General features: G+C 36.1%; 1 protein-coding gene across 2 annotated transcripts; it reads right to left on the bottom strand.

Moving 5' to 3' along the window:
- Positions 1-21,224: 21,224 nt before the first annotated feature.
- LOC149779685 (piwi-like protein 1) lies at positions 21,225-126,667 on the bottom strand. Of its 2 annotated transcripts, none has more exons than XM_089940529.1 (19): positions 126,646-126,667; positions 113,292-113,435; positions 105,639-105,882; positions 101,319-101,533; positions 95,873-95,997; positions 90,767-90,847; positions 76,303-76,497; positions 70,072-70,183; positions 68,136-68,259; positions 66,490-66,607; positions 62,737-62,851; positions 62,144-62,331; positions 61,409-61,560; positions 59,916-60,040; positions 48,431-48,605; positions 40,161-40,317; positions 37,385-37,510; positions 31,873-32,020; positions 21,225-23,813 (listed from the first exon to the last, which is right to left on the bottom strand). In XM_089940529.1, the coding sequence occupies exons 2-19, from the start codon at positions 113,397-113,399 to the stop codon at positions 23,697-23,699; spliced, it is 2,625 nt and encodes an 874-aa protein (XP_089796655.1). In that variant the 5' UTR covers positions 113,400-113,435; positions 126,646-126,667; the 3' UTR covers positions 21,225-23,696. The 2 variants fall into 2 exon arrangements, with proteins under 2 accessions (XP_089796655.1, XP_089796653.1); XM_089940527.1 differs by lacking the exon at positions 126,646-126,667 and adding an exon at positions 125,944-126,041.
- Between the last annotated feature and the right edge of the window lie 850 nt (positions 126,668-127,517).

Raw genomic sequence — 127,517 nt, 5'->3', positions numbered from 1 at the left:
AAATAGCCTTGTATAACCAGTGAGGAAAGCCGGGGACATTCTTTTTCTTTAAATTCCTAACCCTATGCAAAATGCGAAACTGTATAGCGCCACCTTAAAGAAAATAAAAAAATGTTTGCAATTATTTTTTTTTATTTTCATATAATTATGTATGATGTTCTGAATAAAATGGTACATTCATATTGCATTTAAGCATGAAAATAAGCTAATTATGATCGTTTTTCTCTTGCTTACATAATTTGCCATGAGGTATGTTTGTGTGAGTAGTGACCTTAATTATGGGGAAATTAGAAGACTTAGAATATAGGAATAGAGTCAACTTAAATTTAAAACTGTTGCAATAAGTGACAGAAATATATGGTGAAAATGTTTCTTTTCATTTATTTGCAATGAAATAAAAAAATAAATGATGAGAAAGTGAATTCGCTTCTTCCATATTAAACAATAGGCAAATATTTTACACTTTGACCTTTGACCTTTATGAAGCTGATGAGTTACCTCCCTTTTCTAATTGTAAAATTCATTGTTGATATCTCAGAAATAATTCTGGCTAGTTTCATGTTCCTATCATTCAGCATAACATTGGTTGCTATGTTTACAAAATGTAATGTGCATTCTTAAAATAGCTCACTTTTATCATGGGGGGGGGGGTAGGCTGGACTTGTTAGAGACTCTGACACTCATAAATACTGTTCTGTGGGGAAAAAGGCAGGAGAATTATTCATAAGGATTGTTTTGATGCTTGCGACTTAAATGTTTCAGCCATATAAACATAATTAAATCATAAAAAAATAATACCTACATCTTCTTTATGGTGGCGCTCACCAGATAATATGTGCTTTTGAGAGAGTGACGTATGTAAGGTGAAGTAGTTCGCATTTAAAACATGCACAGTGGAGAGAATGTTTGCATACCTCTATGCTACATTAATGTAATGTGGATGATATTTCTTTTGGATATTGTACTTTTGGAAATTTTACATGATTTAAGCACACTGCTAACTAAAATGACTGCTCCCTTGTGTTAAAAAATCAGTCTGAATTAGTCTAAAGTACACTATACATAGCAGCTATTAAAATAGGGAAAATGAATTTTGCCAGACTAGACAATACCAGCTTCTGAAAGTGCAATGAATGAATTACCAAATATATAAAATGTAAAAAAAGTTATCGGCTCTTTTTTATACAATTGACCCCTGAAGTTCAGGAAGTGAAAATGACCAAGTAGAGCTAGCACTTTTTTGAAAGGTGCACATTTGAAGTAAGGCCAAGCTGTATACTCTATAACCCATAGTACACCCATCAATCATACACCAAAATAAAGGGAATTAAAGGTTCTTTGCATTATACCTAAGATATACAAGGTCTTTTTTAAATAGCCAGTATAACCAGTGAGGAAAGCCGGGGACATTCTTTTTCTTTAAATTCCTAACCCTATGCAAAATGCGAAACTGTATAGCGCCACCTTAAAGAAAATAAAAAAATGTTTGCAATTATTTTTTTTTATTTTCATATAATTATGTATGATGTTCTGAATAAAATGGTACATTCATATTGCATTTAAGCATGAAAATAAGCTAATTATGATCGTTTTTCTCTTGCTTACATAATTTGCCATGAGGTATGTTTGTGTGAGTAGTGACCTTAATTATGGGGAAATTAGAAGACTTAGAATATAGGAATAGAGTCAACTTAAATTTAAAACTGTTGCAATAAGTGACAGAAATATATGGTGAAAATGTTTCTTTTCATTTATTTGCAATGAAATAAAAAAATAAATGATGAGAAAGTGAATTCGCTTCTTCCATATTAAACAATAGGCAAATATTTTACACTTTGACCTTTGACCTTTATGAAGCTGATGAGTTACCTCCCTTTTCTAATTGTAAAATTCATTGTTGATATCTCAGAAATAATTCTGGCTAGTTTCATGTTCCTATCATTCAGCATAACATTGGTTGCTATGTTTACAAAATGTAATGTGCATTCTTAAAATAGCTCACTTTTATCATGGGGGGGGGGGTAGGCTGGACTTGTTAGAGACTCTGACACTCATAAATACTGTTCTGTGGGGAAAAAGGCAGGAGAATTATTCATAAGGATTGTTTTGATGCTTGCGACTTAAATGTTTCAGCCATATAAACATAATTAAATCATAAAAAAATAATACCTACATCTTCTTTATGGTGGCGCTCACCAGATAATATGTGCTTTTGAGAGAGTGACGTATGTAAGGTGAAGTAGTTCGCATTTAAAACATGCACAGTGGAGAGAATGTTTGCATACCTCTATGCTACATTAATGTAATGTGGATGATATTTCTTTTGGATATTGTACTTTTGGAAATTTTACATGATTTAAGCACACTGCTAACTAAAATGACTGCTCCCTTGTGTTAAAAAATCAGTCTGAATTAGTCTAAAGTACACTATACATAGCAGCTATTAAAATAGGGAAAATGAATTTTGCCAGACTAGACAATACCAGCTTCTGAAAGTGCAATGAATGAATTACCAAATATATAAAATGTAAAAAAAGTTATCGGCTCTTTTTTATACAATTGACCCCTGAAGTTCAGGAAGTGAAAATGACCAAGTAGAGCTAGCACTTTTTTGAAAGGTGCACATTTGAAGTAAGGCCAAGCTGTATACTCTATAACCCATAGTACACCCATCAATCATACACCAAAATAAAGGGAATTAAAGGTTCTTTGCATTATACCTAAGATATACAAGGTCTTTTTTAAATAGCCAGTATAACCAGTGAGGAAAGCCGGGGACATTCTTTTTCTTTAAATTCCTAACCCTATGCAAAATGCGAAACTGTATAGCGCCACCTTAAAGAAAATAAAAAAATGTTTGCAATTATTTTTTTTTATTTTCATATAATTATGTATGATGTTCTGAATAAAATGGTACATTCATATTGCATTTAAGCATGAAAATAAGCTAATTATGATCGTTTTTCTCTTGCTTACATAATTTGCCATGAGGTATGTTTGTGTGAGTAGTGACCTTAATTATGGGGAAATTAGAAGACTTAGAATATAGGAATAGAGTCAACTTAAATTTAAAACTGTTGCAATAAGTGACAGAAATATATGGTGAAAATGTTTCTTTTCATTTATTTGCAATGAAATAAAAAAATAAATGATGAGAAAGTGAATTCGCTTCTTCCATATTAAACAATAGGCAAATATTTTACACTTTGACCTTTGACCTTTATGAAGCTGATGAGTTACCTCCCTTTTCTAATTGTAAAATTCATTGTTGATATCTCAGAAATAATTCTGGCTAGTTTCATGTTCCTATCATTCAGCATAACATTGGTTGCTATGTTTACAAAATGTAATGTGCATTCTTAAAATAGCTCACTTTTATCATGGGGGGGGGGGTAGGCTGGACTTGTTAGAGACTCTGACACTCATAAATACTGTTCTGTGGGGAAAAAGGCAGGAGAATTATTCATAAGGATTGTTTTGATGCTTGCGACTTAAATGTTTCAGCCATATAAACATAATTAAATCATAAAAAAATAATACCTACATCTTCTTTATGGTGGCGCTCACCAGATAATATGTGCTTTTGAGAGAGTGACGTATGTAAGGTGAAGTAGTTCGCATTTAAAACATGCACAGTGGAGAGAATGTTTGCATACCTCTATGCTACATTAATGTAATGTGGATGATATTTCTTTTGGATATTGTACTTTTGGAAATTTTACATGATTTAAGCACACTGCTAACTAAAATGACTGCTCCCTTGTGTTAAAAAATCAGTCTGAATTAGTCTAAAGTACACTATACATAGCAGCTATTAAAATAGGGAAAATGAATTTTGCCAGACTAGACAATACCAGCTTCTGAAAGTGCAATGAATGAATTACCAAATATATAAAATGTAAAAAAAGTTATCGGCTCTTTTTTATACAATTGACCCCTGAAGTTCAGGAAGTGAAAATGACCAAGTAGAGCTAGCACTTTTTTGAAAGGTGCACATTTGAAGTAAGGCCAAGCTGTATACTCTATAACCCATAGTACACCCATCAATCATACACCAAAATAAAGGGAATTAAAGGTTCTTTGCATTATACCTAAGATATACAAGGTCTTTTTTAAATAGCCAGTATAACCAGTGAGGAAAGCCGGGGACATTCTTTTTCTTTAAATTCCTAACCCTATGCAAAATGCGAAACTGTATAGCGCCACCTTAAAGAAAATAAAAAAATGTTTGCAATTATTTTTTTTTATTTTCATATAATTATGTATGATGTTCTGAATAAAATGGTACATTCATATTGCATTTAAGCATGAAAATAAGCTAATTATGATCGTTTTTCTCTTGCTTACATAATTTGCCATGAGGTATGTTTGTGTGAGTAGTGACCTTAATTATGGGGAAATTAGAAGACTTAGAATATAGGAATAGAGTCAACTTAAATTTAAAACTGTTGCAATAAGTGACAGAAATATATGGTGAAAATGTTTCTTTTCATTTATTTGCAATGAAATAAAAAAATAAATGATGAGAAAGTGAATTCGCTTCTTCCATATTAAACAATAGGCAAATATTTTACACTTTGACCTTTGACCTTTATGAAGCTGATGAGTTACCTCCCTTTTCTAATTGTAAAATTCATTGTTGATATCTCAGAAATAATTCTGGCTAGTTTCATGTTCCTATCATTCAGCATAACATTGGTTGCTATGTTTACAAAATGTAATGTGCATTCTTAAAATAGCTCACTTTTATCATGGGGGGGGGGGTAGGCTGGACTTGTTAGAGACTCTGACACTCATAAATACTGTTCTGTGGGGAAAAAGGCAGGAGAATTATTCATAAGGATTGTTTTGATGCTTGCGACTTAAATGTTTCAGCCATATAAACATAATTAAATCATAAAAAAATAATACCTACATCTTCTTTATGGTGGCGCTCACCAGATAATATGTGCTTTTGAGAGAGTGACGTATGTAAGGTGAAGTAGTTCGCATTTAAAACATGCACAGTGGAGAGAATGTTTGCATACCTCTATGCTACATTAATGTAATGTGGATGATATTTCTTTTGGATATTGTACTTTTGGAAATTTTACATGATTTAAGCACACTGCTAACTAAAATGACTGCTCCCTTGTGTTAAAAAATCAGTCTGAATTAGTCTAAAGTACACTATACATAGCAGCTATTAAAATAGGGAAAATGAATTTTGCCAGACTAGACAATACCAGCTTCTGAAAGTGCAATGAATGAATTACCAAATATATAAAATGTAAAAAAAGTTATCGGCTCTTTTTTATACAATTGACCCCTGAAGTTCAGGAAGTGAAAATGACCAAGTAGAGCTAGCACTTTTTTGAAAGGTGCACATTTGAAGTAAGGCCAAGCTGTATACTCTATAACCCATAGTACACCCATCAATCATACACCAAAATAAAGGGAATTAAAGGTTCTTTGCATTATACCTAAGATATACAAGGTCTTTTTTAAATAGCCAGTATAACCAGTGAGGAAAGCCGGGGACATTCTTTTTCTTTAAATTCCTAACCCTATGCAAAATGCGAAACTGTATAGCGCCACCTTAAAGAAAATAAAAAAATGTTTGCAATTATTTTTTTTTATTTTCATATAATTATGTATGATGTTCTGAATAAAATGGTACATTCATATTGCATTTAAGCATGAAAATAAGCTAATTATGATCGTTTTTCTCTTGCTTACATAATTTGCCATGAGGTATGTTTGTGTGAGTAGTGACCTTAATTATGGGGAAATTAGAAGACTTAGAATATAGGAATAGAGTCAACTTAAATTTAAAACTGTTGCAATAAGTGACAGAAATATATGGTGAAAATGTTTCTTTTCATTTATTTGCAATGAAATAAAAAAATAAATGATGAGAAAGTGAATTCGCTTCTTCCATATTAAACAATAGGCAAATATTTTACACTTTGACCTTTGACCTTTATGAAGCTGATGAGTTACCTCCCTTTTCTAATTGTAAAATTCATTGTTGATATCTCAGAAATAATTCTGGCTAGTTTCATGTTCCTATCATTCAGCATAACATTGGTTGCTATGTTTACAAAATGTAATGTGCATTCTTAAAATAGCTCACTTTTATCATGGGGGGGGGGGTAGGCTGGACTTGTTAGAGACTCTGACACTCATAAATACTGTTCTGTGGGGAAAAAGGCAGGAGAATTATTCATAAGGATTGTTTTGATGCTTGCGACTTAAATGTTTCAGCCATATAAACATAATTAAATCATAAAAAAATAATACCTACATCTTCTTTATGGTGGCGCTCACCAGATAATATGTGCTTTTGAGAGAGTGACGTATGTAAGGTGAAGTAGTTCGCATTTAAAACATGCACAGTGGAGAGAATGTTTGCATACCTCTATGCTACATTAATGTAATGTGGATGATATTTCTTTTGGATATTGTACTTTTGGAAATTTTACATGATTTAAGCACACTGCTAACTAAAATGACTGCTCCCTTGTGTTAAAAAATCAGTCTGAATTAGTCTAAAGTACACTATACATAGCAGCTATTAAAATAGGGAAAATGAATTTTGCCAGACTAGACAATACCAGCTTCTGAAAGTGCAATGAATGAATTACCAAATATATAAAATGTAAAAAAAGTTATCGGCTCTTTTTTATACAATTGACCCCTGAAGTTCAGGAAGTGAAAATGACCAAGTAGAGCTAGCACTTTTTTGAAAGGTGCACATTTGAAGTAAGGCCAAGCTGTATACTCTATAACCCATAGTACACCCATCAATCATACACCAAAATAAAGGGAATTAAAGGTTCTTTGCATTATACCTAAGATATACAAGGTCTTTTTTAAATAGCCAGTATAACCAGTGAGGAAAGCCGGGGACATTCTTTTTCTTTAAATTCCTAACCCTATGCAAAATGCGAAACTGTATAGCGCCACCTTAAAGAAAATAAAAAAATGTTTGCAATTATTTTTTTTTATTTTCATATAATTATGTATGATGTTCTGAATAAAATGGTACATTCATATTGCATTTAAGCATGAAAATAAGCTAATTATGATCGTTTTTCTCTTGCTTACATAATTTGCCATGAGGTATGTTTGTGTGAGTAGTGACCTTAATTATGGGGAAATTAGAAGACTTAGAATATAGGAATAGAGTCAACTTAAATTTAAAACTGTTGCAATAAGTGACAGAAATATATGGTGAAAATGTTTCTTTTCATTTATTTGCAATGAAATAAAAAAATAAATGATGAGAAAGTGAATTCGCTTCTTCCATATTAAACAATAGGCAAATATTTTACACTTTGACCTTTGACCTTTATGAAGCTGATGAGTTACCTCCCTTTTCTAATTGTAAAATTCATTGTTGATATCTCAGAAATAATTCTGGCTAGTTTCATGTTCCTATCATTCAGCATAACATTGGTTGCTATGTTTACAAAATGTAATGTGCATTCTTAAAATAGCTCACTTTTATCATGGGGGGGGGGGTAGGCTGGACTTGTTAGAGACTCTGACACTCATAAATACTGTTCTGTGGGGAAAAAGGCAGGAGAATTATTCATAAGGATTGTTTTGATGCTTGCGACTTAAATGTTTCAGCCATATAAACATAATTAAATCATAAAAAAATAATACCTACATCTTCTTTATGGTGGCGCTCACCAGATAATATGTGCTTTTGAGAGAGTGACGTATGTAAGGTGAAGTAGTTCGCATTTAAAACATGCACAGTGGAGAGAATGTTTGCATACCTCTATGCTACATTAATGTAATGTGGATGATATTTCTTTTGGATATTGTACTTTTGGAAATTTTACATGATTTAAGCACACTGCTAACTAAAATGACTGCTCCCTTGTGTTAAAAAATCAGTCTGAATTAGTCTAAAGTACACTATACATAGCAGCTATTAAAATAGGGAAAATGAATTTTGCCAGACTAGACAATACCAGCTTCTGAAAGTGCAATGAATGAATTACCAAATATATAAAATGTAAAAAAAGTTATCGGCTCTTTTTTATACAATTGACCCCTGAAGTTCAGGAAGTGAAAATGACCAAGTAGAGCTAGCACTTTTTTGAAAGGTGCACATTTGAAGTAAGGCCAAGCTGTATACTCTATAACCCATAGTACACCCATCAATCATACACCAAAATAAAGGGAATTAAAGGTTCTTTGCATTATACCTAAGATATACAAGGTCTTTTTTAAATAGCCAGTATAACCAGTGAGGAAAGCCGGGGACATTCTTTTTCTTTAAATTCCTAACCCTATGCAAAATGCGAAACTGTATAGCGCCACCTTAAAGAAAATAAAAAAATGTTTGCAATTATTTTTTTTTATTTTCATATAATTATGTATGATGTTCTGAATAAAATGGTACATTCATATTGCATTTAAGCATGAAAATAAGCTAATTATGATCGTTTTTCTCTTGCTTACATAATTTGCCATGAGGTATGTTTGTGTGAGTAGTGACCTTAATTATGGGGAAATTAGAAGACTTAGAATATAGGAATAGAGTCAACTTAAATTTAAAACTGTTGCAATAAGTGACAGAAATATATGGTGAAAATGTTTCTTTTCATTTATTTGCAATGAAATAAAAAAATAAATGATGAGAAAGTGAATTCGCTTCTTCCATATTAAACAATAGGCAAATATTTTACACTTTGACCTTTGACCTTTATGAAGCTGATGAGTTACCTCCCTTTTCTAATTGTAAAATTCATTGTTGATATCTCAGAAATAATTCTGGCTAGTTTCATGTTCCTATCATTCAGCATAACATTGGTTGCTATGTTTACAAAATGTAATGTGCATTCTTAAAATAGCTCACTTTTATCATGGGGGGGGGGGTAGGCTGGACTTGTTAGAGACTCTGACACTCATAAATACTGTTCTGTGGGGAAAAAGGCAGGAGAATTATTCATAAGGATTGTTTTGATGCTTGCGACTTAAATGTTTCAGCCATATAAACATAATTAAATCATAAAAAAATAATACCTACATCTTCTTTATGGTGGCGCTCACCAGATAATATGTGCTTTTGAGAGAGTGACGTATGTAAGGTGAAGTAGTTCGCATTTAAAACATGCACAGTGGAGAGAATGTTTGCATACCTCTATGCTACATTAATGTAATGTGGATGATATTTCTTTTGGATATTGTACTTTTGGAAATTTTACATGATTTAAGCACACTGCTAACTAAAATGACTGCTCCCTTGTGTTAAAAAATCAGTCTGAATTAGTCTAAAGTACACTATACATAGCAGCTATTAAAATAGGGAAAATGAATTTTGCCAGACTAGACAATACCAGCTTCTGAAAGTGCAATGAATGAATTACCAAATATATAAAATGTAAAAAAAGTTATCGGCTCTTTTTTATACAATTGACCCCTGAAGTTCAGGAAGTGAAAATGACCAAGTAGAGCTAGCACTTTTTTGAAAGGTGCACATTTGAAGTAAGGCCAAGCTGTATACTCTATAACCCATAGTACACCCATCAATCATACACCAAAATAAAGGGAATTAAAGGTTCTTTGCATTATACCTAAGATATACAAGGTCTTTTTTAAATAGCCAGTATAACCAGTGAGGAAAGCCGGGGACATTCTTTTTCTTTAAATTCCTAACCCTATGCAAAATGCGAAACTGTATAGCGCCACCTTAAAGAAAATAAAAAAATGTTTGCAATTATTTTTTTTTATTTTCATATAATTATGTATGATGTTCTGAATAAAATGGTACATTCATATTGCATTTAAGCATGAAAATAAGCTAATTATGATCGTTTTTCTCTTGCTTACATAATTTGCCATGAGGTATGTTTGTGTGAGTAGTGACCTTAATTATGGGGAAATTAGAAGACTTAGAATATAGGAATAGAGTCAACTTAAATTTAAAACTGTTGCAATAAGTGACAGAAATATATGGTGAAAATGTTTCTTTTCATTTATTTGCAATGAAATAAAAAAATAAATGATGAGAAAGTGAATTCGCTTCTTCCATATTAAACAATAGGCAAATATTTTACACTTTGACCTTTGACCTTTATGAAGCTGATGAGTTACCTCCCTTTTCTAATTGTAAAATTCATTGTTGATATCTCAGAAATAATTCTGGCTAGTTTCATGTTCCTATCATTCAGCATAACATTGGTTGCTATGTTTACAAAATGTAATGTGCATTCTTAAAATAGCTCACTTTTATCATGGGGGGGGGGGTAGGCTGGACTTGTTAGAGACTCTGACACTCATAAATACTGTTCTGTGGGGAAAAAGGCAGGAGAATTATTCATAAGGATTGTTTTGATGCTTGCGACTTAAATGTTTCAGCCATATAAACATAATTAAATCATAAAAAAATAATACCTACATCTTCTTTATGGTGGCGCTCACCAGATAATATGTGCTTTTGAGAGAGTGACGTATGTAAGGTGAAGTAGTTCGCATTTAAAACATGCACAGTGGAGAGAATGTTTGCATACCTCTATGCTACATTAATGTAATGTGGATGATATTTCTTTTGGATATTGTACTTTTGGAAATTTTACATGATTTAAGCACACTGCTAACTAAAATGACTGCTCCCTTGTGTTAAAAAATCAGTCTGAATTAGTCTAAAGTACACTATACATAGCAGCTATTAAAATAGGGAAAATGAATTTTGCCAGACTAGACAATACCAGCTTCTGAAAGTGCAATGAATGAATTACCAAATATATAAAATGTAAAAAAAGTTATCGGCTCTTTTTTATACAATTGACCCCTGAAGTTCAGGAAGTGAAAATGACCAAGTAGAGCTAGCACTTTTTTGAAAGGTGCACATTTGAAGTAAGGCCAAGCTGTATACTCTATAACCCATAGTACACCCATCAATCATACACCAAAATAAAGGGAATTAAAGGTTCTTTGCATTATACCTAAGATATACAAGGTCTTTTTTAAATAGCCAGTATAACCAGTGAGGAAAGCCGGGGACATTCTTTTTCTTTAAATTCCTAACCCTATGCAAAATGCGAAACTGTATAGCGCCACCTATGTACATGTATTAGTCTAGTTCACAGTAAGGTTGTACGAGTTATTTCCCTTCTTACTGTTGTAAGCGCTTGTCAAAAGAAGATAAGAAGTGTGGACCAATGGCGACAGAAGAGTGAATAAAACGTGTTGAGCACAGCCCAGTCTTCTGTCTTGAATTTGTCATAGAAAGACGTTACAGTTCACATAAAGGGGAAATATTAGACACAAGTACGTAAACACATTAAAGTTTCTCAGATATACCTCGACGTCGGGTAATCCTGCGGACCCAAGTTAGACCAAAATTTCATATTTTGTACATTTTGCCTTGAATTCATTATTAGGATACGAAGAGAGTGGTTAGAGATTTAAACTCGGTATTCATTGTATAATACAGTATAGAAAACTGAATTACTAATTGTCGTAGAATGGATAGTTCACCACGTAAGTAAAGACGTGTGAGTAGGAAATATGAATGTTCCAGACTGTTTATTTTGGAGATCACTATAATATTTCGACTAAAGCTGTGTCAGTATTATTATTATTATTATTATACATGTAGAATTGTGTTATTGTCTTCATCGTAAAATGCTCCTTATCGCAAATACAGGCCTTTGTACCCTGTTTTAGGAATTACAAACAAGGTTGTTCAGGACTGGCTAGAATCCATTTTATTTGCAAACATTATATGCAGAAGAAAATAAACTATTTCCAAATTTTATGCAAAATAAACCTCTGCTTGCTACTCAATGGATTATTCAAAAGTGGTCAGTGGCATTTCATTTTCATAACATAAAGACTCCATACTGCTGTACATTGCATCCTAGTATGTGGACAAAAAGGTATGGAATTTCTTTTATTTTAAATTATTCTCTTACACACTCACTGCTAAATGTTGCGTGATACTGAGCAGAAAGAAATGGGATATCACAATATCATAATTTGTAGCCATTTCTTCACAATCCAAGTACGCTCCTCCACCCACCGTTAATACATTGAACATTACCAATAACCCTTAAAGTCTAAACTGTTTTAGTTGACTTTACTTACCTTGATGTAATCGAATTTTGACACAAGTACGTAAACACGTATTCAAGTTTCTCAGACATACCTCGACGTCGGGTAATTTGTCTTCAGAGTAAATTGTAAATGTTTCTAATTCTGAGCAGGTACTTTTGTTTTACTTTCGTTTTCGTACTTGATTGGTGATTCTTGACCTCACATTTTCTGAAAATGGAATAGTCTATTTTGTATTAGAGGGATTACAAAAAAAAAATTGCATATGGTTTTTGTTCTGCTGCTATGCTGAACTTATTTTTCACCTGTAATTAACCAGAAGCGTATGAACAAGTTCAGGGTATAATGTGAAATTTCCAAATCAACCTCAATAAAGTATACCTTGTTTATGTGGAATTTAAAGTTATCTGAAAGCAATAGGTTAAAGCCGTAAATACGTTAACAACACAGGCACTTCATTCAGGGGGAAACTAATGTGTACGCTCAACAATTAACAAAAGGTAATTAACTCTCACAGGTCACAATCAGACATATGGATGACCCTGTTCTAATTTTTCGATAATATCTGCATATGTAATCGCTCATGACTTGCACCACACATTTCATTCATGCACCATTTAAGTACATTATTGATTTTGAAGGGCAAAAGTTTATCCGTTGCTAGGTGTGTTGTATACTTTGGCACACAGGCACACTTTACTTCCGGTCTACTACGGAGTGAATGCGACTAATGGGCATCAGGTATATAAACAATGAATACCCAAAAATAAGAGCAATTATTTCAAATTAAGTTTGTTTTCTTTATGACCATTTGGAGAAAAAATTCTTACATTTTTTTAATATGTTCATTTACTATATAGTACGTGTATCGCAGCGGTCTTAACCCTAAGACGTATGCATAAAAGAAGAGACATGCCAAATGTAATATTTCATGAGAAGAGGAAAATTTGAAATATTTTTCTTGCGACGGATATCGTCAAAACCCATTTAACACTAAATAAAGCATAAGAAAAACTGTGACGTTGGCCCCTATAAATTGGCTAATTACTTTTCCCTAACACCGACTGACCATAAATTGGCTAATTACTTTTCCCCAACACCGACTGCCCACAATTAAACAAGTCGTCACTAAAATATAACAAATCTCAAAATGAGGATGTAAATACAAATGGCTCATATCCTAGATTTATTATTAGATGTATTGCCCAGATTTATGGACCATTAAAAAAAACAACCGGTTAAACTACATTGTATTATTTTGAAGAAAAATAACTATTGAGAGAAAAGAGATTTTAAAAAAAAAATGTAAAAAAAATATTATTCTGGCTCAAAAAATCACAGGTAACGACCCCCAAGAATTATATAATATGGTATAATATGGAGTGAAGTAATTATTTAATCTTCCATGCGTCTGTGTTTCGTTCCACCGGCGTGAATTTGAGAACATTTTTTTACGAGGTTCTGGCATTATTGTCCGCTGCGGTTTTTCATTAATCCCACCACAATAAAAGTGGTCGGTGAGCAGCTGTTGGGTATTAAATAATTTCATGGAACGTCTGCGTGGGTAGTTCTTACCGTGATGACTACTGTGTCGGTTAAGAAACCGAGCAAGATTCTTCATCCATATGTAGTGCGATGCCAACTCTGATTATTTCTTTTCACTCAGCAGTAGCAAGTCAGCCCGAGTTCGTCTGTGTTGTCCATTTGGGGATAGTGAAAATGGATAAAAGCCTTTTCATCATTATACACATTAACAGCAATACCAGAGTTCAGTGTTTCAAATTTGTTCAGTGTATCCTTTGTCACCTGCACATGAAATTCGATATTACCAATGTTGAGTTTACCCAGATGCTGCTGGTATTTTCAAGGCAGGTCTTTATTGCCACTAGCCGGATATAACGCTGACAAAATTGACCCATGCAAAACATCTGTTTTCAAAATTCGTTATGTTTATCACTGTCCTTGGCAGGACCCATTCTGGTGTTGGTATGTAACTGGATCGACGAAACGGTTGATACAGTAAAATATATACCTCGACTTGGGCACAACTTTCGATAGTCCATCCTGATCTTGCATTGGTGTATTTTTCCATCCTCTCAAGAATCTTTCCAATGCCATTTTCAGTTACACCATTGCCGGCGCTAGTGTCTCGACGGTTCAGGATTGTACAAGCACCTCTGTAAATACACGGTATGGTAGTTTTAGATCCGTCCTTGTCGCGACTTAGCGGCAAAACCAGATGCGCATTAGAGACAATACCTTCTTTTACTCCAGACAGGTCGAAGGCAAAGTTTTTAAGACCGAGGTGACTCCAGGAATCATATTTATTAACAGTTGTTGAGTGTCTTTGCCCGGTTTGCATGTGGGAGGGGTAGTTGCCACCTGATTTTCTAGCTCACCATTACGCGCATGAAATTTGAATTTAGGTACTTGTCATTGCTGTTCTCGGTCAAGAACATATTCAGTAGCTTCAGGAGGAATAGCAGATACAAGACGTTTGTGTTCATCCTCAATACGACGACGGTGATTTTCATCCTCATTACTACAACGGTTTTCTTCAAACGCGTCTATTGTCTCAAGTAAGCCACCTTTTCTTGATCCTCTTGGTATTTCTATATTACACATATGTGCAAATTGTTTCAGTTGTACCTTTACCGGTGGTGAATTCAGTGTAAATATAGGGCTTAATAATTCAAGTATGCTGGCTTTTTGCATGCGACTTTGTATTTCTATTCTATCAAATGTTGTGCGATTTCTTTAAGCTGAAGTACGGTAGCCATGCTTATATAATGGGAAACCATCTTTAATTAAGAAATCTGTTAATAAATTGTTTCAATTTTTGTATTTTACCAGAATCAGAAACTGCAATTGCTTTGATCCTAGCTATTATTAGTGGCTGCCATGTTTAAAAGTGTTCTATTGTCTTTTGTAATGTGGAATACAAGTTCATTACAAATGGAAGACTTACTTAATTTTCCCATTAAAGAAATACAAGACTATGTATTAATTACTTTTATCTTTCCTGAAGGTTTAAAAAGGTTCCAAGGATATATTGGTGCATTTCAACAAGTCTGGAGGTGTTTAGTCAAACTGGTCAGAGCTATCATCCAAAGTGGCCAGTTATCACCAAACTCTATAATCATTTTGATTAATGATATAAACATGACCAATTTTCATATTTTGAAGCATTATTTTACACCCCAAACAACTAAAAATACTTTTATTAGACATCATTGATGCAATTTGACATGTTCTGTGGTGAAAAGACGTGCCGACTTTTAACAGCATGACATCACCAAAGCAATTGCTATAATATATCGTTGACAATTTAAAATAAAAAATGAATATATATATTGCACAACTTAATGAAAATAAACTCTTAAAAATAAATGTGAACATGAAGCACTGGAATATAACACAGAACAGGGCATGTAAAATCCACTTGCCAGACACATCAAACCAGTTCTAGTTGCTTTTTGTAGCACAATATAGGCTATACATGGCGGCCAGTATAGATGGCGGAGGAAGAACCCGGGAAAAAAACCCAACACACGAGAAGCTACTGGCAAGCTTTCTCACATACCCACACTGGCCAAACCTGAGGCTCGAATGCAGAGGTGAGATGGCAATGATCCGTAATGGTGAGCGCTTTAGACCACTCGGGGCCCCACCTCGAACCAGTGCCTATTTGGCTCAGGCAACCTTAAGTTTGTATGGTACTTACCTGCGGCAAGTCCAACAAATGGCAATGTTGTTTTTGTAGAGTTTAACGCCTTTTTTCAGCGCACGATAGGCTTGCGGCCAGTATTAATGGTGGAGGAAGAACCCGGGAAAACCCCCGGAAAGAACCACCAACCTTCAAGAAGCTACTGGCAAGCTTTCTCACATACCCACATTGGCCGAATCCGAGACTCAAACCTACGCAGACAGAGGTGAGATGGCAGTGATCCGTAACGGAGTGCGCTTTAGACCACTCAGCCACTTGGGGCCCACAAATGGCAATAAAAAGAGGTCATGTTCAATTTGTAATGCATGAGGTTTTGCAAGATTTACAACCTGCATCCGGACCACTGAGGATATATTAGCACCTTTATTTAGCATTTAAATGTATTGCATGTTTATATTACATAAATGCTCGTATATTCTTTGGTGTATTGTTATGTAGATCTATATTTTTTGTAACTCCTGGTAGATGATTTTATCAAATTTTTGTATTTCTTATTCATGGTTATAAACGGTACAAGTTTTTTTAGTTAGATTTTGCCTGCATGACTAATGTCGGTTATAGGAATGTTAAGAGCATATAATTAAACAGATCTATAAATAGATGACTTCCAGTCTATTGTCGTTTGGGGGGAAAAGCTGAACTTTGTAACTATCAATTTGTGCGCATGGTAGCATGACAAGTGTATTCATGTAAATTTCAACTGGTTCTTTATTTTGGTTTTATTAAACTGTGGCAGAATATGTTTGTTTTGTTTTCAGACCTTTGTAGAAAAGTATGTATTTTCCTGTTTATGTTTATTTCAGTGGTTTAGAAGACAGCTTATTCAATACTGTGGTCTAACTTCCAGGGATATAGTCATAATTGGATGTAATAAAAATGGATGCTCCATTTTAGTGTTGTTCACTTTCTTCATGTACAACCATATTCTAAAATATGTGTATCTAAACATTTCATGGACACAATGACAAGTTACGCTTTTATAGGCCTAAAGTACGACTTGCAAAAGTCTTGAATTTCAAGGTTCCATTTCAGGTAGCTTTTTGTTGTAGAGTTTAATTATAGTGGCATGTGCCACTTTTTCAGGTAGCTAGTAACTAAATATTGTATTGATTGACGTTTCCTAAAGTGGTACCTTTCAGTGAGTAGGTCGTACTTGTTTTATGGCATTTCTTTCTTGTCATGTGCATTATATTGATAATTTTAGGCTGGAATCACATGCCAAATTTTCACCCTCCCCCATCCCAGTTTAATATACATTTTGTCATATATTGATGTCTTGTTTGATCAGTAACATTTGTAGCACATAGTCATCAGCAAAGAGGCGAATTTCTGAGTAAATTTAAAAAATAATATCATTGATGTTAAGAAGAGCACTGGTCGAAGAATAGTGCCTTGAGATACTCCTGAACCTACTTTAGACTAACCACCAGACTTTGTTTCAGAAATACAGATGTATCCAACATAAGAGTTTCGCCTGCAATTCAATAATGAAATAGTTTACTCTTTAACTTTCTTGGGTGATAGTGTCGAAAGATTTTTCAAAGTCTAATTGGCCACCCGTATCAACCTGTTTAGTAATGTCATCAATAACACAAGTTGTGTTTTGGAGGTGTGTAATTTATTGCATGTTTTTGTCTATCAGATATAATATGACAGAAAAGTTGTCTCCATGTTTCATGATGCTGTCTATTCATTAAATGATCTCACGCTTCGCTCTTTCAATAATAAATGCATTCTATCCCTTCTAACTCATCTACGTATCTACAATTACCTTACATGTAGTTTTGGATAGATTCAAATGTGGGCATCAGTAACAGCCCTAGTAAACGTGGAGCCCTATCTTAATCATTTTGGCAGGGCCCCTTGATTTTACGTGCGGAGGACCCACTGTGAGCACAACTTTTGGAAATAAAATGATACTGAACTCAAAAGTTTCTTCTATCGCATTGAAATTATTCTCTCTCCAAAGATATATTTTTAAAAATTGCTATGTGTGAAGCTCAAATCTCTCCAGGGCAATTTCAATTTTCCAGTCAGTTTTGACCTGGGCCCTCTAAAAGGCATATAAATCCCTAAACTATACAGTTGAAATTTATCATATAAAACACAATTCTGAATAAGAAAAAAGTCAACAACTTGTTTCTCTGGTACTTCCTTAATTAGTTCAGATAAAATATGTCACATGGAAATTGACAACTCATCAAAAATGCGTTCCACTGTTGTGGCATGTCTGCTTGTCACTCATCCTAATGATGGGTTTGATGTTACAAATCTTGTTTAAAGGATTTTCATTACACGTATCTTTCCAATTGCATAGATTTATGTATTTGAAGACAGTATTTGGAATATGCCATTTCAAACATTATCAGGTTTATGTTAGCCTTGGAATATCAACAGGTTGTCTTATTCAAGGTTTTTCAGTGTTTGACAAGTTGTTAATATTCAAAATCTTAACTCGTCTGAAATTAAATCACATTAGTGTATTCTTGGTAGTTGTAAGCATCATCGCCTGAAAAATTACAAAGGATGATGGAAGCAGCTAACAGTTTGTTGTTGTTGGGTTGAATGCCATTTTTCATCATATGATAGGCTATGCATGGGGGTCAGTATTAATGGTGGAGGAAGAACCCTGGGAAGAACCCACAAGAAGCTACCGGCAAGCTTTCTCACATACCCGTATTGGCCGAATCCTAGACTTGAACCCATGCAGACAGAGGTGAGAGCAACAATTTGTCTGAAATTACATTTAAAAGTACATTTTTTTTATACAGCAGCAACAACTTGTCTGAAATTACATTCAAGTAGTTTATGTGTAAGCAACAACTTGTCAGAAATTACAAATTAGTGTAATTTTGGTAGTTGCAGCAACTTGTCTGAAATAACATGCAAGTAGTTTAGTTTTGGTAGAAGCAACAGTTTGTCTGAAATTAAAGTACTTTATTTTTGGCAGTAGTGACAACTTGTCTGAAATTACAAGTAAGTAGGGGGGCCCCGAGTGGTCTAAAGCGCTCGCCGTTACGGATAACTACCATCTCACCTCTGTCTGCGTGAGTTCGAGTCTCAGCCTCGGCTAACGTTGGTACGCGAGAAAGCCTGCCAGTAGCTTCTCGTGGGTCGCTGTTTCTTCCCAGGGTTTTCCTCCACCAATTATACTGGCCGCCATGTATAGCCTAACTTGTGCTGAAAAATGGCTTAAACCCTACAAGAAGTGAGTAGTTTATTTTAGGTAGCAGCAAGCAACAGCTTGTTTGAAATAACATGCAAGTAGTTTAGTTTTGGTAGTACAACAGTTTGTCTGAAATTACACTCAAGTACTTTATTTTTGGCAGTAGTGACAACTTGTCTGAAATTGTATCCAAGTACTGTAAATTAACATGTATAACACAATGGTTATCCAAGTTTTTCCCTACCACTCACCCTCTAGTAGGGCATATATGTCTGCATGTTCGAAATAGCGAATGGGTCTAATGTTGACCTTACATTTCAGCTAAAATTTTGAAGTATAAAGATGATGTAATAAAATCGTAAAAGCTATAGATATAATTTTAGAATATGAATTTATATACCACAGTATATCAAAGTCATTATTTTAAAAAATTAGTGATACAAATTTTGGTTAATTAGATTCTAAACATACTCACCGTCTTGAAAAACACCAATAACCTCGGCTATTCAGGCTTTATAGACGGTTGAAGAATTTCAATAGTATTCTTCTTGCTGCCACAACCATATTGACCAAATTGTAAAATCATAAGTTGTGTAGTTTATGCCATCTGGCGATTATTTACGGGTAGGTGATTATTATTATTAGCTCTGCCATGGTATATAAACAGGATTCACCAAACTAGACCATGTCCATAATAAAAAGAAGCCAATGGATTTGGGTTGTTCATTATTCTTTAGGAAACCCTGCAGGTTATATACGTACATGGCAAGTGCAAGATCTTTTTTTACACAAAACAAAAAAACAACTTGCAGGTATTACACGAGTGTGTGTTATGCTTGAAATAGAACTATTTTCACTCTTTTACAGTAGTTTATATTTGATCGTTGTAACAGCTCACCTGAAATTACATGCATGTACTTCATTTTCTGGCAGCGGCAACAACAGATTAATACTATCAATAAACTAATTCTCTTTAAGATCACATCGACACTTGTGATGTCCTTTCAGGGGCCGTCCATTCAGTATGTATGCACGGAAGGGGGAGGGGGGTAACCTAAATGAACATGCTTGCGTGGGGGGGAGGGGGAGAGGGTCTACTGATAATGTACATACACGTAAGAAACGGGCACACGTGTGAAACCTTGATAATAATTTGTCTAATACGTGGCATTTGAATTTTAGCGGACACTAGACAAACTTTTTTCAGTTATGCAGCTCATTTCTTTGATGCAGCCAGACAGTCAACGTTGGTGGATAGTTTTATTAAACACGTTAATATTAATCCTTGATCGTTTCTGCGTGGATTAAGTATAGGACATTCTATAGTATGGGGGGGGGGGTGTGTGCATCGAGTGTATGTATGTGTGTCGGGGGGGGGGGGAAGAAGAATAAAAAAAGTATGCACTTGTACAGGGAGGGGACAAACTTTGCCAGATTTTTGCAAACATACTATATGATTCGCTGTACCAATTCAGTTTCAATAGTAAACCTGTGCAAACACCATGATATAAAAAATTCAATAACTTCACATTTCAGAGTGCTCATGATCAAACCTATATTTATCCGTATAGATGAAACCTGGATGTCAGCTTCTGTGTAGAGGAAAGGACATAAGCCGTGGCATTTTCCGGACTTGCATGTATTTGAAACATGTGCTTTCAGTTCCACACCAAAGAGTCAGGTGCTAATTTTAGTAATGAGTGCTCCAAACTCCAAGACTGTTAAAGAACTGAATTTCCATCAATAAAACAATGTTGCTATTTTTTGTCACTTACAGCTAGGATAAGCTCTCAAAAGATTCTTTTTCCTAAAACATAACTACACTATTAACCAATCCTGGTCAGCCAAACCCAGATATACTCTATTTTACGTTCACCCATTTCTAGGCTGGTTCCCATTTTTCCATATCATTAGTACCATGTGTCCTAAATGGAATGCCCTCACTATATGATTAAAGGGGAAATAAGCACATTTTGGGAAAGCCTGTACAGATACAAAAGGCCATGTTAGGAAAGTGGGGGGGAGGTATGTCAGTGAATTTACTCTGAAAATGAGAGAATGCTCAGGCATTGTGTGCAAAGCACATACTTTAAGCTCACTTGAAATGAAGGCAGATGATTGCACATAACATGACGAGATTTGTTGCCTTTTTTAATAAGTATAGATCAATTATTATTAGGGGTAAGGGGTGGGGATGGTTTTAATAACCTTCTGTGACCTATAACCCTGTAAAAAATGCCATGGGTTTAATGTCGACAGATGAAAAAAAGAAGCTACATTTCAAAATATTTATTGTGAAAAACTTTATCTGAAAATAAATGCTACAGATTGTGTAGTAAATACAAAAATAGTTTGTATGAAACAACTATAACTCTGACATATCACTCACAGGTGTGTATGAAACTAACTACTCTGATGACACATCTCACTCTTACAGGTGTTTATGAAACTAACTACTCTGATGACACATCTCACTCTTACAGTGTGTACAAAACTACTCTGATGACATCTTACTCTCACAGGTGTGAATGAAACTAACTACTCTGATGACACATCTCACTCTTACAGGTGTGCATGAAACTATTCTGATGACACATCTCACTCTTAGGTGTGTATAAAACCTAACTACTCTGATAACACATCTCACTCTTACAGGTGTGCATGAAACTATTCTGATGACACATCTCACTCTTAGGTGTGTATAAAACCTAACTACTCTGATAACACATCTCAGTTTTACAGGTACAGGTGTGTATGAAAGTACTCTGATGACACAGTTCACTATAACATGTGTGTACAAAACTAACTACTCTGATGACACATCTCACTCTCACAGGTGTGTACAAAATAACTACTCTAATGACACATCTCACTCTCACAGGTGTGTACAAAAATAACTAATGACACATCTCACTCTCACAGGTGTGTACAAAAATAACTACTCTAATGACACATCTTACTCTCACAGGTGTACAAAAATAACTACTCTAATGACATCTCTCTTACAGGTGTACAAAAATAACTACTCTAATGACACATCTCACTCTTACATGTGTATAAAAATAACTACTTTAATGACACATCTCTCTTGCATGTGTACAAAACTAACTACTTTAATGACACATCTCTCTCTTACATGTGTGTATGAAACTAACTACTCTGATGACACATCTCACTCTCACAGATCTGTATGAAACTAACTACTCTGATGACACATCTCACTCTTACAGGTGTGTACAAAACTACTCTGATGAAATCTTACTCTCACAGGTGTGTCTGAAACTAACTACTCTGATGACACATCTCAATTTTACAGGTGCAGGTGTGTATGAAAGTAACTACTCTGATGACACAGTTCACTATAACATGTGTGTACAAAACTACTCTGATGACACATCTCACTCTCACAGGTGTGTACAAAACTAACTACTCTAATGACACATCTCTGTTACATGTGTACAAAAATAACTACTCTAATGACACATCTCTCTCTTACATGTGTACAAAAATAACTACTCTAATGACACATCTCTCTTACATGTGTACAAAAATAACTACTCTAATGACATCTCTCTCTTACATGTGTACAAAACTATCTACTCTAATGACACATCTCTCTCTTATAGGTGTGTATGAAACTAACTACTCTGATGAAACATCTCACTCTCACAGGTGTGTACAAAAATAACTACTCTAATGACACATCTCTCTCTCACATGTGTACAAAAATAACTACTCCAATGACACATCTCTCTCTTACATGTGTACAAAACTAACTACTCTAATGACACATCTCACTCTTACAGGTGTGTATGAAACTAACTACTCTGATGACACATCTCACTCTCACAGATCTGTATGAAACTAACTACTGTGATGACACATATCATGTGGGTAAGAAATAATTACTCTGATGACATCTCACTCTCGCAGGTGTGTATGAAGCTTTCTACATGTACAAAACTGACCCCTTCCCAAGGCTGCAAGGTCTTTGCAATTCACATTAAACTGTTACCCAGTTATAGTTATTCAATGTAATTATGAATACTCTCAAGAATTCCTACTAAAATATCAAGAAGCAATCTGCTGTTCATGCTTCTGATCATACTGTACTATAAACCTTATAATGAAACGTGTACAATGAACCTTATAATGAAATGTGTACAATGAACCTTATAACGAAAAGTGTACAATGATCACATATAAAAAGACACTAATGCACCATTTTATAAGTCTCAAATTTGGACAGTTGATGAATTTTTCTTTCAACAGCAAACTGCAGCAATACATTCGATCAAACCAAGTAAATATTGGATAATTATATCCACTACAATATAAATGCCAATGTAATGCCCATATGAAAAATATAAAATCCAATGGTGAAAGTAAATGTAAACAAAATCTGCCATTCTCAGCTTCTAAAAACAAAACCAAATAAATGAATGGACATCACAGAAGAAATAAAACAAAGAAAGAAGGTACAAGATGAGACACATATTTAAACTGGCAGAGATTCAAGTCACCATTTACACGGCAAACTGACTGATCTGTCTCACAATTCTTTCTGAATATCATTTGTCAAATAAACAAATGAAGGTGCTGCTCATTTTGTCAAAACAAAGACTGCCGTCGTCAGCTTCTAAACACAAATCTGTAAGAAGCCATGAGAACCAAATAATTAAATGACATCATACAACTGTACTGACACACCAATGACAACCTCATTGCCAAGGTAATCATTTCGGTCTACAGGAAATATAGTCTATCTGCCAGATCAAGTGAGGGATCTCTGTGGATGCTCTGTCCCACAAGGAAGGCCAGTTTGTGTGCATACTGGCAAGGAGCTGGAACTCTGATTGTTCCCTGAAACAGGAAAATTCATTATACATACAGAGTTACCTAAAGTAACATACAATATAAGAAAGTTGATTATACATGCAGAATTGTCCTAAAGAAGAGGATATTGTGAACTATTACTGTTATTAAAATTATTGGACTGAATCTTCATCTTGTGGGTAGGTCAACAAAGATATCAGTTCCTATGAAAATTCTAATAAATCAAAACCTTTTCTTTAAAATGATAAATACTCATTTCATCTCTTTATTACATGCATGGTGACAACAATAATGTGAGTTACATGTATAGTAGCAACAATGTGTATTACGTGCATAGTGGCAAGAATGTCTATTACATGGATAGGGCAACAATGTGTATTGCATGCAAAGTGGCAACAATGATGTGTATTACATGCATAGTGGCAACAATGATGTGTATTGCATGCTTAGTGGCAACAATGTATTACATGCATAGTGGCAATAATTATATTACTAGGCACATTAGTTACAAGAATGACGGTAAAATAGACCTCGGAAAACACTGCCATGAAGTCCAATTGGTCATAATAACTTGTTAACATTTTTTGTTCCATTCTAGCATCCTCAAGCTAAACAATATGTGAAGTTTTACACTAGACCATTACACCTGTATAATGGTGCATCATGGAGAAAGTCAATTTCAGTAACAATGCATGATCCACATGTGCCATATTCAGGGCTATTCTCTTACTTGTGCATTTTCTTCTTGGGAGCCTCAACTACACCTTGCCTCTCTGCCCCCTTGGGAGCATAGGACCTTGACTATGCCTTGCACAAAGCTGGTGCTCTTTGGCCCATGTTGTTCTGGTAGCCCGATCTATTCCTGCCAATTGATGTTGTTTGGCACCTTTGGCAATTGGGTATTGTGAAGGCAGCTGTTCCTGGCCTTGTTCATAGCGTTTAATGTTGGTCTAGCTTTTCCCAGTGACTGTTCTGTTCAGTCCTTCTATCTGTCGAGACCTTACTTCCAAGGTGGGTGAACTGTTAAACTTCATCTAGGTCTACTCCATCGTGTTGTATTTTGCCATGTTGTTTATTTTTTATTTTCATCATTTTTGTTTTCCTGGCATGTATATGAAGTCGTGTCTTTTCTGTTTCTTGTGCCAGACAGATGGTTCTGGCCTGCATGTGCTGGTGTTTATGAGACAGGAGGCCCAGGTCATCTGGCTGTTTTGTTTCCTTATACTGTAATCCAGCTTGCTTGTCCGTAGTGGTTGCCTTCATTATTCAGTCTATTACCATCAAGACGATCATTGACTAAGAGGTATTCCTGTCTGACTTCAGTTTGTATCTGGAACGGATCTGGAATGGTTCTGAGAGCATCCTGTTGTGAATCATGAAGGAAGTGGAACTGTCATACAACTGCTGCATTAAAGATATTGACTTCTCTGGTGCATCAACTTCCAGTTTACTTCTCCGTCCATACTATCAAAGATACTCTCCAAGTCCACATAGTTTGTCCAGTGGCATCGATAGGTTCACCTTTCAGGTTCCCAAGTATTGTGTCTCTGTTGCTAATTTTGGCATCTGAATTTCTTGCTGATGTCTTTGTACCTCATATTCTTCATGTTGTACTTTGCATTGGCCTATCACAGTCTCTCTGGCTTGTGAATTAACCTACTAATTATGTAGTGATAGGACTTTGCATCTGCTCCTCTTTCAACATGTACATCTGGAAGGGGGGGTGTGATTTTGGATTTTAATGTAGCTTTAACAATTTTTCAGTCATTCATATCGCTATGATGTCTGCAATGTAGCAGTTTATAGTTATGTCTAGCACTGGGACATCACGGCGCAGACATGTAGCATGATGTTCCACCCAGTCACATTACCCTGACACCAGGCCGACCAGTCCTAACACTAACCTTTTAATGCTGAGCGGCAAGCGAGGCAGCTGTTAGTACCATTTTTGTAAGTCTTTGATACGACTCGGCTGGGGATCGAACCCATGACCTCCTGCAACTGAGGCGGAAGCTCTAACCTACATCTGGAAGGCTTCTCCACTTGCAACCTATGGTCAGGTGGTCAATCTGCTTTTTTACTTTCCCATCTGGAGAAATCCATGTTGCTTTGTGGACTGGTTTATGGAGAAAAACAGCGCCTCCAATGATCATGTCCCTGAAGGCACATAAGCTGGTGGAAAGTTCTCCATTTTCATGCATGGCTCCCATTCCATGCTTTCCTATGGTCAGTTCTTACCCTGTTTTGATGGAACAAACTTTGGCATTGAAATTACCCATTATGGTCTTGAGGTCTCCTTTAGCTGCCTGGTTAATAACACTTTGCAACCTTCCTAAGAATTATTTCTTCAATTCTTCTTCTTCAACTTTTGAAGGTAAGAAGCATTGGATGATAGTGGTTTTCCTTCCTTTTGTGTTGAACCTTGCAGTGATGAATCTTGGGAACATAGGTTTCCAATAAATCAAGGCCTCGGATATGCCAGTCAACAATATTAAGTCAGCCCCATCCATGTGGACATGGTCTCTTTCTTTATGTTTGGAGAAGACAACACTCTCCTGAAATAATCTTTGTTTGACCTACTATATTCCATCGAGTTTCACAGAGCCAGACACTCTAATGTTGGACTTTCTCATTTCACTAGTCACGTCTTCCCACGTTCATATAGGGTTCTGATTTTCCAGGCCCTATATCCTGAAGTTTCCCTTCATCTTTAGAAGATTGGTGTGCATCCTGTACTCCAAACGGCATTTTCCATTTTGCATCATGAATCCTTCTGCAAAGAAATCTTCCTGAATCAGCTCCAAAGATTCTGGCATAGTCATGGTTTCTGCAATTGCTATAGTCCAATGACGGGTGAGTGATCCAGGTAGCTTCACCCCAACCCATTTTGTCTGCATATTTAGGGTGGATCCAAGCTGGCCTTCATTACTACTATAACTGTCTGAAGGGATTACCTGCCACCATACTTTAACCAGACTCAGCAGTCCCTTACTTTCTGTATCCGTTTCTCATGATGATAAGGGGTTGGACTTTGGGAGGCAAGACTTGCGTGTACCATAAGAAAACAGACTTAACATTAGAGACTCTCAAATCTAAGGATTCAAGTTCAATAAAAGTAATGAAAATCACCAAAAAGAAACCAACAACACTGCCAAAGAAAGGCATGTCATCAACTTTCCATCTGGTACAATGCAGCATTTCATGAATGTAACATGCCAGCCTGTTGTAGTAGAAGCCTGAATGTTGATTTCCAGGCTATTGCATGTGGTACAAGCCTGAATGCTGATTACTGGCCTAATGCATGTAGTACAAGCCTGAATGTTGATTACTGGCCTATTGCATGTAGTACAAGCCTGAATGTTGATTACTGGCCTATTGCATGTAGTACAAGCCTGAATGTTGATTTCTGGCCTATTGCATGTAGTACAAGCCTGGTTGTTGATTACTTGCCTATTGCATGTAGTACAAGCCTGAATGTTGATTACTGGCCTATTGCATGTAGTACAAGCTTGAATGTTGATTTCCGACCTGTTGCATGTAGTACAAGCCTGAATGTTGATTTCCAGGCTATTGCATGTAGTACAAGCCTGAATGTTGATTACTTGCCTATTGCATGTAGTACAAGCCTGAATGTTGATTTCCAGGCTATTGCATGTAGTACAAGCCTGAATGCTGATTACTGGCCTACTGCATGTAGTACAAGCCTGAATGTTGATTACTGGCCTATTGCATGTAGTACAAGCCTGAATGTTGATTACTGGCCTATTGCATGTGGTACAAGCCTGAATGTTGATTACTGGCCTATTGCATGTAGTACAAGCCTGAATGTTGATTACTGGCCTATTGCATGTAGTACAAGCCTGAATGTTGATTACTGGCCTATTGCATGTAGTACAAGCCTGGTTGTTGATTACTTGCCTATTGCATGTAGTACAAGCCTGAATGTTGATTACTGGCCTATTGCATGTAGTACAAGCCTGAATGTTGATTTCTGGCCTATTGCATGTAGTACAAGCCTGGTTGTTGATTACTTGCCTATTGCATGTAGTACAACCTGAATGTTGATTACTGGCCTATTGCATGTAGTACAAGCCTGAATGTTGATTTCCAACCTGTTGCATGTAGTACAAGCCTGAATGTTGATTTCCAGGCTATTGCATGTAGTACAAGCCTGAATGTTGATTACTGGCCTATTGCATGTAGTACAAGCCTGAATGTTGATTTCCAGGCTACTGCATGTAGTACAAGCCTGAATGCTGATTACTGGCCTATTGCATGTAGTACAAGCCTGAATGTTGATTACTGGCCTATTGCATGTAGTACAAGCCTGAATGTTGATTACTGGCCTATTGCATGTAGTACAAGCCTGAATGTTGATTTCCAGGCTATTGCATGTAGTACAAGCCTGAATGTTGATTACTGGCCTATTGCATGTAGTACAAGCCTGAATGTTGATTTCCGACCTGTTGCATGTAGTACAAGCCTGGTTGTTGATTACTTGCCTATTGCATGTAGTACAAGCCTGAATGTCGATTACTGGCCTATTGCATGTAGTACAAGCCTGAATGTTGATTTCCGACCTGTTGCATGTAGTACAAGCCTGAATGTTGATTTCCAGGCTATTGCATGTAGTACAAGCCTGAATGTTGATTACTGGCCTATTGCATGTGGTACAAGCCTGAATGTTGATTACTGGCCTATTGCATGTAGTACAAGCCTGAATGTTGATTACTGGCCTATTGCATGTAGTACAAGCCTGAATGTTGATTACTGGCCTATTGCATGTAGTACAAGCCTGAATGTTGATTTTCAGGCTATTGCATGTAGTACAAGCCTGAATGTTGATTACTGACCTACTGCATGTAGTACAAGCCTGCATGTTGATTTTCAGGCTATTGCATGTAGTACAAGCCTGAATGTTGATTACTGGCCTATTGCATGTAGTACAAGCCTGAATGTTGATTTCCGGGCTATTGCATGTAGTACAAGCCTGAATGTTGATTACTGGCCTATTGCATGTAGTACAAGCCTGAATGTTGATTTTCAGGCTATTGCATGTAGTACAAGCCTGAATGTTGATTACTGGCCTATTGCATGTAGTACAAGCCTGAATGTTGATTTCCGGGCTATTGCATGTAGTACAAGCCTGAATGTTGATTACTGGCCTATTGCATGCAGTACAAGCCTGAATGTTGATTTCCGGGCTATTGCATGTAGTACAAGCCTGAATGTTGATTACTGGCCTATTGCATGTAGTACAAGCCTGAATGTTGATTTCCAGGCTATTGCATGTAGCACAAGCCTGAATGTTGATTACTGGCCTATTGCATGTAGTACAAGCCTGAATATTGATTACTGGCCTATTGCATGTAGTACAAACCTGAATGTTGATTACTGATCTATTGCATGTAGTACAAGCCTGAATGTTGATTACTGGCCTATTGCATGTAGTACAAGCCTGACTGTTGATTTCTGGGCTATTGCTTGTAGTACAAGCCTGAATGTTGATTACTGGCCTATTGCATGTAGTACAAGCCTGCATGTTGATTTCCAGGCTATTGCTTGTAGTACAAGCCTGAATATAATGCACTAACCAATTATTGTACCATATTTGCCGGCCTAAAAGATGATACTTTTGAACCAGAAAATCTTAACTTTGTCTTGTACACCAAATCGACTTATATATGGATTATGTCATCCAAATTGTTTTATCATATTTTTCGTATGGAAAATAATTCTCCAAGAGTACTAAAAATAATGTAAAAATAAATACTTCATTTCGGGGAAGAGATCATGTAACAACAAATACACGATCCCACAGAGTATTTCAAACAATTACATGACCGTCAGTATAAAAAATTAACATAGTTGTAACTGCATCAAAGCAGCATGCACCAGTAATGTATATTGTTTGTAATATATGTTGTTTAAATTTAATTACATATATATGGATTAGAATTTACAAGTTAGAAGATGAAGAACCATGACAAAGACAAATTCCATCACAATTTTCTTCTTGCACCTAATCAAATAGTCCATATACCTCATTGAGAAAGAGACAGACAGACAGATATCTTCATGACTGATTTTACTTGCGTACAAGTGCAGTACTATATTCCATTAACAATTAATACCACTAGTTAAGCGATTCCTTCTAATTTTTGTTGCCACTTCCATTATTAAAAGAATCACATGGCTCTGTAGTGGTGTTTACATGCTAATTAAATATGCTATGACCGTACCTAGTCATTCCAAGATACCACCTGAGGTCAAGATTCTGCAGACCAGATTAGATTAGCGAGGCTATCAATAGGGAAATGAGGCTACACATGGGTATTATTAATACCGTACCATATAGCTACAGGAAATGCCAAATGGTTACTATTGTAAATTTCTTAGCCAGTGACATTTTTTAACTTGCTGACAGTAATTTAAAGTACATATAGCGTGAGCAAAGATAAAAACAGCTGCCGCCAATTAGACGAAGAGTAAATGCACTTTAAGCAAAATCTTAATTGTTGGGAATGGAGAGGTCATGATACTTGCAAAGAAAATTAGAATGCAAAATTGTCATTCCTGGGATTAAACCTAATGGAGACTATATGGACAGATTGTGAATATTTAAACCCTGAAAGAGTATGGTATGTATTTTCATAGTTTACATTTACTGTTTCATTTATTAATAGTTTACATTTAATGTTTCATTTATTAATGTTTTCTCTCTTTGACAAAAGCTTCAGCAACACAGGGGCAATACGTTTAAAAATGTCCACGAAGAGCTGAACTTTCTCTCTCATATATCAGACCATATTCGATTTTGATCACGAGGTGCGAAAAGAAAAATGTGATGGAATACATATGCATCTTTCTCTCTGTAACCCTCTTCCCTTCCCCCACCCCACAAAAATGCATTTTAGTATTAATGATGCAATTTCCCTATTGCTGGTAATATGAAATAGCACAGAGTGATACTTTTAATATTATGAAACCGAAAGTTATTATAATTTAATTTCACACAGCATTGTAAATTTTATCCCCTCTGTGACTCAATACATTTTAGGGTCAGTGTCGTTATATGTAGCCAATTTCATGATCATGACTGGAAAGGTTACTGAGTTATAGGTAGGATAAAATTCGCGATGCTGTGAAGAACGAAGTGAAAAACACAATCCGAGGTGTTGATCTGACCTTGTCTTATACTCAGCATGGGCTTATATAAGGATGAAGGATGGAAAATTGCCATATTTGCTGATTAGACTTATAGGCTGGCAAATACAGTAGAAGACTGAATGAAACTTACTCGTCTGTTGTACAAGAGAATGAATTTAACTTTGTGGCTTGTTGTATTTAAAGTATAAGATTGAATTTAACTTGGTGACCTGTAGTTGTACAAATACAGGACTGACTGTAACTTGGTGGCCTGTAGTTGTACAAATACAGGACTGACTGTAACTTGGTGGCCTGTAGTTGTACAAATACAGGACTGACTGTAACTTGGTGGCCTGTTGTAGTACAAATACAGGACTGACTGTAAGTTGGTGGCCTGTTGTATTACAAATACAGGACTGACTGTAAGTTGGTGGCCTGTTGTAGTACAAATACAGGACTGACTGTAACTTGGTGGCCTGTTGTAGTACAAATACAGGACTGACTGTAAGTTGGTGGCCTGTTGTATTACAAATACAGGACTGACTAAGTTGGTGGCCTGTTGTATTACAAATACAGGACTGACTGTAACTTGGTGGCCTGTAGTTGTACAAATACAGGACTGACTGTAAGTTGGTGGCCTGTTGTAGTACAAATACAGGACTGACTGTAACTTGGTGGCCTGTTGTAGTACAAATACAGGACTGACTGTAAGTTGGTGGCCTGTTGTAGTACAAATACAGGACTGACCAAGTTGGTGGCCTGTTGTATTACAAATACAGGACTGACTGTAAGTTGGTGGCCTGTTGTAGTACAAATACAGGACTGACTAACTTACCAGCCAGTTGTGTTACAAGACTGAATGCATCTTACTGGCATGTTGTAGTACAAGACCAAATATTACTTTATGGCCTGTCATATAAGACTGAACATAACTTACCGGCCAGTTGTAGTAGAGGTGGCAAAGTTTGTAAGTGAGCCTCTGCATGTGGTCAGGTCTGAGTCCTGTGGTATCCCAGATGACATTGTAGTGGGTTGGAGAGACAGTTCCCTGTCTAACAGACTGTGAGACTAGGAAGAAGTCATACCTGAAACAATGAGATTAGACTAGACTAAAGACAGCGTGCATGAACTGACATGCTACTGCATTATACTGTTGGTGTAAAAAAATGTGAATGGCCTCAACTGACTCAAGGTAATACATCCCACCGATTTATACAGCCAGTTCAAGAAATGAAATCTTTAAAATAAAGCTTTACAACAACAGGAGTCCCTCAAAGGGGCTGATCCCCACTGTCGGAAAAAGTATATCCAGAACTCTATGTCAAGTTCAATCTTTATTGCTTTTACCTGCCAAGTATTAAAATCATCTCTGATCTTCTCAAGAAACTACAACAAAATATTTTCTTTCACATTGGAACAATGTTCACAAGATACCTGTAAATGCAGTATAAAATTCTGTCATGACATTGGACTTACTGAACCTGGTATTGTCAATAACAAATTTTTTTATGATGATTATGGTGCCATGTTGAAGATCCGATATGCACCATTTTCAGAACCAGTTATGTAGTACTACATCATTTTACTGAAACCCCATTTCAAAATGAAGATTCTCATGCCAGCCATCAGGAAATCTGATAAGCACCATTTTAATACAGGAACAATTATATATTGCAAGAAATAACCAAATTTTTATTTCTTTCTCTTAACTGTTGGTCTGCCCGTCAGTGAAGGAGAAATAGCTTTTACAAGATTTGTGCAATTTTGGGATGTCACATTGGGATTGTTTTCATTTAGAACCAAATACATATATTGAGGCAATGTTTTAGTGAATACCCCATGTGGATGTGGCCATCCCTACAAGACAAGCAAAATGATCAAATTTTTTTTTACAATGGTACATAATACAAATGAAGTGAAAAGTTCATAGTCAAACTGATCAAATCAAGATGTCCGCACTTGAAAGTGTCAATACGTCACACACCCTAGTCAATATACTGCAAATAATGTGCAAAGTTCTGAATCAAACACGACTTGGGTATTATAATAGTCTCCAAATGCGAAATTTTACTGAAGAAAAATATTACAATGAAACTAAACTTTGACCTTCATACAAAGCCTTGTACTCAACATGGTTCCAGCAAAATGAGTCCTTAAAAACATGTAGAGTAGAAATTAAAGAGCAAAGTTCCATGTCGAATAGGGGCCATAACTCTACGAATATGCTTCAAAACTAACGTCCAATCCAATTAAGGTCTTCTTAATGCTATGATTAAGGCCAAGTGTGAAAAGATAAGGGGCCACTTGGCCCCTTTCATTTTGTAAAGTGGGCCAACAGCGAGGTCACAACATGCCAAATTCATTAAAAATGTGATTATTTTACAGTCTTTTTTTAACAAAATGTTATTTGCATGAAAACAAAATAATTAACCAGCTTTACTCTAGGATTTAGCTTTACTTAATAATTAACCAGCTTTACTCTAGGATTCTCCTAGCTGATGCCTCCAACCATATCATAACAATGAAGGAAAAGTCCAAGTCACCAATTTAATGCTCCTCCAACATTATAGTGAATCTTTCTTGAGGATGCATCGTGTCTTTTGTGGATTTATCAGCCATTTCACTAGTCATCAAACCTGTCATTTTCACTTCTTTCATCAAATGCAAGTAATTATGCATTAAATATAAGTAGTTATTAAGTAATTATGCATTAAATGTAAGTAATTATGCATCAAATGAAAGTAATTACGCATTAAATGTAAGTAATTATGCATTAAATGTAAGTAACTATGCATCAAATAAAAGTGAAAGTAATTATGCATCAAATGTAAGTAATTATGCATTAAATTAAGTAAGTATACATCAAATGCAAGTAATTAATGTCAAAACAGGCATAATCATGAAGAAGCATTTATATGTAGTCGTGTTTATTGATGTTTGCCATTTTGGAGACTATATTTTAGTTTTGCATTTATTCTGTCCATCAATACTTAGGGTTGTTCCAGTAAAATATACTTTGTACCCAGGGAGAGCACTTTTAATGTGGTGTAGTCACTAATAGATGCAATGTAGAACTTTGCTACTTTTCATTTGAGCTCTTAGCCCTCACAAGTAATTTGCATGTTTTAGAAATAATGTTTCCAGAACAATTTTGACTGTGACAATAGCAATCATCTGTATCTATACTGTAATGACAAAACCACCACACTCGGTCTGCATCTACACTGTAATGACAAAACCACCACACTCAGTCTGCATCTGCACTGTAATGACGAAACCACCACACTCGGTCTGCATCTGCACTGTAATGACAAAACCATCACACTCAGTCTGCATCTACACTGTAATGACAAAACCACCACACTCACTCTGCATCTACAAAGTAATGACAAAACCACCACACTCAGTCTGCATCTACACTGTAATGAAAAAACCACCAGTCTGCATCTACACTAATGACAAAACCACCATCCAGTCTGCATCTGCACTGTAATGACAAAACCACCAGTCTGCATCTACACTGTAATGACAAAACCACCACACTCAGTCTGCATCTACACTGTAATGACAAAACCACCACTCAGTCTGCATCTTCACTGTAATGACAAAACCACCACACTCAGTCTGCATCTACAATGTAATGACAAAACCACCACACTCAGTCTGCATCTACACTGTAATGACAAAACCACCACTCAGTCTGCATCTTCACTGTAATGACAAAACCACCACACTCAGTCTGCAAACAAGTTCAAACTTAATTTTTCCTGTGGCTTCTTTAAAAAGCTACCAACTAATTTTGAAGCTATGTTCACCATAAGGAGGATGTTCCCAAGTTGAACTCAAATGGCTGATGGTTTCCTAGTATTGGGAGAAATTTGACATGAATTAGCTGCATGTAAATATTCCTCTAAAAACATCTTGAATAGCACAGTAACTGTTAAACAATACAAAAGCTCAAGACACTAACTCAAATGTTACTGCCAAAATCATTTTTGGGTTTGTTCTCTCATTTTTATCTCACCTCTGCCAAAGGCAAAGGTCTGCCGACAAACTGTAAACATCTAAGTGAGTGTCATGCTAAGGACCATCTATTCTATTTTTGAATACAAATTTGTATACAGTAGTCCCCCTCTTATAAGGCCACCCCTAATGCAGCAGGGAAGTGGCCTTATAATGTGGGTGGCCTTTCTAGAGGGGGATGATAAATGCGAATAGTAAATACATATGAAAAAAGTCACAAGTACATTTAATTTTAAATATTTAATATTTTAATTAAAAAATCACATGCATGATGTGAAATAAATGTTAAACAAACTTTGTCATCATTTTCAAAAGAATGCTATGAATAACCATTGATATAGTTTTAAAACTGTCTTTATAATTAAGTTCACAGTTCACATCATCTTCACTTTGTTGGTTAGAGTCTAAAAAACAAACCAGTCTCGTCACATTAAAAATATCCTTGCTGTCATATCCCCTGCATATATCATTTAGTCTTTTGTTCCAATCTTCGACAACTTCATTATTAACATCAGCTGATTCGCCGCTAATAACAGAACACTTGATATTGTGTCGCACTTGAAATCTGTGCAACCATCCGTTACTTGCAGTAAAGTCGTCATATCCCAATTCAACTGACAAACGTTTTGCTTTTTCTTGTCTTTCAAATCAGGATACAAACGTCTCCTGGCTCAAACAATCTTCCTTTCTCCATCCATTTCAAATTTCCACTTCTGCAGAATTGTTTCATTATCTTTCGCGATATTGTTTTATCTTAGTCTTCCCGATGTTAGTTTTGTGCAAGGATCCTCGACAACAACCCCACCTCCCGGTCAGTTGAAATACTTTCACGTTCTCTAAACTGAATATTTTTATTTTCCTCGATGACATGTTGATCTTTTTGCAGCAAGTTATTCATGTTGCCAACTACAATACTGATGAAACAATTTTGTATGCATCTAAACAAATTGCCATGAGTTTTTAAAGGAAGTGATCTTGTCATGTGATTCGTTAACATCACGCAGATTTGACCTCGTGGCTGCTAGGATTCGTAATTTTGACAATTATTGTCAGTAGTAATAGCCACTGATTACCAAAGTGAACAAGCTCAACATCTTACTAAGGGAAGCCATAAAGGCTATTAAACCATTTTCCTGCTGACTTGGGTATTGTACATCGATACTGCCACTTCCCAGCAGTTACTACTGTTCGATAATTGTAATCTTAACAATTATCAAAGTGACTAAACCGGACATCTTATGATAACACAGCAGTAAGGCTAATTGGATTACATGTACGTACCCTTTTGTATGGATTAAAATTTGAGTCTTTCTCGGTTTTTATGGAATAAATTTGGCTTCTCGTGAGGCGTAAATGATATAATATTAACCTTGGTGGTAAATGTACTTTATTCAACACTTCTTTCAGTAACGAAAACCTGACATCGGGAAACAGAAATCGGATTACTTAACACACGTTATGAATAAAATACTGGTTCTGGATACATATTCATATAAAATGCGGCCGCTTGTGAGGGGCAAATTTTATAATTTTGCACTAATATGCTGGCCATGTTAGCCGGGTGGCCTTTGCGAGGGGTACTTTTGAACACAAACTCGTCGGTGCCAACGGATTCTGGCCGTAAGGAGCGGGTGGCCGCTGGTCAGGGGGGCCGTTCAAGAGGGGGACTACTGTATATGAAGTTATTCAAGTTTTTCTTATCTTAGCAATGGCAGCCATATTTGATGCCACGCTGTCAATATTTTTTATGAATTTGAAAGGCTTTCTGTCAGACGATCAAATTCTGTTGAGCAGTTTTTGTTAAACATTCTACTACTTTCAGCAACAGCAGGTACATCTAATGTTGAATCAGCACAATTTATGCAATCTGAAAGCTTTTATGCCAGGACCCTTTGTTTCAAGTTTGGTAAAATTTTGTTCTGAATTGTTTTTTTAATTTAAAAAAAGCAGTTTCTGAAAGTGCATTCAGATTTTGTAACAGCAGCCAAATTTGATTACAGATTGAGATCTGGTTTAACTTGAAAGGACTTGATGCCATGATGTTATTTGGTTTAGCTGCTTTTGACAAAAAACTTAAATATCCATTGCGGGCAGATGCATTTGTTGCTTTTGTATTTCTGAAACTGAGACACATCATTTGGAACAAGTTGTAAATGACAACCCCCTAACATAATATACCTGAACTTGTCTGAAAGGATGCTAACAAGTGGAGCAGGATTTCCTGAGATCACCAGAATATGAGCTTTTATTGGTGCCTGTCAAAATGTGTTTTTCTCAAAGATCTCAATTTCAGTCAGACTGCACATCAAGCAGTAACACATTTTATTGTCAACATCAATAAATTTTGTCATTTATACATTACCAGTCCCATTTTCAACCTGCACTGCAAGGGAAAACTGTTTTCCATTCCTGCATCCTTTACTTACCATTCCGGTTTTGTAACTTCTGTATCTATGACTGTGCCTGGAGGGGGATTGGTCAGCTGTGGTCCAGCCCTGGCAAAGAATCTACTGTTAATCCTCTTCTTCACAACCACAACTCCAACCTTGGGACTGAAGAGTAAATAAAGTTGAAGATCTACTAAATGCTTTCACATTGATAACTCAAACATTGAAACGAAATGATAAATAAAGATGAAGATTTACTAAATGCTTTCACAATAACAACCCCAATCTTGGGACTGAATAACAAAGACAAAGATCTACTAATGCTTTCACGACGACTACTCCAACACTGTAAATAAAGATGAAAATTTACAAAGTGGTCTCACAAGGACAACTGCAACACTGAGACTGAATAATAAATACAGATGAAGAAATACAGATGAAAATAAACTAAATGGTTTCACAATGAGAACTCTAACATTGGGACTGAAAAATAAATAAAGATGAAGATCTACCAAACGTGTTCACATCGGCAACTACAATCTTGGGACTGATGAATAATGAAGATCTGCTAGCTGGTTTCAAGAAACAATACTGTGCAAGAAAGCTTTAATCTCATCTCTTGTAACCACAATACTTGTCCAACCTCTCCTTTGCCTCTGCATGTGCCAAGTAATTAGTTGCCATGACTTTTCATTTTGCAACTATCAATGGGACACACAAATTTTATCAAATGAGAATACAAAGATGTGTTTGCTGACATGTTTTTGAGTAGCATACCAGACCCTGTTCCTAATATTAGCCCTCTGAATTTTTCGTCTTAGAGCTACTCTAACGACAAGTTTTACAAACAAATATGAAAAGTAGCCATTTCTAATGTAACTGTTCCCTTTTCAGCTGATAACTCCAACCCCCATTTATACAACCCTTTGCTGCATGAATTGACAGATAAAATATCAGGAATTGTGGTGCACATATTCATTTCTATTAGGAGAATTGAATCTCGTACTCTTTACAAATCCTATCATTTTATTTCATGCAGCAATAGCCCATCAGACGCAAGAGATTTACATGCGATTTCCTTAACTATAATCATGCCGATGTTGAATTAGTGCAAAAGATCCTCTAGTGTAATAATGCTGAAGTCCAATAAACAGAACTCTGGCAAACTGATTAGGGGGCACTTAACAGATATTATGAACTTGTGACAGAACGATAGTGTACAGTGAAAATATTTGCATTTGCAGAATGTAAAGTGGAGAGAGTGTTAACATATATATATATATATATATGTTTCTTTCATGTACAGTGGCTGAAATATCTTTGGATACTGTACCTGTGGAAATTGTACATTACCTAAGCACATAGCTAACCAAACAGACTGCTCCCATGTGCTTAAAAAGACAGTCTGAATTAGTCTAAAGTACACTGTCTTTAGCTCTTATTAAAATTTGGAAAAATGAATTTTGTGAGATCAAACACCAACTTCTAAATATGCAATGAATGAATTACGAAATATATAAAATGCAAAGAAGTTGTCAGCTCTTTCATTTACAATTATCTCTTAAGTCCAGGAAGTGAAAATGACCAGAGAGAGAGAGCTAGTACTTTTTATATAGGTGCATACCTGAAGCAAGGTGAAGCTGTATACTCCATAACCCATAAATTATAAACCAAAACAAAAAGAATCAAAAATTCTTTTAACAATACCTAGGATAAACAAGGTCTTTTATAAAATAGCCAGTATAACCAGTGAGGAAAACTAGGGAAACTATTTTTCTTTAAAAGTCTAACCTTATGCAAAATACAAACTGTTAAGCACCACCATATTTGTGGAAAAAATACACTGCCTGTAAAAATGATACTTTGAACAGTAGCCCATACTTTTGTGGTATTTCCATAAAAACCATGCTGTAAACATAGCAGTGATCAGATGTGGAAAATAAAGCTTTCAAGCTTACCCAATCAAAAGGTATACACTGAATCAACAACACATAGATGCTGACATTCAGTATTTCTTACTACAGGCAAAATCCTTTTCCATGCAAAACCTTCCATTTCTTCTACAAAAAGCAACTGAATATTACACGACAAGTGATCTAGACAAAATAAAACTGAACATCATGAAACTTTCCAAGTACTAAAATTTAAGATTGAACATAAGCCAGAGTGAAAATCTAATAGAATGGCCTTTTGGGGGCAAAGGTTTCACCAACAGTACTTTACACTTTTCCAATCCATACCAAAGATTTCTCCATCTATACTTTACATTTCTCCAGTCCATACCAAAGTGTACCAACAGTACTTTACATTTCTCCAGTCCATACCAAAGTGTACCAACAGTACTTTACATTTCTCCAGTCCATACCAAAGTGTACCAACAGTACTTTACATTTCTCCAATCCATACCAAAGCTTTACCAACAGTACTTTACATTTCTCCAGTCCATAACAAAGCTTACTAACAGGCTTTACATTTCTCCAATCCATACAATATCTTTACCTATAGTAATTTACACTTCTCCAATCCATACCAAAGCTTACCAACAGGCTTTACATTTATCCAATCCATACAATATCTTTACCTATAGTAATTTACACTTCTCCAATCCATACCAAAGTTTGCCAACAGTACTTTATGTTTCTCAAATCTATACCAACATTTTCCCAATAGTACTTTACATTTCTCCAATATATACCAAAGTTTTACCAACAGTACTTTACATTTCTCTAATTCATACCCCAGTTGTACAAACAGTATTTTACATTTCTCCAATTCATACCAAAGTTTTCCCCAAATGCAGACAATGTAAACCTACTTATAATCCTGTCCTCCGGCCTTCTTGAAGCTTTCCAGCAACTGGGGCACTTCATGTTCTGAAACTGCTGGCAGCTGACCATCACCAACGCCGTCACGGAAGACTATGATGCGTTCTGGCAGGCTGCCATTTATCTCATGGTACTTCTGCAAGGCACCTACAACACACACACAAAACCACTGGTTAAGAATGGTATTGTTGTACTTTGTCTTTGATCATGTATACTCCATACAATATTTACTATACAAGGCAGTGGAATTATGTACATTTAACATGCAAGGCACCTAAATCATGTACATTACTATGGCATCCACCTCATGCATATTCAATATACATGACACCTACATCATGCATATTCAACATACAAGACACCTACATCATGCATATTCAACATACAAGACACCTACATGTACAATAAATATTCAAAGCATCTACATCATGTATACTGTATTTCATGTATTTATTCCTAACGAAAAAAAATTCTTTTCAAAGTACAAAAATTAGATGTAAAAAACTTTTTATTTTGGAGTACTCACTGCCTATGAAAAATAAAAAGGGTTCTGACCAAACAAGGTTTATGCGACACACGATGCTTTGCAACCTAACAGCACTGACATAAACAAATAAACATAACATTGCTTCGTCTAATTTTGCTTTCAGCCAATTTTTTTAAATTAATATAGAAAACCTTAAATACATAATAAATTATTCTGTGCATGTGTGTGTGTGTTTGTGTGGTGGAGGATAATGTGTCAATGTGTAAAATTGTGTCCGTGTGAAGTGCATTTAAAAAAAAAAATTAGTGGGCAAATTTATGAAGATGATCCAGGTCAAATCGGCTCATAACATTACTTACAATTTTAGACATGTTTCAGTGAATGTCTAGTTACAAGAGAAGAGAGTGGGGCAGGCAAAAAAGAGTTACAAGGTGATTGTAATCTTTATTGTTCAGTTTCCTTTGATTGTTATTTGTTATGTAAATACTACAAGGACATGATTTTATCCCAATGGCAATTAAAACCAAATAAAATTGATTTTGTTGTAATTACAAGATCCATTTTCAGAGGGCCATGTACATGCTAATTAAATCAACTTCCACCATAAGCTTGTTCTTTTCCAGTAAATGCTGGACTGAAGACCAGATTCACCTCAACAGATCAAATGATTGAGGCTCTATGTGGGGAAATGCGGCTCCCCATGGGGTACTGAAACATGTCTGACATTAGCTCATAAACAGTATTAACATAGTGATATGTGTGCTGAAGCAAGTGGAAAAAAATGAATGGCAAATGAACTTAATAAGACATGTATTCTTTGACACAAAATTAAAATGGTAATTTATCACTATGGCAAATGTAAATTATTAAGGTAGAACATTTTATGTATGAAAAATAATCAGATTTGACAGAAATATCAAGTTTTGTGTAAGAAAAAATGATACATTATTAATTTTATAGCTTGTGTACAAAAAAACTACATGAAATATGGACCTACATGTATAATCAAGGCAGCTACATTAAAATGAATAAGAATTCTTTAGAACCAGTCACTTTTCATTTTAGTTTTAAAAAAAAATTAAAATAACTGTGTACTTTTTATGCAGTTAAAGCACAAGTCTTATGTCCTGTAATCCATCACATATTTCAATACATCTGGCCATACCAGATGTTCAAACAGTAGTGCTTTCTTTCAGGACAAACTAGACATTCTGTGTGTATATAGTTTCATGGCAATCCTCTGAGTAGTTTCAAAGGAGTAATGACAACAATCTTGTGTTAAAGAACAGATGTACATCAGACAACATGCCATCACACAAGCTTTCCTTTAAAGGACAGATGTACATCAGACAACATGCCGTCAACAATCTATGTGTTAAAGGACACATGTACATCAGACAACATGCCAACGCACAAGCTTTCCTTTAAAGGACAGATGTACATCAGACAACATGCCATCACACAAGCTTTCCTTTAAAGGACAGATGTACATCAGACGACATGCCATCAACAATCTTGTGTTAATGGACACATGTACATCAAACAACATGCCATCACACAAGCCATCAACAATCTTGTGTTAAAGGACAGATGTACATCAGACAACATGCCATCACACAAGCCATCAACAATCTTGTGTTAAAGGACAGATGTACATCAGACAACATGCCATCACACAAGCCATCAACAATCTTGTGTTAAAGGACAGATGTACATCAGACAACATGCCGTCACTCAAGCTTTCCTTTAAAGGACAGATGTACATCAGACAACATGCTGTCACACAAGCTTTTCTTTAAAGGACAGATGTACATCAGACAACATGCCGTCACACAAGCTTTCCTTTAAAGGACAGATGTACATCAGACAACATGCCACCACACAAGCTTTCCTTTAAAGGACACATGTACATCAGACAACATGCCGTCACACAAGCTTTCCTTTAAAGGACAGATGTACATCAGACAACATGCCATCACACAAGCTTTCCTTTAAAGGACAGATGTACATCAGACAACATGCCATCACACAAGCTTTCCTTTAAAGGACAGACATACATCAGACAACATGCTGTCACACAAGCTTTCCTTTAAAGGACAGATGTACATCAGCCAACATGCCATCACACAAGCTTTCCTTTAAAGGACAGATGTACATCAGGCAACATGCCATCACACAAGCTTTTCTTTAAAGGACAGATGTACATCAGACAACATGCCGTCACACAAGCTTTCCTTTAAAGGACAGATGTACATCAGACAACATGCCGTCACACAAGCTTTCCTTTAAAGGACAGATGTACATCAGACAACATGCCGTCACACAAGCTTTCCTTTAAAGGACAGATGTACATCAGACAACATGCCGTCACACAAGCTTTCCTTTAAAGGACAGATGTACATCAGACAACATGCCGTCACACAAGCTTTCCTTTAAAGGACAGATGTACATCAGACAACATGCCGTCACACAAGCTTTCCTTTAAAGGACAGATGTACATCAGACAACATGCCGTCACACAAGCTTTCCTTTAAAGGACAGATGTACATCAGACAACATGCCATCACACAAGCTTTCCTGGTCCATAAATATTAGAGCTGACAAGCAACTGTGCCCACTTCTCAGGCATTATGATTCAGGAATTATACTTCAAGCATTATGTTTTAGGAATTATCCTTCAAGCATTATATTTTAGGAATTACACTTCATGCATTATATTTTAAGAAATATACCACAAGCATTATATTTCAAGCATTATATTTATACTCCAGGCACTACATTTCAGGAATTATACTTCAAGCATTATATTTCAGGAATTATACCACAAGTACTATATTTCATCAGTTATACTTCAATCATTATATTCATACTTTAAGAATTATATTTTAGGCATTACATTTCAAGCATTATATTCATACTTTAAGCATTATATTTCAGGCATTACATTTCAAGCATTATATTCATACTTCAAGCATTATATTTATACTTCAGGCATTACATTTCAAGCATTATATTTATACTTCAGGCATTACATTTCAGGCTATATATTTATACTTCAGGCATTACATTTCAGGCATTATATTTATACTTCAGGCATTACATTTCAGGCATTATATTTATACTTCAGGCATTACATTTCAAGCATTATATTTATACTTCAGGCATTATATTTCAAGCATTATATTTATACTTCAGGCATTACATTTCAGGCATTATATTTATACTTCATGCATTACATTTCAGGCATTATATTTATACTTCAGGCATTACATTTCAGGCATTGTATTTATACTTCAGGCATTACATTTCAAGCATTATATTTATACTTCATGCATTACATTTCAGGCATTATAGTTTTAGCATTATACTTCTGCAAGCATTTCAATGAATAGTCCATAAGGTAACAAAGACCCATTTATCCTTTCCCTAGTGTAAAAGCAGTCTGTCCTTAGTTTTCAACTGCAGAATAGCTAAAAATTCAGTAATATAAAAAAATCTTCATTTAGAAATACATTTAATGACAAAATATGTTTTTTCTACCAAAAGAAATATCTTCACTAAAATCGATATCACTATACCTTTTCTTATTATATTCTTAAATAGTTTACCTTCCATGCTGCTATTTTGCTGTCAAATTTATCATCCCCTCTGAAAGTTTCCCATAGGAAAGAATAGTCTGATTTTTTTTCCCCCTTGGGGAAAGAATCAGTTAATTCTTTTCCCCTCCAACTAAAAGTTTACCCCTTTGAAAAAAGAATTAGCTAGGTGATTCCGCCACTCCCCGCTCCAAAACAACTGATAAGCCAATTTCCTCCATTCCCCCCCTACACCTTTTATATATTAAAACAATTGGCACAACTAAATGTACAAAAGCAGAAACCAACTTATTTTAAGAATTTAAAAAGAACAAATTCCCCCCATAAGATGAATATATTTGTCTTTAAAACCAAATATATTAAAATATTTCATGACCTACCCTATTAACAAAAAAAATAATGAATGTCCTTATTTTCATTCAAGTTTTTTTTATTACTTTCTTGGATTTTATATTTAATTAGATAAAAAAAATGAGAAAGTATGACTTTCCCAACTTGTCAGTTTTTTATCATGTGTAAAGTTAAATAATTTTCTTTTATTTAAATTGCAAATTAAACAGAAAACAAAGTTCTTAAAAGAAAAAAGATTAAACAATTGAAAATACTACCAACAAGACTTCCAAAAAGGTAGAAACACAAGGAAAACAAAAACATTCAAAATATTAACAACAAAAAGTCCATCTTCAATCTACCTACAGAAAGACAGCTGCAGGAAAAGGCAAACCAATTTTATGAGACAAGATATAATTTACACAAGACATTCTCAGCAGCAGCAAAACTGCAATTTGTATGGGGTGATGGCAATTGTACATTTTAGAGCTATAAACTTTTGGTTACCAAAAAGCTTAGCAACTTCCTCAACAACAACGTAATTAATTATTTAAAGGACAGTAATATGGAGTCAAATGCTGTGTGGGCAATGGATGCCGAGACGCAGCATCACTGTTATCCACCTACATATATTTATGTATAGTGCTAGTAGATCAAATTCCAAAGGAGTTGTACAATATGATTGGTAGAGATAACCTTGGACACTTTCACCCAGTCTAGAATTTATTTACAAACCTTACAGGTTAACTTCAAATTAATTGCAAAAATGAAACCAAGTCGGAGACAAAAAACAGGCAGTACTTAATTAGATTCTCATCGAAACTCACGGTGATGGTGAATTTATACAAAAGAGCAGATCACATAAAAACTAAAACAGGAATTACCCCTGACAAAACTTGCTTTCTCAAACTGTTGCCCCCTGGGTGGCATTAATAACATTTATTGTACATTTCCAGTGTACTGAATTTTCTTTTAAAATAAAGACAATGTAACAAAATGTATGGTTTATTAAAAGTTGCAAATTTCATGATGCCGATTCTAGTTTCCAGCCACTAACCATGATGCTGATTCAAGTTTCCAGCCACCAACCATGATGCTGATTCAAGTTTCCAGCCACCAACCATCATGCTGATTCAAGTTTCCAGTCACTAACCATGATGCTGATTCAAGTTTCCAGCCACTAACCATGATGCTGATTCAAGTTTCCTGTCACCAACCATGATGCTGATTCAAGTTTCCACCACTTAACCATGATGCTGATTCAAGTTTCCAACCACTAACCATCATTTCAGGCGATAAAACAAGTACATATTGTGTTGTTCACCAATTTTGATTGCAACTATATTCACATTAAATAAACAGTACTTATTTTTCTTTTACATTTTCTGTAAGAAGAAACGGGATTCATTTTTAGCAGGTGTGCAAGTTATCCAGCACAGGAACAGTGCACAAGGTGGTTTTGACCTTAACATTCAAGTGGGAGATGGAATCCAACGAACTGATCTATAATCTTGCATACGGATGTTACCTTAATATCCACATGGTAAAAGTTGACATCTAGAATTTAGAACCATGAATATTTTCCACGGATATCCGAAATATTCTCTTGGTGACTGACTGATGAAAATATACAATGCAAGAGATTGTCTTGAGTATATAATGGGTATGAGAGAGACCCAAGATAAAACTGGAATAAATTAATATCTTCAGAAGTGAACAGGCATATTTGCCTTCTCATTCTAACAATCAATAACAGCCTTACCTATAACAGGTCTAGCTAAATCATCTACCAGTTCCTGGTGCTGGTGTTGGAATGTCAGAGTAATACCTAGTCAGCTTAGTGTTCATGCTTGTCACTATTCCTGCTACAGACCTGGTGGTGTTGGAATGTCAGAGTAATACCGAGTCAGCTTAGTGTTCATGCATGTCACAATTCCTGCTACAGACCTGGTGGTGTTGGAATGTCAGAGTAATACCTAGTCAGCTTAGTGTTCATGCTTGTCACTGTTCCTGCTACAGACCTGGTGGTGTTGGAATGTCAGAGTAATACCTAATCAGCTTAGTGTTCATGCTTGTCACAATTCCTGCTACAGACCTGGTGGTGTTGGAATGTCAGAGTAATACCTAGTCAGCTTAGTGTTCATGCTTGTCACTGTTCCTGCTACAGACCTGGTGGTGTTGGAATGTCAGAGTAATACCTAGTCAGCTTAGTGTTCATGCTTGTCACTGTTCCTGCTACAGACCTGGTGGTGTTGGAATGTCAGAGTAATACCTGGTCAGCTTAGTGTTCATGCATGTCACTATTCCTGCTACAGACCTGGTGGTGTTGGAATGTCAGAGTAATACCTAGTCAGCTTAATGTTCATGCTTGTCACAATTCCTGCTACAGACCTGGTGGTGTTGGAATGTCAGAGTAATACCTGGTCAGCTTAGTGTTCATGCTTGTCACTATTCCTGCTACAGACCTGGTGGTGTTGGAATGTCAGAGTAATACCTGGTCAGCTTAGTGTTCATGCATGTCACTATTCCTGCTACAGACCTGGTGGTGTTGGAATGTCAGAGTAATACCTAGTCAGCTTAGTGTTTATGCTTGTCACAATTCCTGCTACAGACCTGGTGGTGTTGGAATGTCAGAGTAATACCTAGTCAGTTTAATGTTCATGCTTGTCACGATTCCTGCTTCAGACCTGGTGGTGTTGGAATGTCAGAGTAATACCTAGTCAGCTTAGTGTTCATGCTTGTCACAATTCCTGCTACAGACCTGGTGGTGTTGGAATGTCAGAGTAATACCGAGTCAGCTTAGTGTTCATGCTTGTCACTATTCCTGCTACAGACCTGGTGGTGTTGGAATGTCAGAGTAATACCTAGTCAGCTTAGTGTTCATGTTTGTCACAATTCCTGCTACAGACCTGCCTTTTTTTTAAAGCAGTCATGATACATGTCCATACCAATTACCATCAAACTTCGCAGCTGTTAAAAGTAGGAGGGTAAGTCGTTAAATACAAAATTAGGATGACAGATATTAATTAAAAGTAAAATTAGGACGGCAGTTATTAATTCAAAGTAAGTAATGCCCAACTAACCTGAGAAAATAAAAAATAAATTATGCTGCGCAAGAACATGCAATACAATCAGATTTACGGGGAGGGGAGCATTCATTGCTCCAGTCCTCCACAATCAGATTTATGGGGAGGGAAGCATTCATTGCTCTAGTCCCCCACAATCAGATTTATGGGGGGTGGGGTGCATTCATCGCTCTAGTCCCCCACAATCAGATTTATGGGGGGAGGGGTGCATTCATTGCTCTAGTCCTATACAGGTATTTGCTTGAAAATCAAGTACTGAAGTGCTAGCATCCCCTTTTATTTAGTCAAAAGTTAACACCACCTTTTCCCCAAAGTTGGGATAATGTTGGTATAACAAGGAGGATGTTTGGGGCAGAATGACCTATTAAAAACATGCAAAGCTGATTAATGGGTTTTTGAGTGATTTGAGAAAAAAAAACCAGCTAATAATCGTAATTAATATAAGTATTTCCTGTTCTGTAACCTAAAGCCCGTTGGGCATGGAAGTAGCTGAAGCTGACAAAAGAGATGTTAGTAACGGTGAAATGCATAAATAAAATGTATAAAGTGAACAACAATACAAAACACAAAGCAGCTGGCAGCAATGCATTACAAGAATGAAACTGGCAACAAATGTAGTGCAGTCGAGTAAGCATGTCATGAAAATTGACCATGCATATGAACAAAAACAGGATAAGAACAATGAACTTAAATGAACAAGATTTCCATGCATAGTTATGGAAAAAATGCCCATAAATGGTCAAAAGGCCCATGGGGCTAACCTTGCATGCTGACTCTGAGGCCATCCATCAGCTCCTGCATGGTGTGCTGGAAAGTACAGCGGGAATAGTAGCGAGTCAGTGTCCCGTTCGTGCTGGCAATCACTCCACCAACAGAGCGCCCCTTCTTCGCGGAGTCATGATAAGAGTCTATGCCAACCACCATGAGGTTCTTCAGCTAAAGGATGAGTGGATTTTTATTTTAAGCATCCAGAATATCAACATCAGGACAACAAGACTACGAACGAGTTCTAGAATTTTGCTTTTCTGTTTGTTGTATCAGTCATATTTATATTAACTTGACTTACTGCAACCACAATTTTTTTAAAGAAATCATTTGTGCCTTGTTTTCTTTTAAACAACTAGTTCTGCAATGACAGGAAATGGCTTGCTTTATTTATAAAACCAAGAGTCCCTCGAAGAGGCTAATGTTCAACTAGCCAAAAAAAAGAATTTTCAAAAATAAGGGCATAAGTTTTTTTAAATCTTTGTAACTGCTGCATGCTGAAACCATTTAGACCTTCTTGAGCAACAACAGAATTGTCCAGATGGTAACTGTGATGTCCAAATTGTAGGGATGCTCACCACCTTTTCATTTAGGACCAACTGGACATTTAAAAAAAATATTGATAAAAACGTCATGCCTACATGATCAGTCCCATTGGGGAAGAATAGCAATAACATTTTCAAGATGGCCATTCTGGCAGCCATACTGGATTTTAAAAAGGCAGTTTTTATTTACAACAAACTAGATATGAAAAAGGTCTATAGATGAAATCCCCATGTCCATTTTACCATTCACTCGGGATGAATCTTGATTTTCAAAATGGCAACCATGGGTGACCATATTCACCACACATCATTTAGGACTGACTAGACTCCATAAGAAGTCTTCTGGTGAAAATCCCATGTTGATACAACTTTCTGTTTTGGGGTAGCTGTGACACCATTTTCAGGATGGCAGTCATATAGATAAACAGGCGGGCACCATTTTCATTATAGACCAATTACAAGCAAGAATACACCTTTCTTTTCAGAAGTAGTGACAAAAAGTTTAAAATGACTGCTGTGGTTGTCATATTGACCCCCATTTGGTAACATTTTAATTAAGTGGCCAATTAGACAATCCGATGAATATGCAAATTTTGTGACAGTCCTTGACCTAGTTTAGTGGGAGTAGGAACGACAAAATCTGTGCTGACAGACATGGATGGACAACAGGCCATCCCACAAGCTCTTCAATTCTATGACCAGTAGAGCTAAAGATCAGAAGAATTTAATTTCACTATTCATTCAACTGATGCCACTGATAACAGCAAATACACCAAGTATATAAATAAAGTCAAAAGTCCAATACTAGGAGGGAAGTAAGCTGATGCAATCCCACAAGGCACTTCAATCTCCAAGCATCGAGCATAGCCAATATGTAAGGTAGTCCCTTTTGGGTGGCCCATTACAAGGGCAAGTGTGCCTTTACAGTTACCTGAGGCAATGTACTTTCAGACTGACAACCTCATCCACTAGACAAGGTCTACCTAGTTGTACCTCATCCACTAGACAAGGTCTACCTAGTTGTACCTCATCCACTAGACAAGGTCTACCTAGTTGTACCTCATCCACTAGATAAGGTCTACCTAGTTGTATCTCATCCACTAGACAAGGTCTACCTAGTTGTACCTCATCCACTAGATAAGGTCTACCTAGTTGTACCTCATCCACTAGACAAGGTCTACCTAGTTGTACCTCATCCACTAGATAAGGTCTACCTAGTTGTACCTCATCCACTAGACAAGGTCTACCTAGTTGTACCTCATCCACTAGACAAGGTCTACCTAGCTGTACCTCATCCACTAGACAAGGTCTACCTAGCTGTACCTCATCCACTAGACAAGGTCTACCTAGTTGTACCTCATCCACTAGACAAGGTCTACCTAGTTGTACCTCATCCACTAGACAAGGTCTACCTAGTTGTAACAAGAAATAAATATACAGGCTACCACTTGCTCTCCTGAGCTGTCAATTGCATCATGGGATATCAGATCATTAGTGTCAATAATCCAAGGAATAAAAGTTTTCAAAGTTATCTACATTGCTCATGTTGCACTTGTTTTCAAAACGAGTGTCTTCTCCCCACATCACAAAAAGGATCTAGTATTTTCCATCATATACTCGTGGCTGTGGGAAGTAATTATGGATATGTTGCTTTGCTTGTATATTAAAACTGTTTAATTTCATTAAGTTATAGATATCTTCTGTGTCTGTAACATTTCACAGTATATCTGAAGGAATTTTGTTTTTATATGTACGTTTGTAAACAAATTACAATTGGTCATAAGAACACATTAATTGGTTGTAGGTATAATAATAATAATGAGAACTTTGTATGGCGTCTAATCTTTAGAAGCTCTAAGCGCTTTACAACATTAAACACCTATAAGATAAAAAACATATAACATGATTACAAACACAAACAGAACGAATTAGAAAACAAAAAACAACATGCTGAGAATATTTAAGGCAGGAAACATTAGGTCTTTCAGTTTGTTCTCAATCAAAATAAGTCAGTTTTGAGCGCACTCTTGAATGTGATCACTGTGTCTTCATGTCCAAGTTCAGTGGGCAATTCATTCCACATTGCTGGGCCCTGGTATGCAAAAGAACACTGTCCATATGACTTTGTTTTCATAGTGGGAATAATGAGCATACGATTGTTAGAAGAGGAGCCTAAGTATCTTGCTGGTGTGTACACATGGGTGAGGTCGGATAGGTATGTTGGACTAGAGTCCGACAGTGAAATGTAGCACAGAGAACAAATTTTGTGTTTGATTCTGGATCGAATGGATAGCCAGTGTTTGGTACAGAGCAGCAGGAAGGTGTGCTCTGATCGTGGTACTCTTAAGTATTATCCGAGGAGCTGTGTTTTGAACATTTTGGAGTAGATATTGAGATTAACCAGACATAATTGAGTTACAATAGTTCAGTCTTGAAAGTACTAATGAATACACAAGTGTTTTAGTGGCATCAACTGAAAGATATTTGTGAATGGAGCTGATGCATCTCAGCTCAAGATATGCAGCCTTGCATATGTTCATGACATGTTGATCAATGTGACAGTACTGTCCAGAGTAACACCTAGATTTTATACTGATTGTGTGAATTTAATGTTGGTGTTGCTGATATTTATTGTTTGAGGTAAAGGATGTGAATGAGAAAGGGTGGCTAAATTTGTATATTTGGGTGTCATCAGCATACAATTGGTGAGACACTGGATGATGATCTATGACACTTGAGAGTGGCTGAGTGTATAGAATGAAGAGAACATGTCCAAGAATAGTCCCCTGTGGAACACAACATAAATTAACTGGGCTGGAGTGTATTCCATTTGCACACACAATTTGTGTCATGTTGACCAAGTAGGACTTGAACCACAGTAAGGCTGTATCATGAATGACAAATACATGCTGGAGACAGTGAAGTAATATATCATGGTCTATTGTGTCAAATGCTGCAGACAAATCAAGGAGGGCGAGGATTGTAATCTTTCCGCTATCCAAAGCAGAGAGAATGTCATTAACTACTTTTAGGAGAGTAGTTTCAGTACTGTGGCAAGGGCGATATGCAGATTGTACATTGCTAAAAAGACTGTTTGAATTCAGATGAGATACAAGCTGGGATAGAACAACCTTTTCTAAGATTTTTGGTATGAATGGGAGATTAGAAACTGGGCAGTAGTTCTGTAAATCATTAGGGTCTAGCGATATACATGCCATCTTCAAAATCTACCAAACTTTACGAAGATCATTTTAAAATTTACCTTACTTTACACACATTGGGAAAAAAAATTGACCTTCATTTACACTGCTTTATTTTAAAATTTACCTTCCTTTACACTGATTTTAAAATTGACCTTCCTTTACAATGACTGATTTTAAAATTGACCTACCTTTACACTACTTTATTTTAAAATTGACCTTCCTTTACACTGCTTTATTTTAAAATTGACCTTCCTTTACACTGCTTGATTTTAAAATTGACCTTCCTTTACACTGCTTGATTTTAAAATTGACCTACCTTTACACTGCTTGATTTTAAAATTGACCTTCCTTTACACTGCTTGATTTTAAAATTGACCTTCCTTTATACTGCTTGATTTTAAAATTGACCTTCCTTTACACTGCTTGATTTTAAAATTGACCTTCCTTTACACTGCTTGATTTTAAAATTGACCTTCCTTTACACTGCTTGATAGATAAATGAGCAGTAAGATGCTAAGGAGTAAAATAACGAGTAACAACCTTCCTCTACTTAAGGACTTCTGATAAAGTATACAGAATTTAAATTTTTCAAGCTACAGCACAACTTCTCAACTGACAAAAAACGTCAGGACATTTGTTTTCCTGTACTTGACACAATCAAAAATATCTTTATCCACTGGTTATAGCTACAAACCTAACAGTAATTTTTTTTTCTTCAGACAGGAGGCATTAGTGCCTGTCAGATTGCTCACCTGGCCAAGATAAGATTGTAGCCAATTTCAGACAGGAGCATTAGTGCCTCTCAGATTGCTCACCTGGCCAAGATAAGTCACATAGACAACTGCAACAAACAGGTGGACAATTTATCGGCATCAAGAAAGTGCTTTCTATCTGATTTCTCCCAATGCTGTTATGAAGATGTAGTTTTCATTTGGTGGTAGTAGTGGGGTAAAACTAATTTTAATTATATAATATTAAAATGCTACAGTTCTCGTACTGCTTTCCATTTGACGGACTCCAGTCCCTAGTCAGTGAATTATTCCCTCCACTTACATATATTGGAAAGACAGAATTGAAAAGGATATGATTCCATTCAAACTCATTAATCACAGTCAACATACAGAATACATATCTATAGACTTTGGAGCTGGACCTAGAGTACGGACAGCAGAATGTAAGGATGGTCTCTTTACAACAGTGTCAGGTTTTACATCATTACAATTAGTTTTACCCAGCTAAAGATTAGATTTCAACAGCATTACCACATCACCTGCTAATATTGCTTTGCTGAATTTACTCGTTAGGACAGAGGCTGATGGCCCCAACAAATCCAATATAGGCAACTTCAGAACTTACCTTCTGGTAGCATGACCACAATGACAGTGGTCTAAAGCTGCCATCATTACAGATCAGACTTCCCTTGACAAATATGGGTATGTGCGAAAGCTTGCTAATAACTTCTTGTGGATCAGTGGTTCTTTCCGGTTTCTTCCTCCACTAAATAAATTGGCTGCTAACTATAGCCTATCATCTACTAAAAATAGTGTTAACACAAAAAAGTCACAAATCTTTAAAAGCAGAAGTGTTCAATGCTGTAAATTGGTAGATAGTTGAGTAGCAGATTCTCAACTGGAAACCCAGGTTGGCAAATAAAAGAAACCGAATCGCTAGTTATTCTACCATAAACAACCCTTTACCCAAACTCAAACAAAGCTCACTCCTCTTGAGAAGGTTCTAAAAAAGGTTTTCACAATGCCCAAAGAACAAGCACGATAGAGTTTCTCCAATACCTTAGGAGAGCAGAAAGATGTGGGTTGGACCAAATGGCAGAACTCTCAAGAACTTGTGTTTATAAGGGCTGTCCTAGACCCTTAATATTGGACAAAGGAAGATAAGAAAATCTGCAGTTTGCTTCAAAGGGAACAGGTAAGAACAACACATTACCTACAGCACAAATCAAAAAAGGGAACGCGCAAGAACAACACATTTCCTAGAGCACCAATCACAAAAGGGAACATGCAAGAACAACACATTTCCTACAGCACCAATCACAAAAGGGAACAGGTAAGAACAACACATTTCCTACAGCACCAATCATAAAAGGGAACATGTAAGAACAACACATTTCCAACAGCACCAATCACAAAAGAGAACGTGTAAGAACAACACATTTCCTACAGCACAAATAAAAAAAGGGAACATGTAAGAACAACACATTTCCTACAGCACCAATCACAAAAGGGAACATGTAAGAACAACACATTTCCTACAGCACCAATCACAAAAGGGAACATGTAAGAACAACACATTTCCTACAGCACAAATCAAAAAAGGGAACATGTAAGAACAACACATTTCCTACAGCACCAATCACAAAAGGGAACGTGTAAGAACAACACATTTCCTACAGCACCAATCACAAAAGGGAACATGTAAGAACAACACACTTCCTACAGCACAAATCAAAAAAGGGAACATGTAAGAACAACACATTTCCTACAGCACCAATCACAAAAGGGAACATGTAAGAACAACACATTTCCTACAGCACCAATCACAAAAGGGAACGTGTAAGAACAACACATTTCCTAAAGTACCAATCACAAAAGGGAACATGTAAGAACAACACATTTCCTACAGCACAAATCAAAAAAGGGAACATGTAAGAACAACACATTTCTAACAGCACCAATCACAAAAGGGAACATGTAAGAACAACACATTTCCTACAGCACCAATCACAAAAGGGAACATGTAAGAACAACACATTTCCTACAGCACCAATCACAAAAGGGAACATGTAAGAACAACACATTTCCTACAGCACCAATCACAAAAGGGAACATGTAAGAACAACACATTTCCAACAGCACCAATCATAAAAGATTCTCCACTTAGCATCATAAACCCTAGAAGTAGATTGGAGAATGCTGGTGGCAACTTCACTCAAGAAATGGTCCTGGAAGATTGATCACCAGAGATGAGCCAAGCATAAAAGTCAGTTGTGCAGTAGAGATTCCCTGTTCGTCCAAAGCAGGTCTCTCCTCTGTGGTAACAACCCGGGCTTATCTACCACAAGGCAAGTTGGTCACTGAACCATGACTGCTGGGGCCACCGGATGAATCAAGTAGTGGAGATTCTGACTTGGTGGAGCACATGCAGAATTATTTTGATAGATGGGATTGTGTACACATACAGATGATCCGACTTTATGCTGAAGGTGTCCACCAACCAGGCCTACTGATGGGGTAGTGTTAGGAAAAACATGGGGAGCACATTGTAGTCTCATAGCAAATGTGCACTATGGTTGAAATTTTTTTTGTTCCTAACCAGTGAAGAGACCATCCTGTGAAGACCACAGCAACCCTACATACACATACTCTTCATGTTTTAGCATTTTTCACCCGTTTTTTAAGTAGCTTCGATGGGTAAAGTATATTCATTCCTATTTCTTGTGTTCTTGTTTTAATATCAAGTCTGCAGACATATTTTACGTTGCATTCAGATATTATTCAAGTGGAAAAACATTTGCTTAGATTATTCAGTGGAAATAAAAAGTGTTCATTGGACTATAACATCATTTTGGAACTACTGTGAAATAGTTAAGGGAGTTCTGGACAATGCCATTTTGACATGTCAGGATTATTGGTGGACCAGTATTATTCATGGATCAGATATTTATAAAATTTTTCATTCTTTTGGACTTTAACAGAACTTTTACAGGAGTATTTTGGATTCACTTCATAATAACTTTTTAACTTTGATAATTAAATTACTTGTAAAGTTTAGCAAATCTTAACGGTTTTACTGCGTTCTATTACTTAGTTTATGACCATAGAGTTGTAACACTTGATGTATGCTACTAGAGATATTCTCTGATATGACCACAGTTCTCTGATGCCTTGAGATTGGCATAGCCCTGTGAAAGCCATAAATACTCCCCCCATTTTCCACATTGTTTATATAAAGTCACTTCATCCTGTCACCAAATCCCTCAAAAACCACGCACCCTGGCTTCAAGTGAGCATCTCATTGCGGAATCTAATGTGCCAGTATGCAAAAGAGGCTGGCTTTACAGATGTTAATTGCAACTTTGGTCAGAACAGGTAGAGATTTAATGACCAATGCAGGTAGCGGTGAAAATAGGATTAGATTCAAGTGCAGTCTCCATTCTGCTAAAAGCAGACACTTGAGCATGCAAGTCAAGTCGTTAGGGAAACCGAGCCTGCAGCCATGTTCACGATCCCCAGAAGAGCGAGATAAAGGAAAACCAAACAGCCATTTATAGGGAAGAGAAACAAAAACAGGAAGGTACGTCCTAAATCCACTATGACTGCAGATTTAACATTGCAGCATTCTGAAGCATTCTTCCCAAAGAAATGTGTTTAAGGTAGAAAGGTCAATTATGAGTCAAAAGTTATTGCCCATTTTTTACACTAATAGATTAAGGAATGAAAGTCTGGAAATTCTCTATCCTCTTGACTACACACTTTATCAGAAAGGGGTGTACCTCTTCCCCTAATTCAGACAATCTGGACTGGTGAAAAATTGGGTTCGTGACAGGGAAGGATGATCCCCAAAATTAAGAATAATGGGGGAAGGAGTCTGAAAACTTATTAGAATTTGGAGGATGTTCGATTGGCAGGTCAAGAGCCCAAAACTGCTGCTAGGGACCTGTGTTGTTGGTCCTTCAAATCCTGTGATGCCACTCAAGGGAACAGGTCACTGAAGATTGTCTCCCCCTCTAGATGTGCCAACCTTAAAAGGCTCCTGCTGTGGTTCAGCATGACCTTTGACACCTCCAAGGTGGCATCCTTTTGAAGAAGCAGCTCAGCTCAAAGTACTATTGAGAAGGAAATGTGACATCTTTGCTACAGCCTTCAATAAATGCTGAAGCGCCACTGGAATCAATTATTCTTCAATCCAGGCTTCAAGAGTTTTAATGAGACAAGTCTATGCCATAGCCGATATTCACACCTGTGACACCCCAGAATCAAATGGAAGGAGAGGGCTTATGGGGCAAAGCTGGTGAAAGGACCAACCAGGTACCAAAGTACAAGCCTGTTGATAATAACCCGGGCAATAAAGTGAGGCTTCAAGTACACTTTTAGTTCATTTAAGAAACAGGTTTCCTAATTCAGGTCGACGATCATATAGGGGAACATCAGCAGCAAGTGAGAGACAGAATAAAGTTAGTGTTTGAGGCTTGTGTCATGGGACAATTGGCTACTGTGCAGGCAAACATGGCACAATATTGAGCTTGCAGGAAGTTTTTGCTCAGTCTGATTTGCAGGGCAGGAGAGGGTAGTGCTGCAATTTAAAATTAATTACTTTTTAAAATAAATGGGTAAAACAAACAAAAAATATGTGCATATGCTAAGTGACTGGACAAAAATACTTTTCAATGCAATCTGTGTCAAATAATGTCTGTTAAAGGTGGCATCAAAAGTAGTGTGTAATACCATCTTGTCGAACTAAGATGATTGGCTTTTATTTACACTTCAACCACAAAAAAACAAAAACAATACACAATTGCATGCTGTCTGTGCCATGGTCAAACTATAACAAAGCAGTTCAGGTCTGCACACATTTATTACAATTTCCCTCCAACCAGGCAACATATCATAGGATTGACAGGTACCTGGTAAATGCTTGCTAAAATTCTGACAGCCATAGAAGATGGTCAACACTGTTCACCAACCTACAGAATGCCTAAACTTTTCCTCCAGCACCTGCACCAACAGGTGCAAAGCCAGAGACCCCACTGGAAAGCTCCTCATTGCAGGGATTGGATAAGAATAACCCTTCTAGTGCATCTCTTATAGACCTGCCAACCCTGATGAGTCTGACTCAGTAAGGCAGTTGATTGTTTTCCGTAAGATTGACCAGTTTTCAGTACGGTGTAACAAAATATCAATAACTGCTATTGTCCAATAAACATAATTGTGTCCTTTCCACCTTCACAAGAATCTGAATACTCCTTTTTATTCTTCTGTTTTGATTATTAACACTTTTCTAGAAGCTTATCTTCCCTTACTCTTAACATGCATCTCCTTCTGGAGCCGTTTTTAAAAATCTATAATCAAATTTGATCGTGCCGACAATTTGCATGAAATAAAATAGATGCAGCATGGTTCCCTAATTTTACCAATTCTAAGATGAAACCCGGATCCAATATTTTGTAAAACAATCTCACTAATGTCCTGCACAACACATCATAGCTGTCATGCATGTAACTGTAAAATTTTCACTTAGTTTCAAATCCTGAAATTTAATGTATCTGTCATGGGATGATGTCCTAAAATTAGTATTTCCAAGTGTAAATGAATTTTCTTTGTCATCACATTTTCTTCATTCTATTCCAGCCATGGACAAATTTTTTCCCCAGTCTAAAATGAACAAAAGTTGTTTGTTTTGGAGGTTGCATGGACCCTCATCAACATCATTTTGAGGTTCAAAATCATCTACTGGTATATCCCAGCCCACATAATCTGATATACTTCAAAAATCATTGTCACCCTTTCTGTCACTGTGTAGTACCGTAAGCTGAACCATATTCCGAGTCAGTCATTTTCAGTTTTCAAGGTAGCCCAATTGTATAGATCACATTTTTATGTTTTCCACGAGTCTGTACAAATAACATGCACTTGCACACTCTGGCAGCATCTCTGAGATTGGCACCATTTTTATTTACAAACAATCAGACATTACTAGTACTCTTTAATGTGAAAAACTTGTGTTGTTATGACCATTCTTTCAGTAGTAGTGACACAATTTTAAATATGGTGATTGTGGTGGCCATATTGGATATCAGATTTGCATCAATTCATTTATGACCAGGTGGGCAAGCAAAAATTCTTCTGGCAAAAAACATTGTGATAGCAAGTTTCTGGAGAGCTGCCATAGTGGTTATGTGGAATGTCCAACTGGCACCATTTCATTTAGGACCAATCTGACATCATAGAAAATCTTTTACTGAAAACCAACATGCTGATACGACCATCTGCTAGGGAGTAGAGTTTCTCAAATCTGGATGCAGGATGTATGAATGGCAATGTTTTTATTAAGGCCCGAATTGCCCTTGGTATCACTGTGCAAGTTTTCACAGCAATCCTCCATGTAGTTGAGGAGAGGCGATAGTCACTGAACTTGTGCTAATGTATAGACATCCTTCATTATACTCATGGCGTACTAAAATGCATCAATAAAAAGAAGACATCAAAGTGGTAACAAATAACTGTTGATAGATGGACACGTGACAGATTAATAAAAACCAGTTACCAAATTTGTATACCCAAGTAGTAAAAAGTAACTGATGATAGATGGATTCTTGAAAGACTGACAAGAACCAGATATCAATGGTGAATACCTACATGGTAACAAGTAAATATTGAATGATGGACACTTGACTGATTGATAAAAAACCAGATATCAAATCTGTACAACAGAGTGGTAAAAATTAACTGTTAATAGATGGACTCGTGAAAGACTAATGTTCGAGGGAAGTACATTAGTTCTTTACTTTGTTGAGGCATGGCCCATGACAGGGGGTAGTACGATAGTTCTTTACTTTGTAGAGGCATGGCCAATGTTAGAGGCTAGCACAGTAGCTCTCCATTATTCTGCTGATTCACAACCATTATAGTCTATAGAATGCAACAAGAATTTGCAAGTATTACATTGTTTTAAAGTATGGTTTATTCTCTCAACTTGTGTTTCAAAACTGCACTTACTGGAATTTCGAGAGCCCAGACTTCTCCCCCTAACTTGCAGTTTAATTGTATAGCTACTTTTGTGGCTACTGACATCATCATCTGTTTCTTGGCTAGTGTGCGGCCCACAATCACCTGACTTGGCACTAGAATAAAGAATGCGAACATGAAATACAAAATTAGTTGCTGACAAGTAAACACCATGTGATCCAGGAAGGACACATGTTATGGTTGACCTATTACGTGACTAGCTCGAATAATCCCTGTGACCCTTGTTGAATCCAACAAGTATTCTGAATAACCATTCTAGCTACTGCATACTCATCTGCTACATAAAAGGATAATTACGCTGAATAATTTAATGTTGATAGTACTATTGGTCTTGGAAGAGATACATTGAAAGGACTGATTCACTTATTTAATACATCATTCTTTGGAATTGCAGAGCTGCAACATTCATGTAAAGACCATTTAGATATATAATGACTACGGATTTAAAATACAGGTATTCTTCTGTTTTGTGTATCCATCAGTATAATAGTCTTCTCTCAGCATACCTTTTGGAATGTATTCGGAATACTTGGATGTATTGGAATTGAAAGCAGTCAGGATTTTAGGAACTTGTTGACCCTTCTGTAGGTTATTTTTAATTCTTTCACAACATATTGTAGGAAAATAAATTAATATTTTAAATTATACAAATATTGTTGGTTATCGCTCTTTCTTTTAATGTATTTTATGACCCTAGAGTCGTAACATAAGCTACAAGAAAATTACGAGAACAGGAATTCATGAACCAAAGTTTATTACATAGAAGGCTGAACGTTACTTGAGGTCAATATAAAATTGCGGAAGGATTAGAGTTAAAAGTCCAACAAGTTCAAATAAAACTTACAAGCCAAATGCAATCTTTGAAGGCTGAATCAACAGACGAATATTCTTATTGCTATATTGCAGACAGGCTTTGTTGAACATTACCATGTTTATAAAAAGAGTATACCAAGAGTAACCTTTCATACACCAACACCATACCACTGTACAGGCACTAGAAGGGGATGGCGCACATTGGAGATTACCAACCAAGGGGTCTCAATGACCATGATCTTTGGTCATGAACTTGACTCAATGCAAAGAAACCATTCCTTATTAGACTTATCAAGGTCAAGACCTATCACCTTTAGACCCCAGAATCTTGTGTTTCTTTACCACTCCAAATGAAAGGCATTCTCAAAGAACAATCAAATGCGGACTTCCAAATGCCAATTTTTAGTCACAGTTTTGAGCACTGATTTCTCTAATAAATTAAATTTCTTGTCAAGTTCTTCATTTTAAGCTGATAATAAATCCAACAGCATTTCTATTTGGAATGCAAAGGATGACAACTGAAGACTGGACTAAAACAAAGAATGGAAACAATGGCTGTAATGTGCAAAATCTCTCTAATGTCTTCCCCACCCACCCACCCGGCTCATGCAACATGCGTTATGTTTAAACACCTGTCCATTCAAACCTACCTGGTCTATCAACACAGGTGAACTTTTTTATTGCATCATATCTGTCTTTCTTGTTTGTTGGTAGGACACACATCACCAGCTGGGTCTGTGGGGTGATTGAATTCCGCAAGGCAGTCAGGTACGATTCATTACGATCATCACTCAACTCACAACTGAAGAAAGAAAATAAAGTCCTTTAAAAAGGTTCTATTAGCTGGTGAAAATCAATGAAACCGCTTCTCCCTTCAATTTCATCTTTTAATGATTTCACAATATGGTTGAGGTCCTGCTTCCATCTGAAAACATGCATAACTCGAGTTCTGTACCAGTTTAAAATTTACGTCAAGTTCAAAGTCACTATCACAATGTGAATTTTATGGCTCTTTTAAATTGCAGTTATAATTATTCTATTCTACATTAGAAATTATCAGCATGCAAATGTGGAGTTTTTATCCAAAGGTTGGGATGTTTCTCCAGTTCAGACTTGTGTAGATAAATGTTTGAGGGTGTTTTTTTATAATAAAAACTAAAATATAATGACAATGATTATCAATTTACTTGTATCCTCGTCTTTCTTGATCCAACAGGACTGTTAACCATAAACCTTGACCCAATAGGACCATTAACCACAAATCTTGACCCAATAGGACCATTAACCACAAATCTTGACCCAATAGGACCATTAACCACAAATCTTGACCCAATAGGACCATTAACCACAAATCTTGAAAAGATGCAGTTCCTTTTGCTACTTACGGAATAGGCTGAGCGATCCTCATCCCCATAGGAGGCCCCACTCTGCTTAGAGTCTGTACAAAATCTTGAGCCTGACCACTATTCTTACGAGTGAAAATGATCACCCAATTCTCCAACCCTACTGCTGTAATTAGTTGTTTTCCTCTCATGTCACGTGACCAGTCAGCATCCTCCTGCTTGTAACTCAGCTACAGCATGGAAAATAAAAATCTACTTTTTAGCGGAAACCAACTTTTTTCAGTGCTTTTGGTAGGCAGATCTTGCCAACAGATCATGTTGATGGACAAAATGTTACAAAGTTCATGCATGTACTCCCCTTTGCAATCTTATCACATTAAAACCTTGAAAAGTGAACAATGTAACTATAAAAAAATGATAGAACTGAATTAATGGAGCATGCTGACCATACTGTTCAAGAATAACTCACAGTACAATAAGGTAATATTAGGATGCAATGACTTCAGTTGACAGTAATCTCAAGATCGAAATACAAGCAGTACACTTATGATTTTTTCCGTCATGGATTTATAAACGCTGTGAAATAATCTACTAAAGCATGAGAAGGCATAGAATGATCAGTTTATTGTTTATACCTCTCCTCCCTGTTGGAATACTTTCTCCTGGGGTAGAATTCTTCCATTCAAGTTCAGAAGATTTTGAGAGAATCTCAGCCCCCAACCTCCCATCTCTCTCCGTACATTCTCATTGCTGGAAGACAACATAAATAGGAGTATGAGTGTGATTTAGATCTTTAACATAGTTTTAACAATTTTCCAGTCATATTGCTACAATGTCTGCAATGTGACAGTTTTTTAAATAGATGTCAAGCACTGAAGCATCATGCCGCAGACATGTAGCATGATGTCCCACCCTGTCACATTATCCTGACACCAGGCTGACCAGTCCCAACACTACCTCTTAATGCTGAGCACCGAGCGAGGCAGCTATTAGTACCATTTTTAGAAATCTTTGGTAAGACTCGGCTGGGGTTTGAACCCATGGTCTCCTGTTCAAGCCTTTAGAACACTTACATACGCTGGACATGTCAAAGTGTAATTTGGACTGACTTGCAAAGTACTTGGGTTGTAGATTCATACTTATAAACATAATCTTGTTTATTTCTTGCATTAACTTCACAACTTGTCACTTATCCTTGCTCAACACTTTCATTATCAAGGTGTACACAGAGACACCAGAGTGACCTGTACTGATATGCATACTGGTTCCTTCTCCACACTTTCATTATCAAGGTAGATCAAGGTGTACACTGAGACACCTCAGTGACCTGTACAACAATATGCATACTGCTTTCTACTCCACTTTCATTATCAAGGTAGATCAAGGTGTACAGAGACACCTGAGTGACCTGTACTAATAATATGCATACTGCTTTCTACTCCACTTTCATTATCAAGGTAGATCAAGGTGTACTGAGACACCTGAGTGACCTGTACTGATATGCATACTGCTTCCTACTCCAAGCTTTCATTATCAAGGTAGATCAAGGTGTACACATAGACACCTGAATGACCTGTACTGATATGCATAGTGCAACAAGCTCAACCAATCCGATGCAGACTTTTTAATCTGTGCCAATCAAATCAAATATTTATGTGGCTTCCCGAGTGGCAACAAGCTCAGCTAGTTAGATGCAGACTTTTTAATGTGCCCCTCAAATCAAATATTGATGTGGCTTCCAGACTGGCAACAAGCTTGGCTTGTTAGATGCAGACTTTTTAATGTGCCCCTCAAATCAAATATTGATGTGGCTTCCAGACTGGCAACAAGCTTGGCTAGTTAGATGCAGACTTTTTAATGTGCCCCTCAAATCAAATATTGATGTGGCTTCCAGACTGGCAACAAGCTTGGTTAATCAGAAGTCAACTCAATAAAATGTGAGCCTCATTCGTCAAACTTTTACAAGCTCTTGATGATATCTGCAAACATTTCAAGTGCAATCAAAATAAATACGACTTATGAATTTGGCCAATCACAAAATGAATATGCATGGACCTCACGCATTCTCAAACTGGTCCAATATCTTGATGCCCACTCCCTTCCCCCCCTTCTGCATTTTCTATTGCACTGGTTTTAAAATTAGGGTGGATAGATACAGGGATAGAAGTTACAAATCAGTTACAATATTATCTCTTGGCTCGGCCAATGTAGGTATGTGAGAGCTTGCCAGTAGCTTCTCGAAGGTCGGTGGTTCTTTACGGGGGTTTTCCCCGGGTTCTTCTGTCACCATGTACAGCACGTCTTGTGCTGAAAAATGGCATTTAAACCTAAAACAACAACAAGATTATCTTCATGGTGTGCATGAATTTATTAAAATTTGATTAAGTATGCTTTTGAGTTAGTTACTAAATAAAATTAAAATAAAGTGAAAATTCAACAAAAAATTAAAAACATTTTTGCAAGTGCCAAGAAATTTCCACTAAAATGTCCTCTTGCACACTGCCTAGCAAATAATCCATTAAAGAAATTTAAAACTTTAGCCAGTGTCATATTTAGGCCTGCAGTTTTGTACACAGTTAATATAAAATACACTGTACACTACATACAATATCCTGTCCTAGGACCAATACATTTCCATTATATGGAATTTTTAAGCTCCTGAAGCTTCTCATTCATTTACTTGTCAGCATTATGCATGGATCTTGCTCAATATCATGCATGAATCTTGCTCATTATTATGCATGAATCTTGCTCAATATCAGGGATGAATCTTGTTCATTGTTATGCATGAATCTTGCTCAATATCATGCATTAATCTTGTTCATTATCATGCATGAATCTTGCTCAATATCATGCATGAATCTTGTTCGTTATTATGCATCAATCTTGCTCAATATCATGCATGGATCTTGTTCGTTCTTATGCATGAATCTTGCTCAATATCATGCATGGATATTGCTCAATAGCATGCATGGATCTTGCTCAATATCATGCATGGATCTTGCTCAATATCATGCATGACCTTGCTCAATATCATGCATGATCTTGCTCAATATTATGTATGGATCTTGCTCAACATCATGCATGAATCTTGCTCAATATAACACATGAATCTTGCTCAATATCATGCATGATCTTGCTCAACATCATGCATGAATCTTGCTCAACATCATGCATGAATCTTGCCAATATCATGCATGGATCTTGCTCAATATCATGCATGAATCTTGCTCAATATCAGGGATGAATCTTGTTCATTGTTATGCATGAATCTTGCTCAATATCATGCATTAATCTTGTTCATTATCATGCATGAATCTTGCTCAATATCATGCATGAATCTTGTTCGTTATTATGCATGAATCTTGCTCAATATCATGCATGGATCTTGTTCGTTCTTATGCATGAATCTTGCTCAATATCATGCATGGACCTTGCTCAAATAGCATGCATGGATCTTGCTCAATATCATGCATGAATCTTGCTCAACATCATGCATGAATCTTGCTCAATATCATGCATGGATCTTGCTCAATATCATGCATGATCTTGCTCAATATCATACATGGATTTTGCTCAATATCATGCACTGATCTTGCTCAACATTATGCATGAATCTTGCTCATTATTATGCATGGATCTTGCTCATATTATGCATGGATCTTGTTCATTATTATGCATGAATCTTGCTATTATCATATGTGGATGTTGCTTATTATTTCATGCATGGATCTTTTTCATTATCATGCATGACTCTTGCTCATTATTATGCATGGGTCTTGTTCATTATGCATGGAACTTGATCATTATTATGCATAAATCTTAGTCATTATTATGCATGGGTCTTGTTCATTATTATGCATGGACCTTGCTCATTATGATGCATGAATTTTGCTTATTATTTCATGCATGGATCTTGTTCATTATTATGCATGAATTTCGCTTACTATTATGCATGGATCTTGTTCATTATTATGCATGAATTTGGCCAATTATTATGCATGGATCTTAATTAGACAAAGGAGAAATCAAAAAAATTCTGCCGGATTACATTTCAAAATCATATATGGTACAAAGGACAGAAAATAAATTGGGACTCTTTTCTAGTTGCCTGTCAAAAATTTATAAATGTGACTAATGCACACAGATAAAATTAAAATGCAAAGTTCAAACAGCTGCTCAAACTCGACAATATTTTAGTGGCAACTCCAGCTTGTTTCATCTAAAGACTTGTACCCATTCAATCAATGGAACCATTCAAAATTTGAACAAGACAAATTTGCAACCAGCATGATGTGACAAGTCATGAGTAATTATGTGGTCCCACTGAAGATATGGTAGGAGCCTAAGAACTTTATTAACAAGAATCAATAAAAAGATAAAAGGACCTGTTGATTTGTTGTACAAATGCTGTGAGTGTCTTTGTTCTGCCTTCAGGGGCCACACGAGTGTGTGCACCAACATCCTTCATCACATTGAAGTCTGCTCTGGCCTCATCCGTCAAGCCTGCAAAACAAGTAGAGTTACAAAGAAAAAGGTTTTAGTGAAGTAATCTTCCCACTCCCCCTTTTCATAATGACCACTGTATTTGTATTATTACTTAAGTGACATCTTATTTTCCTTTCAATAATGTAACGGAACTATAAATATCTATCATTGCCACACACCTGCCATTTGGACTAGCACTTTCTATGCAAATAGTCTTTCTTACAATGAGATCCAGAGAATCACAGCAGATATTTAAAATTTAAAAAGTCAAAGATTTAGTATTGTGCTGACATACTCGACAAGAACAAATACTACTAATACCCTAAGCCATGTTTTAAGCAGCAACTATTTATACCATCATGAAGATGCTTAGATGTCATTCATGTAGTTGCACTGAGTTGGAATTAATGAGCTTCAGCTACACATGGCAAGAGATGACGACAATACAATTAAAATGGATTCCTAAAAATAACTTCTGGAAATTTTTTTAACTTTACAGTTAAATGGTAACAGTGAAACATATCCCTTTTCTACTTTACTGTTAAATAGTAACAGTGAAACATATCCCTTTTCAACTTTGCTGTTAAATGGTAACAGTGAAACATATCCCTTTTCAACTTTACTGTTAAATGGTAGCAGTGAAACATATCCCTTTTCAACTTTACTGTTAAATGGTAACAGTGAAACAAAATTCCATTTTCAAAGCCATGACTATCAGTTATATTTAATACCTAGGAATATGCTCTTACTACAGGGCAACACAAGAGGGGGTGGGATGGATTCAAGGGAAATAACTCAACTACAGGGCAACAGAGATGGATTCAAAAGAAATAACCTAACTACAGGGCAACACGGGGGGGGGGGGGGGGGGGGGGAGGAGGATTCAAGGGAAATAACTTAACTACAGGGCAATACAAAGATGGATTCAAGAGAAATAACAACTACAGGGTTATACAAGGGGGACAGATTCAAGAGAAATATGCGAACTACTGGGTTACACAAGGGGCATGGGTTAAAAAGAAATACCTTATATCTAAGGCTACACAAGAGGATGGGTCAAATATAAACGCCTTAGCTACAAGGCTAAATAGGGAGCATGGGTTAAAAAGAAATACCTTCTTTACAAGGCTACCCAAGGGGGATGAGTTAAAGGGAATTACACATGGTTTCACAAGGAGGAAATGGTTAAAAAGACATTCTAACTGCAAGGTTACACAAAAAGGAAGGAGTTAAAGGTAATTACACTAACGACAATTACACAAGGGAGATGGGTTAAAGAGATATACCCTAGCTACTGGGTTACACAAGGGAGATGGGTTAAAGAGATATACCCTAGTTACTGGGTTACACAAGGGAGATGGGTTAAAGAGATATACCCTAGCTACTGGGTTACACAAGGAGATGACTTTAGGATAAATACCCAGAAGTAAGCTCTTACCAATAAAAATGCTGGAAATGCCTTTTATTTATTTATCATTCCAGCCCCAACAAGTTTCTGCTACAAGAAACGGACTCTTTTCAAGATGTTTTTGATTTGCAAACTCACCAGTCATCTTACAAAGCTCTGGCAGTAGATACAAGTTGTCCGTCTGCCCACGTCTAATATCCTTCTTTTTCGGTTTGCTGACCAAAAGGGGTTGGTCCACATCTTGCACATCAATTTCGTAGCTCTGCAAGAAAAGTGTGTGAGATTTTGATTTTTGATGTAGCTTTAAAAAAATTCAGTCATATCATTACGATGTCTGCAGTGTGGCAGTCTAGCACTGGGGCATCATGCTGCAGACAAGTATCATGACCCACCCAGCCACATTATCGAGTCAGTTCTGCTGGGCATACAACAAGTCATATATTAGGGTTAGGGTTATTGAGTCAGTTCTGCTGGACATACAGTAAGTCATATTTTAGGGTTAGGGTTATCGAGTCAATTCTGCTGGGCATACAATAAGTCATATTTTAGGGTTAGGGTTAGGGTTATCGAGTCAGTTCTGCTGGGCATATAAGAAGTCATTTTAGGGTTAGGGTTATCGAGTCAGTTCTGCTGGGCATACAATAAGTCAGGGTTAGGGTCATCTTTGATGATGGCAGACCAACATCATCTGTACAAACTTAAAAAGCCCTATGCCAGGAGACTGTCAAATTATGTTCTGTGATTTTGAGAACAAGTTGTATTAAGGCGTTCCTATTTTTGGTAGTCATGGGGTGTAACAGCATCTGCACAAACAAACAGCTTGAATACCTTCAGACACGACAACTGACTTTGAAGCTAACACATCTTCAGACACAAGAACTGAATCTGAAGTGAATACAACTGGCCTTGAATGCAACTTTGTAGCTCTGCAGTTATACAAACCAGTACGCCTGGAGACGCAATAATTGGCCTTGAAGCTATTACATTTTCAGACACATTATCGGGCCTCGAACATGGCTTCCTAGATCAACAGTTATAGAAGTTCAATGACATCCAAAGTTACGTGGTATTATGACTGGCCTTTTTCAAGGCAGAAAAACAATGGAATTGATATCCATGTTTACAGTTCCAACCCTCCTGAGGGTAAAAGTAAAACAAGTTTTCTAAATGTAAAACCTGCCTAGTCCACCATCCCTACCCCTTACTGCATTGTAAAGATATAGTATTCATCATCATGCCACCACAAACCAAATTTGAAGTCTCCGCAGGCACTGGTGTCCAAACAATAAGCATAATGGCTGACCTAGCTCAATGTGGATGGGAAATAAAAGTAACATTACCGAAGTTTTCACTGATGGGTGTTGTACTCCCGATGTTGCATGGTTAGCAAGCAACAGCGCAGGAGAAACTGAGGCCCAAAAAAATGTGTGCTTCCAATTGGCTGACCATCCCCATTTTTCGTTACTGATCCTTGCACTTTTTTCCACAAGGGTAATAAAAACAAATATATAAAAAAAATTCCTGAAATTGATTTGTGCATCCAATAGAGCCAGTTTAACCCAATACTTGAAACGCTAAGTACAAAATATATACTAATCACTATGTTTTGAAGAAAAAAATAATACCTGCCTACCCTAATTTTAAACCAGTGCAATATGAAACATATTTTTGTATCTTTTGGCCTCATCTAAACCTAATACCACATCAAGCACAATTCAATGAACCCTCATCTAAACCTAATACCACATCAAGCACAATTCAATGAACCCTCATCTAAACCTTATACCACATCAAGCACAATTCGATGAACCCTCATCTAAACCTAATACCGCATCAAGCACAATTCAATGAACCCTCATCTAGTTTTCACTACTGGCTGTGGTACTCTCCATAAACATTTAGATACCAACTCTACCAGCAAAAGTGTCAGAGAAAACAACCAAAACACCAACATTAAACTTCAATGCTGACACCAGATGGACAGAAATACCCCATCCCACCAAAATTGAACTCTGACAAGACAAAAGGGAATAGAAAACCTTCACTATCATTGTAAAAAGACAGTAAAACCCACTTTTTTATAATAGTCCTTATATGAAATTTCTGAGCCATCATGGAGCTTGAATGTGTCACTCGGTCGTTTGTCCCATGCTATGTCATCCACTCTGTATGTTCTGTTATTATATCTGCAAAGACACAAGATTCATAAAAGAATGACATGACTGTATTGCAGGTTAATGCACTTAAACTGAAAATTAAGCAATACAACTTAAACTAGTACCTAACACTCTTGCAAGCTATTGAATATGCCCATAGCAGGACAATTTGAATGGAATAATTTTGATTTACCATCGACTGAATCAGTACACTTAGCAATAAACAATCAAATTTATGTTAGCCCCTACTTTGTGTTCGCTGTCATTTGTACTACACAAGTGAAGAGAACAGACATGTTCAGTATTATCTCAACTGCACAAATCCCAACTAAAAAGTTAGGACCCCACCTTCAATTTAAAAATGAAATAAAAATGCAGTCAATTTGCACTGAGAGCAACAAAACGTGTAACATTCATAAATATTTGCAATGCTCAACCTAATCTACTTATTTGAATTTTAGATAAAATGACTACCTGCAATTGTGCAATGATCAACCAACATAATTAAATACTAAACAAGTGACTGCCTGCAACTGTGCAATGATCAACCAACATAATTAAATACTAAACAAGTGACTGCCTGCAATTGTGCAATGATCAACCAACATAATTAAATACTAAACAAGTGACTGCCTGCAACTGTGCAATGATCAACCAACATAATTAAATACTAAACAAGTGACTGCCTGCAACTGTGCAACGATCAACCAACATAATTAAATACTAAACAAGTGACTGCCTGCAATTGTGCAATGATCAACCAACATAATTAAATACTAAACAAGTGACTGCCTGCAATTGTGCAACGATCAACCAACATAATTAAATACTAAACAAGTGACTGCCTGCAATTGTGCAATGATCAACCAACATAATTAAATACTAAACAAGTGACTGCCTGCAATTGTGCAACGATCAACCAACATAATTAAATACTAAACAAGTGCCTGCCTGCAATTGTGCAACGATCAACCAACATAATTAAATACTAAACAAGTGCCTGCCTGCAATTGTGCAACGATCAACCACCATACCATATATACTCATACATAAGCTGAATAATTTAGGAAGAAAAAAAAAGCCTGGAAGAAAAGGGGTTGGCTTATTCATGGGCCTAGGTGTAAACATATTTACTGGTATATATTGTTTTTGTAGATTGCCGAAGATGAGATCACTGTGGATATCAGAACGTGGGAGACATGACAAGAGGGTACAACAACCAAGGCTGACTACCTTCCTCTATGGGGAATGTTGTTGTTGTTGTTGTGGGGTTTAACGCCATTTTTCTGCACACGATAGGCCATATATGGTGGCCAGTATTAATGGTGGAGGAAGAAACCGGGAAAACCCCGGAAAGAACCACCGACCCACGAGAAGCTACTGGCATGCTTTCTCACATATCTACATTGGCTGAATCTGAGACTCGAACCGGCGCAGACAGAGGTGAGATGGCAGTGATCCGTAACGGCGAACGCTTTAGACCACTCGGCCACTCGGGGCCCCCTCTATGGGGAATGAGGAGGAATCCAAAGACATCCTCTCCTGACCCTTTTGGCCACAATATCATGTGAAAGCTGGGATGTAGGTAGTTTTAAAATGGGTCAGATAGTTCTGCTAGAGCTCTTGCTTAAAACTTCTGGTTGGGAAGACCCTTGACCTGTCAGGATGGTGGTTCATTAAAACTTCTGGTTGGGAAGACCATTGACCTGTCAGAATGGTGATTCATTAAAACTTCTGGTTGGGAAGACCCTTGACCTGTCAGAATGGTGATTCAACAGCTTTGCTAACAAGATACAATTTTTTTTTTTAAATACTTTGTTGATCTAAGTAAAATACATAAAGCACTAGCTCTGTCACAGGCTTTTATAATCCAACAGACCAGTACACAGAAGGTACATATTTACAGTGTAACAGTATACGTTAAATATCAGAGATCCTAGTATTGAGTCTTGTGGTGTTCCTTTGGAGGCGATACCCCAGTTACTATATGAAGCTTCCAGTTTAATGCGTTGTTTTTGGTTATACAAATAGTTTTCAATTAGTCCCAGTTTAGATCAGTGTAGAAGGCTTTTATTTTTTCACCAATGAGGCTGTGGTGAAGACTGTCAAAGGCTTTGGACAAATCCATTAGTATTGCTCCCACATTTGAACTATTATACAATGTACTGAAGACCGTCAAAGGCTTTGGATAGGTCCATTAGTATTGATCCCACATTTGAACAATTGTACAATGTACCTCTCCAGTCCTCCACTTGATTCAGTGGAGTTGTTTGACATCCATACCCTTTTCTAAATGTAGATAGGAAGCCATGAAAAATGTTATCAAAATGCAGTTATATCTGATTACAAAGAAGCCTTTAAAAATTCTGGGAGGTGCAAGGTAAAATCTTACAGATCTGTAGTTGCCCTCATCCAGAGAATCAGATTTTGTTTATACTGGGGTTAACTATGCTCCTTTCAGATGATGAAGCAACATCCCTTTGTCAATAAAATATTAAAACGTTTGTTGATATCGGAGCATAAAACAGGTGCACATAATTTAAGCAGTTTGGTGGTATATTGTCAACACCTGTAGATTTAACTGAATCAGGCTTATCATAATTAAATAACTTGTTCGGGCACTACATGTTTCAATCTGAGAACTAAGTATTTTTCAGGTGGTTAATTATCATGAATAGGTTGTATGCAAGGTTGAGTAGTGTTATTTAGGAGTTCATGTGACCCAATGTTTTTTGCATTATGTAGGGCCAAATAAAATGTGCGTGTTCCCTATTTCACTTGTTTTTAAATTAAGGTAGGTAGGCAAGTTATTTTATTCTTTTTCTTTACCCTGGGGAAAAAAGTGCTATGCTCCAAAAGACACATTTTTTTGCCAAGTATTCATTGAAAATTCCATACATTTAAGAATGATGTTATAATCTGAACCTTTATTTTTTGATCATAAAAAGGCTTTAATGGCAGGCCAAAAGTCCTTAGATTTTGTGCCACAACTTCACCTTTCAAAGAAATACTGTATGATACGTTGCTTCCCAAGATTGGTGACAAAATTTCAGTTTTGTAAGCCTCCCCAAGTCATAGAGTTTTCAAATTTGTTATGTACCATACACTTTTTATATATAGCCAAAGTTCACTGTTCTTATAGAGAAGTTGATCTTTTTCCCTCTTCTATGAAAGTTTTGTAAAATTCCACACAAAAATTCCCCTAGAGTACGAAGTGAATATGTAACAATAATTTACTGTATTGCAAATTGAACCCCAAATAAACTAAGAATTTCTAACACAAGTCTTAATAAAGTTCTGAATAAACTTCTGTGGTATTTCAAATAATATCCAATGCTGAAGGTGTTGATGTGCCTGTAGTGGCCTGTAGTCTCTAATGTACTAATTAACAAATTGCCTGAACTGTAATGATGTGCAAACAGTCTCTTGAAGAAATACAATACTAAAATCCACGAAGTCTTTGTCTGAATCGACTATAATTCCCAGTTAACATTATTATATAGCACTCTGAAGAATTACAATAATACATTCAACAAAGTCCTTGTCGGAATTCACTATAATTCCCAGTTAATATATCCGTGCACTTTGTATTTCCACAGGCAAACGATTTGAATTAAATAATTTCGCCTAAATCAAAGATGGTCCTGAATACAATATAAAAGACTCTGCAGTACCTTACAGCAAGAATAAATAAATTTTCCAGTAAACAATATCATAAAAATACAATACACAAAAAAAACAACAGGAGGAGGGCCACAAGTTAATTTGCTGAACAATCCTAGTTATTATTAGATCTGTTACTTAAATTATAACAATGTCCTTGACCTGGAGTAGGATAATGATCCGAATATTTATCCCACAGAGAAATATATACTTTGGATTAGTTGTTTACAGAACAACAACAAAAAAAACATCGATGATTCTGCTCAGGTAGCCAACGAATTCGCTTTTGAACATCAGCTACAAGATAAAATTTTACAGAACCCACATAATGAATAATAAAACAAACAACACAAATTAGACATAACAGGCCCTCAAAAAGTTTTTACCATGTTCCAGCAAAACCCTTTGCCACCTCCAAAGCAGCAATATACATGCCATCCCCATGAGAGGTTTCAGCGTAACTATTGCTATTATAAGTGTCAAAAAAGTGCAATTTGGGTGTAAAGAGTATAATCTATATACTACATGCCAGAATTACAGCACATGGGAAAAAGATACATTTATCCTTGCTACAAACCTGGTTCTACAGCTGGGCAAAATCCATATGGATTAGAACCAGAATATAAACACAAACTGTACTGAAAAATTATTCACATTCAGCACTTGCTTCAAATAGTCTACATGTGTAACTTACGCTGAATAATTATGAACTGGAACTGTAGACAGGTACTCATGACTTGATGCCTTGTTCTTGGTGACCAGTATTTATCACCTTACCTAAGGTCCTGCCCCCACGGCGAGACACCCGACGACCTGCCTCAATCGAGTGACGCCTGATGACCAGTGAGAGACACATGATGATCATTACTAAAACACTTCCCACTGACCAATGCTCTGTCACAAGCCAATGATGGGGCCCAGAGTGGCCGAGTGGTCTAAAATGCTCACCGTTACGGATCATTGCCATCTCACCTCTGTCTGCGTGGGTTCGAGTCTCGGGCTCGGCCAACGTGGGTACGTGAGAAAGCTTGCCAGTAGCTTCTCGTGGGCTGGTGGTTCTTTCCGGGTTCTTCCTCCACCACTGATACTGGCCGCCATGTATAGCCTATCTTGTGCTGAAAAATGGCATTAAACTCTATAACAAAAACAAGTCAATGATGGGTCAAGCAATGAATCCCAATCAGGATATCTCCATGTGAAAAAATCATGCCCAACAATGAGCTCCCCATGAGCTGTAAACCAGTCAAATTGAGCAAAAAAGAATTCATTTCTTCCAAAATGGGTTGGAAGGACTGGCTACTGGGAAATGCATCCCCTACAAGTATTGTGGATCCTTCAATAAAGGCAGCTTATAAGTTCCATCCTCCAAGAAGTATCTGTTGCCATTTTCCATACCCCAGAAAGAAGCATGGAACAATCTCTTATGGGAGCTGGTGACTTCTTTACATCAGGATGCGATTTAATTCCCTCCAAAGAACGGTAAAAAGCGGTTCCGTTCTGTTCCTATAGAACAACAGCTTTCCACTGAATTACACTCCTCATCAGACCAAATTGCAGAAAATGGGCACCATGCACACCCTCCAAGTATTTGCTTGTGGTCTTTATATAATGAGAGTGAAATAAACTCCAAGGCAAACAGAAAGACTTCAAGGAAATACAAAAGTCTTCAACTGGAACAAGAAATGGGTGGCTAATACTAACCCTAACACCATTTACAAAAAGATATATTTTTTTTAAAGTAATACTTTCCTAGAGAGGTATAAAAAAAACTTTAATAAAGAATGACATATACAAACAAAATGTACACCAGAAAAGGATGAAAATATCAAGTATAATACAAACATGTATGCAATTGACAGGTATGTGTCAAATTACTATTTGGGCATGAAAATAGAAAGCACCCTGAGAAATGTGAGAATTAAAAATGTTCAAAGAAACTAACAATATTCCAAAACACAAACCAGACTCAGATCACGTCTTTTGTTCTGCAATGACATTGGAAAAGCAAAATGAAAGCAGATAGCAATGCAATAACAGATGGTAATATATTATTGCTATTAAAACACGATATAATGGGTCTATTCATAAATTCTGTTCTATGTTAAGCCCCACCCCCACACACAATGAACTGAAAATTAACTGTGTGCAAATCCTGGTGACTGATGTTGTTTCAGGTATGAGATTTACACGAATATAACAAAGAGTTCATCAAAAGTGTGCAGATAAAAGGATAGTTTCATTACTTATATATAAAAGTGGATCTTCAACACTGTGCACTGATAGTTCCAGTATTTAAATATGAAAGTGGATGCTAACCTGTAATTTTACCTGGAAGATGCATTTTACCGGTATCTGTTCTTGTTTTCTGGACCTGGTGGTATCCATTCCATTTTGAATAAATGAAAGAAACAACACTTAAAACGTCATCTACTAGTTTTATAAAACAAACAACAACTTGATAATCTTCTTGTTATCTTGTTCTTTACCTTGTTAAGACAATTGATCCAACCAGGGAGCGAGTTGCTTCATCATGGAATGCATTTTGGTTTCGTTGAAACATGTCGTACATCAGATCCAAGACCGAATCAGATCGGAGGATTTTGTGGGAGATATCGCAGTTAAGCAGAACTTCATTTTCATACTGCAGGATGGATGTGACGAACCCTGGCATCACCTGCAATCTAAGCAAACAAGATGCAGTTTACTGGCAATGTTCATTGAGAAGCTAGACACAAGTGTTACAACTCTATGGTCTTAAATTAAACAGAAAAGAGCAAAAACCAAAAAGTTTTGTAAAATTCAATACATAATTTTTTTCTCTAGAATAAAAAAGTGAAATTGTAAAAATAACTTGCAGTATTGTAAATTAAATCCCAAGCAGAGATAAACATACTATTACAAGTCCAAACGTATAGAATATTCTGAATGAATTCCAGTGATGATCCAAAAAATTCCAGTCTGAATGTGATGATGAACCAATAGCCCGGAACAGTGCTGACGTGACAAAAATTTTGATGTATAACAATGATATAATCCAAAACTGTCCTTCAATGAATTCAAAATAACTCCAAAATAGTAATGTAGTCTGAAAATTATCAATGTGCACTTTTAATTCTAACAAATAATTTAAATAAATAAATCCTCAATAATTAAAACTGAACACAACTAAAAGACTGATTGCACTAATTAGGTGTTAAAGTAGGAATGAGTAATTCTAATATAAACAAACATTATATCAAAACCGAAGTCACGATAACAGGACTAGGATGAGGGTCATCCCAATGGAAATTTCTATTAAACTGAAACAAAAGTCATTTCTGGAATCTTCTAGGGTCAGAATAAAGGTTGTGTCTAGAACTTGAAGCCAAATAAATATTTTACCGACAAATATTAATAATCTAAATATATAATATTCAATCAGGTACAAAAATTATCTATGCAATATTTTGTTTACAAGCAAAAAGATATTGGTCAGACAGGTTCAAACTCCTATCATATATTGACAACAGTCAATCTCATAATACAAATTAAATATACACAACACAAGACAAATATTAGTTCACTGTGAAGCTTGGCACAAGGTACATTCAGGTGGATAGGAGTACAACAACAATCAATGGACAGGGTACATACAGGACAACACACAAGTTAATGAGAAGCTAGACAAAGGGTACAAACAAAAAAGTTACACACAAGCTCAATGAGAAGCTAGACAAAGGATATAAACAAAAAAGATACGCACAAGTTCAATGAGAAGCTAGACAAAGGATACAAACAAAAAAGATATGCACAAGTTAATGAGAAGCTAGACAAAGGATACAACAAAAAGATATGCACAAGTTAATGAGAAGCTAGACAAAGGATACAAACAAAAAAGATATGCACAAGTTAATGAGAAGCTAGACAAAGGATACAACAAAAAAGATATGCACAAGTTAATGAGAAGCTACACAAAGGATACAAACAAAAAAGATACACACAAGTTCAATGAGAAGCTAGACAAAGGATACAAACAAAAACGATACGCACAAGTTCAATGAAAAGGTAGACAAAAGATACAAACAAAAAAGATATGCACAAGTTAATGAGAAGCTAGACAAAGAATACAAAAAAAAAGATATGCACAAGTTAATGAGAAGCTACACAAAGGATACAAACAAAAATGATACACACAAGTTCAGTGAGAAGCTACACAAAGGATACAAACAAAAAAGATATGCACAAGTTAATGAGAAGCTAGACAAAGGATACAAACAAAAAAGATATGCACAAGTTAATGAGAAGCTAGACAAAGGATACAAACAAAAAAGATATGCACAAGTTCAATGAGAAGCTAGACAAAGGACACAAACAAAAAAGATAAGCACAAGTTCAATGAGAAGCCAGACAAAGGATACAAACAAAAAAGATACGCACAAGTTCAATAAGAAGCTAGACAAAGGATACAAACAAAAAAGATATGCACAAGTTCAATGAGAAGCTAGACACAGGGTACACACAAGAAAGAGTCTGAACTAAATGAAATTAAGAACATGTAAAGAAAGGACTTTCTGATAAAGGCACAGTTTAAATACAGTCCAGGAAGAATACTGTATGAAGTGATCAAAAGAAAGGTGCCCATCCAACTGGACAATTGTCATGCATTAAAAGAATCCATAAACTGTGCCAAAAACTTACCTATGCTTATTCAACCAACCTAAATGTCAAACAAAACTATTATGTACCTAGTACTATGGCACACTGACAAGCAGAGTTTGATTGCTTTTCTGTAAAACATTCATGGCAACCATGCCATGTCAAAATTGTATTGATATTCAATGGCATTTGGTCTAAAAACAAAATATGGAGCTTCATAGGGAAATAAAACTATAATATGGAAAACCTCCAAATATTACCAACATTGGCAATACTTTAACTCAACTAGCCAATATCAATGACAATACATTTAGTCACAGTACTACCCAATATCAATGACAATATATTTAGTCACAACCCTACCCAATATCAATGACAATACATTTAGTCACAGTCCTACCCAATATTAATGACAATAAATTTAGTCAGTCCTACCCAATATCAATGACAATAAATTCAGTCACTGTCCTACCCAATATGAAGGACAATACATTTAGTCACTGTCCTACTCAATATCAATGACAATACATTTAGTCACAGTCCTACCCAATATCAATGACAATAAATTTAGTCAGTCCTACCCAATATCAATGACAATACATTTAGTCACAGTCCTACCCAATATCAATGACAATAAATTTAGTCAGTCCTACCCAATATCAATGACAATGCAATTAGTCACTGTCCTACTCAATATCAATGACAATACATTTAGTCACTGTCCTACTCAATATCAATGACAATACATTTAGTCACTGTCCTACTCAATATCAATGACAATAAATTTAGTCAGTCCTACCCAATATCAATGACAATGCAATTAGTCACTGTCCTACTCAATATCAATGACAATACATTTAGTCACTGTCCTACTCAATATCAATGACAATGCAATTAGTCACTGTCCTACTCAATATCAATGACAATGCAATTAGTCACAGTCCTACCCAATATCAATGACAATACATTTAGTCACTGTCCTACTCAATATCAATGACAATACATTTAGTCCCTGTCCTACCCAATATGAATGACAATACATTTAGTCACAGTCCTACCCAATATCAATGACAATACATTTAGTCACAGTCAAACCAATATCAATGACAATGCAATTAGTCACTCTCCTACTCAATATCAATGACAATACATTTAGTCACAGTCCTACCCAATATCAATGACAATAAATTTAGTCAGTCCTACCCAATATCAATGACAATACATTTAGTCACTGTCCTACTCAATATCAATGACAATACATTTAGTCCCTGTCCTACCCAATATGAATGACAATACATTTAGTCACAGTCCTACCCAATATCAATGACAATACATTTAGTCACAGTCAACCCAATATCAATGACAATGCAATTAGTCACTCTCCTACTCAATATCAATGACAATACATTTAGTCACAGTCCTACCCAATATCAATGACAATAAATTTAGTCAGTCCTACCCAATATGAATGACAATACATTTAGTCACAGTCCTACCCAATATCAATGACAATACATTTAGTCACTGTCCTACTCAATATCAATGACAATACATTTAGTCACAGTCAACCCAATATCAATGACAATGCAATTAGTCACTCTCCTACTCAATATCAATGACAATACATTTAGTCACAGTTCTACCCAATATCAATGACAATAAATTTAGTCACAGTCCTACCCAATATCAATGACAATACATTTAGTCAGTCAACCCAATATCAATGACAATGCAATTAGTCACTGTCCTACTCAATATCAATGACAATACATTTAGTCACTGTCCTACACAATATCAATGACAATACATTTAGTCACAGTCATACCCAATATCAATGACAATACATTTAGTCACAGTCCTACCCAATATCAATGACAATACATTTAGTCAGTCCTACCCAATATCAATGACAATACATTTAGTCACTGTCCTACTCAATATCAATGACAATACATTTAGTCCCTGTCCTACCCAATATGAATGACAATACATTTAGTCACAGTCCTACCCAATATCAATGACAATAAATTTAGTCACAGTCCTACCCAATATCAATGACAATAAATTTAGTCACAGTCCTACCCAGTATCAATGACAATACATTTAGTCACAGTCCTACCCAATATCAATGACAATACATTTAGTCACAGTCAACCCAATATCAATGACAATGCAATTAGTCACTGTCCTACTCAATATCAATGACAATACATTTAGTCAGTCAACCCAATATCAATGACAATGCAATTAGTCACTCTCCTACTCAATATCAATGACAATACATTTAGTCACAGTCCTACCCAATATGAATGACAATAAATTTAGTCACAGTCCTACTCAATATCAATGACAATACATTTAGTCACTGTCCTACCCAATATCAATGACAATAAATTTAATCACAGTCCTACCCAGTATCAATGACAATACATTTAGTCACAGTCCTACCCAATATCAATGACAATACATTTAGTCACAGTCAACCCAATATCAATGACAATGCAATTAGTCACTGTCCTACCCAATATCAATGACAATACATTTAGTCACAGTCCTACCCAATATCAATGACAATACATTTAGTCACAGTCCTACCCAATATCAATGACAATACATTTAGTCACAGTCAACCCAATATCAATGACAATACATTTAGTCACAGTCAACCCAATATCAATGACAATACATTTAGTCACTGTCCTACCCAATATCAATGACAATACATTTAGTCACAGTCAACCCAATATCAATGACAATACATTTAGTCACAGTCCTACCCAATATGAATGACAATACATTTAGTCACAGTCCTACCCAATATCAATGACAATACATTTAGTCAGTCCTACCCAATATCAATGACAATACATTTAGTCAGTCCTACCCAATATCAATGACAATGCATTTAGTCAGTCCTACCCAATATCAATGACAATACATTTAGTCACAGTCCTACCCAGTATCAATGACAATACATTTAGTCACTGTCCTACTCAATATCAATGACAATACATTTAGTCCCTGTCCTACCCAATATGAATGACAATACATGTAGTCACAATCCTACCCAATATAAATGACAATACATTTAGTCACAGTTCTACCCAATATGAATGACAATATATTTAGGCACTGTCGTACCCAATATCAATGACAATAAATTTAGTCACAGTCCTACCCAATATCAATGACAATACATTTAGTCACAGTTCTACCCAATATGAATGACAATACATTTAGTCAGTCATACCCAATATGAATGACAATGCATCTATTCAGTCCTACCCAGTATCAATGACAATAAATTTAGTCACAGTCCTACCCAATATCAATGACAATACATTTAGTCACAATCCTACCCAATATAAATGACCATACATTTAGTCACAGTCCTACCCAATATCAATGACAATACATTTAGTCACAGTCAAACCAATATCAATGACAATGCAATTAGTCACTCTCCTACTCAATATCAATGACAATACATTTAGTCACAGTCCTACCCAATATCAATGACAATAAATTTAGTCAGTCCTACCCAATATCAATGACAATACATTTAGTCACTGTCCTACTCAATATCAATGACAATACATTTAGTCCCTGTCCTACCCAATATGAATGACAATACATTTAGTCACAGTCCTACCCAATATCAATGACAATACATTTAGTCACAGTCAACCCAATATCAATGACAATGCAATTAGTCACTCTCCTACTCAATATCAATGACAATACATTTAGTCACAGTCCTACCCAATATCAATGACAATAAATTTAGTCAGTCCTACCCAATATGAATGACAATACATTTAGTCACAGTCCTACCCAATATCAATGACAATACATTTAGTCACTGTCCTACTCAATATCAATGACAATACATTTAGTCACAGTCAACCCAATATCAATGACAATGCAATTAGTCACTCTCCTACTCAATATCAATGACAATACATTTAGTCACAGTTCTACCCAATATCAATGACAATAAATTTAGTCACAGTCCTACCCAATATCAATGACAATACATTTAGTCAGTCAACCCAATATCAATGACAATGCAATTAGTCACTGTCCTACTCAATATCAATGACAATACATTTAGTCACTGTCCTACACAATATCAATGACAATACATTTAGTCACAGTCATACCCAATATCAATGACAATACATTTAGTCACAGTCCTACCCAATATCAATGACAATACATTTAGTCAGTCCTACCCAATATCAATGACAATACATTTAGTCACTGTCCTACTCAATATCAATGACAATACATTTAGTCCCTGTCCTACCCAATATGAATGACAATACATTTAGTCACAGTCCTACCCAATATCAATGACAATAAATTTAGTCACAGTCCTACCCAATATCAATGACAATAAATTTAGTCACAGTCCTACCCAGTATCAATGACAATACATTTAGTCACAGTCCTACCCAATATCAATGACAATACATTTAGTCACAGTCAACCCAATATCAATGACAATGCAATTAGTCACTGTCCTACTCAATATCAATGACAATACATTTAGTCAGTCAACCCAATATCAATGACAATGCAATTAGTCACTCTCCTACTCAATATCAATGACAATACATTTAGTCACAGTCCTACCCAATATGAATGACAATAAATTTAGTCACAGTCCTACTCAATATCAATGACAATACATTTAGTCACTGTCCTACCCAATATCAATGACAATAAATTTAATCACAGTCCTACCCAATATCAATGACAATACATTTAGTCACAGTCCTACCCAATATCAATGACAATACATTTAGTCACAGTCAACCCAATATCAATGACAATGCAATTAGTCACTGTCCTACCCAATATCAATGACAATACATTTAGTCACAGTCCTACCCAATATCAATGACAATACATTTAGTCACAGTCCTACCCAATATCAATGACAATACATTTAGTCACAGTCAACCCAATATCAATGACAATACATTTAGTCACAGTCAACCCAATATCAATGACAATACATTTAGTCACTGTCCTACCCAATATCAATGACAATACATTTAGTCACAGTCAACCCAATATCAATGACAATACATTTAGTCACAGTCCTACCCAATATGAATGACAATACATTTAGTCACAGTCCTACCCAATATCAATGACAATACATTTAGTCAGTCCTACCCAATATCAATGACAATACATTTAGTCAGTCCTACCCAATATCAATGACAATGCATTTAGTCAGTCCTACCCAATATCAATGACAATACATTTAGTCACAGTCCTACCCAGTATCAATGACAATACATTTAGTCACTGTCCTACTCAATATCAATGACAATACATTTAGTCCCTGTCCTACCCAATATGAATGACAATACATGTAGTCACAATCCTACCCAATATAAATGACAATACATTTAGTCACAGTTCTACCCAATATGAATGACAATATATTTAGGCACTGTCGTACCCAATATCAATGACAATAAATTTAGTCACAGTCCTACCCAATATCAATGACAATACATTTAGTCACAGTTCTACCCAATATGAATGACAATACATTTAGTCAGTCATACCCAATATGAATGACAATGCATCTATTCAGTCCTACCCAGTATCAATGACAATAAATTTAGTCACAGTCCTACCCAATATCAATGACAATACATTTAGTCACAATCCTACCCAATATAAATGACCATACATTTAGTCACAGTCCTACCCAATATCAATGACAATACATTTAGTCAGTCCTACCCAATATCAATGACAATACATTTAGTCAGTCCTACCCAATATCAATGACAATACATTTAGTCAGTCCTACCCAATATCAATGACAATACATTTAGTCACAGTCCTACCCAGTATCAATGACAATAAATTTAGTCACAGTCCTACCCAATATCAATGACAATAAATTTAGTCAGTCATACCCAATATGAATGACAATGCATCTAGTCAGTCCTACCCAATATCAATGACAATAAATTTAGTCACAGTCCTACCCAATATCAATGACAAGACATTTAGTCACTGTCCTACCCAATATCAATGACATATACATTTAGTCACAGTTCTACCCAATATGAATGACAATATATTTAGTCACAGTTCTACCCAATATCAATGACAATACATTTAGTCACAGTCCTACCCAATATGAATGACAATACATTTAGTCACAGTTCTACCCAATATGAATGACAATATATTTAGTCACTGTCATACCCAATATCAATGACAAATACATTTAGTCAGTCATACCCAATATGAATGACAATGCATCTAGTCAGTCCTACCCAATATCAATGACAATAAATTTAGTCACAGTCCTACCCAATATCAATGACAATACATTTAGTCACAGTCCTACCCAATATCAATGACAATACATTTAGTCACAGTTCTACCCAATATGAATGACAATATATTTAGTCACTGTCATACCCAATATCAATGACAAATACATTTAGTCAGTCATACCCAATATGAATGACAATGCATCTAGTCAGTCCTACCCAATATCAATGACAATAAATTTAGTCACTGTCCTACCCAATATCAATGACAATAAATTTAGTCACAGTCTACCCAATATCAATGACAATACATTTAGTCACTGTTCTACAAGCTTGTGGCCAGTGACTGTTTTTTTATTACCCCACATAAATTAAAATACATTTTAGTCACTGACGTACTAGTCTGTGGCCAGTGATTCTCTTTTGTTACCCAAAACCAATAACAATACATTTTTTCACTGTCATACAAGTCCAATACCAGTGGTTCTTTTTAATTACCAAATTTCTATTACAAATACATTTAGTCACTGACCTACAAGTCTGCAGCCAGTGATTCTTTTTAATTACCTCACATAAATTAAAATACAATTAGTCACTGACCTATCAGTCTGTGGCCAGCGGTTCTTATTTATTACCTAATAGCAATATCTTAAGTCCCTGTCCTACAAGTCCGCAGCCTGTGATTCTTTTTAATTACCCAATATAAATTTTAATAAATGTTGTCAATGTCCTACCAGTCTAAAGCCCGTGATTCTTTTTAATTACCCAATATCAATTTTAATAAATTTTGTCACTGTCCTACCAGTCTAAAGCCAGGGATTCTTTTTTTTTGGGCCAGCTAATATTTCATGCAGCCAATACAACAGGTCACATGTTTCAGCTGGACTTTTGCATTGTTTATTTCTTCAGTAATTCAACAAGGAAACAAAAAACAGCACTGCCATATATTAAGGAGTCCCATTAATGTAAGAATCTATCCAACTTTGTTTACATTATCTGCACATTTTTTGGGAGCATTTATCCAGTAGCAAAAACTCAACCCCACTTGTCAATTTGACTAGTAACAACTTTCCATACTTGTGATCATTTCATGCAACCAAATGGCCACTCTGGCTCCTCCCATTATACTCTACACCTGTACATGCATGCTTGATAGAACACCCACTACACCTGCACATGCATGCTTTATAGGAATGCCTGCTACACCTGTACATGCATGCTTTATAGGAAGCCCACTACACCTGTACATGCATGCTTTATAGGAATGCCCGCTACACCTGTACATGCATGCTTTATAGGAATGCCTGCTACACCTGTACATGCATGCTTTATAGGAATGCCTGCTACACCTGTACATGCATGCTTTATAGGAATGCCTGCTACACCTGTACATGCATGCTTTATAGGAAAGCCCACTACACCTGTACATGCATGCTTTACAGGAATGCCTGCTACACCTGTGCATTTATAGGCATGTCTATCACATTGACACGGCCAACATTTACTGGTTATCCAGTAGTTTGCCCTGTAGAAAGGTCAGTGAAAATTGAATCTGCCTAAAATACTAAGCAGTTTTCTAAATTCATCTTACCTTGGTGGCCAGAAGAAAAACCAAAGACTAAAACACGCATAAGTCTACCTTGCCTACACATCCATTATTCCACTTTATTGGAACACCAGTTATGATGAAACATTTGATATCCTTTTCTTACATCCTCTCACGTGAGGTGGGTGGATGTTTTTGCATAAATGGATTGTGCTTCTCACACGAAAATATGGGATGTTAAAATGAACTAGCAAAAAATTGTATACAAGAAATATAGAGGTAATCACAAGAGTCCATTAAAATGACTTGCAATGCTATCCGGGAAGAATTTCCAGGAATTGAAGATAAAATTCTTCTTCTTTCAACTGAAGAGTTTTGAATCCATCTTGGATAATCCTGATTGACAAGTTTTTCCAATTAGCCACTTTGGCAAGTAATTTCTGGATGCAAGATCAGCACCATTTTCATTCATGTCAAACCAGAGACCATAAAAAAAACACTCTTGGTGAAAGCTCCATGCCTACATCACCATCCAATCAGAAGAATTAATGAAAAGTTTTCTAATATGTTCCTTGTGTCAGCCATATTTGTGGTCAAATTGTCACCATTTTCATTCAGGACCAACAAGATATAATAATTAGTCTTCTGGTGAAAAACTTGTGACAATACAACTTTTAATTTATTAATAGAAATGACAAGACTTTTATACTGGAAGTAAGAATGGAACTGTTTTCATTTAGTTCCATCCAGACAAGTCTCCTGGTGAAAACCCAATGTTGACATGACTTTCCATCCAGGATCTTCAAGAGAGCAGCAGCGACCCCTTGATGCTATAACTTTCTATTCATCAGAAGTAGCATTAACAAGATTTCAAGGTCGTTGCTGTGGTAACCACATTGAGATCGACCAGACATCACATCTTTTAAAGAAAGCATCTTGTTGATATGACCATCCCTTCTGGTAGAGTAGCAGCAAGATTCCCAAAAATGGCTATTTTCATTTAGGACCAACTAGATATAACAAGAAGTTGTCTGGGTGGGTGAGTGTGATCAAGATATTTAACATAGCTTTAACAATTTAAGTCATCTTTTTATGATGTCTGCAGTGTGGCAGTTTGAAGTAATGTGTAGTACTGGGGCATTATGCTGCAGACATGTCCCACCCAGTCATATTATTCTGACACCAGACCAGCCAGTTATAACACTAACCTCTGACTGCCGAGTGCCAATTGAGGCAGCTGCTAGTAACATTTTTATAAATATTTGGTATGACTGGCTAGGATATGAACCAGTGGCCTCCTGCATCAGAGGTGGATGCTCTAACCACTAAGGCCACTGGAGCAGTCAAGAAAACTTCTGGTGGAAACCTCAAGCAGGGAATGATTATCCATTCAGAAGTAGTGATAAAATTTTCAATATGGCTGAAGCAACATTAACAAGGTTTTGATGATGGCTTCTGTGGTGGCCATGCTCAATGGCTCAGCACCATTATCATTTACAAGGTGATGAGGCTGTACCCTACTTCAAAGCCCTGCAGCATCAAGGCCATTTAAGATACACCAATGTGGGTGGTATTAAAAAAAGCAGACAGATATAGCTCTAAAATGATATCAAATAATCTGGAAGTTCTAGTTGCACTACAAAATAGAGAAAAAAAGCTCATTTTTTGGACCCGTTTTTTTTCCACCCAAAATTCGGTCATAATCGGAATGCGATTTTGTGTCCGGGTTTTAGACCTTTTGGCCACAGATCTAAGGCATACCGGTCTTAACTGCACATAGACAGATGAACCTTTGCAAAAACTAGGTATAAGGTGGGCATTTGGAATAAATTGCGGTCTCCATACGAAAATGATGAGTCTATTAAGCAAAAATTTTTTTTTTAAAAGTCCAACTTGTATCCTTCTACTCATGCACAAGCAAAATAACCAATGGAAATTGATGTTTCTAATGCAACTAGGCATTATTCTCATGGATAATCTGTTGAAAACCACTGTATTACAATGTATTCAGAAATAGCACCCCAATGTCTTTCCTACGCACATTTCAGGCAAAAACTTCTGGGGCCTGATGAGTTAATTGTAATGTCTAGCAATGGGGCATCATGCCACAGACATTATCATGATGTCCCACCCAGTCACATTATCCTGACACCAGGCCGACCAGTCCTAACACTAACCTCTTGTTGAGCGCCAAGTGAGGCAGCTGTAAGTACCATTTCTGTAAGTCTTTGGTATGACTCGGCCAGGGATTGAACTCACGACCTCCTGCATCTGAGGCAAACACTCCAACCACTATGCCACTGGAGAAGTCGACCCGAAAAGAGTTTAACCATAAATTTTTCAAAGAACCTAATCTCCTAAAGATGATCTGGTTAAAAATCCATCATTTTAAAAAATATTTTCAAATGGGTTGATTTAAATTTTGACAAAAGACCTTCAAAATTATATACTGTTGTATAAACAAGGACTGAATTTTCTATAATATCAACTTTTCTTGTAATTCGTTAAAACCAGTCCCCAAACCTGTACTGACACAGAGGCTCATATCGTTTGTAATATATAATAAAAGGAATGACATTTTCTCATTTCAGCTCAGAGATTTAACAATTTGGACAATGACTCTGGCTTATAACGATTAGCAGTGCATTTTCTAATTCGGGTTTCCTCTGAATATTCCCACCCCATTTTTCATATTTGGACATTTAGGTTGGGGTGTGGGATCAATGCAATTGCATATCGAAAATTTGAAATTTGCCGCTACCGTGCTTAGCGACATATGGTAGTCGCTTACCAGTGCACCTAGTAAATTTAAACTTATGTTATATCGACTTGTACCTGCATGAAATCGATAGGAAAATGATTTTCTCAGAAATGGCAAATACTGTAAACGCTTTGTCTTTAATCCGCTGACATACTAGACGAAACTACAGCACAGAGCACAAATGAAACCTGACCATGTACTCGCCATTTGCAATACTACTCACATGACTTCACAAATCTCAAACAATGACATTGGAAGTCCAATAGTCATGTGACATCAACAACAAAAATTCTTTCAAATGGTACTGTACAGAAAATCACTTATATTAAATGAACGTCAGATAAGTTTTCTAAAAACCAGCAATCTGTCCAGTCTGATTTATTAAGCATTATTAAGCAGAGCACATGTCAACATGGAAGTCATGTGATACAGCCGCTTTGTCACGACCATGTTGGCATCTTGCGGTTTTCATACTTTCTAAATAATGAAAGATACGGATATTGAGCTGAGTTTGAAAATAAAAGTCTACTAGATGAATCTAATCCACTGAGCATTCGGATTCACTCAGCATATACGTTTATTGCAAGCACCCAAATGATTCATACAACACCCTCCAAATATTCTAGTTAGAACTCAATAAATTTAACTCACGACAAGTTTAGTTACGATTCAATTACATGATTATTTCGGACGTCAAGTGGTGGCAGAAAATGCTTTGTTTTTTCCTCAACTTTCATCAATATTTGCGAAATTCAAGGACTTGTCACGGTCGGGGAATCTTTTTTATAAATCATCTCAACTTTGCCCCCCCCCCCCCGATTTCCCAGTAGCATGGGAACCCTGCATTTAGGACCAACCAGACTTTTGGATGAACATTTCAGGGCAATCCTAAAAGTAGTTTAGGAGGAATAGCAAAATTAAACTTAAAAAAGATGAATAATTTTGACTGGCAAAGACTTTGCCTAGAGTACAGAGGTAATGCATGAAAGACATCAACTACAGCAATTGTAGGGTTTAACAGCACAATACTGCATACATGGTAATGACCAAAATAATGATAAACAAAATTAACCAAAAGAATTGCAAATAAAATCACGATAGGCAAGTAATATCATTTTAAGACACCAAACCCTAAAGGTAAAGAAAAAAATTACATATTTTATGTGGATTACTTACTTGTACTGTGTAATGTTGACATTTTCGTTAGCCAAGGTTCTGAAATGTTAACCTTATTACACCTTGGCTATTCAATCAGATGGTGCTTTGGGTCAGTAAAAGTCATTGAATGCAGTGGCAATAAACATCATCCAATAAAAAAAAACAACAACAGTTGTTCAAATCTGAACACTCCTCCTACACAACTACAATTTTCTACTGCTGGCACATGTTTGCAAAAATACATCTTTCCCTCAAATACACCTGTAATAGCTTCTCTCTGGTACATAGTCATACTTTTGATGTTAAACTTACAAAGTGTCCTATTGAAGTCAGTTGTCTCCACCACAATGCACTGATGTTACACACTATTGGTTAGTCGGAATCACATACCAAGGGAGGCAACTCATCAAATCCAACAGATGTCTGTAGGACAAAGTACTGAAATAACTGATCGATCCTCCAAGTATACATAGGTTAACATGTCAGAACCCTGGCTGTTGGATTGGCAAGAGATGGACCCAGTGTGTAATGCTTACCTGTGCTGCGGGATGCTAATGGCAAGAGATGGATTATAATAATTTCTCCCTATCTGCTTCATGTCAACCATAGCCAGAACTCTGCAAATAAAAAGGCATGAAAATTGATGTAAATAGCAAATAAGTAAAGTATTTTTACACTATTCTCATGCAGCATTCACCTTTATAAGAATATTGTCAAATTTGTATTAGTGGAATTAAAGAGACGATAATAAAAACAACTGAAACAACTTTTTATTGCTTTATTTTTATTTCATTTCTGTATGTACCAAAAAGGCGTAATCCAAATACAGTCTAGCATAATGCATATCCTGTTTCAATCTATTCAGTCTTTCCAAAATTATCGAGTGTAATCAGAAATGTTCACCAATAGACAAGGGTAAACCCAAATGCCTCCACTCCCACATACAGAATATGGTAGAGGAATAAACCAAAAGAATGAGGAAAAAAACACCATTTAACTGAAGCGAATTATCTTAATCCAAATATTATATTACAGCGAGTCTCTGCTTGCCAGGCGGAAATTGATTATTCAAATGCACACTTTTTACTGTGTCGTTGATTACAAGCAAATGTGAACCAGAGATTACATGCAAGTGAATGCATGGTTCCCACGCTTTACTAAATATAAATTTCTAGGTCTTTTCCAGGTTTTTTTCAGGATGAAATTAATTTTTTCAAGGTTAACATATGACCATTACTGAATGGAATTAAAGAACATTTTGGATTATAAAACACGCCTTTTCCAAATCTGAAGATGTTTCTCTTTCAAGACTCCAAAACATGTTGGAAAATAGGATCATGTACAAAACCACAAAATGAGTCACACGAAACAAATCTATGTTCCCATAAATTGGCATTTAAAGCCATTTCAATGTACAGAATACAAATTCTAACTTTACTTTGCTGACCTACATTATGTTGCTACACGGAAATAAAATAATCAGTTTAAATTATTTTGTCTCCTTTCAAACCTTTAATTTTAAAGAATTCTAGACCAGTATATGTGCATATTATACAATGTAAACATTTCCTATCACAGTATGAAGAAAAATACAACAAAAATGCAAAGTATTAGAATCTTATCTTGTAACAAAAAAATGTTTAACCCTGAATTTATGTGTGCCAATAAAATTTCAAACAAGATTTTTCAACCAATATAAACTCCTTAAGATGATTTGGTTAAAGGATTGATTTAAATTTTGACAAAAGACCTTCAAAATTATATACTGTCATATAAACAAGGACTGAATTTTCTGTCAATCAAATGGTCTTCCTGTAGTTCAATAAACCAGTCCCAAAACCTGTATTGATACATGGGCTCTTATCGGTTCTTGATATATATAATAAAAGGGACGACAATTTCCCATTTCTCCTGCATTCTATTTAAGATCTGAAACCAATGCTTCATGTCACTGTGTAATAGTTTTGCACAAAGTTCAGCTCAAAGAGTCAAAATTTTCTAATTCAGGTTTCCTCAGAATATTCAGACCCCATTTTTCATATATGGACATATACAATGGAGTGTGGGTTCAGATCAATTACATACCAAAAAATTGGAATCTGCCACCAATTTAAGATAACTTACAAGTGGTTCTAGCAAATATAATCTATGTTATATCGACTTGCAGCTGCATGAAATCGATAGGAAAATTATTTATTTTGTCAAAAATGGCAAGTATTATCATCGTTATGTCATTAATCCACTGACAGACAAGATGAAACTCTGCATAGATGAAACCTGACCCGGTACTCACCATTTGCGTTAACAGTCACATGACTTCACAAATCTCAAACAATGACATCAGAAGTCCAATAGTCACGCGAGATCAACAACAAACTCCTTTTTAATGTCATTGTACAAAATTTCAATTATATTAAATGAAAGTCTGATACCATTTGTAAAAACCAGAAAGAACATAATTCTCAACATATTTATTTCGATAAGAACTACAAGAAACTTGACCAGTCTGATTCATCAAGCAGAATAGTCTGGTTCCCTGCTTTGTATGCTCCCTGCGGACAAAGCACACGTCAACTTAGTAGTCACATGATACAACAAAACTCCAGAAGTTGGTCTCAGAATAAATATAGAGAATTTTGTGCTCTTTCATTTTTGTATTTTTATTACAACAAGTATACGATTTTCATTTAATTTTTTCTACAATATATTTGAAAATGACGGTTGTGAGATTCTGTGTGCTCGTGCAACTAGCAATCAAAATCGCTAGGACCAGCTCAAATTTCATCAGCACATTAGTTTTATCGTCTTTCAGCAGATTAAAGGCATAACGATTTTAAAACGTGCAATTTCTGAGAAAATAAATAATTTTCATATCGATTTCATGCAGGTATAACTCGATTTAACAACAGTTAAGTTTGCTAGCCCATCCGCAAAGCAACTATGCTTTAAGGCCACCATGCTGGCATCTTGTGATTCTAGACTGGTTTTCATACCTTCCATACAAAAAAAAAAGATACGGATATCAAACTGTCTGTGAAACAAAAAGTCTACCACACGAATCTAATCCACTGAGCATTTGGATTGTCCCAAATATATTTATGGCAAGCACCCAAATGATCCATACTACAACCTCCTAATACTATCATTAGAACTCGATAAATTTAACTCACGATCAGTTCAGTTGTGTAATTGTTGCAAGTGTCAAGTTGTGGAGGAAAATTCCAGACTTTCGTCAATATTTGCAAAATTCAAGGACTTTTCACTGTTGGGAAATTTTTTTATCATTTCTCCCAACTCTTTCCCGAATTCCCGTAACTGAGAACAATGTAAATGCTTCTCGGCTTGTTTTGGTATTTTACCAATCACAACTGAAAATAAAATACACATTACTAATGCTGCAATAAGAGTTTAATGTCTGAAGATAATGTACACCTTATAGCACTTGTGGGAGCTGCAACATCAATTTAACATCATAACTACACCACTGTGGCAAGTTGCAACATCAATTTACCTCCTGAAGATAATAGTTTACACCTGAAGGCACTGTGGGGAGTTACTGCATCAACTTACCGTTTGAATATTGTATACCTGAAGGCACTGTAAAGAGCTTGTCACAGAACTGTAACCGAGTGGGTTTTTGGACGAAATGAACAAGCCAAACACAATGTAAGAAAGATGGAAATTTATGAATGAGTTAATAATGATAAATATATGATGTAAAAATACAATTGAAAATAAACAAAACAAATATTGAATAAAATGAAGTGCAGATCCAAGAACCCTCATGGGCTGCACTTACCCCTTAAACAGTATGTTGTTCAACAAGAACAAAATTATAAAGATTCAAAAATAGTCTTACACATGAAACAAAATACTCTTAACACACCTCAAGATTCAAAATAATCTTGATACTACAAAAGATTCAAAATAATCTCTGAAACAACTTAAGATTCAAAATAATCTTTGACACAACTAAAGATTCAAAATAATCTTTGACACACCTAAAGATTCACAATAATCTTTGACACAACTAAAGATTCACAATAATCTTTGACACAACTAAAGATTCAAAATAATCTTATCATGACTAAGATTCACAATAATCTTATCACGACTAAGATTCACAATAATGCTATCACAACAGACAGCGTTGTTCTGGAAGCTCCAGATGACTCCAAGAAACCTTAGATGGCTTCGTACAGCTTCGGACCGCTCTAGTTATATTCACAATAACATTTCACATACATTCACGGCTACAGACACAGTCAGCTACCATAATAGTCAGCTACTATAACAGTCAGCTATGAACACAGTCAGAATCATCTTCAAACAGTCAGAAACAGCTTCCACCACAGTCAGAAACAGCTTGAAACACAGTCACAGCTGCCAACACAGACACACAGACGCAGACACAGCTACAGATTCACATATGCAGCTATAATAAAACCAAATGGGACATAATAGTTTATGCATAATTTCTATATATATGATAGTACTTTTAAAAATCTGCGTTGTAATAAACATTATTACGCGATAACACACTACAAACCGAATAAGCTTCGCCTATCAAATAAATAGAATGTAAATTTAACACTTACCCCTATGACTGGAGAATAAAGGAGAGTGTATACTCCTTGACGTGATCCAAAAAATGACCAGTGTGGTTTTTCGTGATTCGTCTTACTTAAATCCATAGGAGAGTGAGTACAAGTCGGGGTAGAATACCCGTGCACCTCATGTTAGTCATGATACCTGACACAAGTAATCTGTGGCTAGGTACATGTTAATACAGTCGCTTACCTGGAAAAACACATTCACCCTATATAACTTTGTACGCATGTACAACGAGAAATAGTCTAATTGTTTTCAGACAAAACCAAGTTATTTCTTTGCCTAATTCTGTGACAGAGCTACAACATCAATTTGTCTCCTGAAGATAATATTGTACACCTGAAGGCAGTTGGGATTTGTAGCATCAACTTACCTCCTGAAGATAATATTGTACAACTGAAGGCCCTGTGGGGAGTTGCAACATCAACTTGCCTCCTGTATACTGTGGGGATCATCTTTGCTAGACAAGGTTCTGATAACCCTATCTATGCTTTGGCATATCGAACAGATATTTCTGTGCTTCGGATCTGTAAATTTCACTGGATTTGGCAGCAACCCACTGCATCCAATCAAAATTTAAGTTCTTAAAATCTGAACACTGTTCCTACGTGATCGAGACAAGGGGAGCACACAACTTGAATGGACTGATAAATGAGCACTTTTCCAGTGCCAGTCTGTGTTTTGCACGAATACCTTTCACTCAAATACACCCGTTATGGCTTCCCTCTGGTACATAGTCATACTTTCGATGTTAAACTTACAAAGTATCCCTTTTAGGTCATTGAGACCACTTACCTCCTGAAGATAATACTGTACACCTGAAGGCACTGAAGCAAGTTACATCATCAACTTACCTCCTGAAAATAATACTGTACACCTGAAGGCATTGAGGCAAGTTACATCATCAACTTACCTCCTGAAGATAATACTGTACACCTGAAGGCATTGAGGCAAGTTACATCATCAACTTACCTCCTGAAGATAATAATATACACCTGAAGGCACTGAAGCAAGTTACATCATCAACTTACCTCCTGAAGATAATATTGTACACCTGAAGGCACTGTGGGGAGCTTGGTGGCAATTCATTGGTCATAGTAATGGTAATGCGTATATTAACATCGTCAGTTTTTCGTTTGCTGTAAACCTCAGTAGTCTGTAAAGGAAAAGGATCAAGTTTAATATAATGGCAGTATTTAAAAAATCAAAGCATATGGTTTATAATGATTATTCTGAGTACAGCAAACCCCTCTATCAAAAAGACAAGTTTGACAAATCCTATATCCTGATGGATTTATGATGCACTAATAATAATAATAAAATTAATAATAATGTCTTTATTTATGAGTGTAACACAATTAATACAAAAATTAATCTCCTTTGTGGTCCTCTATTATATACATATGAATAGGCAAATGTATCAAATATAGATGGGAAACATTCAAACAAAAATGTTGTAATAAATTGATGTAAACAAGAGCAATGGATTTAACACCCAGAGCATTGTGTACACAAATATGCAGGATTGAAAACACGCACAAGTGAACACAAAGAGACATTTACACACACACTCACAAGTGAATGTCCAAAGACATTTAATAAAATGTATACGTATACATATATTCCACGAAGTTGGCCATAACTGGTGTTTAGACGATATCTGGATTGCATCTATTTCAAACATCCATGATCAAAGAAGGCACTGATGATGTTTCTCCAATATCTTTGGGTAGACATTTCCAAAGAGAAAGCCATACAGTTCAGTTTCTGGCTCAGGAATAAGAAAGTTATCAGATGACACTAAGAAGCTATTGATATTATTTGTCCTTGTACTGAACATATCATATATATAGTTGGGCAGAGAACCTCTGCAAAACTTAATACATAAATGTAGCCTTTCTTGAACATATTCTTTCACAGATACTCATGACCTTCAGATCCTTCATACATTGGTAAACATCAAATCTGAAGTCTCTCCACTTTTAACAAGCTTTGTTTTTAGAAACATTACCCCATATGGTGCTGGAGTAGTGTGGATGTTTAATTTAACTTCTGTAAAAAAAAATAACCAGTTGTTTATAATAGAAATTCATAATTTTTTTTATAGTAACCAGTGTATTAGCCATCTTTGTGGCAACAATACTGATATGCTCTGACCATAACATGTTATCAACCTAACTTAAAAGTTTATATTCCGCAACATTTTTTCAGTTTTACATCATTAAAATAGATGTGTTGAATATCATCTGTAATTCTGTTATATCTTGGTTGAGTGGTTATCAGTATCACTTGTGTTTTGTCTACTTAATGACCATTCCATTATGCTTAATTCATTCGGAGAGTTTTACAAGAGCCTTATGCAAGTTTCTTTCAACAGCAGCCTTAGAGAAGCTAATATCATACTAGGTGGTGTTGTCAGAATGGAGATCAGTTTCAGTATTTACTGTCTACAAATACAGATCATTTATAAACATAACAGTAGTGGCCCTAAAATAGATCCTTAAGTTAATCAACATGACACAAGTTTTTGGTCTGACATGCCAGTTTACGTCAACTTGGTTGTTTCCTTTCATATGCAACCTAAACCAACCAGTTCACTTTGTAAAGTTTGTATTTTTAAAGTAAAATACAGTGTGACTCCGCAATAACTTGATGGTTGGGTGCCACAGAACCCAACCATGTTAAATATTGAAAACTGTTGCAACCAACCAAGACATCATTCAGCTTAAGAAAATGATGCATGCACCAAAAAAAAAACATGGGTGGGTGGGGTGTGGGTGTAATAAAAGTGGGCACAAAAATATATGCTTTTGATTGAATGAGACAAAACTCATCTTAAATACACTTGTATATTGACAACTTACATTTGTGTGGTAAAATCCATAATGCATTAAGTAGCATACATGTATATGAAAAATCCAGAAATATGGGTATAAATCACATTATAAAAGTCATGTATCAGTCACATACTGCCAGAAATATGGGTATAAATCACATTATAAAAGTCATGTATCAGTGACATACTGTCAGAAAACACAAATAACATGTGTTTAAAAATGGTAATCCTTGTTTGACCTACTATCCCAATGTCAACCAACAGGCATCGCTAAACAATGCACTATGACATTCATCATCGCCACTAGAACGGGGCTTTAGTTATTTACATGCTATATGTGCATGTAAGGCTAGCCAAGGGATGAGGCTATACATATGGAAATGAAAACAAATTAAAAATTTTTACAAATAACTTTGCACTATGCCCCACTTTCATTTAACTTGACAACAGGTATCTATGACTTCAGAAGATTGGAAATTTAATTTGTATTTTATGCCACAGTCGGTAACAATCGTAATCATAAACATTTTTATCCCTGCAGAATGGGAACTTCCACTGCACAATAACATGTTCAGTAACATTGGAAAATGTAACAAACTTTCAGATTCCATTGCTTATATTTATGTGCTGACTTCATTTCATGAAAGGGGCTTGGTTTTTACTGAATATCGTAGTCGGCTTGCTCTGAAGGGTGCACGCGTCATTAAAATCACTGCTAAAGGCCTACTTTCGAGATGTAAACAAATGCGGCAAAATTAAATAACCACTAAACACTAATCAAGACTGACATTTACTTCGTATTTATTAGTGTTGTTCCAATTATCAATTGTAATTTCTCAGCAGTAGGTTAAGCAAACCAATAAGATAATCAATTGTGAAACTCTATATAATAGATTATCGATTATGAAATTCTAACTGATTCCCATCACTAGTATTTATACAGAACAATCAGTGCTTCAAAAGGTAATCAGTTTTCTCTGAATTTTCAGCAAAACTATTTTTGGGGGGTAAATAAAATAAAAAAATGATTCAGCCATCATTTGCATAGCTGCCAACCCCACGAGTACAAAAACGCTCACTGCTTTTGACAAATATGCTGATTTTCAGGAACAAATATTGATTTTTAAAACTTTAATGCATATGTAACTATTAACAATATCTACAGCCAACAGTAAAGTAGGACATTAACATAATTATTTAATGTCAAAGATGCTTATGTTGTACCCTCGTAACTTCTGAAAGGGCTCTCTATTCCATCTGGATGCCCATTCAGAAGGTGCAAGAGTGCAACACACTCAAGACACAGGCTGTTTACAGAAGCCATTACCACACCTTGTTTTTTCATTAATTAATGATTCCAATGTATCATCTTTCACTGATGATCTTAATTCTGTGGGATTTTTTTTTTATTGAACTGTTTTTGTTCTAGCACACAAGTAATCACTTGTAATTTTACTGTCTGGAAAAAGTGAGAAATAAATTACCAGCAACTGAAAGAGGAAGGTTCATTTCTAAAAGAAATTTTGTAAAATGAACTTCTGATCAAATTAATGTGAGGTTCCTACAGTATTTATAAATGCAAGTTCAGGCTGTGTTGTTGATGATGAAGCAGCAAGCTGATATTTATTAGCTTTTTCATGCTGTTTATATTTTGGGCATCTCCATCCCCAATTGCGAATTACACAATTTGAAAAATGCAGTTTTCTTCTACACTAGGTGGTTTCACAAATCAACTGCCATATAAATGTCCTTCCAGTTGTTTTTCTTCCTTGCTGGAGAAAATTCTAACTCTACTGGTTTCCTTTTCGATACGACTAGAAGTCAAATATTATGAAGATGAGATACAGTGATAGCAACCACTAGGGCTCATTACCAAGAACATTATGAGTATCCCTCAATAGACAGAGAGGTGGTGCAGGGGGAGAGGTCAAACCTGTAACTATGTTACAAAAAAATTAAGAGTACTCATCCAAGAATGGAATCAGGTGCCCATTGTAAACAGAAAGTTGCAATGGAATTTATATTTAAAAAAAAAACTTAAACAGATTTTTTATCAAGAAAAATGTACACCCATATTCAGGTCCAAAATACAGAACATTTATGGGGAAAATGGTACACTTGGCAGCTATGATGGTAGGTGGTGCCCTTTTGTGTGTGTTGACATAGGGGCCATCCATTTATTATGTACGCAAAGCTTGCCCCACCCACCTTCCCTGTACACATGCATACTTTTCTACCCCACACCAGTCTATCAGACTGTACTTCCTGCCAGAAGCACAAAAAAAAATAGTGGCCACATGTACTTGTTGTTTTTAGTGAAGAATGAAAACTGATGACAAGACCCAATCCCATTCTTTTTAAAACAATTTAAAAGTTATGCAAGGTAACAAACTAGAATGGTATGAAATCTGCCCCCCTCACTGATTATGTGCTATTTTATTTTCATGTCTGCGTATTTAGTAATGATTAAATACATCTGTATAAAAAGATTCAAACTCTGTTCCCTACTACAATTTAAGCAGAGATGCTGCCAGCATTTTATCTAAAGGGGCAGCTATCCAACTGTCACCAAAATAAATGGGGAGTAAGTAAAAAACAGAGGGGGAGTAGGAAACAGTTCTAGTACAACATTAACCAAACACAACCATCTTTTTTCCTGCTCCACTCCATTAGATCTCTGTTGATATTAAAATCTTCAGTAGATGATACCTCTAGCTGTATAAACATTATCTGAATATACTCTGTTCCTTATCTGTGTATGAATTTTTGTGTTCCTTATGGTTGTTGTGCACAATTCCAAAGCTTAATCTGCTCCAAAATAAGACCACTAACTTAAGCCCTGCCTAAGTTTCACTTTCTTCAATCAGTGCTTTACTGACTACAATGCCAGATTTCTTATCTTATTTGACTCGGCTGTGTGTAAAGTATGTAATAGTGTTTTATGGCACCTCAGCATAAAAGTGGCTTGGTAGCGCCAACAACGGGCCAAATCTGAAAAAAATGATGAAAGAATTGCAAAACAATTTTTAAGTAGTGACAAGATATGGGTAGCTGCTATGGTGGTCATATTAGATGTTTGTGTGGTTCTCGTTTTGTGTCTAATGCCCATCTCAGTGCTTGATAGGGTATACATGGCGGAGAGAATAACTGGTGGAGTAAAAACCTGGGATAACAAACTCCAGATGAACCACCAATCCACGGGAAGCTATGGCAAGCTTTCTCACATATCCACATTGGCTAAATCCAAGACTCAAACCCACGCATACAGAGGTGAAACAGTAGAGATCAGTGAAGGCAAACACTTTGGACCACTTGGCCACTGGGACCCCAATGTCTGTGTAACAATGTTTCACAAAGATATAACTGGGAAACTATAAAGGATGTTTGACCAGCAACATTTTTATTCAGGACCAACTAGACCTTGGAAGAAAATGCGACCTAGGCTTGAATGTGTAAAGTTTAATGGCAACAATCAACATAGTTTAGGAGGAGTAGCCATAACAAACTTACGTAAATGTCTGGACAAAAGACAACAAATGTACGACCAATTTAGAACAAGTTAAGAAAAAGAGGGAATCTTAAAAAAGTTAGAATGTGAAAATATGCTTGTATTCACTAAACAATAAACGATCATACAATACCTGCTCCTGTAACCTAATTGGCAAGAAGAGAACCATTCCATCAAAAGCCCTTGTCCTTCCCAGCAGGGTTTCATGCTGTAGCAGCAGAGCAATTCTCATCCTCTTGGAATCCACAACAGGATTAAAGTCCACATGGTATTGGTACATATGCCAGTCTGGGGCACGCTCCATTCTGAAGAAATTTGTAATCAGTGGCAGCTGGTTCCCTACCGTACCTGCAATGAAGTACAAACAAGCTGTAATACAGATGGTCAGCATCTACTAATGGATTATCATACAAGGGTGTATTCCAAGCTGAAAATGGTTCAAAGTAATATATGGAACTCAAAGGATTTGCATGAAAAGCAATAACCCTTTGCCTCATGCAAGCGCCTTTGGACGCCTCTACTCCATTCGCATACAAGTGCCTTTGGATGCCTGCTGTAAACATCAGCCATTTTTAGCGGGTTTTTGTAGCGCCACCTTCAGGGAAAACCCCATTCATTGATGTGAATGACCATTACGTCAGATGACGTAGCTGTTTAAGCTCTGGTCAAAATCTGCTATTTAAAGTAACTGGGTGGTATTCTCCACTCTCAAAAATGGAGGTCACAGATTTCGTTCAGTACTATTCACTATAAGAATCACAAGCTTCAATAACTTATGCAAAAGCTCTGATACTGATGTAGGGAGCAATTAGTTTTTAAAAATTATCAAATTCAGATGACTTAGTGATGTAGACGCAGACAAAGAACTAGTAAATTTCGAGTATGAAATATGGCCGCTACGGTTGGTCATGCAGCTTCACTGACTTGACAGTGAAAGAGCTTTCTCAAGATTTTAAAGCACATAAAATACTTCCATGAAAAATAATTACACAGCTGTAATGATCGGACTTTACTTTAAATTTTTCCATACATAATAGATGTGTACCAAAAATGTAAAATGGTTAAAAGGTGTAAATCAACCTTTTGTAAATGGAAAAAAGTACAGTAGTATTAGTAGTTTTTGAGGCGCTGTGACTATGTTAAAGGTCACCGGCCATCCTCCAACATTTTCTTATTTATATCAGATTTTCATTACATAATTAAAAATAGTTATACTCGCACAAAAATAAATAAAAAATTATCAACGGTAAAGAAGAAATAATAATTTAATTATTCGAAATATAAGTATACAACGCTGTTACTTCCCCTTAGTTACGATTTCCCACCTATAGAGGACGCAACCGGAAAGGACGTACATTTATCCCTACAAGACGAAGTACATGCTTCTTGTTGTTGAAAAATAAAACACTATAAACTACGGATAGGGAATATTTTAGACGAAACTAATGAAAACTAATTTACTGTTCAGCCTTATATTGGTATGCGTGCAAGACGCACTAGATTGTGTCGCTTTCAAAACTGTTCCATGTTTCAATTTATTTCGAAAATTCCTGTTAATACAGGTAAAAAGAATCAATCCTGGCTTCCCTGTGTCGGCAGACTTTATAAAAAAAAAAAAAGATGAAAGAAATCGGCACACTTAAAGAATCCAAAGGAACCAAATTTGCGATTTTGTTTGTTGACATAAGCGATACACAAATACGGAGTTCGTGGACATATATTTTTAAAAAATAATTTTCGCATAATGAAAACAGAAGGAATATATGATAACAATGCAATATTAATTTCTTTCATTTTATTTTCAAACAAGTGTATGTTTATCAATTTATTTTGTACCATGAGTGTGTATGTGTGTGTGTGTGTGTGTGGGGGGGCACAAATTAAACACAAAATTGTTTCCTTTCTAATTTGTACGGAATAATGGAGGAAATATGATTGACAATATTGACAAGTAATGACAAGCTTTCAGTTTACTCGCGCAAACACTAAGACACCTTGAAAAATATAAACAATAAAATTAACTGGTAAGAGCTTCATATTGCAGCAACTAAATACTGACAAAATGCTCAATATTATTCTTCCCCCCCCCCTCTCATGTATAATCTAGTATGTATTGTATGCAGCTGTGTTACAACGTGAAGCCTAAACTTAAGTATATTTGTTATAATATCTCTTGTACAATACCCTTTGCAAAATCTATACGCATTATGTAGAATATTATCTGTTACGTATTTTTGTTTTATAAATGATTATTAATAATTTGACAGGAAGACTTAAACTGAGAACGCCGTTGTGCAGATGCATATATTTGTTAGCATAAAAAATGTATATAAATATTTTAATTAGAACAAGCAAGATATGTCAGTTTGTGTTTTCTCTCATAAATATGTACGTTACGAAGTATGATTATTTTCTTTCAAAGCATATCAAAATAGTTTGTTTAAATTTAGTTTTTTCCCCCCTAAAACCTATCTTACATTGAATCTACTCTTTTGTTGAAGAAAATGAACGTACAAACTATTGTTAAGTTTGGCCAAATTATATTTCGAGATGGGCCGAATTGTCTTCGGGCCAAATTCACTATAATGCGGCATAAATGATACAACTTTCCCATCCCTCCTCTATTCGATCCCACAGATTAAATATACTTTTTTCCGGTAAACATGGTTTTACGGAAAAAGAAAGAATGTCTTTTCCCATCATCACTATTTTGGTTACATCCGTATGTAACACAGTGCACCATATTTGCAGTACAAAAGCACGATCGTACGCTATATCACAGACATTTACGTGGGGAAATTAAGCACTTGAACGGCTAGGTTGAATAGAAGGGATAAATGTACGTCATATCCGGTTTTGGCACGCGGACACTACCGATTGTTTACGGAGATTGCCGAATCATTTTTTCATTTTATAAAGCGGAGTTTTAAGTCTAATTAAACATTTTTATGGTGTGCTTACATGACCAATGCGTTTTCTTTATAACTATAATATGACACGTTTGTACAATATAGGTGGCAAGTGACCTTTAATATTGTCTAGCCTGATCTGGCATCATATCTATTAAATAAGCTTCATCAGAACTAGAACTGTGTATAATCATCTGTTAACCATGCAGATAAATTGGCACCTCTATCTCTCTCTCGTCAAAAACCTCTAAGAGCATGCTTGCAAAATCGTACACAGTAAACCATGCCCATGTGATAGAGACATCATCCACTCCACGGTGGTCATCCTTGATGACTCTGCAATAAAGAGTGGTGTGCAGAGCAATTTTCAGCGAGCAGCCACGGCAACTCTGTCAGGATGCATGGAGATATGGTGCAGGTTTTTTTCTTAACCCTCTCCTCTCTCTCTGTGATGTGCACGGTTCCGAAAAAACTTGCAATCTGTACTGTGCAAGTAGAACTGTTCAAAGGTTCACATTATTCATATTTGATAGCACACCAGCATTTGTCAATTTTTGATTAAAAAAAACCTATGCCATATGTCAATTCTAATGGATTGGCATAACTTAAATAAATCGGAAAGTCCTTTATACCAGAACAATGTCTATAAATCTGAAAGTCCTTAATGCCAGAATGAATGATTTCTATAAATCTAAAAGTCCTTAATGTCAGAATGAATGATTTCTATAAATCTGAAAGCCCTTTATGCCAGACTGATTTCTATAAATCTGAAAGCTCTTTATGCCAGAATGATTTCTGTCAAGTTCCTTCAAATTTGTCCATGTTTCCAAAAGTTTTTCTACCCAGCTACAGCAGCATTAACTGGTGGTGATCTGCATCATTTGCATAAAAGACTTCTATGGCAGGTGCTTCCATTCAAATTTGGTCAAGTATGCTGAGTGACATTTGCATAAAAGACTTCTATGGCAGGTGCTTCCATTCAAATTTGGTCAAGTATGCTGAGTGACATTTGCATAAAAGACTTCTATGGCAGGTGCTTCCATTCAAATTTGGTCAAGTATGTTGAGGACATTTGTGAAGTCACTTAACGGTTTTTCCATTTCTGGCAACAACGAATGTATTTAATGACCGACTGGCATCACTGGTATAAATTTCAATGGTCTTCATGACAGTATGATGTCAATCTCAATTTCTATCAAGATTTGTAAAATTCTATTCACTGAGTTTGGTTTGGAGAAGACTATTTAGTATTGGCAGACACATGGACATTTTTGGTATAAATTTTTAAGTACTTCATGCCAGATGCTCTAGGCAAAATCAGTTTGAAATTGGTCTAGAGTTTTTGTTGTTGTTATGGTCAAATCAGCAACTGAGGTGCACCATATGACAGATGCAGGGCTACACCATGAACTGATCAAGCCTCTGATGGTGTTACAGACGGCAACACTGCCATAAATGGGCATAATTTAGCTTCAGCTATGTAATGCTTCATACATCAAACCACTGGTAAATTAACTATCGAAAACAATAAATTCAGTCCAGACCTCGTTTATCAACAATATGGGCTGGTCTAGTCCGGGCCTCAACGTAGCGGAATTCACGTCTCCTCCTGCCAACTTCGGATGCCTCTCCTGTTCCTATTGTCATTGCACCCAGCTCCTCGGTAGGCACACGAAGACCCTCTCCTGAGGCCATACCAGGCCGAGGCTCCCTTGCACCTCCACGGTATGATGCCCTCCCGCTTGCTGGAGGTGGGGCTTGAGTTTCTTGTGGTGGCATCACAGGAGGCTGAAACAATATCATCATCGAATCTTTAAAGAATTTTACATTTATCTTTATCCTTTACCACCATGTCAGCCAATTATGTGCCGGGTAATTCTGTGCAAGGATTCATCATTTCTATAAACATTGGATCAGTGCATTATTTTGGGTCAAAAATCCATTAAGTATCAAGAAAGAACAATCATACTTTAATTAAGAAAAGTGAAGATTCATGAAGGGTACAAAAATATCCACATTTCAACTCAAAATGCATATGAAAATGTGATTTCTAAATGTTAACATGAAGACCCACTCCATGACCTTCATGAACCCCTAACACAGATAAACCTATTTACTATGTATCTTTTAGAATCATACAAATAAATACATTATTTAAAAAATGGAAATGTATACCTTAAAAAAGTCCAATTTTCCAAGAAGTTGACTGAGATGTACAAAATCTGCAACTAAACATATCAACTTGCCACTGGAACGAAATTCCACGGCATATAGTCTGTTTCTAAATTCTTTAGCAATTTTTCCCCATAAACAAGACATTGTGAACACATTACATCCTATTCATTGTTGTTTCTCTTCCATAAAATAGCTTTTTTATATTATAAAATGTTGAACTTTTATTTATTTTTTAAAAGATTGGTTTAGTTTGCTTAATATCTCTTGCCATTTATTGGCATTGTTACGTTGAATTTTGTGAAACTAGCTATAAACCTGACATATATTACTCAACTGAACAGCTGACAGAAACAGTCCAAAGAAATGTATTTCATTTCTGGGCAAAGAATAGGCCTACATATTTCGAGTCATGAAAACACATGGGGTGGTATCCTGTGAGTCCAAAAATAATATTATTTTGAACAGAATATTCTGGTGAGAATTGCCTCTTTTCAAATGGTAAGCATTGCAGTATTTTATTTTCGTCAATCCGGTATGCGTTCTGCTTCAATATTAGAGACAGAAACCTTATGTGCGCAGAAATGCCAGACAGCGTTTTATATTTTACTGAGGTTTAACACTGATATGTATTTTATCTTGATGTACTTCAAGTTCAAACTTATTTGTAACGGTTTATCTTTATTAGAATCTTTGTGCAATTCAGTTTTACATTTATCAAACATTTATTCTTAGTTGGTACCACAGTGCAACTATGGTGGTGAAGCGTTATACAGCATTACTGCATATACTGAACCTTCCACCCACCCACCCCTATAATGCTGAGTGGTCCAAGGTACTCAGCTTTGAAGATGACTTGTACATCTAGCTTTGAAGATGACTTGTACATCTCGCTTCTGTCCTCAGGAATTAGAGTCTTGACAAATGTGGGTACATTAGAAGGTATGCAAGTAACTTATTATGACTCTATGGTCTTAAACTAAATAGAAAAGTGCAAAATTAAAAAAATAATTTACCTTGAATACAAAGTGAAAATGCACTAAGAACTTAAATCCCAAATAGTCCAAAATGTTCTATAACAAGTCCTAATTAATAAAGTTTCAATTAATTTCAGTGGTGTTTGAAATAAGATCCAATGCTGAAGTTATTGATGTGCTGCCTGAGTTGTGTATGATGAAGCAGCAGCCTGATGTTTATTAGCTTTTTGTGCTCTTGTATTTCATGGGTGCCTCCATGCCATATAACGAAAACACATAACACAATTTGCAAAACGTAAAGTTTTCTCCTTTACTAGATGGTTTCACAAATCTAAACAAGAAAGCAAAAATGTCCTTCCATTTCCATTTTCTTGTCTTTCCTAAAGAAAATTCTGAATATTTTGCTTTCCTATTCAACATGATTACAAGTTGAATATTATTATGAAGATGAGATACAGTGACAGCGGTAACTGTTTGCAAAATCCAATATGGCAGATAAGGACGGGCATAGCAGCCTCAATTTCAAATGAACCAATCATACTGTAGAACTTTATTCCTATATACACACAATACATTTCAATCACAATGGAACCAAGTGCCTGTTCTATAATGAAAACTGCAACCCATCTTAAGGACCAAAATATGGGACACTTGGCAGCTATGTCCAATATGTCCTTACTTGAATTCACTACAATTCCCAGTTAATGTTTCTGCCCAAGAATGTTATACAAGAACACTTCGTATTTCCAGTGAAAAATTATTTGAACAAATAATTTCACCCAAATCATAATAACTGACGCATGAAATACAAATCATAATACTTAACACAAGAAATAAAAATCATAATACTTAAGTCTTAACACAAGAAATACAAACGTTTCTGCTTCAAGATCTTACAGCATGAAGATACAAAGGAAAAGCCATGATGTAGGAGATAAATGAAGTGGATAAAGTATTTATCCGTAACAATCATTATAATTAGTCTACTCAGGACACGTCTGTGGTAATTTTTGGGAATAGTCATAAAGTCCACAAATGACACCTGTTTTAATATCCTCAACCTGCCACACTGTTCGTCCCTTAATGGTCCAGTGCAACATATTTTTAAGTTTAGCAAAATCCATCTCCTGTAATATGTTTCAGTCATAACATCCAACAGTGACATCAGTACAGCCCATTTTTTAAAAAAATGATATCTGGTGCCATTTGTTTTCAATTTAGACTGGTCCACTACATATGCAGTATCAAAATAGAACGAATCTATGACAAGTGGTTTCACATTCAAGAATCCCCCATATTAACATAAGTGGTAAATTTTTTAATACATTTTTTCAGTGTTCTGTGTTGCCTTTGTTGTGACAAAATATCTGCCTTAGGCTTCCCGCTAAGAAAGAGTCCAATAAACAAATGTGAACAGTGGTCCTGACTTGAACAGCTAATACTCACTCGCTTCAGGGCCACAAAAATGGCCTTAGTCAAACCGGACATTTATATTGTGCTTTCTTTTACATGAATTGTAGGATGTATTTATATTTTATTTCATAGAATATTCCTTAACGCTTTACCTCATAAAGCATAGTTACAAAGTGCAGCACGCTATAATTAAACGAATGTTATCTAGCCGACCGCATACGCATAGGCCTGCCTGTGAATTGTTAAGCAATGTAGTGGTGTTACGTTTAACAGCAGTTTTAACCATTTTACGTTTTTGGTACACATCTATTACATGTGGAAAAATTTAAGAGTAAAGTCCAATTGTTATAGCTGTGTAATTATTTTTCACGGAACAATATTTTATGTGCTTTAAAATCGAGAGAGAACTCATTCACCGTATGTCAGTGAGGCCGCCTGACCAACCGTAGCTGCCATTTCCCATACTGAAAATTTACAAGTTTTTCGTCTGCGTCTACATCACTAAGTCATTTGAATTTGATAATCAATAAAAATTAATTGCTGCTTACATAAATAACAGAGCCTTTACCTAAGTTACTGAATCTTTCGTGGTTGTGATTCTAATCGTGAAAACTTTGTAAGTAGTGCATGAAATCCTGCCTGTGAACTGTTAAGCAATGTAGTTTATGTTAGGTTTAACAGCAATTTTAACCATTTTACATTTTTTGGTACACATATATATGGAAAAATTTAAGAGTAAAGTCCGATTGTTATAGCTGTGTAATTATTTTTCACAGAATAATTTTTTTATATGCTTCAAAATTGAAAGAGAACTTGTTTACCATCATGACAGTGAGGCAGCATGACCAACCGTAGCTGCCATTTCAGATACTCAAAATTTACAAGGTTTTCAAGTGCGTCTACATCATTAAATCATCTGAATTTGATAATTGCTGCCTACATCAATATCAGAGACTTTACCTAATTTATTGAATCTTTTGTGGTTGTTATTCTAATCATGAAAACTTCGTACGTACTGAATGAAATCCGTGGCTGCCATTTTCGAGAGTGGAGATTACGACCCAGTCACTTTAAATAGCAGATATCAACCAGTGCATGAATAGCGACCAAGTGATCTGACGTAATTGTCATTTGCAGAAATGAATGTATGTAATAGGGGTGTGTGGTGCTACGAAAACTAGCTCAAAATGGCTGATGTTTACAGCAGGCGTCAAAAGGCGCTTCCATGCGAATGGAGTAGGGGTGTCCAAAGACGCTTTTATGAGGTAAAGGGTTAATCAGTACTTACTGATTCTGTCACGTGAGAAATGTCCTCCCTTGTATTACTACTATATGTATGACAAGTAAATTGTAAACAGCCATACAAGCTCTTGTGACTATTAATAAATGCGCACAAGAGACAAGACTCGAACTGCAATCGTTATTTTATATCTCGAACTTAACTTGGAATACTTTTTTTTCTTCAAACGGGTACCAGGCTGCCCATTTTATTACCCAGGTTATTATTAATGGGCGGGTACCCATGAGCATCTTTAATGCTTACTATTGTTACAGAAGGCGGTTTAAAACCCCCATTAAAGTTTCAATATTTTGAAAAAATTTATATCTGGCCACTGAATTAAATGCAGGCGGGACTTCTTGCAAGAATGTTACTTTTTAATTTGTTCACACATTTTCATTTCCCTATGAATAGCTTCATCCCCTTGGCAGCCTCTGCATGATGATAGTTGTCTCAAGCTGACCAAACTCTGGGCCAATACATATAGGATATAAACAACTATACAGCACATGCTACTAGGATAATAAATAGAGTGAATTGTTTCCGAAAAAGTGTTTGTTGACAATGGGATATTGAACAAACGAGGACTACCTCTTTTTATATATATTAGTTGTGTTGTCTAATGGGATTTGATTGATACGTGAATTTTTCTAACATGATCAACTACTCTAATTCATGGATTCTTCATATGCAGGTATATTATTTAACATGCTGTGGAGTGTACTACACAAATGTAAGTTGTCAATATACAAGTGTATTTCAGATTAACTGTCTTCATTTAAATCCTAGTCACTGATGATCTCTTAAAAATTTCAATTGTATGTGAAAGTTCAATTTATTTTCAGACACCACCCCTTACATAAACATCCGCTTATGTCATCAATATTACCTTGGACCTGAGGATGCTGAGATAAACGGATAGGACTGTATTATGAAAATGGTGACAATTTTGGAAAACTGGCGACAAAATATTGAGGTTGGGGACAACTTTTTTAAAGCCAGTGCCAACCCTGCATAACATACAGCACATTATCAATACAAAAGACCCAACAAGCAATACATATTCAATATACATAACACAATACTAATCTCTTAATGCTGAGTGTCAAGTGAGGCAACTGCCAGTACAATTTTTTTAAGTATATGATATGACTTGGCTGGAGTTCAAACCCGTGACCTCATTCCATTATCTTTAAAATGTCAACAACTCGATACTCAGGTTAGACATTATATATCAAGGAATGAAAGGACTAAGTTGTGTATTTTTTTTTTATATTTGAAAATTTTCATTGTTAAAATTTGTAGAGGGATACCATTCTGGCAGTCTTGAAACTCTATTTGTCAATGCTTGTATTGAGATGTGCAGTGGATCTTAGGAATCACAATTTTATGAAATATTAAATACTATACTGTACATGCAAGAATGTCAGTTTGCCATGTACAGGCAAATCTTTCAAAATGCACAATCTGATGTTATAGAAAAGGTGAATTCTTACGAGACAAACAAGTTTAATATTGTAATAGACTCAGGATTAACCAGTTGTGTACCATAATGGTTGGGGTGGATTTTACTAATGTATGTGAATTCTCCTTATGTTATTCGAGATGTTTCCTTTAACATATTAGTGTTGCATGTTTAGCTCATTGGACCTTGGGCAGTGCAGGAGCATGTAGTTGTGGCATATTAGTTGCTTTGTGGTTACATGAACTTTTACGTATAACTGCTCCCTATTTTTGATAATTCCCCACTTCATAGGCATGTTCTCAAGACTTCCTGCGGTTCATGGAGTCAGATTATACTGAATTACTAGTTAGGTAATCCCATATTTATTATGTATGTAGGAAATCTCTCAATATGTTTTAGCTATTACCATGTTGATCATTATATTACACTTGGCTTGTCAAGGATTGACATTTTACATTCAGCACCGTTTCTTGCACAAATTACATGCTTGTGTTACCTCATTTAATACCAAATTTGTTTCTCCATCATGTGGTTGCTTTATGGGAACGTCACGACACGTGTAGTAAATATGAAGTTTCAGGTTGTTCATGCTTCACGGCAAACGAACTTTTCAATGATCGAGTCAAGTTCTTATGGACACCAGTTTTGTTCGTTTGTGACCCATGACCTCGACGGTTCGATATTACAGGTATGTGATTCACATACATTTACACTCAGATGAAGTCACAGTGAACATATTGCCGAAAGTAATATCTTAAATATACAGACTTTATATAAAAACTGTTGGATTTATTGAGTAATGCAATTTGTTTTGTGCATAGTTGCAATCTCCCCAGCAACTGCAATTCTTTTAGTATCATTATACCATGTCATTGGTTTGCCACAGTTTATCCATTTGAGAACTGTTTTGCTACTGAAAACTATATAGAAATATTAGGATACAGGGTTTTTTTTGGTCTAAGAGTTTTGTACAGAATAAGATATAAGATGTGAGAATATTTTATAAGCTGGAATATACTGAACCTTATTCATATGTGGTTGATATCGCAAGATTTGCAATAGACTGAGGATTGCCAGTTTGCCACATCTGATTCGTTGGCAGATTCGGTATGAGATTTCTGATTGGTTCAGTAATGTCACGTGGTATACAACCAATGGTTATATATTGGAGTAGAAAACAGTACATGTCAGATAACTGCAGAGTGCGGTCAAATTCAAAACCAGAACTAACATCTGTTAAGTCCAATACTCCTTTTAGGTAATGACATATACAAACTGCTAAATAGTATAGGACTGACAAAGTAATAATAATACTCTGAATTCTCTGGACATTAATTAGGTGAAAAGCTAGTAAAATAAGAAATACTTTTAACATTTGAATGGACATGTTTTTAACAATATGCAGAGGCAAGCATTTTGGAAAATTACGTTGAAATGTTGAGTAAGTAAATTAATCTTCAGAATTATCATGCAGTTATCTCCCACCACATTGGTAACCTGGGTTAAATGAATACAAAGCAAATCTTCAACTCTCGTCTGTTGGGGTCACTCAATGATTTCCAATCATTATTTTTTTAACATTGAACCAGACTATTATGTGCTGAGATATTGTATTGAAAAGATCCAGGAACAAGACATCGGAAATTAATGTCAGTATCAAATTGTTACAATACAAGAGTGCAAGCAACGAGTGTTTCAGGAGTATATTGGTCTTATTCCAATGAATATTGTGTACTGGTAACATTGTTCCAGTTTCTTAGTTATGTTACGTTCATTAAACATTTTTGGTTGACTTTACTGTTGAGTGGAACTTCTTCAATTAACCCTCCCTAGCAGACAGGAATTAGAGGTCGCTTACAATATGTTAGCATACTTCAGAGTACTGACTTACTGATGGGGCAGCTGCAGCTTGTTCTGGCTCTCCAGGTCGACGAGCCTGCTGCTCATCTGTCCCTCCTCTTGCTCTTCCACGCGCTCGTCCTCGTGCACGACCAGACATCTTACACTTTATTCACACTTTTCAAGTTGTAATTTTCTGCAAAAACAAAAATAGAAGTATTTATCAAATGGCAGAATCAAACCAAGCAGTATTAATTTTACAACAAATAACACTGCAAATGGCATGAAAATCTCTAAACAAGTTGTTTTCATCATTTTGTACTGAGGGAAATACAATTAGCAAAATATTGATCAGAGATCTCGGAAATGCTTAATTATGCATATTTGTACGCCAATTTTTGATCTGGGACGCAGAAAATCACCGAGGCGAGAGTCCTCCATATGCATGTAATAGGTGTGCGGAAAAATTCAAAGACTTGCCAGTCCTGCTTCAGCCACCTGCTTTGTGGGAAAATGTGTTGATCAATTAGCTGTTCTGATATTTCAATGACAGAATTCAGTGACTTAAAGACCCCTTGATACATACATGTTGCCATTTTATAAGAATACAGAAAAAAGAACACGATGCAATAGCTGGGTGGCACGTTCAAAGGCTTTGACTGGTGACCGGGTGGGAAAATGTACTGATATTTACAGTGATTGAATTCGCAGGCAGAATGACCCAGAGATGTACATGTGGTCATTTATAAAAGTACATCAAATAAACAACTTTAGCTTTTGTTATTGTGTTCATTTCCAAATGTAGCGGAATAAGCAGTGCACGTGACCTCAGAATCAAGATATGTTCGCAAGTGGGTGACAAAAATTACTACAAGTACATATACAAATAAATAAACCATAAATGTGCAATCCTGTCAATGGACTGTTGTAATCAAACTATATTATAGTGACTGATTACATTATGAAAACCTCTCCATCTAAAAATAGATGCACTCACATCTGTGTTGATTCTGTAGGAAAGAAGGGACTGCAACTTTTGATGGTGGGACTCCTATTTTTACCAAAATGGGAGTCCTGGACTCCGAGTTTTAAAATCCTAGCGAGACCTCTGATTGATGCCATAATTTCATTGCAAGCAGCAGTTCAACTTATCCTTGAAACTCGTTTGTCCCACAATGGCCTTTATCTGTGAAACAAAGCTCTTTGTTTTACGAAGCTTTCTTTTGCTTGGTTGCCTTGCTATCTTTAATCACAGTTATGACTGAACAGGTTAATTTAAGGTAGTTTAACAAGATTACGTACACAATAAAAGTTATAAGTGTTTGATTTATCAAATGAAATGAGCTACCTGACATACGACCGGGCCGCTGGTTCTTAAGCATGCATGATTTGTATGCCTTCTAACTTTTCTTTTATTCAACCTCCTTTATTTGATTCAAAATACGTAATTAACGTGATAATAGAACAGGAGGCCTGTATTTTATTTAGTGCAACAATACAACAAATGCCTCCATTAGTCCGATATCAATACATTGTGGGCACTTAATTAGGTTAATTATGCTTGCGGACACAACTGTTAAGTAGATTGACACATTTTACATTTGTTTACAAGATGACGTATCACTTTTATGATGATTACACTTAAAAGGAACTAAAAGATAGAACCAGAACACAATTTTCAATTGATAAAAAAATAAATTGTTATTTATTTATTAAATTAGTGCCTCCACTAGGCAAAACATTTTCATTGATCGAAATGTCCTTGAATACTGTTAATTGCGATGTACCAAGAAATGTCGTTTGAAAGGAAAATGTAACAAATTATATGACTTCTTATTGAAAATTGATATTTCATAAGGTTAATTAAAATTTCCAGGTCCTATCTAAAGTTTACAACGCTAAAACAAACGATATGTAAGAGTTTCTGTTGCAAATTTTGATTGCAGTTTTCAAGTTCAACAAAAGGGATAAATGTTTGGGCATGTTCTGTTTTTAAAAAATGGGATCCACTCCCAACTCCACGTTAAAAACAGGTTTGCGAGTTATCAGGGCACAAGTTATCGAGGGAGTGGGGTAACATGAAGGGAAAAAAGGAATGAAATGGACAATTACACAGAATGAAATTTTTTACTGAAAAATTTAAATAAGAAAGAACTCTGTTATATAAAAACTGAAAAAATGTAATAAAAATTGAACACATGGGTAAATATGGTAAATTTTGCACTAATTTTACTTGAAACAGTTCCAAGAAAACAGACGGGATTCTTGAATGTGACACCGCGTTATAGATTCATTCTATTTTGATAATACATACATAGCGGACCCGTCTAAACTGAAAATAACTGGCACCAGATATCACAAAAAACTGGTTTGATGATGCAAACTTGGATGTTATATGACTGAAAAAAGTTGGCTGAGAGGGGTGTTTTAAATGTGAAAAAAAAAGTGTTGCACTGGGCTGTCATTAAGAGACAAACCATGGAAGGTTGAGGACATCAGTCATCACTGGTGGACGTTACAACTATTTGTGAAAGTTACTATAGACATATAGTGAGGCAGGAGTTAAAGTACTATTTAAGTAAATGTGATTTCTATATGGCACCTGAGTAAAGACTTCAAAAGCATGCAGAAAAGTAAGTCGAATTGTAAAAATGAGTGGCAAAGTCCATTTTCATTTTAGGGAAACATCTGTGATGAAAAAAAACAGCACGAATGCAACTCCCCCAATAGATAGGCAAAAGTTCCATTTAGTTTGTGATATTTAATTATCAGTCCCTAAAGCCTGTGTAAAGTCACCTAGACCACAGTTCAAATATACAGTATCAAACTAAATGTATTTAGGTACAGCAAGATTACCATATATAATACAATAAATGCTTCTTCTACCCCCCCCCCCGGTCCCATAAGAAATCATAATTTTTTTTTAAACAGAGGTCTTGCTAGGATATTAAAGTAGAAGTCCAGAACTCCTATTTTGGTAAGGAAAGGCCTTATTCCAAACACTAAGGGGCCATCTATTTAGTATGTACGCATGGGGGATAACCAAAATGCTTGCGTATGGGGGGGGGGGGGGGGGGGGCTACTGATAAAGTATGTACACATATGAAATGTGGGTGGGGGATGAAACCTTGATAATATTTTGTCTAATACGTAACCTGTTCGACCGAGTTCAGTCAGTGTTTGAATTTTTGCAGACACTAGACAAAGTTACACGGCTTATTTCTTTGATGCAGCCAAACATTCAATGCCAATGGACTGTTTTATTAAACACGTTAATATTATTAATCCTTTATGGTTTCTGTGTGGATTAAATATAGGCCATTCCATAGAATTCGAGAGGAGTGCGTCAAGTGTACGTATGCAGGTGGGGGTTGTGTGTGTGTAAAAAAGTATGCATGTGCATAGGGAGTGGGGAGGGGTCAAGCTTTGCCAGATTTTTGTGTACATACTAAATGGAAGGCCCCATAAGCCATGCATCACACACTTTCTTACACTTGGCTACTGTTCCATCAGGTCTAGCAACATCAACTTCTGAATCTCATTACAATCTTCGTCAATTTGCAACGTAACCCCAAAATACCTCTCCAAATTTGCATATGGCATTTTGTCTAAGTCTTGATTTTGAGGTCACATCAGTGCTCAAAGAAAACAACTTTTAGACACCGACATAAGCCCTGACTGAAATTCCACAAGCCCCAAGTTTTACTCTTTATTATTAGTCACACAATGCTGCACTTGGTACATCTCAAAAATAAACTCAACATGGCTTTGAAGGCAATACAAGTGTCATTAGTGTTCACCACTACACACACTAGAGACAGGATTGTCCTGTTGTTCAAACATCTCTGCCTCGGATGCGGGTTCCAACTCAGCCGAGTCATACCAAAGAGCTAGGTACTACTATTAAGAGGTTAGTATTAGAAATGTTCAGCCTGGTGTCAGGATGCGACTGGGTGGGACATAATGCTACAAGTCTACAACATGACACCCCAGTGCTAGATATTATAAACTGTCACACTGCAGACATTGTAGTGATATGACAAAAACTGTTCAAGCTGTGTTAAAATATCCAAACCACATGTACACATACACCGCTGGACTCCAGTAAATCCTTGTGAGAACCAAAGTTGACATATGTTGATGTGTTATCGAACGGATAGCCAGTGTAGGGTACAGAGATGCGAGGAGGCATGCTCTGATCATGGTACTCTAATTATGATCCAAGCAGCTGTGTTTTGAACTTTCAGAAGTTTTTAGAGCAGATATTGAGATGAACCAGACAGAATCGAGTTACAATAGTCCAGTCTTGAAAGTACTAATGAACACACAAGTGTTTTAAAATCATTAGCAAAGAAAGTGAAAGAAGCAGAACACAAAAGAGTAACTGTGAATCTAACTTTAATGAAAAATGGAGAAAACAATGCCCTTGACTGGAATACGGTATTCATACATTAGGATTACCGGTGTCATTTATGATTGCGTGATTGCGAAGACTGCAAAAGTGGATAATCCTTTCTTGACAGGGTTTTAGAATTTTAAACAATCTGCCCTCGTTCGCCACAAGATATCTGGAGAACACATGATAACCCAAAACATTCTTTCTCAACAAAGAAATCAGTAAACTTGCAGAGACAAATGCGTTATTTGGATTACAAAGTCAGCGGGTGATCGCAGATTTTGTTGGTTTTTAACTTTGCTGCAATAAAAGATAGATCTTAAAGTTTTTAAAGTTCAAGTGCAACTTATTAGAAAGAAGATGAATCATTATCCTCCTTGAAATTTGGATAATTCTGTTCTAGGAGAAGTAAAATGAAACCGATGATAGTACACATTTTATGAAAGGCAGTAATTTGATTGCCATTTTGTGAAAAAGATTTATTTGGCTTTTTGTATCGGCATGTATGTACTGTGTTGGGCTATAATATTGCTTCATATTGGTTATATTAAGACTTAAAAGGATGACTTTAAAAGAAAAATGAACTAATACAATTATTCTTTGAATGGACAATGCATTTGTTTGTTAATTGTGCATGTTGATTTGTATGTTCAGAGAGAGAGAATGTTGTGCAATTTGCAATATCCAATTTCAAGATGAAAAAGTACAAGTCATATGAAAATTTGTCAATACATTTTTGACCCCCAGTTCTGACACCAAGTTTTTTTTTTATACCCTCAATTATACACCCCTGGGGGATACACTGTGAAAAATATTTGCGAATGGAGCTGATGCATCTCAGCTCAAAATATGCAGCCTTGCATATGTTCATGACACATTGGTGCAATGTGAGAGTACTGTCCAGAGTAACACCTAGGTTTCGTACTGATTGTGTGAATTTAATGTTGGTGTTGCTGATATTTATTGTTTGAGGTAAAGGATGTGAATGATAAGTCTTTGTGTTGTGATCAGAATGGCCTCAGTTTTATCATCATTCATCTGCAGTTCGTTACATGTCATCCATGATTTCACATCAGAAATGCACCTCGCTACACCTTGGATGGTAGCATCAACTTCAGTCGGGTGGCTAGATTTGTATATTTGGGTGTCATCAGCGTACAATTGGTGAGACACTGGATGATGATCTATGACACTTGAGAGCAACTGAGTGTACAGAATGAAGAGAACAGGTCCAAGAACAGACCCCTGTGGAACACAACATAGATCAACTGGGCTGGAGTGTATTCCATTTGCAGATACAATTTGTCTCCTGTTGACCAAACAGAACTTGAACCACAGTAAGGCTTTACCATTAATGCCAAATACATGCTGGAGACGGTGAAGTAATATATCATGGTCTATTGTGTCAAATGCTGCAGACGAATCAAGGATGGTGAGGACTTTAATCTTTCCACTATCCAAAGCAGAGAGAATGTCATTAACTACTTTTAGAAGAGCAGTTTCACTACGGTGGCAAGGGCGATATGCAGATTGTACATTGCTAAAAAGACTATTAATTCAGATGAGATACAAGCTGGGATAGAACAACCTTTTCTAAGATTTTTTATATGAATGGGAGATTAGAAACTGGGCAGTAGTTCCTTAAATCATTATGGTCTAGTGTTGGTTTCTTCAGCAGAGGATTTACAATGGCAGTTTTGAAAAATGATGGGAATTCCCCGGATGAGAGAGAGGTATTAATAACATCAGTTAGTGAAGGCAATACTGGATCTAAGCACTCAAGCAGCAGTGATGTTAAAATTGGATCAAGTTCACATGACTTTGGTGCACTCTTCATCACGATTGTACGTACGAAATCCATAGAGACAAGTTCAAATGCTGCTAATGGTTGCTGCTCAAATTATGTATCCCAACTGTATGGTGACAATGAGAAATTGTGGTGTCAAGCTTATCTCTAAAGGTTTCTACTTTGTCACGTTAGAAATTTGCAAACATGTCCGAAGGTCGACTGGAGAGAAGGTAGTTGGAATTGGTGTAGATTTGTTCCTTGACATTAGCTTGTTAGTAATCTTGAAGAGCTCTTTGCAGCTGGAACTTTCCATGATCTTAGTAGTGTAGTGTAGTGGGCTGATTTCGCTGCATGGACTATATTTGTGACATTCTTCTTAGCGGCTTCATAGATTTGCTTATGAATAGTGAGTCTGGTGGAAAGACAAAGCCTCTCAGCTTTACGGCGGTCTCTTTTAGCAGTGCGAAGCTGGTCCCTAACACTGCTATACCATGGAGAACACTTCTGAATTGATACTCTGCACTTTGTAGCTGGGGCATGTTTGTCCAGCAATGAACGCAGGCAGTTATCGACCTGTTCTGCTGTAGGAGGTAAGCAAGGTTTACTTGGATGTCATGCATTAGTTAGGTTCTATTTATCATAGGGATGTTTCTCTTAGTAGCAGATAAAGGTGCAGGGTTAGGGACTGATATGTCAAGATGGCATATAATGCAGAGGTGATCTGATGCAAGGTCATGGGATACCAGAGAGGACCGTAGAATGTTATCATCAGGTCTATGAAGAATCCAGTCTAAAATGTGACCATGTTTATGGGTGGGTTGGTTAACTGACTGAGGTTGAAAACATTAATGGAATCTATGAGTTTTGATGTGTTTGGGTTTCCGGGACAGACAAAGTGAAAGCTGAAATCTCCAAGAATAATCAGGTTGCCACCTATCGAATTTCCACACTCCAGGAGATTCGGAAACTGCTCCAAAAAGAGAGATTCAGTCAGCTTGTTTTTTTCTACAAGGAGAAGGGCAGTATAGGCAGAAAAAATGGACTGACCTTTGCTCCAGCGTGAGTGTGGTTTGGATTAGTTCAACGATGTGTGGTCGAAATTGAATGTTGTGGTGTGGTTAAGACGTTTGATCATGGAGTTCTTTGTGACGACAACAATTCCACCTCCGTGAGAGTTACAGGGGAACGACTTGATGGAGTAACCAGTGGGTGTTAGATCCGCACACTTGGGCTCATTGCCTGATGTTTTTAGCCACGTTTCTGTCAGGGAAAAGACGTCAATATTCTGGTCGTTGATAAAATTAGCAACAGGGGACGCCGCTAGAGGGCACTGGTGATCAAGATTAACGTCTTCTCAAAATGTCAACCTCATTACACCCGGTACTTTCTCTGCTTTAATATGTAAAAAGACAACATTATTACATCCAAATGTGTTCATGGTTGAAAGGTCAAATGTCTATATTTAGCGTAAATGACACTGGGCCATTTCTACAACTTATTCAGCGGAAAAAAACGAAAAACGAATTTTTCAAAACACTGAAAAACTAAATAAATGAACATATATGCTCACCTACGCCTACTTTTAAAATACTTTGGAGTTCGTTTTACGAGAATAATTGTAAAATGTGTACAAATATTTGCAGAAAACCCAAGAATTACGTCTTTTTCAATGGTCACCCATGCCAGCAAGAACGGTAACTCTTCCCGGTACATGGGAATGCACAAAATGTAAACAATGACAACAATACGACATAATTTGGGTTAAAAAACACACGAAAACTTGATTGTATGAAAAGGCAGACGTTTATAGCAATGAATCAAATTATACAGACATACTGTCATTCACTGAGATATTATCAATGTCATGTCATCTGTTCTACAAACAGTTCACTGGTATTAAGATTAAAATGTTCATGTTTAATAGGGAAGGAAAAGATGTAAAAGTTAACTATTTTTCGGAATTTTGAAGAATGAAAACAAATTCATTTAAAATTGTCATGCCATTTTTTGTGAATATCAATATGAATATTGTCATCATAAGCCAAGGAATATAGAATCGAATTGTAGTATTTCTCCATTTAAACAATTACATAATCATATATATTTCTTGAGAACCACCTCAGTGCCAGTTTCTTCTCTATGTCTGATACCACAATTGTCTTTATTTCATGAACTATGTAATATTGCTCAAAACAATAGTCAGAATTATCATGAAAATATCGCAAATTTAGGCCATCCAAAATTTAATGTTGCACCATCCTAAGTTGGCACTATAAAAATCCCGACTTACTGTAATGAAAACATAGTGGAAAACCTTTTGTCATTGATTTTATTTTACAGATATAAAAAACATAGAAAAAGTAAATTTATTCTTGAAGCTGAATGTTCACAACACATTTATATATAACCATATGTAAAAAAAAATATGCAACTTTCAACATGAAGTAACATGAGGTCAAGAAATTTCAAAAAGTGACCAAAGACCAATAGTAAAAATGGTGGACAGTACATGTGTTTAAATGCTTCCTGTGAATTTATTTGAAAAGATATAAAGATGGGCTCATTTTAGTAATCTGCACTCTCAAATTAAGCAGACAATATTCCATTTTAAAAGCAACATAATTTCAACTTGTGTATGACTCAAAAATATAGTATTTCATGCAAAAAAGTTTGGGGGGTTGATAAAAAAGCACAGGGGGGCTATGAATTACCTGGAACCTATAAAAAGTCAATTTATTCTTAAAGCTGAATGTTCACAAAACATTTCTACTGCATGGGGACCAGATACCGCCAGCGACCACTTACCGCCAACGTCATATTTCTCGCGCTCACATTCGCTTTTTTTACGTTTCTGCATAAAGATAGTTTTGCAAGGCCAGTTTCCTTCATTCCAGTGAAGAAAAATAATTCCAGCTATAAAGGTAAGAAAAATATTACTGGTGAACTCCAGTGACCTAAATTCGATTATGTAAATATCATGGGGGGGGGGGTAATTTTTTTCCATAAATGTCACTTTAGTACGTACGTAAGCTCTATGACAAAACAATTGGATATGGGACCTCAGATCCATGCTGATGACATTTCTATTGAAACGTTTTAAAAACTTTTATTCATCCATAAATGTATCCTCCAAGAATAAAATATCCACTTGAAAGTCATTGTTTATAATATACACACCAAAGGATCTCTCGAACTTACACTACTATGACCGCACCAACAAATGATGTAGTACAGCGTTCCTATACGAATGTAACTCTTGTCACGAGTTATTCCTAGTATAGGGGTCATCTCAAAACCATCTATTTTAAAAGGGATGTAACCGTAACAAAACATCAGCTTATTATTAATTTTTGCTTCCCATTTATTATCACTCTCTCTCTCTCTCTCTCTGTATATATATATATATATATATATATATATATATATATATATATATATAATGTGATTTACAAATGAAACACTACATTGAATTAATTAATAATTTATTGTAGAAAAATGGCAAAGCGTTTAAAGTATCTCCAAGAAGATCTATTGTCTGCCGTCTCGTCTGTGAAGAAGTTACAGCTCACCTGTAGTCAGGCCTCCAGGGAATACAATATTCCAAGGAAGACAATCGAAGATGCTCTGAAAGGTCGATATTTGAAACATGTCCCTGGACCAAACAGAATGCTGGATGCAACAGAAGAAGATGCGTTAGTATCATACATGAAGTATATGCTACAGCAAGGTTTCCCAATGACAAGGGCTATTGCTAGAGGGTATATCATATCCATTATGAAGAAAAATGAAAGAACATCTCTATTCAGCTCTGAGAAAGGTCCCTCAAATAAATGGTTTGGAAAGTTTTTCAGCCGACATCCAGAACTCAGAGAGAGAGAACCAGAACAACTTGATAGGGGGAGGTCACGCATGTCCAATGAAAATGTCATGAACAGTTATTTTGCCCTTTTGATGGACACCACAAAGAAACTTGGCTTAGAAAAGGACCCAGACAGAATATTTAATTGTGATGAGACTGGTTGGAGCGGAAGGGAGAAGCCACGACAAAAAGTCATTGGCGTGAAGGGCCATCACACATATCAGCAAGCTCTGTTATCATCTGGACATATCACTGCCCACATCTGTATTGCTGCAGATGGTAGAGTCCTTCCCACGTTTTTAATTTTTGAAAAATCTTTCCCCCATACAGCCTATAAAGATGGTGTTCCAGGTAACTGGCTGTTTGGAACATCAGAGTCTGGATACATGGACAGCTATCTTTTTCTGACATGGTTTAAAGACCTGTTCATTCCAAATTGTGGGAAAGATCGCCCAGTGTTGCTGGTTATGGATAACCATGACAGCCATATCAACCTGGATGTAGTTAAACTGGCCAGAGAAAACCATATTGAGCTGATTGGACTTCCTCCACACAGTACACACATTTTGCAACCTTTAGATGTTGGAATCATGGGGCCTCTAAAGATGAAATTCAATTCCATTGCTCTGAATCTTGGATTCATCAATCAGCATCAAACTATCAACAAAGCTAAGTTTCCAGTAATTTTGTCTATGCAATTGATAATGTGTGCTCTCCAGCCAAAATTAAGGATAGTTTTTTGAAGTCTGGCCTTTATCCTCTGAATCCAGATGCAATTGACAAAACGCAAGTTATGCCATCACAGTTCATCTTCAAAGTCAACTCTAGCCAGTTCCCATTGACATCATCCCAAACTGTCGCATTAAAATATCCAGATCTGAATACTTCCACATGTATAGAAGCAAAACCTTCAACATCTTTGATTACAACTTCATCATCTGCATCCAATTATTCTTGTGACAAGTGTGGATCTTACTTAGGTGGTAATCCATTAGTGAAGGAAGGCATTATTCCCGAAGCTTTGTCTGATCTTTTCCCCCCAGTACCTGCAAAGCCTCAAACAGCAAAAAGAAGATGCATCACTGAGGCAAGAGTGATAACTAGTGATAAATTTTATCAGCATCTTCTTAACAAAACTGAAGAAAAGAGATTGAATGCAGGAAAATACAAAGAGAGGAAAGAAAGAAACAGAGAGAAGTAGAGAAAGAATATAAAGGAAAATACTATGGAAAGGGGAGAAAATCATCAAGCAAGAAAAAAAAAGAACGATGTATGTGGGATATGTAACAAGGCCGAACCACCTACTATTGATGACGAGTCAAATGTAAATTGGATTTGCTGTGACTTATGTGAGAAATGGTACCACCTGGCCTGTGTTGGTTTAACAGATGAGGAAAATGTTGATGAAACTTACTTTATTTGTACCTATTGCTCTACAAAATCAAATTAAATTGAAGGAAATGCACATTTAATACATGTTTCAATTGACAATTTAAATGTTCATTTTAATGTTCATTTGTTACTTTTTGTTAACTTGTTTGTAAACTACTGGAGGAAAGAGAGGGAGCCTTTGGAATATAGAATTTATCGGTATGTGCAACCTACAAATGTATACAACCCTCTCTCTCTCTCTCTCTCTCTCTCTATATATATATAAAGCTGTTTTAAGCTTTCCAATCACTGAAAATGAAGATGTAATTCTTAAATGATGAAGAAAAGATTAAGTTTTTAAGAAGTTATACGTACAAAGCAAATAATTACTGTAAGTGTAAGTGGTGTATATGATATCGACTTTAAGTTTAAAATATATACGGTTTTGATACAAACCCTATTATGATGCTGGTTGTCATTGTGACGCATGCGCGATTCGTAATGTCGGTTTCCGTCAAAACTACAGAGATGATGACTATCGGTTGCGTTGGTTGCTAATTGTACGTGAAGTAGAATTTTCCTTTTGAAGAAAGTGAATTCTGCGGCATGAAATATGAATGTTTTGTTGTTATTATGCAGAAATAAATCATATCTCAATTTCTAATTGTCAATAACGGCACTGGCGGTAACTGGTACTGTCACTGCGAAAGAAGGGACTCGTTATTATGGTTACTTTATGTTATTCTGTAAGGCATGACTGTAAGTTTTTCATTACATTTTTCTTTTGAAATATTCGTAAAATAGGTAAGGATTAATTGGATAGAATTATAACTTTCAAATATTTCTAATTATTAAGAACGCGTTGAGAAACTTGGATAATGTGGCGGTAACTGGTCCCTTGGCAGTATATAAAATGTACGAAATATGCAAATTTCAGAGGTATATCTTGGATAGTTGACACAAAGGTTGACGCATTAATAGGGATTTGAATTAGATTATCTAAATGAACGGTCGAATTTTTTAAAATTGAATAATTATTATTATTTGGGGGTGGGGCGGCTGATGGCATGCTGTTTGTAAGCGCCGCATTTTCTGCGAGCGGGTATTTCGTACATCAAAGTTTGATTCAAACGTTTTACCCTTAATGTGAAATTCAGGATAACCAATATTCTATATAAGGTTAATGAAGTTATGCCTGCATTGGTTTCAAAATGAAAGAATTATATGTGAAAGAAAACAAAACATGCATTCTGAACCATGCAAACATTCAACCTCACATTTATTCTTACCGTGTTCTTCCACCACCGGCGTGTCTTCGTAAGGGGGTTACAGCTTTAAATATAGCATACAGGTCATTAGGATCAAAGGTCAAGTTTTGATCTGGCGGTGAACAGTATTTTTTTTTTGTTTTCAACACCTAGTCAATAACTTTGGGATTGTGACTGTTCTTCTCTCCTGTGCAAATGTGCAAATTCTCTCAATAATAATAATAATAATATTATCTTCGCGGTATTCTATTGGTTTCGGAGCATTCGCGAAGAAATTGCGGAGTAATTCGCAAACAATAAGTTTTATTAAACGTTCATTTCCACGCTGAATTATCATTATACCTGTACTGAAATTCAAAACTTAAAACTATTCATATTTGCAGACTATTTCCGTGACTATTTATTTATGAGTATCACGTTTTTCTTTTCTTGATTATAACATTAGTTTTGGAGTGGTTGATCACAGCGCCACTCGCGGCCATAATATTGATGGGAAAAGAAATGTACTTTCTTACGAAATGGCAACAATGGTGAATATAACAATACATAATCTTAATAGGAATCAATATTTCCTTCTCCTTAACATCTATGTGCTTTTGCTAACGTTTCTTGGTCATTACAACGATGTAGTTTTCTGCCATTCTGAAAATCATATAAACTGCCTGTAATGCATTTATGACAGGGTTAGAAACATTTAAAACTGTGTTTTGTGTCTAAACTTACATGAATGCTTGATTGCTCCTGTTGCCTAGCGGTCAGAGCGTCCGCCTTGGATTCGGGAGGCCCCGGCCCAGTCATACCAAAGACTTATAATAATGATACTAGCAGCTGCCTCGCTTGGCGGTCAGCATTAAGAGGTTAGTGTTAGGACTGTAGCAGCAGGAAGGGCGAATCATACAAAGTTTTTAAGCAAAATAACCCTTCTATGATAATAGTTTACACTCTAACCCTTATTTTGGAAAAAAAAAACTTATTTCTAGTAAATACGACAATAGAAGTGTCTGTTTACTAAAATAACGGTTTTATCGTATAAATCATACCCCTCCCCGGGGGCCGTTATCGCGATGTGGGTTTCCAGGAAAATCTCCCCCGGATTCGCCCTCCCTGCTGCTCTCAGCGAGAATATTTTCTAACTAAATAGTGTACTAGTGAAATTAAAAATTTAAGTTAACAATAATGGCCAACATCGGAGAAGCATATTCCGCTAGACTAGCTCGAGAGCGACTAGAAGCAATAAAAAAATTTATTCCTGTACGAGATTCTGTAAGAGAAAAATTACAAGCACGTCAGCAGGCACAAGTTGAATTTGCAACAGGTGCAGAAGAATTATTTAAACCCGTTACAACAGCTACTGAGAAGGCTGCGGCGGTCACCAAAGAAGCTTTACTGGGGGATGAAGGTATTCTTCCAACACTAAAACAAACCGCCACGCAGTCTGAAAAGATTGCTAAAAGAACCAAACAAACAAAAAAGATTTTACAAGATCTTCCAACTGATATAGCTGCAGCTCAACCTCCGCCCGTCGGCGAAGAAATACTTGAAGGTATTGGGCAAATTCGTACTGAAATCGCGTCCAAACCAATAAAGGAAAAACT

This window comes from Sinohyriopsis cumingii, chromosome 17 (assembly GCF_028554795.1).
Source record: "Sinohyriopsis cumingii isolate HCF-2022 chromosome 17, ASM2855479v2, whole genome shotgun sequence".
Taxonomy (NCBI): Eukaryota; Metazoa; Mollusca; class Bivalvia; order Unionida; family Unionidae; genus Sinohyriopsis; species Sinohyriopsis cumingii.
Note: the sequence above shows the minus strand (reverse complement) of the source record. Positions and strands in the feature narration are given on the sequence as shown.

Coding starts and splice junctions, on each gene's coding strand:
- LOC149779685 (XM_089940529.1), bottom strand. CDS start 113,399: ATGTCTGGTCGTGCACGAGGACGAGCGCGTGGAAGAGCAAGAGGAGGG. Junction 70,184..76,302: donor GGATCAATTGTCTTAACAAG/GTAAAGAACAAG, acceptor GTGTCTTTGCAG/ATATAATAACAGAACATACA. Junction 61,561..62,143: donor AGGATCGCTCAGCCTATTCC/GTAAGTAGCAAA, acceptor TTCTTTCTTCAG/TTGTGAGTTGAGTGATGATC.